The sequence below is a fragment of the Larus michahellis genome, chromosome 3 (assembly GCF_964199755.1).
Source record: "Larus michahellis chromosome 3, bLarMic1.1, whole genome shotgun sequence".
Lineage (NCBI taxonomy): Eukaryota > Metazoa > Chordata > Aves > Charadriiformes > Laridae > Larus > Larus michahellis.
In genome coordinates, this window is record NC_133898.1 from 92,505,522 (window position 1) to 92,649,700 (window position 144,179).

General features: G+C 41.2%; 2 protein-coding genes across 4 annotated transcripts; one reads left to right on the forward strand and one right to left on the reverse strand.

Annotated features, from left to right (window-relative positions):
- The first annotated feature begins 1,908 nt into the window (after positions 1 to 1,908).
- Positions 1,909 to 58,658, forward strand: SNX14 (sorting nexin 14). 2 transcript variants are annotated; one of them, XM_074581213.1, is made up of 29 exons: positions 1,909 to 2,140; positions 2,237 to 2,357; positions 3,300 to 3,376; positions 3,489 to 3,567; positions 11,674 to 11,717; positions 17,009 to 17,096; positions 21,680 to 21,764; positions 23,983 to 24,139; positions 24,431 to 24,506; positions 25,342 to 25,386; positions 25,478 to 25,558; positions 25,703 to 25,817; positions 27,743 to 27,898; positions 28,166 to 28,290; positions 29,387 to 29,445; positions 33,047 to 33,073; positions 36,819 to 36,951; positions 40,397 to 40,598; positions 41,592 to 41,675; positions 41,810 to 41,910; positions 42,208 to 42,319; positions 44,131 to 44,171; positions 44,324 to 44,443; positions 53,045 to 53,168; positions 53,683 to 53,847; positions 54,927 to 55,022; positions 55,721 to 55,812; positions 55,982 to 56,038; positions 57,802 to 58,658. In XM_074581213.1, the coding sequence occupies exons 1-29, from the start codon at positions 1,995 to 1,997 to the stop codon at positions 57,838 to 57,840; spliced, it is 2,847 nt and encodes a 948-aa protein (XP_074437314.1). In that variant the 5' UTR covers positions 1,909 to 1,994; the 3' UTR covers positions 57,841 to 58,658. The 2 variants fall into 2 exon arrangements, with proteins under 2 accessions (XP_074437314.1, XP_074437315.1); XM_074581214.1 differs by lacking the exon at positions 33,047 to 33,073.
- Positions 58,659 to 58,662: 4 nt separating this feature from the next.
- Positions 58,663 to 86,372, reverse strand: NT5E (5'-nucleotidase ecto). 2 transcript variants are annotated; one of them, XM_074581240.1, is made up of 9 exons: positions 85,911 to 86,372; positions 81,141 to 81,363; positions 75,777 to 75,965; positions 70,719 to 70,916; positions 69,052 to 69,203; positions 65,491 to 65,599; positions 64,548 to 64,697; positions 62,793 to 62,993; positions 58,663 to 60,660 (listed from the first exon to the last, which is right to left on the reverse strand). In XM_074581240.1, the coding sequence occupies exons 1-9, from the start codon at positions 86,250 to 86,252 to the stop codon at positions 60,503 to 60,505; spliced, it is 1,722 nt and encodes a 573-aa protein (XP_074437341.1). In that variant the 5' UTR covers positions 86,253 to 86,372; the 3' UTR covers positions 58,663 to 60,502. The 2 variants fall into 2 exon arrangements, with proteins under 2 accessions (XP_074437341.1, XP_074437342.1); XM_074581241.1 differs by lacking the exon at positions 85,911 to 86,372 and adding an exon at positions 84,910 to 84,999.
- Positions 86,373 to 144,179: the final 57,807 nt, after the last annotated feature.

The window sequence follows — 144,179 nt, forward strand, 5'->3', positions numbered from 1 at the left end:
GTCTGTAAATTGAAGGAAATATCACAGCTTCTCAGATGATAAATTAGTGCCAAACGTGAATGCAGAATTTTACACATATATTTACATATAAATAAATATAACCCTAAACAGTGAAGCTAGGTATTAAACTTACCCAGAGTAGAGAACACAAATGGAAGCAGAAGTTTGACTTTTGTTCCTGGTGGTTTGCTGTGCAAGTCACTTCTTATGTTACAGATATGTGATGCTGTGACACCTTTATAAAATACTATTTTTTAAAAAGTTATTCCTTATTAAAAACATTGCAAAATAAATGACTAAAAGTCACAAGCAGTAAAGCTGAGGATAAAGTGAGCAGGTAGCAAAAAAAAACCCAAAAATGTATCTTCTAAGTAAAATTCATTTCCTCTGAACAGAGTGTATGGAGATTTGCTGTGTGTATGCACCTTATTTGTTCATGTTTTTTCCTAATAGAAAACACATGGACTGACATGAAATAATACTGTGCAGACGCTCTTAAAGAAATTCGAGCTGACCCTGGGCTTTTGCCAAGTTGTCTGAGAAAGGTCAACATACTGAAATCAAACTGCAGTGTTACACCTGCTCTGGAAGTCAAGGGAAGTGTTGCATAAAATGACGAAACATTTGAGCAGATTCTGAAAGCTATTTTCAGCTTTTGATTTCTAGATATTGACTCGCCTTCCAAATACTGACTTCTCCTTAACAGTGTTGCTGCTGGGTTTTCACTGAGGATTTGTAAACACAACTCTTCTGAAGTATTTCATATGCACTCACATACCCTTTGACCAAATATGCCTGCGTGGGGCTAGTGCAAATGAATATAAAAGGCAAGAGCAACATATCAAAATAATTGAAAAGTAAAAGCAGGCACTTCTTGAGCAGGTCCCTCTCATATTGGCAACTCAGAAGGCCCTCTATCAGTGAGATTTCCCAGAAGTTGTTTAAGCACTTTTATTTTATCCATTGGTCTAATCTTCCCATAACAAGTAGTGTCACTTTAATGTAACTCTGAGCTTCCTAAGAATAACTACAGAGTTGCTGAAAGCATTCAAGCAGACTGAAAGCTGGCGACTTATGCTGTTCCTGAGGGCAGTTATTCATGTGAAGCTGACTTTAAATTGTTCTCACTAGCAATAAACTACATTCCAGAATTAGTATCTTTTCAATGTCTCAGCCTTGTATACTTACTGATGTTAAGGAGGGGTCCATTACATTTCCTACCCTGTTCCTTTTCTTTACAAGCAATTACGCACTTTTGAGAGGTGTTTAGACGGTTTTAGTGTCCCAGTCACTAAATGATTTAGTTCAGTCATCATCTAATTATAGAGCATTTAATCAGATGAAGTGGTTTCTGGCCGCTTGGCGCTGGGAGCCCCTGTTGCCCAGAACCTAAGTATTTATAACTAGGTAAGCTTTCTGTCATCAGAGATCTTCTATTTACAGGGCCCGGCACAGCATGTTACACAGCAGAGGCTCCAAATGCCACCCCGACCGCCTCACCGCAAGGCTGCCGGCGGCATCTCTCCGGGAGCCGGCCGCTCCCCCGGATCCGTCCGAGCTCGGCCCGCCTTGGCAGCTCCTCCTCAGCTCCCCCTCTCCCCTCGCAGAAGGCCTTGCCGCCGCTTCTCCCCGACAGCGACCGCCACGTCCCGGATCCCCCCCCGCGGCCTCCCGCCTCACAGGCCTCAGGGGCGCCCGCCCTGCTCCGGCCCGGCCGCTCTCCTCCGAGCTGCGGCGCCGCGGCGGTGGTGGTGTGGAGTAGGGAGGGGCGGGAGCGCCGGGCCCGGCAACCGCACCGCGCTGGGGGCCGGCGACTCCTCACCCGCCGCCGCCACGTCGGGCTGCCCGCCTCTGGCAACATGGCCGCCGCCCGGCGCCGTCGTCACGTGTCCCCTACTTCCCCCGTCACGTGACGCAGGGACCGGAAGCGGCGCGGCCCGGCCTCCCCCCTGCCCCGGTGCCGTGGCCGGGCCGCCGCGGGGGCAGTGGCTGCCATGAGGTGGCTGCGGGAGGTCGGGCTGCGGCTGCGGCTGCGGCAGCGGGCGCGGGGTGCCGAGGTGCTGCGGGAGACCTGCCGGCAGTACCCGCTCTTCTGCTGCCTCCTCCTGGGGCTGGGCGCCGCCACCCTCCTCCTCAACCGGTAACCGGGAGGGCTGAGGCAGAGCGGGGGAGCCGGGCCCGGTGTAGCACTGGTACCTTGTCAGGCGGTAATATTTCCTTCCTGTTTGTTTATAAGGTATCTTCACGTTTTAATGATCTTCTGGTCGTTTGTGGCTGGTGTCGTCACCTTCTACTGCTCGTTGGGGCCGGATTCCCTCTTGCCCAATATTCTTTTTACAATAAAATATAAACCCAAGGTAAATATGTCTGTTAACGTTCTGGTGCTTTCTTTAAATTAGGAAGAATTTATATTGGGTAGCAATTTTTGTGTAATTGTAGGTGCTTTCAGAAATACTGCACATCAGTACAGCTCATCCACCAACTAATAGATGTTGGACTCGATGATCCCAAGGGTCTTTTCTAACCTAAATGATTCTATGTTTTGTAGCAAATATAAATGATTAAGACTTTGGATTCTTCGTACTGTGACTCTATAGTATGAGTCTGTACATTTCTACACAGTTCTATCAAATCTACATATGTATGTAAAGCCAGTTGTTGGGACTGATCGTGGATGTTAATTTCTGCTTCGCTCATTTTTCACTTTGGGTATTTGAGTAGCAAGTGGTTGAGAAATTACGTAGTTGTGCTCTCTTTTATTGAGGCTTTTTCTTTTCTAAAGATGCTCGCTCTTTGGCGAGCCGGTGCTGAGTCGTCTTTGCTGATTGTAGTCGAACTTCTTTAAGTGGTACTGCATTGCAAAGAAAAAAAGCATTCCCAAGGGAAATTGCTGTTTTCTAACTTAAAGTGGTTTAATGTAGAATTTCATATGACTAAAAATGTTATAGTTGCAGTAGTTCAAGGCTATAAGTAAGGCAAGTTCTGTAGAGAAACCAGCTGTTTTCTGTTACTGGACCAACTGATGTACGGGGAGATGACTGGAGATGTGAAAGGATATTTATCCCCTTGAACTTTGTTTTAGTGGAAGCAATTTTTCTGTTTGGTTCAGTTGTTTCTCATACCATGCTTTGTTTTCTTGGTTTTCCTGATTCTCCCTGTTCCTGGGAGAACAACTTTTGTCTTAATGCTGTTCAGTTCTCTGTAATTGTATACTCGAAAAGAAAATTCACGAATGTGTCATTATATTAAGAGAGTCGTCATTTTGAAGAATGTAAACTTGTCCAAATATCTTCTCTTAGCAATTAGAGTTGCCGGAGCTATTTCCCCACGGTCACAGTTGTGCTGTATGTGGCAAGGTCAAATGCAAGAGACACAGGTAAATTAAATACATGTCACCGGTAAGCTTAGTATTTCTCACATTTTGCACATATCATTAGGAAACTTTCGGTTAAATATTGTTACGTCAACTTTTCCATGCTCTCCTACAGACCTACTTTGCTTCTGGAAAACTATCAGCCATGGCTGGATCTGAAAGTGCCTTCCAAGGTTGATGCATCACTGTCAGAGGTAATTGCTGCTTCATTTCTTTAGTACCCTGAAATTCAGCGAGTTTTTGTTACATATCTCTTAGACTTATTACTTCTGGTTCAGTAGATAGTTAAGATGTGCTTCACATGTATGTTAACTTGTTCCTGTAAAACTCAAATCAAAAGAAATATATGCCTGCCGGGAGCAGAGAGGTGAGATGGCCTACGTGTTAACACAGATGTGACTGTTCCTGTAGTATCGTGCCTAGAACATAGAAGAAACATGTATGTAAATTGGGTAGCATATAGGTAAGAACAGTTATAATTTAACATGTCCGATTCTTGAAAAGTTAAGGATTTCGGCCTGCTTAGTTTGTTGAAGTGATGGTTAAGAGATGGTTTGCTCCAGCTGCGAGATTTCTGTAATGGAGATGATAATGTGATGGTAGCTATTTAAAATCATCAGACAAAGCGCTAAGGTTTGAAGAAGCCAAAACAATTTATTGTCATTTAGACAATTATTCTATCACCCGATGACCCCTCCGCACCCAGGAAGGGGAATCGGGTTAAAAAAACAAGGAAACCCGGGGGCTGAGATTTAAACAGATTTAATCGAATAATACCACGTGATTAACGTTAATAATACTAAAGAACCAAAACTGATCCTGATACCAATATAAAATATACGAGGATTATACTTAGCCAGTGCTATCAGCAGGAAGCTGTGCACTCCCAGCAGTGGACAGCAAATGTGGGACACTGGGAGTGCTACGGCTCCGGGAGGAAGGGAAGGGCTCAGGGGTCCGGCACCGGGGCAAGAAGTTCTCAGGTTCGCAGCCGTAAAGGAAGAGGGAGAACTCCTCAACAAACTTTCTAATTTATATTGAATGTGACGTTCATAGTATGAAATAATCCTGTTGGCCAGCCCGGGTCGCACTCCTTCTCATCCCTGCACCTGACAAGGCTCAAAAGCACTGAGACCTTGAAAGCCATAGCTGGCTATAAAGTAAATATTTTCACAAATTCAGACACTAGAGCCTTCTAAAAGTGCGGTTTTCCCAAGCATTAGAAGAGACCTTAACTGAAAAGTAAAATTACTGAAAGAGAAACTGTGTCGCTCAAACCAAGACACAAAGCCGTAATAAAATCTATATAAAAAAATAAATTAGTGGATTACTCAAAGAAGAATAGCATAAATACCTGGTTTTTTTGATGAGACTGTAAATCAGGAATTTTGCTTTGTTTTTTTCCTCTTTAAAAAGAGCTATCCAAAGAGCAATTTTTCTTTGGGTTTGTGGTTTTTTTCCTTGATTGGTAATTGATGAAATATATTTGCAGCTAAATAGATAATATTTTGTCCTTTTTTAAAGCTAGGAAAATATGCAAGCACATAGGCAGCTTAATCTCCATTTATTTAGAATTCCAGCTTTGGAGTTCTATGGTAGGAGGATGAACAACTGGCGTATCAGAAATGAGAATATTCTTGTATGTCAGCTCTTGCAATTAACAATATGGTGTATGAAGACAAAACTGTGTGCATTTGTGTTATAAGCTTAACACTTTAATTCAGCTGTGCGTTATGGTGTTCTGGGCATGGCCCACAGCAACAGTAGAAAAAGAATGAAAACTTTAAGGGAAGGGAGGGATGGACAGTTGAGAAATGCTTTTAAAAAAAATACAGATAACAACCTGTTGACTTCCTTTGGTTTAATGGAGTGACTTCCTGTGCAATTTCAGAAGCAAACATTTATTGTTTTAAAATTACTTAATTAATTTTTTTTAAAGAAGTTTGGGCTCAAGTGTATTAAAATAACTATATTGCTGAGTATCATTTCAATAGGCTTATTTTTTTAAACCTCTCGTTTTCATAATAGTGTGTAAAATACATGTTTCTATGCATGTAATATTTTTAGAATTTTGGATAGTAAATAGCTGTGACGGTTTACCAAAGGATGTGGCAAATGCTGAAGAACTAGAAGTTTTCCTGTTTAGCTTATATGGGAATTTAATGATAAAATAATTCTTAGTGGCATGTTATTCATAAGAGATACGAGTAGACACCATAGTTATCTTCTAAGACTGACCTTTAAAATGTGTTGCTACACATCAGCATTTTGTATTTGCTTGCTGTTGCTGTAGTTCTGCTCTTACCAAAGTGGTGTGGGCTTTTCTTTGCTGTTTCTTTTTACTTCGGTGGCATGTCCCTGGCCCTGCTTTATTTAGCTTTTGTATATCTACGCCGTGTTTCTCATTTCTTTCTTTTCTTTGGGTGCTTAACAAGAGGGAAGTGCCAGACCTGAGCTGTGTGCCTTCCTGGGGCAGTGAGCCAGGGTAATCATCTTTGATGGACCCAAACAAGCAGTCTGTTTCAGCCACCATTTTCACCTGTGTAGGATACTACTTGAAATGAGAAATCTCATTGCATTGTTCCCCACTGCAACTCTTCTGTACAGGTTAAAAGGGTAGCAGGGGCTCTGCCCACACCGTATTCCTCTTCATCATCCGCTCTGGGGATGCGGCATGTAATGCGTGCCTGGAACTGGATTGCCTGCTTAGGGTTGGAAGGAGACACTGCTCTTATTTTCTTCTGTGGGTTAGTCATACATTAGAGGGAAGCTGATACGATGAAAACTGAATTAAGATTAATGAGATTCTAAAGGAGTGCTGCCTGCTTCTAAAAAGCAGATTCTTCAAATACTTGAAATAATCCTAGGATTTTTTAATTCTGGATTAGTTTTTCTAGTCCTTCTTTTGCGGGTTGAAGAATTCTGTCAGTGTTCTCATTTCCAAATGTTTCTAATTTGAATCAGTTGTATAGTCTTTAAGCTTGTGTTTTCAAGTGCTTACAGAATAATTTAATACACGCTCAAATGAGAAGAAATCCAAGTTTTTCTCACAAGTATGAATTTTTCTCTCTTGGATTCTGATCATGGTTTGTCTCGCTTTGCAAATTCTTAATCTTTTGCAGCCTTGTTTTGGTTATCTAGCTGCTGTACATGGTTTAGAATAATAAGAGAAACCTGTGCGTTGACTTTCCTCCTCCCTTCTTTTATGTTTATTATTATAGTTGAATTCTAAACTGCCTCAACCATGCATCTGTCAATACTTGATAGTTTAGACAGTATCCTGCGCAAAAATAACGTAGTGACCTACGTATAATTTTGTTTCCAGTTCCTAATCCATTGTGCTTTATGTTAGTTTCCCCATTATTTTCTTTCTTTTTGAGTTAGGATGTGATATTTGTTGGTCAGTTTTATGTTGTATATAATTTCAGGTGTTACAGATTGTATAATGGAGAATTTAATTCTATTATTCAGTTAATGAAAACTCAGCTCTTCCCCTACAGTCTCATTTTTGCTGTGTGAGGGATGATTGCAAGTCAGATCTGTGGGAAACTGCTCAGCTACTCTTGATCAGCGTCATGAAAGAAATGCCATAGTGGATCAAGGTGCTGTCTGTTGATCTCACAAATTTTTCTTTATTTCTTAAATTCTCAGGTTCTTGACTTGATTATGGGACCAGATTTTTTATTTTCCAAAAATAAGAAATGGACAAACGCACGACGAGAAATCAGTTACTGTCTGAATGTGCTCCTTGCCAGTCCCGAACTCCTGTAGAAGCACAGTGCCCTGCATCCTTTCTTATGGGGAATCCCTTGTTCTGCCCTCAGGAAGTGGTCTCGGCTATCTAGTTATACCATCTTTTAAGGCTTTTAAAATTGTCTTTGCGGTTTACTTATCAAATCTTTGCTCACTTCCAATCTAATTGGGCCTGGTAATTACGATCTGCTACTGAATCATTCATCACTTGGCTCTACAGTTCCTCCTCCTGACAACTAGTTCTGTTCTATGGCAGTCCACAGAGAGCTTCTCACAGCAGCACTAAACTGACTGGCTGGCAGCGTTGCAGTGCATGCTAGAAAAGAAATTCTCTTTGTTTTTTCTTCAGCTGCTGCTTATATTGCTACCTGCTGCATTTGGTTTTACACTTACAATCTCTTTCCAATTCAAATCTGCTTGCAAGTAGTAGAACCAGTCATTTTGCAAAATGCTTGAAAAATAGGTAGGCTTTAAGTGAAATGACTCATCATTTGTATTCAAAACTGGAGAATAATACTTTACAGAAAAGGAAACTTCTTATCATTAGCTGTCATTCTTTGAGATGTCCTATCTACTTTTGGCATGTGTGTGTAGTGGGAGCAATTGAGCTTGAATAATATTATTGGTCTTGCTAGAATGGAAGTGGGTACACATGTCTTGCTTTCTCAGTGCTTTACGAAAGTGCAGTGGATGATGTGACAGGTGTTTTTTTTTTTCTGACTTGCGGAATCACATCGATACAGTCTCAGGACTCATAGCGTTCATAGGAAGACTGCATGGACTGTATGCCTTGAATTCCAGTTACTGGCAGTCAGTTGCCTATTCCTTGAGTGCTTCTATTTTCCATTATGGATGATTTCACACTGTAGTGCTCTCTTAGCTTCGGTACAGCACCTTGGTGCAATGGAGCATCATCCATAATTGCCTCTGCCATGCCATGTGTTTAGTGAATGCGCAAATGGGGACTGCCTTCTGTGTGTCCAGGATCAAGGCATATTTTATTAAGGCCTTATAGAGAACTTGAGTTCTAGTAGGACATGTCTTGACCTCCAATATTGGGACCAGCAATAGGGACTTCAAGTGTATTTTGAGTGAGTTGTCTGTGTCTGTGCATACTGCCTCTGTGTCTTTGGCTAGTGGGATTATCTGCACGGCATTGTCCTGTGGAATCATTACCGTAAAGCGTCCCCTTATAGTGTGGCTGTGGAAGCAGGAGATAACAAGGGAAATGCTAGCAAGTCTGTGAAATAGTTCGGGTGGAAGTCAGTTACTAGAAACATGGGTTGAATATCAAGCCTTATCCAGTGTGGGATGGGTCATCATGTCTTGCGTCTTTCCTTCTTTCCTTGCTGATTTAATAACCGCAGGAAGGAAGATGATTCTCAGAACCACATGTGTTTGGCTTAGCTGGCAGTAGGAATGAGATCTCTCACTGTTGGAAACAATTCTTCTATTGGCTTTAGAAGCCTCTGGACTGTAGATGAAGGCTGCTACCAGGTTATGTTAGCAGCTGATGAACTGAAATTGCGATGCCATGTGCCTGACGGACCGGCTGTCAGTTCTAAAGTAGTAGTCATAGATAAAGAAAGCTCTTTCAAGAGGAGTGCATTGTACTCTCTCTGAGTATGCTGTCTTGTGCGTGAAGGCTGTCCAAATGCATTTTCCTCTCCAAGAGGACGATGGTCTGCTGTCCTTGTTCTTGATGTGGAGGTGCATAGCAAAAGTGGAGGGAGACAGAAAAGGGATCCTTTAACAGGTAGACGCAGAGATGGATTTTTCTGCATGGCTTTGCTTCTGAAAGGCAGTTTTTTGACAGATTCTGCAGTTTGAGCCCCGAAAGAGGTTTATTTTGTTAGAAACTCTGCATGAACAAAAATAATGTTGCAATACCTGTGAGACTGAGATTTCTGTGGAGTAAATTGGTGGTTTATATACTGGCAGTGCTATGGAAGGCATGAGGGAAATTGTGTTCAGTAGTCTGATCTGTCGCTGTGTTTGCTGACTGGAGCTGGATATGATCTTCCTGTTGTCTGAAGATTAACTTCCAAAGAAGATTCTCTGGGATTTCTTGATCTCTTCTGGCTTGGGAAGTAAAGCATCTGTTGTCACCTCCCCCCACCCTTCCACCCTACTTTTAATGGAAATATGATTGGGGAAGGAGGAGGCGCCACTTATCTTACCTATCTGTCATCAACACATGATCATATTACAGTTTCAAGGTCTGTTACTGCTATAGCACATATGGGTAGGAGAAAAGACATTGATAGCTTTGTGTGGTCCACAACACTCATCTAAAGTTATCTCAAACTGGAAAACATCCCTTCAGAGAGAGGGTGAAGGAAAAAAATTAATCCTTCATGCTTAAAAACAAAGGGAGGAAAATCACTGAAATGGAACAGCTGCAAAAGCGAGAATATCTTATAAAATTCGAGTAGGTGATATTTTTAGTAGTGAAGACAAAAAAAAGAGTATTCATCAACTGCTCAAGTCTGAAGAATTGAGAGGAATTAAAAAGGCTGTGGTGTGCATTTTACTGAGGGTGCTTTTATAATAATGAGTGGAGCAGAGGCATGTAGCGCCCTAAAGATAGTATAAATTTAGCAAGTCTTGAATTCTTGTAGTGCACACAGTGTGAATGAGTGCAGCAGCAAATCTTGTAAGAAGAGTAATACTTATTTTCATAAATGACACTTGCATATCAGCTGTTACGTTCAGCTTTCCTTTCAAACAGATTTTACATTTTTCTTTGAGCACAGTGACTTCTTTTGTAAAACCTTTCCTTCTGTAGAATATGGCACAGCAGCCTCACGTAGCAGCACACGTATTCGCTCTTATTACCCTGATGGTTACTGATGCTGCCAAGCACAAACTGATCTCTAAAGCAGTGATTCCAACTGAGGTATCGGCTGCAACAGGAGAAGGTAGTGTGGAGTATATCTTGGGGTTATAGTGAAGGAGGAGAAATCTCAAGAAAATGTCATCCTTCATAGAATCACAGAATGGTTAGAGTTGGAAGGGAACTTAAAGATCATGTAGTTCCAACCCCCTGCCATGGGCAGGGACACCTCCCACTAGACCAGGCTGCTCAAAGCCCCATCCAGCCTGGCCTTGAACACCTAGAGGAATGGGCAAAGGTGGCCTCTCTGGGCAGCCTGTTCAGTGTCTCACCACCCTCAGAGTAAAGAATTTCTTCCTCATATGTAATAGAAATCTACCCTCTTTCAGTTGAAAACCTATTGCTCCACTCCCTGATGGAGAGTCCCTCCCCATCTCTCCTGCCCCCTTCAGGTACTGGAAGGCTGCTGTAAGATCTCTCAGAGCCTTCTCTTCTCCAGGCTGAACAACCCCAACTCTCTCAGCCTGTCCTCACAGGAGAGGCGCTCCAGCCCTCTGATCATCTTTGTGGCCTTCCTCTGGACCTGCTCCAACAGGTCCATGTCCTTCTTATATTGTTCTTCCTTCTTGGCATTGTCTGGTGTTTTCCTTTCCCTTCAGAAGTTTTCTTTTTGCTAATCATGGTGCAAAGACTGTTAACAGTTATTTGAGACTTTTGTGTAGGTGTAAGGAGAGGTGCCAAAGCTGCAGTCTGGCTAGCAGTACACCTTGTGTGTATGGTGGTGGCAGCCCCTTGATTGAACAGGGACTGTCACCTTCCCTGCTGTGACGTTGAAAGCCAAGCTGAACTAGGGCGTGCCTGTGACATGCCAGCAACAGCACTGGTTCTTCCTGATTAACCCAGGTTTCCTGGCATGGCAAAGGCAACCATGGGCTTGGCCTGTGAGGAACAGGTTTGATGGAAAGGGTGGAGGAGATTCTCCTACAGAGATCCATGTAGGTGGGATATACAGGGGGTAGGAACAGGAGAGAGAAGGCCATGAGGATACATGTAGGACAAGGACTTTGAGAAGCACTCTGGTTTGGGCTTCAGGAGATGGCTGGACCATAAGGCAGGATTTGTTGAAAGCTGTAGTTCAGGATGTGGAGGAGGAGAGTGGCTTTCCTAGGAATTGCTTTTTAGGATTCTTCTTTTGCTGTCTTTGTGAGCGGTGAGCATACAGGATCAGCTGTCCCACTTGAAGGGTGGGGGAGAGTTGGAAAAGGTGGAGGTTTGGGTGAAAGGGGGTGGAGGTGTGTCGAAGTATGGGGTGGGTAGCTGTGCCTGTGGGAGACTCCATCAGGAAAGAACAAGGACTCATCTGAAAAATAGCGGAGGGCTGTTTGAGGTAAGATTACATTTTTCATAGCATTTGCCTACCAGAGTGGCCATGGCACTGTCCTTCATGTTGTCGATTGTACTAGTGGCAGCTGTTTCGCCTTGATATCTGATGAAATCATCACTTTGTTGCTGTTTGCCCAAAGTACTAGTTATTATGCAAAATGATTGATCTTACAGTAGGATCGCAACTTACACATTTGTACGTTAAAGTTTTATGATGTATGAATTATGTTCTATGAGTTTTGGAAGGTGCTTGTGTTTTTAACTCATCTAACAAGGATTTATAGTAAACTGTTTTATTGTGTAACATGGTTGTCTTTGTTCTGCACAGGTGCTTGAATTGGTGCTGGAAAACTTTATTTATCCATGGTACAGGTATGAGCTTTATCTAAAAGTTACTACTTAAGTGTTCATCAAACTGTTCAAGAAATAGTCACCTGAAAACAAACATTTCTGTTTCTTTAGTAAAAGTTAAAGCATACTTTTAACTGCTATATTTTCATCATTTTATTGCCTCTTGCTGGAGTAGAGTAGATCTTTTAATAATTTAGGCACAATAGAGGTGGTTCTGAAATTTGTGTTTCATCCTAAAACCCCTTTCAGATTATTCACTTTTATATGTTAACTTTCTAATAACTCTTACTTGGAAGTACATATGGCTTGATTAAAACCTGCGTAAAAACTCAAAGACCTCCGGAAATGTATTTCCAAATTAGAAGCATACTGATCTTTCATATTGCTTTAAAAAAAAAAATAATGACTTTAAATTTTTTTAAAACAAAAATTCCACTTTTAATTAATATAGAAAAAGTGTTTTGAATACATTTTGTGGCCACCTTCTTCCAGAGCATCTGGTGATTTGTTGAGTTTTAAGGTTGTGAGTGGTTATGCTGAGCTGAATAGAGTAGTACTGTGTAAATAACTTTAAAATACTGTACAAACAAAAGACTTAATTCTTTTTTTTCTTGTACCTTTATATATTAATTAGTGCTTCAGAGTAATTTTTAAGAAGATATTAAAAATATTTTTAATTGATCATGCTGGCATTAATGTGTTAAAACAACATTTTGCCTTAATTCTGAATTTGACTTCTTCGTTGGATGGAAAGGTTTGGTTTTGTGCTATAAGAAACTTACACCTTTTTTTCTCTTACGCTGTGCTGGGTTTTTTCTGTCTCTCTGGGATCTAAAACTTTCTGGTCATACTTCTCTGCCTGATTGGTTTTTAGTTGTGGCTGATACCCGCATGTATCCCACCTATCTTTGTGTGATGAAGACACTGAAGTATAAAACTTAACTGCTTATGCTGACAGCAGAGGGAGCTTTAGCACCATGCATTGTGAATGACCAAGTTGGAAAGCTCAAGGTTTTTAACTTTCAAATATGGAAAACTACAGCATGCTCCGTTGAGCTGTTTGATAAAGTAGCAAATGCTGGGGAACTGTCTTCTGTATTTCTTAATTTGAAATTAGGTAGGTTTTTTTGGCTGGTGGAAGGTGTCTTCAGTGTCTGTGTTTTGGACTAGCAAGGAAACTTGGATTCCACATATTACTTACATCTCTGACACCCAAGACAGTGGAAGTCTGGAATGCATTGTATGGCAGGCGTAGTAATATGCATAGTTAGAACTATAGTGTGAAATATACTTGGTGTGGAGCCAGCCAGGCTATGTTCTGCTACATCGTGCCCTCTGGTGAGCTGTTCCGGCACAGTTTTTAGTTTTACATGGCTGCACCTCTAAATTTTGAACCAGCTCCATAAATTCACACCATGCTGAGCAGACCTAATAAGCTTTCCATGAACCTGAAGTACAGGGAGTTCAGTGAGCTGTGATGTAGTGGTATCTAAGTAATTCTGCAGGAAACAGCTTGGTCCTGTAAGGCTTACTGGCTTCAGCTTTAACAGTAGTAATGTCAGATTTAGTCTCATTCCCTCTAGACGTTCAGGTGTTTATGTGCTTTCTTGTATTTCCAGCAACAGTGATGGAGGAAGGCCTGAGCTGGGTGTCTGTGTGCAGCTGTCTGAGGTGTCTCTCGTAGAGCGTGTTAATTCTGACTTTTCCTACTTAGATGTACATACACTGTTTGTATAGCTCAACTCACCTGGGAGAAAGTACTCTTGCATTCGTGAAATGTTTTTTTCCTGAGCTAAAAAACCTCACTGACTCTGGATAATTCTTTGCAGAGCCAAATCGTAAGCCTTTGCATCCAGACTGTCCTTTTTTAGCAGTGTGGGTAATCACCAGCAGGCAATTCAGACTTGCCAGACTCTGTTGGTAAAACACTTCGCTGCTTTCCATTGCAGAAAAGTCTGGGCATGATTTCTTATGCTAGCTGCCCTTTTCCCCCACTCTCCCAAGTGAATGGAAGTTGTGCAGAAGCTATCTATCTTTTTTTTTCTTTTCTTTTTTTCTTCTTTTTTTTTTATTATTTTATTTTATTTTTTGTGCCCTGCCAGCTGATGCTGGCTTGCAGCACCTTGCATACTCTGGGCATTAGAGAAGTAACATGACGTGTCTCACTCATAAGCCTGAAGTAACACTTGCCAGAAGTGTATGTTGCAAAATAAAATCATAGATTCATTAGTCAGGAAATAAAGTGCTATGGGCAGGGAAAAGCTGTGTTTAATGTTTGTTTCATTAAAAAACTGCATAAGAATTTGTAATATTTTATTAGCAGGTTTAAAATTTAGAGGCAAAAATCCCTAAAACTGAATCAGTTTAAGGGAATGAAGACTAGAACTTAGAATCCAGTGAACTCTACTGAAATTGGTAGTTATAGCTATGTTAAATTTTTGTTAGATATCTTTCAAAGTATTTATACTGGTTGTATTTAAATATTTGCGTGCTAAGAATTTTTTCATCTATATGAGAAGAATGGTGCATAGTTGCAAGTAATCCAAGTTCGCAGAGCTACAAACACCGGTCTGAGTCTATTGCTTATACTGTATGCTGTATAATAAAACTATATAATATCTTGCTTGTACCAACCTAATTTTAAATAGGAGAGTTTAAAGTTTGAATGAGTCACTCTATGCTTACTGAATTTTTTTGGTCATTAATGCTACTGTAACTCTAGTTCTCTCAGGTTAGATTAGAATCCAGTAATTACCACGTTTTTGTAATACATTATGATGAAAACATTTTTCTTTGATAGTGACTAAAACCAGTTGTTTTCACATATGGAGCTGCTTGTATTTTAAATGTAAGTAACGCAAGAAAAAATCAGGATTTTTATTGAGTTACAAACCATAGCTTTACAGATTTATCAGCTTGCGACTTATTTTCTTCATCTTTTTGATAGAGTTGGCCAAATTTCGTAAGAATAATTGACACACAGGGGAAAAAAAAAATCAGTATTTGTATATGGTTTTCATTTATCAGTAGATCCCATCAGACTTTGCATGCAATAGCACTTGGGTGTATCTCTCTTTGAGACATTGGACTCAGTAACTGTTTACAATTAACAAAATGAGCCTTTTTCTTTTAGCAGATCTCTCTGTTACACTGACAGTTGTGTTTTTAAGTTTTTCCTCAAATTCTGGGAAAATGCAGCCAACTTGTAAAATGTTTCCAAGCGAGTCATTTGGACCTTCCCCTGTGTCACTAGAGATTTGAGATTTTACAGGTTCTTGATGTTTGTTTGTTTGGTTTTTCTTTTTTGGTGTCAGTCTTCAGTCTGCTGGTGATTAAAAGAATGTCTCTGCAAACCTGTGGCGCGTTGTGAAAGTACGTGGCATAAAGTCATGTCCAAGTAGAATTAGCCAAGATACTGGTTATCCAAGTGTCAATAGAATAACAACTTCTTGGTCCAAATTACTTCATGTATCTTGTTGTCTGTCAAATACTAGTAATACAGTCATACAATTTATTTGCTAATCCCTTGGCTTCCTTGGACAGTGTGGGTATTTGCTAACCGTGTTGCTTCCAAAATGTCAGCTGCTGATCTTAAAACAAACCAAACCTTCCCCTACAGTATCCTTATCTGCGTATGATTAGCTGTTGGAGGATGGTTGTATTCCTTATGCCAGGCTGCTTTCTTTGAGGTGCTTTTTCATGCAATTCGTTGCATACTTTGACCATCAGGTCACCAGTATCTGTACCTACCAGTTCATCTTCAATGTGCGTTTGAATGCTGTATAACCCAGGCTTAACATGGCTCTAAAAAATCAGACACTGAATAATGTAAAATGATGGTATAGGATACAATTTTATTTTTCAAATGTACCGTTGTTGCTTGTACTGATTTTTTTTTTTAAATGCAAATAATGATTGCATTTACTATATACGCAAAGTCATTTATTACCCAAAACTGTGATAGCTTTTACATATGGTCATTGGCTAAAGCAGGATGTAACTTTCTTTGCTGTGTCATTACTCAGCTATTATAATGCAGTTTTACTAATACCTTTAGTCATACTGTAATGTCCACATATATTTAAATGCTGGTAGATTTTTATTTTTTCTGTTGCATTTTGTGAAATGCTTTTATCGTGGTCTCCTTTTATACTCAGTTTAGTTGAAGTTTCTGTGTTGAAGACTTGGTGTATTTCCCATTTTCATTCAGTTTCCCAAAAAAGACATGGAGTTAGGTATTTTTCTTCATGAATTAACTTCAAGTATTTTTATCATGATTTTTCACCGAACATGCTTTATTGCAGCAGATGGATACTGGCAAGCCAGATAAAAAGTTTAGATGATATTTTGACGTAGTGATTTGGGAATCTGTTTAAATTCTTTCTTTCTTTCCAAGCAGAAACCACGTTAAATAATTTCAGTTCTGTTCCATGTGGCTATAGGTTGAGGTTCTTGTTTTGTTTTCTTTGTAATTGATGGTTTCACCTTTCGTGTTACTTCAAAAGTAGATCAACTTTTCAAAAAATAAGTTCTGTCATTTGTCAGTTTCCTGTGCTACACTTACCTTCTAGGAAATGTCAATCTCTGTTTAGACCTGGAATAGGCCCAATTTTATATTTAAAGAGAATATTATTGTATTAAATGGCATCGAAGTATTAGAAGTTGTTGAAAAAATACCAATGGAAGTTTTCTGTTGGAAGAAGCTGAGCTGAAGTACAAGGGATGTACCTATTTCATTAAAAGCTACATGAGAAACTACAGGTTTTGTAATAAAATCTAAACAAAAGAGGTTAACAAAGCCAGATTTGTACTAAAACAGAAGAAAATGATTTGAAATCTTGGAGTCTAGAAGGTCTTGCAGTATGCAATACGAACATCCAATTTTGATGAGTTCAACTGGGCTATGCCCTTGCTCTTATTTCAAAGGCTTTGCTGATATTAATTCAGTTTCACTTCATCATGCTGAACTAGGAAACATTCACATATGGGGAAACTAAGTTAGACTTTACTCAATCAAAATCACGCAGACAGTATATTAGAGCAGGACTTGGAATATAATTCCAATTTACTGACATATTTCTTAAGCCATTGTTGTGTACAAACATAGTGGGAATGCTGTGCATTTTACTCAAATAGAAGACTGCTTACTCTCTGCTCACGCTTGGTAGCTTTCATTTCAATTAATACCAGTTGCAGTGTCGCTGTTGAATGTTCTTATGCCAGCTTTTAGTAGTGCCAAATGTAATATGGTTGGATTAATATAAATGTACTTTATTCTTTTTTCTTACATGACATGCTTTACAACACTGCAGAAACATTACTGATGATGAATCCTCAGTGGATGAACTGAGAGGCACGCTGCGGTTTTTTGCATCTGTGTTAGTTCGGAGAATTCACAAGGTAATGTGACTTAAAGGTGTTAACGTTGCTTTTTCATCAGAAATAACTGATATCCATCTGTAGCGAGTTCTTTTTAAAAAGGCACTTCCAAAGTCAGTCTTAAAGAGAGTGTAGGCAGTTTCCATCTAAGTTTCTTGTCTGCACTATCTGTTCCCTCCTTAATGGAGATTATCTCATTCCTGGTTATAAACCTTTTTTGCAGATTGATCATTGGAACAGTTCAGCGTCAGGTTGGACATGGCTTTGAGCAACTTGATCTAGTGAAAGATGTCCCTGCCCATGGCAGGTGGTTGGACTAGATAGATGGTCTTTGAAGGTCCCTTGCAACCCAAACTGTTCTATGATTCTTGCAAATGGATATATTTTTTTACACCAGTGCAAGTCATTATTAAAACGTTGGGATGATCTTTTATCTGTTTTTTAGTGACTTAATCCAAGCGGAAGCAATTTTGAGAAATATTGAAAAAGAACTATTAGAAAATAGCTGGAGTCTTCAGAACAGCAACTGGAGTGCTGAGGCAGGAAAGACATGGACCTGTTGGAGGAGGCCCAGAGGAGGGCCACAAAAATGATCAGAGAGCTGGAGATCCTCTGCTATGAGGACAGGCTGAGAGAGTTGGGGTTGTTCAGCTTGGAGAAGAGAGGGCTTCAGGGAGACCTTATTGCAGCCTTTTGGTATTTAAAGAGGGCCTACAGGAAAGATGTGGACAAACAGTTCAGTAGGGCCTGTTGCGACGGGACAAGGGGTAATGATTTTACACTAAAAGAGGGAAGATTTAGGCTTGATAGAAGGAAGAAATTTTTTACAATGAGGGTGGTGAAACACTGGAACAGGTTGCCCAGAGATGTGGTAGATGCCCCATCCCTGGAAATGTTCAAAGTCTGGTTGGATGAGGCTCTGAGCAATCTGATCTAGTTCAAGATGTCCCTACTCATTGCAGGGGGTTTGGACTAGATGATCTTTAAAGGTCCCTTCCAACCCAAAATATTCTATGATTTTATAAAATGGTTAGCAGTGTACTTGTCTCATAGCTTCTGCTTGCTTGACTTCTTTAAATGTAGACAAGGTCCTTACGTTGTCTAGAAAGAATAGACTGTCATTAAGTTAGTATCTTACTATAAGAATTAAACCGGGTATCGTTCTTATATTAAAGTAGTTCTTAAGAAACATTCTGAAGACTAAATATTCAAATTTTTTATTCTCTGTGTTTAATATATTAGCACATATACTCTGTTTTCTGGTAAAGTGCTTCAAGCCTGTTTTACAGGAGCTGCTTCTAAGTTTCTGGCTGTTTTAAGCAGGAAGAGTTGCTAACTCAGCTTCCAGATTTATTCAGTGCTGGCCCCTCTGTTGGAGCGACTACCATAAATGCGTGTCTTTTTCCCCCCTCCTTAGTAACAGCAACGTTTCCCGAGCTACAAGTTGTACATGTACTCTGTCACAACTGATTAACAGCCTGATTCTGTCCTTGTTATATATCAAATCCAGATGACTTTCTTGCTTACTCTAACTCAAGCATGCTGCTTTTTAAAGTGGACACGGGGGAAGATTGAGAAATGTCTGTGTAGCGCAGACATTACCTGGAGGTGTGAAAGGGGAGTAAATATTTTAAAGTAAAAATCTAGAGCAAGGTCTTAAAACTTCATTGGGCGTTGTAATGCATGCAGGTCTTAATTGCGTAAATCCATTGTTGATTCCAAAAAGGATGATGTCTCCTCTGTTGATTGTGTAATAAGGTACTAATTGTGTTATCTCAGGCTAGCTATAGCATCCTTAAATAGAATATTAATTTACCATATCTGCCTTTGACAGTAATGAGGTAAATGTAATATGTTTAGTTCTGTGTATCTGGTAGACAACATCTGCAACAAAAACTCAAGGCATATAGAAGTATTAAGCACTGTCAGGGGAACTACAAAATAAAAGCCATCACAGAAATGCATTTCTCTTTACAAATGTTTAGAGTTATTTGTATCCGTCCTACAGAACACTATCTGTGCGTGAAGTGGTACAGGTATCTCACACCGAAAAGATACTCAAAGTAACTTTACGTTTTGGAACAAAACTGAAACTTGGCATGCTCAGTCATGCATGCAAGCACGGTGTCTCATGCCATGCCACATTTTTCAGCTCATACTTTTTTTTTTTTTTTTGCCGAACAAGTGTTTCTGTGTGTGCACGTGCCCATGTACAGATTCAGACAGCCTGAACTAATAGCTGTGATGCATATACTACTAAAAATTTTATGCGTAGAAATCGGTTGATAGCCAAGTTGTAAACAAAATACCAACTTTTTGTCATTTTAGGAATCCTGGTTTAAAGCTGCAGTAGTTAGCTGAAAAGGGTTATGACAGTATGTTTTGTAGCCTTTCAGCTCTGGTACAGTGTCCTTTATAACCTCATTTAAGGAGAAATTCATCACTGATTGCAAAATAAAATAGTCGTATCTTTGCCAAACAGCTGTACTTTGATTTGAATTTATTATTAAATGCTTAAAAGCAGTAGTTCTAGCTAATAGAGATAAATTTGTTAAATTCAGGAACTACTATGTGTAAGAAAAAACAGACTGCTTTTTTCCTTTTTTTTTTAAGTTACATCTTTATACTTATTTGCCAAAGAATCTTTTACTTTTGAATTAACACTTAAAATTATGAATTGCTTCAGTGAAAATAATAGTTTTGTTATCTGCTTAAGGCTGTCTAGGTGGATTTTTTGAGGCGTAGGTGTCGAACAAAGTAACAAAGAAACATGAAACCCCTTTGTATGGTGTGGTGTAGATGGTCCTACATCTGGTTAAAATTTTTGTCAACAGTTGGTAGCATCTACTACGGTGTCGATAACAATTCGCTTGCTGTGCTCTTCGGCTTACCTCTGCAGGAATAAACACTGCCCCATCCTTATGGTCCACAGGAAACTCTGGATTTATTGAAATAACTGTTGAAATGCGAGTCCCAGGGTTTTTGAGGATGAGCAGAAGCTCCTACTTTCTTGCTTGTAAATAGGAGTTGGCCTTAATATATTTAGTTACCTTTAGGCAGTTCTAGTCAAGTACACCAGCTCGTCTAGGCTGGCCAGGCTGGGTCGTAGCTGTGCACCTCAAATATTACAGGGTAGTGTGCGGGAATGCATGCTGTTCTCCTTTTGCAAATGAATAAACCCCCAGCTTTTCTCTCAGCTCTGGTGGCCTTTGCAATTACACTGTGTCTTTTCCTGATTGGCAAGAAGCACTTTTCTGCTTCCGTTTCATTACTTAAGAAGGTCTTTATTTGACTTAGCGTTGAGGAGGGACAAACTCCGTTAGGAAAGAAACTTTTTCCGAAGTCTTAAATGTTGAACGTTTGCAACTATGTTTCTGCTTATTTAAGACGTCTTATGCTCTTGGTTAAGATAAAGGGCATGCAGAGCATAAATCAATTTCTAGATAAGTTTCTGCGGAAGCTACTGCAGCTGATAAAGAAGAATCCCGTGAAACTGTACAGGCTGGGGACTGACTGGCTGTGGAGAGAAGCTCTGCTGCAAAGGACCTGGCCCCGTAGTGGACAGTAAGCTGAATATGAGCCCGTGGTGTTTACTGTCAGCAAAGAAGGCCAGCAGCATCCTGGGCTGTATTAACAGGAGCAGAGCCAATCGATCAAAGAAAGTAATTATCTGCCTTTACTTGGTGCTCTTTAGATGGCATCTAGGGTACGGCATCCTATTTGGGGCTCTCCATTACAAAAGAGACAGCGATAGAGTAGAGCAAGTTCAACCACGGGGCCGCCCAGGTGGTTGGGACTGGAGCATGTGACCTGTGAGGCTGTGACTGCCTTCGTCTCAGGAAATGTTCAACGCTGGGGTGGATACAGCCCTGGGCACCCTAATCTGAGCCTGCTTTGAGCAGGAGGTTGGGGTAAGACATCCTGAGGTCCATTTGTGCCTGAATTGTTCTATAATTCTCCTTTCATTTTCGTAGCCATCAAGGAAAGTGTAAATGCAGGACTCCAATACAGTCTTCGATTAAATCATACGTGCTTTTTGTTCGGCTTATGCGCAGCATCATGCGATATCGTTGTTGTCACTAACAGTTGTCTTGACTCAGTAACTCAGATTCTCTTTTGGTTCTGCCACCACCTGAGCTGTGACATTTTTTCTGCATATACGTAGAGTCTTTTAGGTGCTTTTAGTCCTTGTGGACATGACTGATGAGGGTTAAGGTACTAGAAGCAGAGCACAATCAACTGGCTTTTGGTGGTGGTCAAATCTTCATGTAGAGCTGGGCTTCATATACTGTGACTTGGAAATCAAACTGTGTTACTATAATTACTGTAATGGAAGAATCATAATGGGAGCGAGTTGACAATAAATGTGTTAACAGTATTGTTTATGGCATTTAGTTCTACATGATATGTGCTTTGCCCAGAAGAGTGAGCATACTGTCAGTCCATCTAGAGAATTCATGGGGTTTTTCTTAAGAGTTCAATTTATGGTTAGAATGGGGACATACAAGCAAATGAATATGTTTGATAGTTATCGTCTGTAATGAATGTTGGGAAAAAAAAAACCACTGTAATGATTCTCTTGTTATTTTAAACCTGTTGCTTAGGTGGATATTCCAACCGTTGTAACAAAGAAAATGCTCAAGGCAGCAATGAAACACATCGAAGTGATAGCCAAGGCCAGGCAGAAAGGTAATGTAAAGACTTAATATATTGTCAGTTTCAAAGAGCAAGTGTAAATATTTCTCTTTGCGTGTTTGTTGTTATATTTGCTAGATATTTCCATCTTCACTGCCTTGTCTTAAAAAAAAAAAAGTGATCCTTTTGCGTTTTTCTTCTGGAAGTTGCAAAGACAAATAGGGACAGTACAAATAATCTCTCGGACTTCATGATTTTCATTTCCCCGCATTGAAAATACTAAATTTCCTTCTCTGTATGGTAAACAAGAACGTGGGGTTTTTGTCTATTCAGAGCAATCAAGATCATTTAGCAATGCTTCTTGAAGTTTTTCCTCTGTATTCCAGATGAGCAATTATAAATGAAAGGATTTGCATGTCTGTGCACTGTACTGTAACTGTAACTCCTACAGCTAGAACGATTACACATCTGCACACTAACATGAGCAATTAGTGGAGTTGTTCAATCTGTAAAAGTTAGGTTTATCTTTATTAAGCCATGGAGAGACTTTGAGCAGTAGCATATTTAATTATTATACAAAGAAAAATATCTTCACAATCCTAAGGTAAAAATTATATTAAAACTGCACATTGAAGGAGTATTTGGAAAATAGAATACTTGCTGTTGGAAAACAGTTATCTTTATTTTTTTCACTGGCTGCGTTCCATGATCCTGTATCTACTAAATGTGGTTTCATTCAACTTTTAAGCATAGATGTTTACTTTCACTGGAGTCATGAACTTTCCTCCCTTCCCTCAAAACGTCTGCTTGATATCCATAAATACGTTCCATTGGTCCTGCGAGTAGCGGGTATGAATAACATGGATAATGAGACCTAGTGTGATCACGTTAGCTGGTTTAATGGCACAACAGTAATTTCAAGATACTAGATGATCTTGCAGTGCTGTTTATGCCAAATCTCATATTTCCTTTGATTTCTACTAAGGAGCTGGAAACACTTCTCTTTAGCAGCAAAGAACTTGATTTTAAATGTACGACATTGAAAATATACCTATTTTCTTCAGTGTTTTAAAGGAAAAGACTTGTTCCCTGAGGGCAGATATGTGAAGTAGCAGCTGAAAATGACTTTTAGCAGCACTTTCTAGTAAATGTTGCTAAACCAGCCACCTGTAATATGTGGTTCAGAGGCAACTTTCAGGCCTTGCTTTGGCTACTAGTTGAGACTAGCCCTTTCTGTTGGTTTATTTCCTTTTTTCTTACTCTTCCTACCCTTATGGCTCTTAGTAATTCCTCACAATTTGCACAGACCATGATTCATTACCTGTCCTTGCCAGAGAGCGCATTCCTCCTCTCTGCTTTTAGTGGCGCCAACCGGGCAGATTTCTTAGGCAGAATACATTCCTGCATCCCCCGTATCAGCTGATACCGTTCATGGTTCTTGCTTGTGAAGGACAAGCTAGCAGCCTTCTGTACTAAATTCAACGTGCTGAAAACAAGCTTTAACCTTCTCGATAGCAGGTATGTATTAGGTACCTGACCTGTGTGTGCCTGGTGTGGTTCTTGGCATGAGGCTGTGCCAGGTTGCTAATGCAGCGAGGTGTGATTTATTATGGCTCAGTTCTTGCCTTTGAAGTGATTTGAAGGGATATAAGCCTTGCTTCTAATTAACATGTATAGTTTTTATTCTGATAAAGCAGGTATTCTTTCCAGTCCGTACAGCTGCTTGTAAGAGGCAGCGCTCTTGCAGATCCCCATGATGGTTTTGGTTTGATTTACTCTGTGTTCGAAATGTGTGTTCCTTCACATTTGTTTCTAAATGTTCTAAGCAGGAAACAGATATAATAGGGCTGAATAATAGTTTTTAACTTTACATTGCTTTCAAATTGTGCTGTAAGCAACTCGATAGGTAGAAGTCCAGTAAATGGGAGTCCATGAAGGAGGTCAGGAAAAAAGCAAGTAGAGGCAGACATTAAGCAATGCAGTTTTTTAGAAGAATCAAGATGTTAAGTTCCTCAATAATTATAAATGAGAAAACATTCTGGAAACCATGCAAACTGCAGTTGTTTGGTGAAGGAATTCTTATTTCAAGGCGAGCTTTTATTTTTACATAGCCAGGCTTCAAAGTCTAAACCAAGGTTCTTTTGTAAAGTTTTGACATTGTATCCCTTTGGCAGTGGTATATTAACTTTTTAGCTCAAATGAAAAGCAATCACCTCTTATTTCACAATAAGAAAAAGCTGAAACAACTCGTAATACTGTTTTTTACTTGCAGTAAAAAATGCAGAATTTTTACAGCAAGCTGCTTTAGAAGAGTATGGGCCAGAACTCCATGTTGCTTTGAGAAGCCGAAGAGATGAACTTCACTACTTAAGAAAACTTACTGAACTTCTTTTTCCTTATATTTTGCCCCCTAAGTCAACAGAGTGCAGGTATAAAAAATATTTACAATTGTATTCTTTAATGTATCTGCATACTACGTAGTACAATAATTTTGGGGAATGAAAGAATGAACTCCCCAAGAAGTCATTCTCCTCATCCCTCCTTCCTGTCCCTTTGCTTATCATTTTTTTTTGATTGGTCATTAAAATATTCTAGCATGCTTAAGGTATTACTAAATACTGAAATACTTCCTAGTAAAATATAATGGCATTCACTTCACTTACAAAATTATGTAATCTATTACTAGTTCTGATTTTTGTCTGTCTTTTGTTTCTTTTCAGATCCCTGGCTCTTCTGATAAGAGAGATTCTGCCTGGTTCTGTTTTCCTTCCCTCAATGGATTTCTTAGCTGATCCTGTAAGACTTGGGGCGCAGGAATAATCTTAATTTATTCACTGTTTCCTACTAAGTATGTTGTGGTAAAGCAAATGATGGAGAATGACTTACTTGCTGTGCATTTTGACTGGGTAAAAGAAAAAGAAATCTTGTGGCCAGTGTTTTTGTTTGTTCATTAGAACTGGTTTCAGTGCTTAACTGACTGAAATACAGTATTGGCATGGTCTCTTAAGAATGTGTTTTAATGAAGGACTACAATTCCTGTCAAATGGGAGAATGCTGTGCTAGTGTAAGCACCTTCAAATTGCTAGAACTACATTTAAATAAGGGCTCAATTACTTGAACTCTGGCTGTATGTGTCTTTATAGCAGTGTAAGTAAACCAGCCTTTTTTCCAGCTGTATTGAAATCCATGATTTTGTCCTTAATTCTGCAAATAAGCGGGCATTTATTTCTAAAGATGGAACGCTGCCATCTTTGATTTTATTCATGCATGTATTTTAATAGGCAAAATTACAATACTTATGAAGTATTGAAAGTAGCTGCAAGCAGAAAATACTGTAGCTGTGGAAGTACAAGTAGTTCATTAGATCTGCACTAACAGTAAAAATACTTTGTAGGGCTTTCCTCCACTGGCTAAAGAATGTTTCTGTGCAGGTCTCTTGAGAAATTCCCTGATAGTAAATACTTTTAGACCACTGAAGGTTAATCCTCAAACATGTGCTGCCAGGCTTTGTTGTTTTTAAAAGTATTAATGTAGTCACAGGTTTAAACTTGAGCATAACATAGTAGTGAAATGATTTTAATTAATTTGCTGAGTTACCTTAATGGTAATTTTGTATTGTGTTTTCCTGCAGGACACTGTCAACCATTTGCTACTGATCTTTATTGATGATAGTCCAGTGAGTACTGACAAAATTAAAACAGTAGTAATTTGTTCACCCATTAAGGAAGCTTTTTTACCCAATTGTCTCTTACCATTTTTTTCTACAGCCTGAGAAAGCAACTGAACCTACTTCTTCACTGGTTCCATTCCTTCAGAAATTTGCAGAGCCAAGAAATAAAAAACCATCTGTAAGCAAAGGCAACACGTAATTCCTTTCCTGTTTTGAATAAGTGTTTTACTTCACCTGCTGGTTTTGTTCTACAACTCCTCGCATTATTTACGTACTCACTGAAAGTTTGAAAATTGTCTGATTGCATTTTTAACCTTCTCAGGTCCTGAAACTGGAGCTAAAGGAGATCAGAGATCAGCAAGACCTTTTATTTCGGTTTATGAACTTCCTGAAACAGGAAGGGGCAGTCCACGTGCTGCAGTTCTGCTTGACTGTAGGTAAGATTGCATATGTCTGCTGAGGTATATTTGATGATCTTTAAAAGATCTTCTAAGCTTTTGCTTAAAGACCTTTTAAGCATTTGCACGTTGAAGTGAATATTTGGTCTCAGAACCTAGGCGGCATTGTTAAGCAAGAGATTACCTTTCAGGATCTGTGTTTGCTTCCTTTAATTAATGTCCTGATTCTTGAATGCTAATCTTGGCAACATTAACGTGAGTGTGGACTGTAGGTCTTAATTGTATTTCTGTTTATTGATAAAGATTGGACGTTTTAAAATAGAATATTCTTGTAAGAAAAAAGTTCTGGTCGCTGATAGAAAGTACAGCTGCCTTTTTTAATATGTGGTTACTAAAGTATTAGTAAAATGAGCTGTTCATCATGAAAAGCTTCTTCTGTTCTTTTAGCTTTAAAATTCTGATTTCTGTAAACAACAGAAACATAACAGGAACATTAAAGGTGTTGAAACGTTCTATTCAGTAACCTGGTTATGAAGCATGCGTTCGGTTTTACCATTACACAAGTGTTGTTTGAAAAGTCTTCTGTGTTCTAATGGTAAGGTTTTCTGTGAAGTTTCTGTAAGCTAGAGTGGTTTATTTCATGTTTTTTGATCAACTAGTAGTTAATCACTGACTAAAATAATGATTTTTTGTTGTTGTTTTTGGTAAACAAGTACTTCCATGTATTTTCAGGGAAATAATAGTTATGTCTTCATATCCCAAGTATACATCAGGAAGATGTGAAATTAAATTAGACAGACTTTATCTTATAAAATAACTGCAGAAATCATTAATCATTAAATAAGAGAAATATAAATAATTTCTGTGCATGCAGCTTCTTATGTGCTCATAATGCTTCCAAACATACTGGCTTTCTGTCAGAAAAACTCCTCACCAAAAAGAACCCAACAAAGCGATTACTTTTTCAGTGCTGGTGGTACCTGCAGGGCGTTCTAAGCTGATCCTTCTAGAGCTCTCTCGACCTGCTTCCGTTAGCAGGAAGGTTACTTAAACTGTAGCTATTGCCCATGATCGAGATTTTTTTCTGCGTAAACCTCAGGACTTTCTCCTTCTAAAATTCTCTTGCATTCTCATAGGTGGCAAGTCTGTATATTAGCTTATAAAACAAAGAATGAGATTTAGGCCTCTCACGTTATGCTGTCCCAAACTATCTCCTGTAGGTGGTCCTTCACTTGATAGAAATATTTTGGATAAGAAGCACTTACTGAGGAAAATAAACCCCAAAAAATCCCAGAAGGGTTTCTGTCTGTTAATTGAAAAATCAATCAAATGCTGCTACTTTATTTCCCCTTCTTTCTGGCCAGTAGTCGTGGCATTAAGAGGATGGGCCAATAAATCAAGTAGGATTGCACAATAATTGCGCTGAATAGAATTTTTATTTTGCCAGGAAAAGTTCATTCTCAAGTTAGTCTGATAATATAGATAATATTGAAAACATTTTGATGGTTTGGGTTTTAGGAGTGAAATAGCTGCAGAATAGGCAGATGGCTGGTATAATGGGCTGTTGGGGCTCTGTGTGTGTCTAGCATGAACTGTAAATCGTGCTAAAAGAAAACTATAATTTACAGTTTGGTAATTTAGGAAGAAAAAGTTCATTCTTTCTTCTGATTTGTTCTGCTGCCAGGAACAATTTCGTGGATTTATCCTTACTGTGATAAGTAATAATTAGGCTTAATTGCAATATATTTTTATTAATAATTTTATGAAAAAATCTGAATTATAGTCAATAAGAAGGCAGCTACCTTATTACTTGAGATTTTGAGATGTTTTCTGTTTCCGTTCATTTTGAAGTTTTACAAATTACTGTATCTGCTGGAAAACGAGCTGATGCTGTAGGTTGCTTCAAGAGACTATTTGTTCGCCAAGTTGATCAACAAATGCGTTTTCTTTTCTTTACTTCTCAGAGGAATTCAATGACCGAATTTTGCGACCGGAGCTATCAGATACTGAAAAGATGTCACTTCATGAGGAAGTACAGAAAATTTACAAAACTTACTGTTTGGATGAAAGCATTGACAAAATTAGATTTGACCCTTTTATTGTGGAAGAGATTCAAAGAAGTAAGTTTGAATTTGAAAGGAATAATTTACACTGGAGTTTAAACAGCATTCTGTAATAAGGTGGAGACTAACCTTTACTTTTGTCATAGTCTTAAAAATTATTACCCTTTTGCTATATTGTGCTTAAGCTTTGTTTTGTCAGTTTTTCCTTTCTTTGTGTCAGACTTATAGTAGCTTGCAAAGCAATCACAAACTCAGACCAGAAAAAAACCCAAACTTTATATGCCCATGTATATATCTCTATTTATATTTGCAATTTTTTTCTAGTTGCTGAAGGTCCATATCTGGATGTTGTGAAACTTCAAACTATGAGGTGTCTTTTTGAAGCTTATGAGCATGTACTTTCTCTACTTGAGAATGTTTTTACTCCTATGTTCTGTCACAGTGATGAGGTAAGTGTGGAAGATTTGAAAAGTAGTCTTTGCAAGATTGTATTTTTTTTAGGATAGCCTATTTACAACAAGTATATACATGCAGAACTGAAAAACATGTCTTCATTTTCCACTTTAGTTAGCATGCCAGAGCTGGGACCAATCTCTGTAAGAAAATTGAATTTATTCTAGTTCAACACAACAACAACAGAATAAATAAAAAACTCTTCATTTTTGGGTGTAACAATTTGTGTATATCACTGTTATTAGAAAATCCTCTCCACCCCTTCTTTTAGGATTGCAAATTAGATGTAGAACACTTTTAAGAATCTTTTTATTTACTTTTAAAAATATAATGGTACTTAAAGAAAGATACAAAGGTTGTATTTAAGTACCTTCAGCATTATGCATTCCGGCAGCTAAAAGTCAGGTGTCTGTTTTCAGGAAGGTCATTCAAAGCAATTTACTAGGCATTTGAGATTATTCTATGATGGGGTTCTGAATGCAAGTTTAAAAAAAAAAAAAAAAAAAAAAAAAAAAAAAAAACCACGTACTGGGCTGACAGCTACCTAAATAACTTCTAATAGGAAACACTTTAAACACAGGGTTGAGTCTGAATTCTTGTCCCTTTTAGAGTTTGTGCATGCAAATTAGGTTGCATGTTAAGCTTCTTGCATTTATTGGAGGTAGAATATATTGATTTGTCCTGGGGATGGGTATGTAACCTTACTTGGCATTATTCTTAATAAAGTGTGTTTCTCAAAAATGGTATTGGTGGTCACCTTTCCCATAATAGCTATAATGCTTCAGATGCTTGATGTTGATTTTATTTTTATTTTTAATGAGGAGGAGACATGGATTTTGGTGCTTAATTTAGTTTTATTTCTGGTTTGGTTTTTTAATCCTGACACTATGTAAAGTAAAATAAGTAGTCCTGGGACCATGTATTGCAAATCTGTCCTGTCCTTTTCCAGATGAGTATTCTAACTGATAGATTATGGTCGGCTTGTTTTTTTTACTTCTCTTCTTGTTTCCTGAATTCTGCAATGTCATTGTATAGTAGCCCTTACCTCAGTTCGTCCAGTGCTTTCTTTGATACTTTATTTGTCTGTTGTAGTACTTCAGACACCTTTTAAGAGGAGCAGAGTCACCAACACGCAATTCAAAGTTTAACAGGTAGGTATGGTAGACTCTTTAAGTGTTTGTCTTTGGTTTTTAGTTAAAAAGGTCAAAATATTAAACCATAGGAATTTTGCTACTGCCTGATGCTAATTTGACTGAATTTTTAGCTCTTGTTTTTTTTTTTTCAAATGGACAAATTACATACTGAAGGAGCAAGCAATATTATGCAAGCTGTATCTTTGCTTTGAAGTGTTTTATGTTGAATTTAAAATGTGATTTAGACCTCAACATTTGAGAAGGTGAAATGGAAAAATAAATGTCCAGTGAGAATAAGCTAACATGGAAATAAAGTGGTGATTTAATTCACTGTATATACGAATACCATTTTGTTGGTTGGCAGCTGTGTCTCCTTGGATTTCAGGTCTTGCAGTGATAGGTACCATGCACCTTGCGTCTAACCAACCTGGTCATGCAGTGGGAATCTCCTCTTGTTGTGACAAGGATTTGCCATTTCTCCTAGGTAGAATATGTTTTCTGTCCCCCAACTTTCTCCATTCATTGCAGATATGTATCATCAGAAGCATTGTTTCTGGGTTTGGGCTATATACTTAAAGACCACCTTCAGGCTCCTTAGGGCCTGTCGAGAAGAGCAGCTCCTGTGGTATGGATGGGTGATCTTCCACTGTGGCGTTGGGTTGAGTAAGCTTGAGATCTCATCGCTTCTTGTCTTTTTCTTTTCTTTCATCCATGCTGGATGGCGCAGTCATAGACTAGCCCAACTGAATGGCTCTTGTGGTTTAGCCAAAAGAAGGAAAAGTTCAGTAAGACAGCCTTTAATTTGCATAGGCTTGCTTTCTTGGTATGAATTAAGATCCACGGTATTATGGAAAATGCTAGTGTCTATCATCTTAGATTACAGCAATTTATTTAACTTTTTCTGCTTTCATTAGATACACACCTAGCAGCGGCCCTCTTGACTTGCAGCCTGCTGTGAGGTGTATTATTGCAAGATCACTTTCTCCCCTGCTAATGTCTTAAAAAAACTACAAGGTGGTTCTCTTCAATGTATCTGCATCTGTGACATCTATTATGTACTCCTTACAGTTCTTGTAGATCCGGGACTCAGGCTTTGGTGTAGCGCTTTCTCGGACTGGTGCTGACAAGCTTCCGTTTCTTAGCAAAGAGGCATGAAAGGCAGCTAGACCAAACTGCATTTCTTCCCCCATGTGATACTCCACTAGGAATGGTGACCTTAAAACACATTCCAGTTTCTGTTGAAGATGGCTACAGGGTTTCATCCAGACATTTCAATCTGCCTTCTGGTATCTTTCCCAAAATTATTCATGTCAAGGGTTGAAAGTATCCTCTCGTACACTTCTTAAATCTAGTTAAAATATGAAAACATTTAGGTCGCCACCTTGGTGCTTTGCTTTCCAGAACAGAAAGGGTGAAATTAAAGGTAGTCTCTTCCTGGACTTCTTGAAATAAATCTCTGGCTACAAAATAAGCAAATTTTGTTTGGGGATTGTTACAACATATTCCCTTGGAGTTCAAACAGCATCCATAACATTGCTGAAAATGTATCTGGTTTATATTTTAGAACAACTTGAATGCCCTGAGTATATATGATGGTTTATGATATAAGATACTGTATGTTCCTGGAGTGGTGCCTCTGTGATTGTTTCTGTGAAACAGAGGTCCTATCTGAAATTAGTTTGCCTGTTGCTTTGGAGTTTCCCTCTGCAGAATCTGGTACAGACAGTCACTGCCAAGGAAAAAAGAAAATTTAAAAAAAAAAAAGGTTATGGAATTATTCCAGATGTTATCCATATGCACATACCTCGTCCTGCCTTTTCTTCTCTTTTCTAGCATTAGTTCCAGTTGAGAGGAATGATATGCAAAGAGATAAGTTTTGTTTTCCGAATCTTTGATGCTTTGCTAGGGGTACTGTGTGTATATTGCATAGATACTGCTGGTTAAGAAGTCAGATCAAGTAGTAGATGTGAAATCCCAGTGGAATACACACGTGGGTAATGTGTTGAAAGATTTCACTTACTCTAAGACAAGAAAATTATAGAGCAGTTTCTAGAAAATACTGGTGGGAAAGTAGGAAGAACTGACTATCAATGTGTAATTTGTGGTTTGCATCACTTCTTTGAACTATACAAAATAATCATGGCTTTTGGCGTACAGATACGTGCACACAAATAATGTGCTTTGTAAACTGCTAAGATGATAGATGAGATGTCCCAAGTATTTCTGGAAAGTAAAGAAGTCACACTGAGGATATCCTGATAACTAGCAGTGGTTGTCAACAGTTTAACTCTGTAACTGGTATTTTCCACCTAATGTTTAATGTATGTGGCCAATGAAAACTGATGTATTAAGTTCCAATTCTGATGACTTAATTTCGGGTGTGCGGAAGAGAGGACAAGAATTCCTTCTCCCTCTCTCATATTTATATATTTGTAATACATTGTTACTACATTACTTAATGGTATTCAGTGTTGGAAGTCTAACAAAAAAAGAAAAGCCATTATGTGATATAAACTCCTTGACTGCTGGATAGCTGTTAATATCTGTCTTGATTTTCTACACACCATGGCCACGTATAGAAATAGACACATCCTGATTTTTTCATCATTGAGATAGCAATAAAATTAAAGCATTTTTCAAGTAAAGGACCAAGCAGAAAAGATACTTAAAATTATGGGGAGTGGTTAGGAGTAAACCCCACAGAATTAAGTCTGTAAACAGTTGTGTGCAATGTAATTGTTTGTCACCATCAGTTCCAACTTGGTAGGTTATGCTTCCAGTTTCACAATTAACACGACTAAAGACGGTGTAAGATCCCTTAGAATCAGTTCCTCTTGTAAAACAAAATCTAAAATGTGAATCTTTTAATCCCATATCAGTTTGCCCAGAATTCAGTAGCAGCAGTGAATTAAAATTGTGTGTGCGGTGACTGTCTTTGTGGTTAATCCATTTAAACGTTTTGGTTGGAATTACTGAGTTGATGGCTGAGGCACTGGTTCCATGTACCAGGTTATGTAGAATGTCAAAAATACATGATAGTTCTTAAAATCTGTGAAATAAACAATAAAAAACCACACCCCAAACCCCAACTATTTTAACAGTGTTTTTTACTATATCTAATATGAGGGGTGGGGTGGTGTTTTTACGTAAAGTAAGTCCACAGCCTTTTCTTTGCGTTGGCCAAATGAACTAGATTCCTACATGACTTGTGAACGTTGGCTGTAGAAAAAGTTAGCTGCTTGTTTGGCACCACAGGTAACTATAAGAAAATGAGTCGTTCTCTATAAACTGGTAGCTGCTCATCTTGAATGTCAGTGAAGACCTGAAAGTTTCAATAACTTAGGTTTTAAATTTAAATGCCATGATTGTGGTGATGAAATGTGCAGGTACCGTTTGCATTTCACTTCCGTATTTTTTTTTTACATATTTTACATCAGGGACTCCTAATGGTACCATGTTTTTGATATAATCTGTAGTGTTGGTCAAAGCCTTTTCAGTTTTGTTGGGATAGGTCTGTCAAATTTGGTTGGGTTTTGGTTCGTTTTTTGGTTCCTTTTTTTTTTTTTTAAACATTATTTTTTCATGGGCTCTGAGGTAATTTATGTGCCTGTTGTTGCAGAAGTAGCCTGAGTTTGGATGACTTCCGGTAAGTCTAACACTTGATAATTGTTGTGTGTTAGCTACACCACATCTATCATGACTGCATCACACAGCCTTTGTAACAGCAATTAACTGTCCGTTTTATTTTTAAAAAAACCAACATGTGAATGCCTTCTCTGGACTAAACTGCATTTCTCCCCACAACAAGCTTTACTCCTCATGTCCTCTTCGCAAATGTTTATAAATTTCTTAAGTACTAATTTCATGAGTTTGCAATATATTAATATTGTTTGCTGTTAATTATTTATTTGTTCTTATTAGTTTTGAAATCTATTTGCATAACTTGACGCTTTTTTTTTTTGCCTGTGACTGCTAGCTGCTCCAAAGTTTCCTTTATTCCGTGTCATGTTTCCAGGTCCTGTTTGAGGTTTTATCCATTTAACTGCTTGTTCTGTCTTGCACAGCTGTGTCCAGGATGATCGTTGCCTAATGTTGCATGCAAACATAACCATTTTATAGATATTATCAAGCACTCAAACCCAGCAGTTCCCCAAATCAGTTCTTTCTGCAGCTTTTCTTGTGTCTGTTATAGGTTTGATTACAACATATGCTATTTTTATAATTTGCTCTAGGTAGTCTGTGATCACACATTAATGCCTTAATAGCTGTTCAATGGTTTGTTTTCTCATTACTTGTGCCTCTTTAAATACGTGCTATCCAAACTCAGAAAACAATTTTTTCATTATGGACTTTTCCTTAGAATTTATCAGAGCATCAGTATTACACATATTACTCATACCATTCTGGAGTCTTGAGGGAAGTTTATCAACTTAATTTTGCAGGTTAGGAATTAAGGTATATAGACACTTTTTATCTTATGTGTGCCAGTTCAGTGCAGAGTTCTAGCTTGCTAGATTGTTGAGGAATAAGGAATACTTGAGATATAAGTGCAGTTCATTGATTTTTTTTTTTTTTTTTTTTTTTAAGTGCAGCTCTATGCACTCAGCATTTCTCCTAATTGGGGGGTAGGGCTTTTAAGCCAAATAAAATGGTACTCTGACTTCACATGCATGTAAATATCTAGCTTTTCTGATACATACAACTTGTCTCATACTTCTTGACCCGTAGAGGTTTACAACAGCATTCTTCAGCTGCACAGCCCTGGCAGATCACTTGCAAAGATCTGTTTAATGCACTGAATGAGGCAGGGATCCTGTGGGAAAATTATTTTGCAACCATCCACAATTAAAGAATGCCACAGCGCACAGTGGCACTAATGCAATCTTTGGTTGCAATTTCCAGCTATAGAGTGAACAGCAATTGTAATTTTAAGAAATGTATTCCAGCCTCTTGTCATCACATCATTCATCGGCAATGTCAGAACCTGTAGACTCTCCACTCGGGGCCCTGCCAAGAAAGCAACTACAGAACGACGGTGTAATAATGCTTTTGCATGGTTCAGCGCTAGAGGGGGTGGGATACTTTTCCCAACGAGTTTTGTATATATATTTATTGACAGGTTTTGAAAGACTTGGTCTCTATGCTACACTGGCCACCTCCTCTCCTCTTTCTTCTCCCATGCCTTGAACCTGACCATATCCTAATCCCATCTATTCCCTTCCACCTAGCTTGAAGTTCTTTCTCCTGTTTCTACTTAGCCAGTGAATCTAGTAGATTTTCATACCGGTACCTGGGGTTTTTTTTGTATATGTACTTTTTTTCTTGCTTACCTTCTTCAAAATTTTGATCACCCTGTTGTCTGTCCGTCTCTGCTAACATCCCCATATTTTTTCCATGCTCATCTAATCTGGTTTGCGCTCTGCGTGCTTGCGCGAGTATTTTTTCTAAACCAGATGTATGTTCTTTCCATACGTTGTCCAGAGGTGTCTGTGTTACCTCTTGTTCACCAGTTTGTGTTCCAGATTTGTGTGTCTCCCTGTGGAGAGAATCCCATCCTAGTTTGTTACTTTATACCTGTTCCAGTTTAGTGATTGCTTCGTACTCATTAGGCATCATCTTCGGGCTCAGCATTAGGGCAGGAAGGGGTGGTTCCTAGCTATTGGGTTGAGTCCTGGCCCCATACAGCTCAGTACTGCAGTTACAGGCAAAACTGTATTCTGCCTTCAGCTGGAGCACGATCAGTGCAGGAAAGAACTAATCTGAGCCCGGATTACTCTTATCAAATCTTGAAGCTTGTGCAAATTAATGATTTTGCTCAAAATCTTGAGAACTGCACAAGCTTTCACAGGAATGATGAAAACTTCTTGAAGAGTCGAGCCAGAGGTATTACCCGTCTAGAAAAGCTGCCTATTTTTTTTCTGAATAAGGTTTGTATTTTGCTAGCCCACTGTTTAAGCTCTTGAACAAGATTCAAGTAGGTCCCCAAAGTGAAAAAGTTCAGTTCGGCACAATAACATATAGAAGAAGTTGTTTAAAAATCGAGTAAAATTGTTCAGACATGGATTTAGACTAACCGCAGTCAACCAACCTTATCTCTGGTTAGCAGAGATAAATAAGATAGATGGTGCCTGTCTGCTTTGGAGCTGATAATAATATGAGATAGAAAAAGCAAAAGATTTGGAAAAACAGTGGATTATTTATGCACTTTTAGTCATGTACACAGTCTGGATAAAATTATAAACAGGAAGATTGTTAGTAACACAGACATGCACATTTTGAGTCAGCAGCTGATGTTGTCAACATGGTTTTATGGGTGATGAAGACGCTTTAGCTGCTGGTCTCTCCTCTTCTGTTTGGTACTACTGTTCAGTAGTTCATAATTTTTTGTTTTAAAGGAAAAAACCACTCGGGATATTTTTTTGATCCTCTAAAGTACTTTTAATCTCAATTATCTATAAAGTTCTTTTGAATCTTTGATTCTGCAGTTCACTCTATTGATTTTTAATTCGCCCATCAACTATATTTATTGAATCAGCATAAGTAACCTCAGGCTAATTCCATATTCAACAGAAACATTTTTCTTTCCAGAATTGTTAGTGTTTCTACGTAAGAAGTAATCTTCGGTGTCAGGTCTTGTGTAAGGGCATAAGAATGCTATAAAATCTGTTCTCTCAGTAAGGAGTGTGCTTCCTGCCCAGTCATTTTTCTTTTTCCATACCTTGTTGCTTTTTGGATGCTTTGTCATAAGTGGCAAGACTTTAAAAAGTCTTCATCTTTCAGTCAGGCTAGCTCTTCAAGCCAAGATTCTTCAGTTGCATCTGTTTTCTCTCATGCTCAGTCTTGCTCCTTGCACATTCCTTTTGTCTGTCCCTAATGCTTAAAAGTCGTGATCTATCTTGAATCTACATACTTGTAAAATTCTGGGATGTTTATGCAAAAAAATGCATCCAACTACACCATTTACAGTACTTGGCATGAGTAGATAAATATTTAAATATGAGTACATGGAAAACAACAGAGTTTAATGACCTTCTTGGTGTGCGTGCCTGTACCAATACCACGATTTCTATGTCAAAACAAAACTGTGCTGCATAGTTAATTGTTTATTCTGTGTCCTGCATTACTGGGTACTATTATAAAAGTGTTGACGTTTGCTCATGGTTAAGTATATGGGAATCCCATCTCTCTTAAAAGTGTAATCAAGAAATTTTGCTGATCGATCGGAGAACAAATTTGCCGTAAATGAATTTCAATTTAAGTGGAATTCTTAAATATATTGTCTACTTGTTTATAGGGTTGTTTCTTTTATCTGCAAATGATGTGCAATGGCCTGCTGAGCTGCTGTGTAGTACTATGCCTTGTGTTGTGAACTCTGGCTTCTGTACCCCTAGGACCACACAGAAGAGAGGGGAATCATTTGGAATAAGCAGAATAGGTAACAAAATAAAAGGTGTATTCAAGAGTTCTGCAATGGAAGGAGCGATGTTGCCTAACTATAACTTAAATGAAGGGGAAGATGACTTTGTGAGTAAAAACTTTAGATTTGTCTTTTAAGTAGTTGTTGTTGTTGGGTTTTTTTCCTTCTTTACTTGAAAATGTTAAGTTTCTGCCTTTTCTGCTGTTTTACTTCACTGCAGAGTTTCCATGTGCTGGCTTCTGATTGAGTTGCCTTGTTTTTCCCTGTATCCAATCACAAGCCAAGGCCACATCCCCAGATAGCGTGCCTCTGAGCTTATTGCTTTAGTAGAGAGAAGTACTGAAAGTAGCAGTATCAGACGTTTTTGTAAACAATGAATTTTTCTCTAAAAACTTACCATGCCATTTTATAATTCTGGATAAAGATCATGAAGATGCTCAGAGGGCTGGAGCACCTCTCCTATGAAGTCAGGCTGAGAGAGTTGGGGTTGTTCAGCCTGGAGAAGAGAAGGCTCCGGGAGACCTTATAGCAGCCTTCCAGTACCTGAAGGGGGCCTACAGGAGAGATGGGGAGGGATTTGTTATCAGGGAGTGTAATGACAGGACAAGGGGTAACGGTTTTAAACTGAAAGAGGGGAGATTTAGATTAGATATTAGGAAGAAATTCTTTACTGTGAGGGTGGTGAGACACTGGAACAGGTTGCCCAGAGAAGCTGTGGATGCCCCATCCCTGGAGGTGTTCAAGGCCAGGCTGGATGGGGCTTTGAGCAGCCTGGTCGAGTGGGAGGTGTCCCTGCCCATGGCAGTGGCGTTGGAACTAGATCATCTTTGAGGTCGCTTCCAATTCTAACCATTCTATGATAGGACTGCATGCGTGGCTTTTCATCTGGTCATCATTTTTTTTATTGGGACCAGTACTGTTTAATATCTTCATCAATGACAGACAGTGGTATCAAGTTTGCAGAGGACACCAAGCTATGTGGTGTGGTTGACACGCCTGAGGGATGGGATGCCATCAGAGGGACCCAGACAAGCTCAAGAAGTGCGTCCGTGTGAACCTCATGAGGTTCAACAAGGCCAAGTGCAAGGTCCTGCACCTGGGTTGTGGTATCCCCCATTATCAGTACAGGCTGGGGAAGAGGGGATTGAGAGCAGCCCTGCCAAGAAGGACTTGGGGGTGTATGTTGATGAGAAGCTCAATATGAGCCAGCAATGTGTGGTCACAGCCCAGAAGGCCAACCATATCGTGGGTCGCATTAAAAGGACCGTGGCCAGCAGGTCAAGGGTGGTGTTTCTCAGCTTCTACTCCTCTCTGGTGAGACTGCACATGGAGTTCTACCTCCAGCTCTGGACCCCTCAGCACAGGAAAGACATGGACCCTTTTTTCTTTAAGAGGAGGGGGAAAAAAAGGCAATTTTCTGTACAGGCTAAATCTTCATAGAAGTCATGCCTTTAAGGGGGCAGAACTGTTTCCATTAATTTCTTGGACAGTTAAGTTTTTGTTGTTGTAACTTCTCTTCTTGAGGTGAGATTCTGATGAAAATGGGTTAATTTTGCAGTATCGCTGTTGTAGATTCTGCTAGCCAAAGGGTGTGGAAGTATAATTCCCCTGTAGGAGAGGAATTAGTGGAAGTATAATTGAAGCAGTGGAGCTCAGAGAAGGAATATGTTTTTATGCCAGACCACAAGTTACTTGTGAGAAGTTGCTGAATTCAGTGAGAGACAGTCAAGATAGAGTCTAATCCTTACTAAGGAAGGTTTGCAAATGGACAGAATGGTTTTAGCTTAGGCAAGAATGAAAAGTTTTACATGCAGCATTGTCTCAAATAACTTAATTAAATAAAAGGAGGATACTACATTTTTACTAAAAGCACCTGAGACAAAGTTTGGGAAATACCTCAGTCCCTTCACTTGGTACGTGTGGGTGGGAAGAAGAAACGGGGAGAGAAAACACTGAAGTGTTGTAAGGTTACTGTGCATCTGAAGAGCTGGACAGAGCCGTGACCACATTTAATGAATGAACATTGAATATACAGAATTCAACACCAGTAACGTCACAGTAAGTGCCGAGGTGTAGTTTCCTAGAAGGCATCACAGGGTCAGAGGAAGAGCTCTCTGGGACAAGAAAAACATGATCTGGGAAATGACGGTACAATTGTGAGACGGTGGCAGTGCAGTATGCTACAGACATCGGTGTTAATGTAAGCTTGGTGGATTCAAGTTAAATAGAAAGAATGGCAGTGAAATGGAGTTCTGTGCATTGTGACAGAAACGGAACAATGTCTTTTTTTTTTTTTTTTTTGACAAAGTTATGTTGGTTGCAGTTAAAGCCTAAAGGAAACATCCATTTAGTCTAAGGAAATCATGTAGGTATAGAAATATGTGCTATCAGCTTTCTGTGGCTCTTGGCAGCAGCTTTGTATGCTGCTACCGTGATAACGCCAATTCCATTAAACCATGCTCAAGCTTTATCAGCTAAAGGACTTGAAAGTGGGATTCATGCTTTCCAGTTTGCTGTAGTTCCAGGTGTTGTAAATTCATATGTTAAAATCTCCTATTTTAACTTTAACAAGTGGCAGTACTCCCAAGTCTGTATGTGAGACTTACTAAATTAGTGTACTTTTGAACTGTACCTTAACTCCAGCCTGTCTCAGCGTAGTTAACAGCGCTGTAAGTTGTGGTGGGCAGAGCGAGGTGCTCACTGCCGCTGCGGCGGGCGCAGGCTGGAGGCAGGACGATGGGCTTGGGTGTTGCTCCTCATCAGGCAGCGCTTGCCTCCTCGCAGGTTTGCGATGTTCTAGAAGCCCTTGCAGCAGGCTACATCAGATTCAAACAATTTTTATAAGGAAACAGGACTACTGTTTTTTCAACTGCTTGCTTACACTTGTAAAAATAAAAAGAGCTCTGGGCTGCAGGAATAATTCAATCCCAGTTGTGGGATTCAATCCCAATGGTTGTGTTTCACCTTGCAGAGCAAGTCAGATTCATGTGTCCACAACACACTCCATCACACTTGGCTGTGGGGTGGGAGACCTTCTAGCTTGGTGCACTGTTGGCTTCTGTCTTTTGTTGTGTTTAGATAGCTTCTTGGCCTGGCCTAGCGTAAAGGTCAAGTCTTCAATTTGGGTCCTAGTATGCTGAAAAATGCAGTGCAGCTACATCTGCTGGACCCAACATCTGCTGGACCCAAGTTGGTTTCTGTAGCATTCAGTCTGTGTCTAAGGCATTCTTCCAGCTGTCTCCTCTGGTACTTCTGGTTCTCTCTCTCCCTCCTCCCCTTCCCTGAAATGTCAGATATGGAACTTGATAGTTCTGTGAAAACTTCCAGTTCTCACTAAAAGTTGCTAACTTCAAATTAATTTGCAGTGGATCTAAAAATAGAAATTCATCTACATGAAGACTCCATTAATGAAATGGAGGTTTTGTTCTTTTATTATTTAGTGATGCATACTCAAAGACTCAATTTATGTTTTGTTATTGTATATAAGTTTTGCAAAGGTACACTGTACCAATTAAAATAGAACTGTAGATCTTGATGTTTGAATCTTTACAGATTGAAGAAGGCGTTATGGTGATGGAAGATGATTCTCCTGAGGAGGCTGTTAGTACGCCGAATACACCCCGCAACCTTGCTGCATGGAAAATTAGCATCCCGTATGTAGATTTTTTTGAGGATCCCTCTTCGGAAAGAAAAGACAGAAAGGAGAGAATTCCTGTGTTCTGCATTGATGTAGAGAGAAATGACAGAAGGGCAGGTATGCAATGTTGTAGATAAATAAAATGTCATTTAAATGCTATTTAAAAGTGAACTCAAAATATTCTAGTGTGCTGTATTCTGGTGGCTGTTGCAGTGTATTTTGCATACGTGTTCTTCTGATTTTGAAATAATGACTTGAACATTCTGAGGAAATCTTTTTGAGAGCAAAATGATCACATTTAGTATTTGCAAGTTGAGAACTGACTCCTCAGCATGAATCAGTTCCATTTACCCAAAGTTTGAGGCTTTCTCTTTCCAAAAATATTCATCCTATGATGCATGTCAGTAAACACCCGGCATGCTTTTCTTTCACCCACTCTGAACTTGGGGATAACCAACAATAAACAACTTCTTCTCTAACCTTAAAATATAATTGTTAAGAAATGAAAGTGTTTTGCTTACTAGGAACCATCCTGGCTTGCAGATAGTTTATCAGTATCCAGATAGTAATGCATCCATATCGAGTGGGGAAAACAGCATCATCCTGGGGCTGCATAGATTTCTCTTAGTGAAACTAATACTTCCACAATAAGCAGGAAATGTTATTTAGTGATAATTTAGTTAGTTAGTGATATCTTCCAGCAGGAAAAAGAATCAGGATTCAAGCTGACGGTGCAGAGGACTGTATTCAACAAATAGTATTTCTGTTAATCATTTGGTTAAAAGTTTGAAAATAGATATAACATAGTCAGCCCTGATAAATTTTGCAATTATGCAGTGCTCCATTGTTTAGATTTTAGGGATCCCCTAAATGAGATGATAATTTTTGTGCTAGTACCATGTTTGTCTACCAGGTATGCATTTTAATTTAACACTTAAATTACCTGGCTGGGATTTTTTCTTTGTGTTACGACAATATGGAGGATATTAATATCATTGAGGTTTTTCCAGTAATAATCCAACATATCTTTGCTGTTGTTTAGTTCATTTGTCAAGTGGCATAAAACCTGGTTTATTTTTAATGTTGGTTTGGCTTTTTTTTCCCCCTTAGTTGGGCATGAACCTGAACACTGGTCTGTCTACAGGAAGTATCTTGAATTTTATGTGCTTGAGTCAAAGCTAACGGAATTTCACGGTATGTTCTCCATCATCTGGAAAGCCACTTTCCCTCTGCTGTGATTATAATTCAGTACTGAGCTGAAATTTAAAATGATGAAACCAATGTTTGCTGCGTTACAAGAATAATTTAGTCTCCTTGATATCTTTTAGGTACATTTCCTGATGCTCAGCTTCCCTCAAAGAGAATCATTGGCCCCAAGAACTATGAGTTCTTAAAATCCAAGAGAGAGGAGTTTCAGGAATATCTGCAGGTATCAAACGAACTTTTGGAGTAAAGAATATTCTAAAACTAATAATATAAATTTAATAAAAGAATATCTGCTATTTTTTTTTGCTTGTTTCCAAGTAACTTGGGTGGTAGAAAAGATCGAAGTGGGCAAACAAAACTTGTTAAAAGTTTCATGTGACCAAAACCAGAAATCTTTTTCAAATTACAGTATCTATGCTACTATAATACTCTTTGAATATCTCTTTTTGCTATAGAGAAATTGAATTTTAAAGATTAGTTTTAAAGTACTTACACTTCTTTCTTTCCTTCTGTCTCAAAGAAACTTCTGCAACATCCAGAACTAAGTAACAGCCAGCTTTTAGCTGACTTCCTGTCCCCTAATGGAGGAGAGACTCAGTTTCTTGATAAAATGTTGCCTGATGTGAATCTCGGTATGTAATATGCTAGTTATTTATGCTGACTAATACTAATACTGTAGATACTGTGATTGAATGATAGTAGTAATGAACAGATAACTCTTGTGTGAGGATGTGGATGTAGGAAATAAGAATTCTGCTCCTTCACAGCCCTTAAAATTATAGCTCAGCAAGCAAGATATGCTGATACTTTTTCCTTGAACAAAAAAAGACATTTTGAGATTATGGGGGAAAAAAAAAAGTGTTAATGTGGTTGCTTTCGAATTTTTGTGTCAGCAAGGAAAGTGATAAGATTTCTCTAACAAATTTCATAGTTCAAGAAGAGTTACAGTATTGTCACAAGTCAAATCTGTACAATAAGTCATTGTTTACAGTTGCGATGGTATAAATGATTTCTTAATATAAATTACCTTGGTGTGTTAGTTGATTAAAATCTGTTTATTTTAATCTGAAAACAGCAATATTTAATATTTCTAGTATTAGTGTTAAGATCTCTTTTAACATGAGCTACTCTATAGAATTTGAGGCAGTGATGTGTGATACAGGCAGGCCAAATGGAAACTGGGAAGTTGAGGAGTTCTCGATGTCTAACGTAACAGTCGTTAATAAATCCAAAAAACAGGCTGCAGTGTGCCTTTACAGCTTGGCTGCAATGTAGCTGTCTCAGGACAGTGGGACTGAGCTGGTAAAGTCAACCTCATGGCCATGGCATGTCTTTGTGTATTGTAGCACTTGTGGTTCTGGTACCAGCGTGGTCCAGGAAAGCCGTGTCTGAACTGTGCCACTACATTTCTGCTTCTCCCGCTCACGGTGTGAACCTGTTGGGGTTGGCCGTTCCCTTAGTGTGCTTACTAAGTTGTCGAATGATATTTCAGTGGTCGTCCTCCAGTTAAAGGGTTTTGTTTTGTTTCAGACTTACCCTCTCGTTCCAACTGTGCATTGTTTAAAAAAAAAAAAAGCCTATACTTGTGGTGTTTACTGTAATGCGTCTCGTATCTGAGACTATGCTTCACTTCCCTAAACATCATTTTAACATTTAATTTGGCATTTCAGTAGGGCTTTTTGTGAGAACGAGCAATTCTGTCATTATCATTTGATCATTGTATATACTTTCCAATGTAAGTTCCAAATTTAATGACCTAGATAAGAAAAATAATACTGTAAATGTAGTGTTTAAAATAAAACTCATCCTAGCCACTTTCATTTTTCAGCATTCAAAGTTACTATGCTGTATCCTGATAACCTTAACAGGATGGAAGAGCTGATTTTTAAGACCACAGCTGTAGTCTGTCCAATTTGTAAAACTTAACTCACCAGTATTTTCAAGACTGGATCCTCCCAGAATCTCTACAGATTCACTGATCTTTTCAGGCAAAGAGAAGAGGCTCAGTTTTTGTGATTTCTTTTGTGACGAGTGTTTATGAATGTTGAAGAACTTAGATACAGAAAATTGTGCCTATGCTGGTGTCATATAGTACTGCTGTTACGGTGCTAAAGCTATTTGTTTGAGCTTCTGGAAAAATTGCAAAGGCAGATCTAGAGTACTTTGCCCCCCCCCCCCCCCCCCAAAGTGTTCAGATAATCATCTGTATATTTTTCATATTATAAGTATCTCATCTTGAAAACTACTAAACATTAAGTTATAAGCTAGATACATGGAAGACTACTTGTGCCAAATTGGAAAAAAAAATAATACAGATTTTAAAAACTATGCTATTTTTAAATTAAGTGTTAGACAATGAATACCTAAAATGTAGCAGAGCAAAATGTCTTTAAGATCAGGCAGTCATAACAGAAAGCTTTTGTTTGTTTGTTTCTAATTATAGGTAAAATTATAAAATCTGTTCCAGGAAAGCTGATGAAAGAGGTGAGTAAGTCTTCCAGGTTGCCAACATTTTAACTTCAAGGACTAATTTTATGTGCTACTAACTTACAGGCTAGTCAAAAATTTGTTTAGTTTTTGTTTGGTTTTTTTTCCTACAATTATGCAAGTGACAGGTCACTCATATCTTATTTCAGAAAGGTCAGCATTTGGAGCCATTCATCATGAATTTTATCAACTCCTGTGAATCTCCCAAGCCTAAACCAAGTAGGCCTGAACTTACCATTTTGAGTCCCACTTCTGAAAACAACAAGAAGGTACAGTAAGTCATCTTCCTTCCCCACTTTACAGGCATGGGGAAAACGTATTATACTCTGAAAATGCAAAGAATAAACAGAAAAAACAATAAATATAACAGCTTAGCGATTTTGAGTTGTCTTTTCACACAAGAAAGAAAATAGTACTGCAGAGAGATCTGTCTTGAAAATATCAGTCTGAATGACTTTTGAGGGTTGGTTGTTGGTGGTTTTGGTTTTGTGGGGGTTTTGTGGCAGTGTTTTTGTGGGGGTGTTTTTGGTTTTTTTGGGGTTTTTTTGTTTTTTTTTTTTTTTAATTCTTACTGGATTTGGAGGTGAGAATACAGAGTAGAGAGCCTGGGAAGTACAGAGAGAAGAAGAGGGAAAGCAAAGGTATAAAATGGGGAATGTTTTCATGCCATACAGGAGTTTCCTTTTCAAAGCGAAGAGCTTGAGTGTTTGAAAGTGTGACTTGTCAAAGTGTTACAAGCCAAAATTGTCAAGGTGCAGATACCTGTTTTTCTACTTTTAAAACATTAGTATACAGTTCATTGATGTCTGATGGGTTAACCCATGTACATAATGGGTTAACTATATAACTTACATATAATCTTTCTCTCTCACATTGCCACAGTTTAAGCCCAACACTTTCAATTTTAACCTTTTACTTCACTATAGGAAAATACAGTTCTTTTCTTAATCTTCCTATATTTGTGGCTAGAGCCTGGTATAACTTACGTGAGACTTCCGTTAGCTTCAGGGGCTTTAAAAAGACACTGGTCTCTTTATTTCTGCGTTAGACTGCTTTAGAGTGTTAATGCATTTGTGGAATTTACAGAGGACTGTTGTTTCTGGACTAGGATTTCAGAGACCAAAGCTCAGTGTTAAGGAATTGGTGTGATTTGGAACAAAACATTTAATGTGCATACGCTTGGCCATGTGAGCGGTTCTAAAAGAAAACTCAGTACTATATGCCTATCTGTTATCTTGTTTGCTTTGGGAAGAGGAGTTGAAACTGGCCTATGTGGGTGTTGGTCTTTTTTTCCCAAGTAGCATGTGATAGGACAAGAAGAAATGGCCTCAAGTTGCACCAGGGGAGATTTAGATTGGATATTAGGAAAAATTTCTTCACTGAAAAGGTTGTCAAGCACTGGAACAGGCTGCCCAGGGAAGTGGTTAAGTCACCATCCCTAGAGGTATTTAAAAGATGTGTAGATTTGGTGCTGAGAGTGCTTTCAGTCCATTCTCTGCCAGCCTGTATTTGTGCTTGGGATTGCCATGACCCAGGTGCAGGACCTTGCACTTGGCCTGGTTGAACTTCATGAGGTTCACACAGGCCCACCTCTCAAACCTGTCAAGGTCCCTCTGGATGGCATCCTTTCCCTCCAGGGTGTTGACCGCACCACACAGCTTGGTGTCATCGGCTTGCAGGAGCTAGAAGCTTGTCTTCTTGCAAGATGTAGAATCCCAGGACCCATTTATGGTTCTTCATGGTGATGGGCTGTTGAAAAAATGGACCTTTTGATTTCCTTCACTATGGATATTTTTATAGTGTTATGACACTTACAGAATTTGCAGCTACAAAACTTTTATACCGATTAAGTACAACGGCAGTTAAATCTATTCATTTTTTTAGATTTCATCTTCTACACCTGAAGTCTGAATTACTACAGCCAATATTGTAGTGTTAGCTTATATGTGCACACAAAATTGGCACAAAATCAGTAGCCTTCATTTCAAGTTGGATGCTATTTCCAAGATTAAGATATTTTGCTATTTCTGTCTATACAGAGTGGTGTAAATGTATCAGCAGTTTTAAAAACCAGATGCAGAGTTTTTGACTTTGCTACAAATGGTATATCCATAAATACTTCAAATATAAATATCAAACAGCTGACAGCACGCTGCAGCATAGTATGAACAATCAATTAATTTTTTACTGTGATCTGTCAAGAACTACTGAAGTTAGTAGTTTTAATACATTTAACATAGTTAAATATTTGAGCAGCAAGCTTTGCACTCTGAAGTGTTCCTATGAAGACAAGGTTCTTTCTGTAGTTTGCTTGAAAAACTTTATTAAAAGGATCAAAATTAATTATTTAAAGTGGCATTCAAAACCATTTCGGATTGTAAAAGGTTAAAAAATACGTATATAGCATTGCTCAGTTAAAATGCAAACTCGTTCTCTGAAGTGACAGTATGTTATTCTTATAAAGGAACATGTGTACAGAAATTCAGGCTCTGAAAGAAGGTTTTCCTAACTCTTTTCAACCATGGTGATCCCAGGAAAGTAAAGAGCTGGCTGCACTTCGGCTTTCATTTTGGAATACTGAAGTTTCCTTAAAATGTAGATCTTTACTGCCTTCTATTTTCTAATGTCATTTTCAGAAATAGTGTTGTGGGGGGAAATCACCTTATCACCACTGACTAACCGTCCCTGTGTGCACTCCACTGGAGACACAAGTTTGCAGAGTCCAAGTCAAAGTTCTTGCTAGTACCCCTGATGACCCTGTAGGAGGTGGTTTTGTCATGAGATGCGAGTTTCTTTGCAGAGCACAAAAAAGACGAGGCTAGCCTCAGGTCTCCATTCCTTCTCACTACCTGTTCTGAGAGTGAGTTCACTGTTTTTCTAAGCAACTTTAATTCTAGTTAGTTATTTCATGAATTAATTGGTTCTACCTGTTAGTTTTTCTTTTTTCTTTCCCCAAAGAAACCTGTTTTGTTTTGGAGACCCATTTGCTGTGAATGGACGGAAAGTTTCAGACTTCAGTATATCTCCTGCAGAGCTCTGGTTATTATTTCATAGAATGGTTAGACTTGGAAGGGACCTTAAAGATCATCTAGTTCCAACCCCCCTGTCATGGGCAGGGACAACCTGGTTGCTCACAGCCCCATCCAGCCTGGCCTTGAACACCTCCAGGGATGGGGCATCCATAACTTCTTTGGGCAACCTGTTGCAGTGTTTCACCACCCTCACAGGAAAGAATTTCTTCCTACTATCCAATCTAAATCTCCCCTTTTTCAGTTTAAAACCGTTGCCCTTTGTCCTGTTGCTACCCTCCCTGATAAAGAGTCCCTCCCCATCTTTCCTGTAGGCCCCCTTTAGGTACTGGAAGGCTGCTATAAAGTCTTGTTCACCCTCCAGGCTGCACAACCCCAATTCTCTCAGCCTGTCCTCATAGGAGAGGTGCTCCAGCCCTCTGAGCATCTTCGTGGCCCTCCTCTGGACTCTCTCCAACAGGTCCATGCCCTTCTTATGTTGGGGGCCCCAGAGCTGGACGCAGTACTCCAGGTGGGGTCTCACCAGAGCAGAGTAGAGGGACAGAATCACCTCCCTCGACTTGCTGGCCACACTTCTTTTACATTTGGCCTTCTGGGCTGTGAGCGCACATTGCCGGCTTATGTTGAGCTTCTCATCAGCCAACACCCCCAAGTCCGTCTCCTCAGGGCTGCTCTCAATCCATTCTCCGCCCAGACTGTATTTGTGCTTGGGATTGCCCCAGCCCACCCACGGGATCTTGCACTTGGCCTGGTTGAAATTCATGAGGTTCGCCCATGCCCAGCCTGCGGGTTGGTGCACTCAAGACACTTTGCCTTGGGGGATAATGCAAGACAGTGCTATGATCAGATACTCAGTATCTGTTTGTGCTCAAATTATACTACCCGTTTTGACCAGCAGAGGCATGTACGCATAAGGAATTCATGTGCTGGCTGATTTCTTACTAATTTCCCTACATCAGTTTAGCTTACTCACATGACAACTGTAATTAACAGAGATCTGATGTCCCAGGTTGCGCTGTGTTACGGTCTCTGCGGAGTCTTCCCGTGCACATTGTGAGATTCATCCCTCTTGCTGATTTGTTGGGGTGCTTGTGCCTTCTTTGGAAGACGGTTATCTTTCTCAAATCAGCCCACGCTTGGGAAAAGCGTTCTGCCAGGTGCCAGCACAGTGTGCCATTTACATCTCGTCACTAGTTGGATTTCGTTTGTAAGCCACGCTGGCTTCATCTGCTGCACCATTTTAGTGTATGATCAGTGATGCTTTTTAGAAGCAGATCTCCTGATCATCTCTGCTTATCGCATTTTCTCTGGTACTAGGGAGCTAGCTGTTTTAGAACTCATTAACTGAATTTATTTCACATGAAATTAAGCTGGAAAATGCTGTCTAGGAATGCAGGCACCGAGGGGTGCGCAGTCCAAAGGTAGACTGAGGTAATGTCCCTCACTGCCCCCCCCCCCCCCCCCCCCAATACACCTGGCGTAGACTTCAGTTGTTCACTCCTGCAGTTTCACTTCTGTTGTGCCACGTGACGTGTTCGTGAAGATATAAGCACTGGGCAGTCGCCTGGTACCCTTACCCGGCAGAAGCTGGTGATGGAGGTGAATGCTAAACGTCTGTACCAGCATGGTGTGAGCCACCTGTATGGAGTCCATGAGGTGATCTGGCAGGCAGCGGGGAAGATGGAAGGCTGGCGCTTTCTGAGTGCCCATCTGTGAGAAGAGCACGCTATCATAGAGCAAAAAAGTTCTTCAACACAGATTTTTTTTTTGTTTTGTTTTGTTTTTTTTGGTAAGTGCTAGAGTCAATTTACAGCTGATGCTTGTATTGCCACAGTGTTCCTGTATTTCTTGTCTGACACAGATCTGTTTCTTCTAGTATCAACATGTTGGAATCTGCTAGGAGTATAATACACATTCCCTGGTGCTTGTGCTGCCAACTCTGTTGCCAAGAATAGGGTACACGCAGGCTGCCTCTTCATCAACGGGCTGAATAAGGAATGCCTGGAAATCTGTCAGGGCAGGTGAAAGCTTGAGTTCAATCAGAAACGTGCCCACTTCTCTCAGAGATTTTCTGTGTGCTCCTTCCTTCTCAATATTCCTGGTGCCTGTGCCTGTTTGTATGTTTTTTTAACTAGAATTCTTAATGAACGTGGGTAGTCAGCCTTAGTACAGCCGGTAGCAATTGGATGTTATGCTGTATTGGATCCACTAGATTGAAAGAGTTACCAGCCACCCTGGTTAAAACAAACAAGTGAACAAATCCCCCCCCCCCATAAAGACACCAACAGGATTCCTGTCTTTCCCAGCTGTGTTTCTGTTCTGAAGGTCTGTGAGCAGCTCAGTCATCTTCCAAACGTACTTTTGTCAGGCTTGCAAGAATAGGTGAGGACTTCTCTTCTCAGCTGATGCACTTTGCAAAATATGCCTACAAAAGCCTTGTTCTGCTGGCTTGTGATGACCTGCCAACAGCAATAAAAACTGCTTTTGGAACATCAACAGTGTATTGCATGTTTATGCATAGTTACTTGGAGGAAGACAACGGTTGTTTTTCAATAGACTAACAGATGTGGTTCAGACGCTACATGCGTTCTTTCTGCTTACCGTTTTGGTATAGTCATCTGTACTTTCCAAATGAGCAGGAAAAAGCAGTGGAGAGGTTCATGCCTCTGGCTGTGGATATTGTTCATAATCGTGGTATTGCTTTGATAGACTTCGCACCTGTGCTGGAATGTATGGGCGTATATAGGCACTCACTAACTGTGTTTTCTCTATTAGGCGTTTTGTGTAAACATTCATACTTATTTCGTTAGCTTTTCCCATCAAGGTACAATAGATAGCCTGTTGTACAAAGGATTACTTTGGTCTTTTTCTTAACGCAGACCTTTTATCTTTCACTCGCTTCAAGAGCTTGGCTTCTATTATTAATTAACCACTTACCAATCCATGGAATTTCCTCATTAAAAGCCTTCCAAGAATATTTCATGTTTATAATAACAGTTGCTGTTTAATCTTAAAGATATGAATAACGATAACATTGGAGTTAGACTAAAAAAAGACAAGCAAGACAAAGTACAACAGTAAGCATTATGTCACATCTCAAATATTAAATTTTTCAGCGCATGTTAATAGCAAAATCCCATGCTTATTGGAATTGTGACTATAATCTCAATTTTTTGTATTAGATATCCAACTGTATGTTTTTCGCTTGGCTTTCCTCTGAGCCAAATTCTCATAAAGTGCAAAACACCTAAGCAGAGCTGTAATGCCACTTTGTGTTATGGCTGCTGCATCCTTCAGACGTGCATTGCTAACAACTGTAGAATACACACTTGTAGTGGAATAGTGCACAGTATATACTTTATAAAACCTGCTCATTGGCTCAGTAACTTTGGCATGCATTGATCTGCTGTTGCGTTCTGAAATGCCATGTGCAAGGGTCTAAGCTTTCAAAGCTTGACAGTAATCAAGGAACCATTATATTTAAGGTGCAAGACAGATTATCCATGTGCAGAGGTATCATAGAGTGGTTAGAGTTGGAAGGGACCTTAAAGATCACCTAGTTCCAACCCCCCTGCCATGGGCAGGGACACCTCCCACTAGACCAGGCTGCTCAAAGCCCCATCCAGCCTGGCCTTGAACACTTGCAAGGATGGGACATCCACGGCTTCTCTGGGCAACCTGTGCCAGTGTCTCACCACCCTCACAGTAAACAATTTCTTCCTAACATCTAATCTAAATCTCCCGTCCCTTCGTCCTGTTGCTACCCTCCCTGATAGAGAGTCCCTCCTCGTCTTTCCTGTACGTCCCCTTTAGGTACTGCTATAAGGTGTCCCCGAAGCCTTGTTCACTCTCCAGGCTGAACAACCCCAGCTCTCTCGGCCTGTCTTCATAGGAGAGGTGCTCCATTCCTCTGATCATCTTCACGGCCCTCTTCTGGACTCGTTCCAACAGGTCTGTGTCCTTCCTGTGCTGAGGACTCCGAAGCTGGACACAGCACTCCACACATACAGCATTCAAAAGATACTGCTTCTGGTTTGGGGTGGAAGTTGAAATAATTTTTGGAAGTCAAAAAGCTTTGCCCTAAGATGGCCTTCACATGATTTTTTTTTTTTTTTTTTTTAAAATAGATCACCTATGGGACTGCTGTTAATGATTTAGTTAGGCCTGAAACTTTATCTACATTGCACAATGGGCTGCTTTGAGTTGGCTGGGTTTGTATCGCCTCTTGTCAGGTCGTGGGGTGTATCTGAAAAATAAATGAGGCTCTTGTTTAAGTTAAAATAATTCAACTAAGACTTTCCCAGTATCCTGGTTTCAGTATTGAGGAGGATATAGACTTCAGTTTATACGGGGTTTTTTAAATAACATACCAGGGACGCTTTCATACAGCAGGCGTGAATAATTATGTGTTCCTTTTAGGTTCATTACTTTCCTGGATACCAGTCATCCACCAGTGCATTAACCATATTTTCTCTTTCATGTCCTTTATGTAATCGCTTGGTGTTGTTTAGTTTGAGTGAACTTTGTGAAGATAATGCCAGCAGTTCAGCACTTAACAAAAGAGAGGGCATAAAGAAGTACAAGTCAAAACCTGAGTCTTGCCAGATTGCCTGATGTTATTCTTCCGAAGAGTGCAGAGCATTCTGTTTAGAGACTGGCATGATTCAGAGCCTCTACAAAAAATGAATCACATTTAAGCAAATTATTTCCTGCTCCTTGGAACTATTTTTAATTTGGGAGTGATACGGAAAAATCTGTGTCAGTAGCAATAATCTCAACCTAGGAAACACTGTAATTACGTTGCATTTGCTTCTAGTTCTGGCATATTTTTTTTTTTTTTTTAGAAGCTTGGCATAAACTTTTGAACTTTCTTTTCATAATACAGAGTATTTTGTATAAGTTCTCTTTTATCTTTAGATCAACAGTTTTGGGGATAAGATAATTTAAAATAAACTGTTAATGGTGATTGCTGCTTAGTGTCAAATGTGGAGAGCCTCAAGACTTGGAGAACTTCTCCTTTCCAGCTGCTGGAGACCACAGACTTGGGGTGCTTGGGGAGAGACAGAAGGAGGTGTGCTTAGGTGGTGCAGGACACCTAATGGGATGCAGAGAAGACCACCTTGGGATTTAAAAAATATTATATATTTTGGAGAAGAATCGAAGGCAAAAAAAGGGGTGAGGGGTGGAACATAAGAAAATAGGAATAAAATGAAAATAATTGGGATAAATGGAAAAAACCCAAATGTCGGTGACTTACAAAGATTCATGAAGTTCTTGCTATAAATAATCAAGCTGGCACGGAAGAAGTTGTTGTCCCCTCCCCCGTAAAAAAATTGGGTGTTTTGTCTATAACCTGTTGTATTTATTTCACATTGGAAGCCAACAGGATATTTTAGGAACACTTGGATGCTGTAGGTTCCCTTGTGATTTAAGGCTGACAAACTCCATATCCTTTACGCCTCTCGTTGACGGAATGAGGTGCATCGAAGGAGTCAAAGCCTGGGATAAAAGTCCAGATGTGTGAAGGTATCAGGAGAAAAAGAGCTCATGAATTACTGCCTTGGTCGCCCAGCTGCTGTGTTCTAAATCCAGCTATTTTGGTTGTTGGGTGTCTTGGAGAGTGAACATTTATTTATTTTATTTTTTTAATAAACAATATAATAGAAAGATGATTAGTTCTTCAAAAGCTCTCAAAGCTACTTTTGATGGAAAAAAAAAACCAAACACCAAACCCCAGGACCCCCACCCACCGCCCCCCAAAACTGCCACCAAAGCACAGATCTAAAGGCTATCCTTTTACCTTTGAATGCAATGTTTTCAGTATTACCTTTTTGTTTTTAGCTTTTTAATGATTTATTCAAGAATAATGCAAACCGGTCTGAGAATACAGAAAGACGACAAAATCAGAACTACTTCATGGAAATGATGACTGTAGAAGGAGTCTATGACTACTTAATGTATGTTGGTAAGAAATGATTTCTCTTAATTCTTCTTGCACTCCATGCCAAAGAGGAAGCTCAAGTTCTTTGGTAAGAAATAAAGTTCTATTGTAGTACTCGTCTATAATTCAGCACTTGCAAGCTTAACAGTATGCAGCTTAGGAACGCAGTCATTCTTTAGAAGACCTTATTGCTGCACTAAAACAGCATAATTTATCTTTCGTTATCGCTCAGTTGTTTTGTTATATCTCTTTCTTTCTGCATCTCAGAGTATGAGCTCACGGGAGGTAGGTCCCCTCCTTTTTCTCCAATGTGCCTAGGTTGCTTGTACATTCTGAGAACTAATTAATAAACATCATTAAAGGAAGTATTTGATAAGCAATCTGGAGAATAGCGGAGAATATATTCCCAGTGTTGCACTAACTGCAACATTGTTTGCTTGTTTGCAATCTTTTCTGTCTTTTTTTCTTTTGAACAAGTGACTCCTTTATCATCATGATCAGAAGAACCTTATAAACGCGTTTTACTGTAACTTTGCAGGTAGGGTAGTCTTCCGCATTCCTGACTGGCTGCATCACCTCCTGATGGGAGGAAGAATTCTCCTCAAAAATACCTTGGAATTGTACACAGACTATTACTTGCATTATAAGTTAGAACAGCTATTTCAGGAGCATCGTTTGGTTTCTCTCATCACGCTGCTGCGAGGTTAGTAAAAGTTACACCTTCGATGTGAAAATGCTGCTTTAGTTTGATATTTGAAATCCCTTCTTGTTAAGTTTCCAAGTACCAAACTTTGCAATGCTTGACGAAAGCTAACGGAGGTTTAAAAATCAAGTTGGGCCTATAAAAAGATTCTCAAAGCCTGTCGCGGGAAGATGCTGAGTCGGCCATGTCTGTCAGTGGTGATTACAGGGAAAAGTATTATAAACAGTAATTTGCTAAGGTGTGCAAAGAACGTCAAAAACAGAATAAAGGTGGTTTAGTGTATCAGGGCGTGAATGTTTCATGCTATCTTTTTCACTTGCGTGCTGCACCATGGTCCTTCAATGTTAATTTTTTCTTTCCCTTTGTTGTGGGGGGGCTTTTGAGAGGGCTTGAGTGTTCTTGACCTTCAAATAAGGGAAGGGGAGGGAGGCTAAACAAAATAATTTAGAAATGACCTCACAACTATAGAGAAGTATTATCTGACTACAGTCTGATCTAAACAACGCATCTGGCCCAAGCTCGGGTATCAAGACAGCTCGGTCTGTAGCAAGCCAAAAAGAAATCTTGTGAAAGACAAAAAAGGGAAAGGAGTAAATCTTTCGGAGCCTAAAACCAAAACTGAGTGCCTAATATTTCCGATAAACAAAAATTCTTAATTTTTTTTATTCATAGATAAATCTGAAATTTTTAACAGTTCCAGACAGTGCTTTAGCACAAGGTATAAATACTGCTTATAGTTTTGAAAGTATAAGGGAAGTTCTAAGGCGATCATAACTAACCTAAAGTAGAATTGATCCAAACCTAGAAGATAATGCTTTAAAAACTTGAAAAGAATGGAAAAAAATTGGCAAAAGATTATTGTCCTTCACACAGGTGGAGTATAATGGGTTCAATCAGGCTAACGTAATCAAAAAACTATTATCTGGCAAGGCTAGAATTCCCTTCCAGTCGGGATCATACAGAAAAGAAGCTCAACTTCAAAGCCATAATCCAAACCACTTTTTATATGTTTTTTTATATGCCGGTGATGCGTTGTTGACTAAAAGGGTTTGGTTTTTTTCAACGTGTGTTTGCTGCAGATGCCGTGTTCTGTGAGAACACCGAACCCCGCTCCGTCCAGGATAAACAGAAGCGAGCAAAGCAGACTTTTGAAGAAATGATGAGATACATTCCAGGTTCTGTATTTCATGACTCTCTCTCTCTGAGTATGGTTAATTGTTCAAGCAGATATATAACCCAAATACACTCGCGTTAGTTTTCCAAATGAAATAATGCTTACGCTGCTAAGGTCTGAGTTGACCAGAATACTGCTATTAGGTGTAAAAACCCTGGAGCTCAGCTTCATCACTTAAGTGTTGCTGACTAAGGTTGTAGCAAAGTGATTAATAAAGACACGAGGGAAACAGAGCGCTTTACAAGTGTACGTAATACCATAATTTCTTCATCTTTAGAATGCTCCTGTGGTTTGTATCTTATCCCGATGAAAACTGGGTTAAAAAAGGCACACCATGAAGCTAGAAGATAAATCTGAGCTCTCCTTAGACTATAAGCTAGGGAAGAGGGGCCCATTTGCTAGGTTATTCAGAAAGTAATGAAAAAATTTCACCTTGTTGTTTATTAAACAATGTACTAGGACAATACCTTGATATTATAAAAAGTGTAATAATTAGTTAGGTGTGCAGCCCTGAAGGAAAGGGAGGAAAAAAGACAGAACCAAAGGCAGTGTTTATTTTTCTATTTACCCTTTTAGACGGATAAAATTTGAACTCTATTTTAAACTTTTTTAATTACTGGAGTTCTAGAAATGCATCGTGTAACTGTTTTGCAGTGCTTCCCTAACGACTTGTATATTTGTTGTTGGTACCTGCTCTAGATTTAATAGGCAAGTGCATCGGGGAAGAGGCTAAATACGAAGGCATCCGGCTTCTGTTTGACGGAATGCAGCAGCCGGTGCTCAACAAACAGGTAACTTGCAGCGTGTGAGAAACTCGCCTTTGGGCACGGAACGTCCCAAAGTGAACGTGTGGCAATAGCAGAGGAGTGAGCTCTAATTCAGAGCTAAAAATAAAAAGTAGTAGCGTTGCCTTGGAACTTTCTTGATTTTTATTTTTTTTATTTTTTTTTTTTATTTTAGTTAACTTATGTTCTGCTGGACATTGGGATCCAAGAACTCTTTCCAGAGCTCAGTAAGGTACGTGCTAACTCCATTCAGGAGCTGCAGAATTCTTCAAGCTGCTGGTGGGTCTGGTCGTTGCAGCATTGCTGCTGTTGTTCCTTTCTAATACTAATTTTAAATTTTGGGGGAAAATCCTGTATTTTACTAACGTGTTGAAATCATCAAAATCTGGATTATTTAAATTTTTGTTAATAAGCTCTTTCTAAATCCCTTTGAACCCATTTGTCTAGCATCCACCAAGTCTGAGCTGCCTTTCAGCAGAACTGGACAGAGCAGTCAGTGGTCAGGATCTCTGTGCCTGCCTTTTTCATTGATGGTCACCGCTCTGTCTTATGTATTTCCTGCTTTAGGAAGTGAATTCAGCACACAGAGCTCAGGCTGAGCTTTCAGCATTTTTCTTGAGAATGTTTGGCAGGAGGGTTTCTTACCTCTGGTATGGTCACTGCAATGTTAACTCCCGCTATCCAGATAAAGGACAGAGAATTCGCACGACACAAAATACTGTATAAATGCGTATCGTTAGGTTTGGGATCCACCTGATGTTTGTACTTACGTATATAAAACCTTCACAAAGCTTTACGTAGTAAGTTTACAGCTTGGTCTTCGTGGGAAGCAGGAGGTGTTAGGTAGCGAACTAGATACAATCAAACAAAACACCCCCTCACTTACAATTCAGGTGTCTGTTGCACGAGCCCTGTTCCCAAGAACTGTGGAGTGCCAGCAGTGATTTCTTTTGCGTGATAAACAGAAACAAACGATAGATATCAGAACAAGCGAGGGCACCTTCCATTTGTTTTCACTGAAATAAGGCCAGCTTAGCAAGTCCGACCTACTTTGCATCAGCTCTGTAGCATCTCCTCACATCAGTGTCCAAAACAGTTAAAAACACACAAAAGACCACCCAACCAACCAACCGAAGGAATAAAGTAGTGGCCTGGTGACTTGTGTGCTGCAAAAAAGACCTGACTTAGCCCTGCTGTTTTACTCCGCTGAACTGTTTGCCTGTCTCCACAGCTAATAATATATATATAGGAACAGCAAAGGGCTACGAAGATGATTAAGGGACTAGAACATCTTTCTTACGAGGAAGGGCTGAGGGACTTCACAGAATGGTAGGGGTTGAAAGGGACCTCTGGAGATCATCTAGTCCAACCCCCCTGCCAGAGCAGCATCACCTAGAGCAGGTTGCACAGGAACACGTCCAGGTGGGTTTTGAATGTCTCCAGAGACGGAGACTCCACCACCTCTCTGGGCAGCCTCAGAGTAAAGAAGTTCCTTCTCATGTTGAGATGGAACTTCCTGTGTTCAAGTTTGTCTGGAGAAGAGAAGACTGAGGGGGGATCTCATCAAAGCTTATAAATACTGAAAGGGTGGGCGTCAGGAGGATGGGGCCAGACTCTTCTCAGTGGTGCCCAGTGACAGGACGAGGGGCAACGGGCACAAACTTGAATCATTCCTAGCAGAAGAAGGAAAGAAATCCAGTTGAAAAAATATCATGCCAGTGCCATTTCCAGAGCAGAAAGTTGCTGTGTTAATAAAGTTGTAGTTAGTAGTTAGGAATGGGGGAGGTGAGAACTTCCAGAGATAGAAAATACCTATTTCAAGAAATAGCATTTAAAAACCTGAAAGGAGCAGCCTTCCTTTCTCTTAACTCTGGTTTCGAGTGGATGTTTTCAAACACCGTTAGATCATTGCAGCTCAGTTTGGTTATTTATATGTAAATATGCGTTTTCGTACTTAATAAAATGTCAATTTTTCTCTCCATTACTGTTTGGCAGGGGCCGAAGGAAGCCAGCTCTGTGTCATCTTGGATGTGAACGCAAGGACCTTGCTGGACAGGAACAGACAGTAGAAACATCTGCTGTGCACGGTTGTAACGGACATGTGACGTTTTCACCTTGCATTGTATATTTTCTTGTAAATAACATGAAATTTAAGTTCTAAAAAATCTCTTTATGCAATAAAGACATTAAAATTTAATACCAATTACAAGTAAATAAAATATCTGTACTTTTTATTTAAAGATTGTTTTAGCTGTTATCAGTAACAGTCAAATTAATTTTCCCATAATCTCTGGGCGTGAATTTACAGGATGACATAAAATAAGGGAAGCCGGCCAATGTGTGCTTTGCTAAAAGAGCAATTACTGTTGTCTCCCTTAAAGGATACGCAGAAAAATTGTTTGGAAGAAGTTGTAGAAAGCTCCCATGAAGTTATTTTTAACTGCCTTAACAAATCTTACTGATTTTTTTAAAACAAAATTACACGATTGAATCTATTGCATATAAATATCATCTCAGAACTATTTTTGGCCTTCGTGCTTTCCGTGACCATGGAAAATCATGTGTGTAATTTAGCTTCTTTAATGTCTGACCTTCAACTCTAAAACACTCTTTAAAATAATAATGGGTGTGAAAAGCGGTTTTGACTTTTACCGTAGCCTTTATTTTTCTGTAATTTCTTATCTGGGTTTGTCGGGTTTTTTTCTGCCACCCTTTCTACAGGCTAGAGAAGAGGATGTGAGTCTGCTCATAGCATTTTCTAAAAAATTATTAGTACAAAAATGCATGGGGAGGTTTTCCCTGTAAATCTTAATTTGTTGGCCCAGCGTTTATAAAAGAGTCTTTGAAAACGACTTTCATGCGTGGATTTTTAACAAGCTTTACTCGCAGAACAATACAGACATATTTTAATAGGAATTCCTCATTTTTTCTTTTCAGACAACACCCATTTTCTCTTCTTTTACAAACAAACCGACCTAATGCAGTATTAGCGCTCTTCATCAGTACAATTTGTGTTATCCATCTGTGTTACTTTTGTGTACCTTTTCCTTCTGTTTGTCAAAAGAAGGTAGAAGTTTTATTTCTCTCTGGATGCGCCAAAGGAGTTGTTACAACTCTCTAAAAATTGGCGTGCGGGTACAGCTTGGTTCGTAAGTGCCCTGTCTGCTGCTGCTTTTATGTTGGTTTGGGGAAGACCATTCTGTAAATTAGTAACTTTAGGGACTGGTATTGACAAATCATCAATGCCATGTTATAACTAGTAGTGTGTCAGCATCAGGTTTTTTGTCTCCCTGTTCTAACACGACTTACCTAGTGCAGCCCTGTCGACCGGATCTTTTCACGCGCAACCCTTGAATTTACGTGGAAACTGATGAGGTCTTGAAATTTTAAGCGTACTGAATGTTTATCTTAATGCACCTTCTCCTTGAAATCTGCAGGTGCAGTGAATTTAAGAGGCGAGTAGCTTGGGCCTGAAAAAGAGCGTAGCGCGCTTTCCAGAAAAACAAAGCAGGTTTAGTCAAAACACTGAGAATCTGTTTAATACAGCAATAAACGACGTGTCAAAATTCCAAATGCGAATAGTCTTAGAAAAATAATCATCGCTTGCGCTCATTTGTAAAGCAGTCACTTCTTGATAAAGTGTCAGAAAGGTACACTTAGCATTTAATATGATTTCTGATTTTATACTCATTAGCCTGTCTCTTACAACCATGTATTTTTTAAACACAGCCTTCCTATAGAAGGGACGGGCTTTTGAGCTGTGATCACGATTATCATAAAGCCAGGTTATGCTGTAAAAAGCTCTATGACTGCACAACTTCCAAAGGTTGCCACAGTGCTGCAGGAGCCGGCGCGTATATCCAGCCTTCCCTCTGAACGTTGCTGATACAGAACAATGGTCGGGAGTCCTGTGCTTTGGTCTTTGGAAAAAAGCATAAAATTGAGCGTATTTATATGAAACGTAATCATAAGATTGTGTTCTCACCCTAGATACAATCCTCAAACTGGTCATGTTAAATAGTGACGTGTATATATTCAATTTGTTAAAACTGATCAAAATCAAATCAAGCTTTCATCACGTCCTTTATTAATGGAAAACTTAAGTGAGAAGCTGCGTCTTTAAAAGTAAAACGGAAAACCTTTTTTTAACTGCGTGTAAACGGGCCTCATGCTTTCAATGGCACTGAGTTAAATCCAGTTCTTCAGGCATCGGGGTCAGTATGATAAATATGACTGCAAGCAAAGCTTTAACCCTGAGTGGAGATCAAAGAAAGGTATATACACCTACAATAAATCCATTCTAAAGCTTGATTATATTATTGGAATCAGATTCTTAACGCAATTCGCTATCTAAAGCGGCTAAAAGAATTTGACAAGTTAAAAATATGCCATTTCGGTCAGTGGTTGTTTTCTGGTGAAGCATCAGCATCCACTGGAACTTTGCTTCTCGGACCCTCAGACTGAAGTGGGGGTACCCGCTGATTCAAACGAAGAGAACCCACTCGTTCTGCGCAGTGAGTTTCAATGGCTCCACCAGATTAAAGACAATTTGCTCGTGCCGTTTACTGACGACATGCGGAGAAACCTAAACGCTCATTCATTTTAAGGTGTAAGAAAGGAGAAGAGTTGTCTCTTCCCTTTGTCAGCGCCACCTCTCCTCTTGCCTTCCTCCAACCGAAAACACCGTGAGCAGAAATCAAGTATGCAAGCACGTTAAAGTGAGCAGTACAGAAACCAGGGTAAGACTTGCTTCAATCAGACTGCCGCAAGAAAACTTTATTCGACCTTCAACTGCTGGGTAAACTCTCTTCATTCTCTGGAGGTAACGGGAAACAACGTCAATATCAGGTTCGCCTAAACAAACAAACAAACAAACAAACAAAAGGTGCAGTGTTCTCTGTAACAGCCAAGCTCTGAACCAAGGTTTAAGAACCTGTCTAAAATTGCGGTTTTAGTTCAAGTCTTAAACCATTTTCTGCGGTTTGCCATTCTGAATCGGCGCGTATCAAGACAGCGTAGAGACGTGGAGAGTTGTTTCTTGTGCACAGATAAAACATCTGTGTTGGTTTCTAGCCAGAATTTTTTGTAGCAACTCATATTTTACCAAAAAAAAAAAGAATTCTTTTTGTATTGTCTGGCTTTTTCTAAATTTAATTTTGCATCTGTTCAGATGGTAAATGCCAGTCAGATTTAGGTAGACTGAGATAGTCTCCCACCCGTTTGGGGTAGAACGCACAAAGCTATCGCTTACACCTTTTCAAATTTAACTTTACTTTTTTTTTTTTCTTTGGAAGAATTTCTAGTCTGTGTGCTGCTGTGTGCACACAAAGTACGACGTGGATTTTCTATAGTCACTGCTGACAACCACGTCACGCACCCCTTCTGATCCATGCTCTTGTAATCCTGAAGTGCAAAACCTCCGTCTTAAAAATAATTAGAGTTTGCTATATGGGAAGACTTTACCAGAATCTTTCAAGTTGTTCCCTTTCATTATTCCTAATGATTTCTCTCTATGTGAACTTACCTCTGTATGAACAGATATTTACTGAGAACTGCAGCCCCCCCCCCCCAATTTACAAGCTCTAGGTTGAATTTGATTTTGAACACCAATCCCACTTGTGAGAATCGATTTGAAATTGAAACACCCTGTAGAACCAAAAAAACAGTCTGTAACAAAGGTCCAAAAGGGAAGATTTTGGGGCAAAAGCATGCTTTTACCATCCAGAAGCAGAACGTAGGAAATGAAAGTTCTGCAAGACGTAGATGTGCTCCTAGAAGATTTTTTTTTTTTAAGTACAGCGCTACATCCTTTCTGTGTTTTCAGAAAGAACTAATTTTAATCTCAAAATATTTTTCAAGTTTCCCTTTGTCCTAAAAGTTGTGCGTGTCGATTGTATAAAAGCTGAATTTCTAACAGTTTGCACTGTTACTTTAGAAGATCTTAAGACAGCATCGTGAAACGCCTCCTTTCTTTCTACCTCTCCCGCGTGGGGTCCGTGGGACCCCTGCGTGCTGCTCCCCACACAACTCGTGAGAGTCCCGCTGCTGTCGGAGGGGCAGGCTCATTCCCGCAGAGCAAGTCGGCATCTTGCCCCTCGCCTCCTGTGGTCCTCGCCTGAGCTGCATGATCTTGAAGTAGTAGAGGTGACGATCCTGTGTTTGCAATACTTCTATACAGTGGAAGTTTGAGGTCTAAAGAAAACAGCACCTTTCTTTTTGAGGCACTGCTTAGTAATGAGTACAAACGCAAGGTAGCACAGATAATACGTGCTCTCCATCATAGAACCATGGGATGTGTTGGGTTGGAAGGGACCTTAAAGGTCATGTAGTTCCAACCTCCCTGCAGTAAGCAGGGACATCTTCAACTAGATCAGGTTGCTCAGATTCAAGCCTGGCCTTGAATGTCCCCAGGGTTGGGACCTCCACCACCTCTCTGGGCAACCTGTGACAGTGTCTCACCACCCTCATTGTAAAGAACTTCTTCCTAATGGCTAATCTAAACCTGCCCTGCTCTAGTTTAAAACCATTGCCCCTCGTCCTGTCGCTACATGCCCTTGCAAACAGCCCCTCCTCATCTCTCCTGCAGACCCCCTTCCAGTACTGGAAGGCTGCTATAAGGTGTCCTTGGAGCCTTCTCTTCTCCAGGCTGAACAACCCCAACTCTCTCAGCCTGTCCTCATACGAGAGGTGCTCCAGCCCTTGGATTATCTTCGTGGCCCTCCTCTGTGGTGTGCTTCTTGCTTTTTTACTGGTTTACCATGATCTCAGAACTGCTCTCTCAGCAACACGGAATTGATGAGGCTTAGTTTCTCTTTGAAAATTTTGTGATTTAACTGAAAAAGAATATAGTTGCAGGCTACAACCAAAACTAGCAATCCAGCACAGTCAGATTAGAAGCAAATTTAATCTATCCAATAAAAGCAGAAAATCTGAGACTTCTACTATAAAAAGATCTTGTCTGCTACCCTGTTGGAGCCCGTCCTTACCTTTACTGTATCCCAGATTTTTGTCTTTCAGCATATGATAGCCATCTCCTCCAAATAACATATAGGACGGAAGAGTGACGTTATATATTTCATCCATCTGGAGCGGGACGTAGGCTGGGACTCGGCAGGCTGTGCAAAGCACTTCTAAGCTAACAACTCTGCTGCCCGAGGCTCTGGAGAGATCGTAGACCACGTGGATGCCTGCAAAAATACACGTTTGAATGTCACTTTACGCAGCACCGCTTGAACATAAGAGGGTTAGAAGCAGCATCCTCCACCAAACTTTCAACAGATTCTTTACGTTAGCTTATGTGACTGAGAGGTTATATTGTTTTGAGTGATAGCAGTTAATGCCCTTTGCACAATAATTAACCTTTATCCAAGCAAATTTATGAGATTCGAGAATTGCTGAAGTACTGTCCCGCCTCAGGTGTTTATCTGATCGTCCGTTCTCATCGCTATTCCACAGAAGGAAATTACTGGTCATGGGATTAGGATACTGCAAGATAAAAATACCTTCCCTCATTCCTGCAGACACAGGCTTTCCCATTACACTCTATTTGGCTGAAATGACTTCTTTTAATACCAGCCGGCCACCCTAACTGAGCAGCTATTATGGATAATAAGTACTGTCCTGAAAAAAGCAAGCCAGGCCAGGGCTGAACGTTGCGGTTTCTCCTCAGTGTAGAAGTACCGTTTCTCGTTGTGAGCCTTCTTCAGTCAAAGCCTGGGGAGAGTCAGGCCCCCAGGACAGCACTGCCAAGAACTTGCTGATCAGGAAGCCACTAAAGCTCGTCCAAAGCACAGAGGCTCTTCCAGCCCTGGCCCTCTTCCTGCCCTGGATCTTCTGTCCTGAACCCTTTCCAGAGCTACCACTTATCTTTTTTTTTTTTTTTTTTTTCCTGTGAAAAGGCAGCAAGCAGAAGGGCTGCTGCTGCTTTACCTTAGTGGTACCCAACAACCTGGTAACTCACTGGTGAATCGTGTGCAGGACAGGGGTTGTGTCCTTGGCACGTGGAGGTTCTACATCACACGGAGGGGGTAGTGCCCCCATCACCAGGCCGCGTGGCAGGGGAAAAATCCCTCAGCCCCTGCCCTTCAAGCTTAACTTTTCTGCTAAATAAACAATAAAAGCCTCACTGCATCGCAGAGAGACCAGGAATAAACATGACTGTAGCCTAGTACACATCTGGGTAAATACACGGGGAGGGGGGCGCGATTCAAGAAATGCGCATGCTTTTAATATTAACTCTCCATCCCTAAAATATTTAGAAATTCACCGGAGCAATTTCATAGCTCATTTGGACTAACTTTAAAACTGTCAGCAATCATAAGACGACGGCGCAAAATGATTTTGACAAAGTGAAATTTGGCAATAATTTGCAGAGACGTCCAGTGCGGGGTTTCAGGTAGGCTGCCAGTGAAGAACGGAAAATGGGAGTTTGTTGTAGCTGTTACTGGGTTACAGCTACCCTCAATTATATCTTCCTGTAGCTAACTGAAGTGTTAAACGGCTGCCATTACGGGTCACCGAGCCAACGGGGAATCCCGCCTCTGCTGAGGGGAGCAGCGGTGGCCTGGGTGTTGCAGCGGCTCAATTAAACACACGCAGGATTAATGGTGTTAGTTGGCTGAGGCACAGGGCTAGCATGGACGGCCAACTAGATTTCCATTCTTAAAAGAGGCTTCCAGGTGTAATACGAACAAGGACAACGGAAGGGATGGCCGGCTTGGAAAACTGAGAAGAAAACGTACCTCCAACCTGCAGCAGCTCTCCGCTTCCTCTTCCGTATCTGCGCACGCTGTGCTCAAAAGCTTCCTTCAGAGTGGAGCCTTTTAACCTTACCAAATCAAAACGACCTCCAAATGGCAAAACAGACAGCAGATCTTCCACAGTAATGCTACCTGGGGGAATGAGACTTTACTTACGTTATTTTTTTTTTTTAAATTTACACTATTATTAACAGCACAACATTGACAAGGAACATGGCAAACACAATTTGAGAAAACGAGGGCCAACAGAGGTGAGGGTCACATCTACCGCCTCAGCCAAAGAACCTGCATCTTTATCAATCAGCAAGTATCACGACTCATAAATCTGATGGAACTGTATGTATTGCTATTTAAATAACTCTATTAAAAGAGATTACAGACCACCGACCTAAGCTGAAGGAAAACAGATATTCTTACTAAGGCAAATTTTCCAATTGTTTAAGACTTATTGATGTAGACCTACAGAAAAATTTAGCTAAAATGAAAAAAACTGGTTTATGTGATACCAGGAAAATAAGAGCTGTAAAATTTTAGCGTTCAGAAAACCCAGAATTCACTTATTCTACACTTATTCTGCTGGGACCCTTCTTATGAGGGTCCCAGCAAACCAGACCGCATGACCCTCTACAGTAGGGTGGTTAGCGGAAGAAACATCCTCTATCTTTCTTTGTTCCAAGGCAGCAAGGAGAGAGGGAAATGATAAAAAGCGCTGTGTACAAACAACGCTAGTAAATTCTATTAATGTCAGCCTGAGTGCAGTTGGGCTCTAATGATGTATAACCATTTGAGAAAGTTTGAAACCGCTTCCAAACACTGTGCAAATCCCATCAAAACAAGCCCATACCTAACATTGGGTTTGGGCTCGCATCAGAACTCGATTCTTCCTTCTTGATAAAGCTGTCATTCAGCTTGTAATTTTACATACCATTAGTGCTCTGTTCATCAATGGGTGACCGTATCCCACCTCCATTCAGGATGCACATTGATACGTGGTTCCACGACTTTTTATCCGGACGTACGACATTCTCATAAAGCTATAAAAGGAAAACGTTTAAACTGATTTTTAATCTTCACTTAGTCCAGGCTCTGGAAATTTACAGCCAATACGATCTGAGACTGAAAAGAGACAGAAATGTTTTCTATCTTCTTTCACATTACCTTCAGCCCCACTGTAAAATACTGCATTATTAAAAAAACAAAAAGGCAAACACAGTAAAATAAGTATTTTGCTTTGTTAAAATATTTGCCTTTTTCTGTAATGAACTCTTGAACTCTGCCATAGTCTGTGTGTGTATGACATGGCCAGGGCAGGCCAGCTGAACAAAGGAAGGATGATTCTTTGATTCCAGCAACTGTAATAAAGACAAATGATTTGGGCACATTTGGAGAACTGGGAAGTGAAGAAGAAAGACAGCTGTACCTTAAAAACATGTAGGGGAATATATAAATTAATCTCTTGTTGTATGTTGCAGGGAATTAAGATTTTTCAGCTTCTCTGAGATTGGTTTTTAATATTTGGAATGGTCTTGGCAAAGTAGAACGATGTAGAAGAGTGGAGGCACAGGAAACAGGCATACTAGGTCAGACCCAAAAGTCTACTCTGCACAGCATCATGCCTCCAACAGTGGCAAAACGCTCACAAAATGAACGGACAAGACAACATTTGCTTGCGGCATCTTAAAGAAAAGAAAATGGAGACCAGGGATTTACTCAGTTGCATAAGGACGATGAACCTACAGTGTTAATCCTCAGAAATAAATGAGTAGAACGGGAAAAGGCTGAGAAAAAAAACAAGGGTAATGGAAAGGATGGACTGGTTTCTGTGCAGAAATGACTATGGTTGTGACTCCTCATTCTCACAAGGAGAGAAATACAGAAAGGACATGACAGAAGTCTATAAAATCAAGACGGGCTTGTGGAGGCTGGGTAGTGATCGGTGTGTTTTCTCATTTCAAGAATGATTCAGAGAGGGGTGACACGGACAGCCACAGACACAGAAAAGTTTCTGAACGTAGAACGATGACGCAGGCTAGGACTGCCTGACCTGGTAAAGAGACAACGTAACAAAAATATTTGAGAAGCCTATGAAATCGTGAGCGGCGTGAAGAGGGTGGATAGGGACCAAGTGTTCCAGTGCAAGGACTACTCCTCGGCCTCCAGCAGGCACCCAGCCAGTGGGCAGCCGGCTGCACACAGACGAAAGAGCAAGGTCTCTGCAGGATGCGCAGGTCAGTGGCGCAACACCCTGCCACCGGCTGTTGTGAAGGCTGCCGGCAGTCAAAGGCAGATGGGGCAAGTTCAGGGAAGAGAAGTTCCAGTGGGAGCTAGTAAATACCAAGACACTACTTGTGGTCTAGGAAGTCCCTGAGCTGCAAGTTGCTGGAAGATGGAGGAAGATTTGAGTACAGCGTCTCCACAGCCTTGTCCGCTCTTCCCTCACCATCCTGCCTCAGTCACTCTTGGAGACAAGACATTGGGATGGGGAAGGGATGGTCCTGTCATCTGTTCCAGTTTGGCCACTTCTCAGCTGCATCCCTGTGCCAAGTGTTTGAGGCCTCTGACTTGTAGGTAGATGTGTAAACGCTTTGTGGCTCTAGTTTAGCGATCAAAGTTATTCCCTATGGCCAGATCCATGGGATATTCTTCAGTTCATAACTCATACTTAATGAATGAACGGATTTTTTTTTTTCTGATTGCTGATTTCAGTCAGAACTATACCCCCTGATTTACTAATTTGCCTGGAACAGATATCAGGATTAGAAGTCTGTAATTCCTCAGTTCCCCACAGAAGCATTTTTAAATTACACAGAATCACAGAATGGTCGGGGTTGGAAGGGACCTCTGGAGATCATCTGTCCAACCCCCCTGCCAGAGCAGGGTCACCTAGAGCAGGTTGCACAGGTGCAATCGTGGTGCTACACTTGCTGCTCTCCAGTCCTGAGCACAGAGGCAGTTTAAAACAAAAGCTCACACGCTGATGTTAGCCATTTCACAGCCATTTCACATTTGAGTTCCTTTAAGGTTCTTTGTAGAACGCCATCTGGGTCTGTCAACCTTTTTTTCTGAGATTTTGGGCTACTCTTGAGAGAAGCAGCACTGAACTAAATGGACATCTGTTTTGACCCAGTACAACCGTTCAATCAATCTTTCACGCTTTTCAATCTCCGGATTTCCCAGGACAGCTCTAAATATTCAAGCCCATGGCACAGACAGGTCTGTTTTTACCTTCATACCCCTGTATGCCTGGCACCAGACGGAAAGCAAGTGTAGAACGGGTAATGCAAAGGCCATGAAGGACAATCCATGTATCTCCTCATGGCTGCAGATAGTTGTCTAGAGACACCAATTTAACTAAAGTACATTTTGATCTCCCCAGACAAAATGTATAGGAAGAGAATCCACAGACTTCTGAAAGATTAAAGTTACTTTCTTGCATCTTAAAAAATGCCAAAGCATTTGATCACATTTTTCAAATAAAAATATAAAAACGCCTAGCAGGAAGAAAAAAGCAAGGTGGAACTGTTTTGGTGGAACTGTATGTGGAATTCCCAAATCTTAATCTAATTTGGAAATTAGCCCATGTACTAAGAATTATTTTAAGGATTACAATAAAAGCAATCAAATGGCCTGGATGACCAGCTTTGGGGAAATATCTAAATGAAAACTCATGGCTCCTAATTGGCTCCTGACTTTACGGCAGTGCTCATTTTCTGCAGTCATGTTAGTGAACGTTTTCCCCTGGAGCACCCAAAGGAAATGGTGCTGCTGTGGGAGAGCGAAACAATCAAAACCAGCTAGTTTAAAAACTGGAAGTGACTTCTCATAAAAAGACCTTCTGGTGTTATGGGACTGTTAAAGCTCAGGGATATCCATCAGGATGCAGCAGGGGCCAGTGACTCCCTCTGGGCTGGGATGCTGTGGACTTTTCTCTCTTCTGGGCCCGGCTGTGAGTGTGGCCTTTCCCCCTCCTTTGCTTCAGCTGGCACCTTTTGGTCTCTTTGGGGGGACAATTCATAGCAGTAACTCGTCAGAAAACTAGACAGAATTTTTTTTTCTGGGCTAGTGCATTAAAAAAGGACGAGCAGAGCCCAGTGGGTAAAAACGGGGCAGAAGGTAAGTGCTGTGAGCAGGAGATGGGTAGCAGGATGGGAGAGGCGCAGGGGAGACGAGCTCTCCTCCTTGCTTGAGGAATGGGCTCCTAGATCAGACCGCCGTGTCTCTTCAAACCACAGCCTCAGAGCCAGCTGCGAACAAGCTGGTCTCTGTATGAGGATGTACACATAGAAGAAACCGCTCCTTACTCTATACAGTAAGATTAATTATAGCCTTTCTTCTGCCATATCTTTCTAGGGACGCTCTAGATGTTATGGTGTTGGAAAGCAGAACACAGCCCGTGCGCTGATAGTTCAGAGCCTGGGAGCGTTTCACCTGATAGCTCTAAAGTAACACTTAGATGGGATTGCCACCTGCTGTGGCAACGTCTTACCGCGGCATCACAAAGCAAATTTCCCATGTTACATTCTTGGAAACGGCACGCTTGGTTTGTACCGTTCAGGTAAACACTAGTTTTTCCAATCTCTTCCGAATAATTCCCCAGGTCTTTCCTCCATTTTTCCACTTCTTCTTTAATGTGCTCATCTATAAAGCAGTATGAAAAGTGTAAAATAAGCATCACACGTATCTCGTATTAGTGACGCTTCAGTGAATACAAAGCTTAGGAAAAAAACCTGCTCTTCATGATTCTAAAGCATTACGCTTTCCCTAAGGGCTCTTCAAGCAACATGACATCTACACTCAATTCAAACAAAGCCTGTAAGGGGAGCAGGCAGGACAGGACAATCAAATGAACAAGCTATTCCTGTGCCACAGCAAGCTCATCTCCTCTATAAGACTTAAAAATATATTCGCCCAGTCCTGTTCCAACCTCTGACCGAAGGGGTTTCTAGCACTTACCTCTACAGGTGAGAAAATTTTTAATATACAAGTGAGCTTGGTCTTTATTTGACATCGTACCTTTTTTTTTTTTTTCCTCCCCAATTATAACTTCCTCCCCTTGAACATAGTGCTAAAAGGAATACTAGCTCAAATACTAATGTCAAGGAATAAACCCTTTATAGAAATTAATTCTCTATGCACATCTGTCTGCCAGGTGCAAATCGTATTCTGTCAGAAAAAAAAAAAAACAGATACAAAGATACTTATATATGCAGACTGGTAATGTCACAACTGTTTTATATTAGCTATTAGTTTTAAGCAGTTTGCCACGTAACTGTCAGCAACAGCGACATTTATAAAATACAAGCGCCTATGTATCTGAATTTTTACTTTTACTGACATCAGATAGAGAATGTAAAGTCTCTTTACATCATCTCATTACATTAATAGATCACTGAGCATAACACAGTAAATAATATCTATGAACATAACATTTTTAAAGGATTTATTTTACAAATACTCTGCTAGAACCTAGAAAGTCTGGTAAAAGCTCAGAGCTTCATACAGCAAAACACTGGATAAGAAACAAAGACCAGAGAAACAGCCCCGGGTAATTACAAAGCTGACAAAAAGCAGGTAAGAGAGCTCAGAGTTATGAACAGAGAGCAACAGAGAGACTCTCCTCCCATTCTTTAAATGTTTCAGAACTGAAACACTGAACACGCTCAGCACTGAAAACAAGAAGCCATGGGGTTTGTCTACTATATTTGCACATTGCCAGAGTATTCCATTTTTTTTCTGGAATATTTCCACTTTCCTATATTGCTCTAAACTCTGTTCTGAAGAACCCAGCCCCTGGCAAAACAGTGTAAATTAGTCCTCATAATCTTTTCAATGATAATTACAGGGCTAGCTAAAACGGGCTCTGCTAAATGGTAAGGTAGTGTATCACCTCAGCTCCTACAAAAGGACGTCCAGTGATTTTAAACAGACAAAAAACATACACTGAATTTGTGCATATTCAAAGGCCACTGTTCAGAAAGAGAAACAGAGGCAAATGAGTACGCCTATAACACAGCCTGAATCCTACGCAGAGGAGAACTGCAAGCCCAGGAAGAAAGCTGAATTCTTCTGCGCCGTTGTACCGCGTCTTTAACGTAATGACACTCGAATGGTAGCGGCGTGCTGCAGGCACGTTCAACGGTCTGGTCCACGTACCTTCAGGAACACTGCTGTCCAGCAGAATGGGGTTTCCGACTGCTTCCACCACATTTCCGTTCTTGTCAAACGTAACGTTTAAGTAACCGAGATATTTTCCATAAGCATAAGCCTGTACAACTGGCACCTTCCTCCCATCATCAGAGTCAACCATGTGTGGATAGGAGCCACTTGGCTTTTCAGTAGAGGGTGGGGTGCCTGGACGAAACAAGCGTGTAAAGTGGGTCTTCAGCTCACGTGGCCTTCAAGGAATTATTAGAATGACACTTAAATGTTTCTCAGCCTTATAAAAAAACCAAATAGGATACTAAGCAGAAACAACGATGAATGCATTGGATGACAAGCACGCATTTGACTGACCAGTTATGTTATTTCATAAAAGACGATGTTGTTTTCAGGACATGAGCTCTAATAACTGCCACAGTGTTTTTTAAGTTGTGACAGCACACTCCTCCATGACATCATGTCACAGTAACAACAAAGGAACTTTTCATTCCGATTATTTCAACCTAAACCTCTCAGTAATAATGCACACATACCAGCCTCTGACTGAAAAGTTTATTGTTAAGCCTTCACGCAACATTATTCTGCATCAGCTAGAAAATGAGTATGTTAGTAAAACATACATAGGACTTCTTGATATGAGAGAGTCTAAACTATTTTTATTGATAATATGCAGTCAGAATACCTACAGAATACAAGCAGTTCCATCAATTTGTGCATACACCCAACTGATTTTTTTTAACTATAGCAAACTTAGCCTCCAAAATTTCAGACAGGCTGCAAACCCTCTGCAACAGCAAACTTCATCAGCATTTTTGTTATGTGGCCACGGATTTAAAACTCTTACCAACCTGCAAAGTTTGAAGGCTGATTAGACGTAGGACTTGGAAACAGACAGATTAAAGCACCGCAGTTACAGAGAAAAGAGATCTCAGCTCAAACGGCTCAGGCTGCCACAGGATGTAGAAACCATGCAAGGGAGGAAAGCGGCCAAGAAAACTACGCAGCACAGCTCTTGTCTCAAGGGTACCAGCCTTCTCCCTGTCTCCTTGACAATCTTATCTGAGTCGTATCACTCCCCCGTTATTCCCGTCAGTATTCCTGCCCCACCGTCAGCAAAGACCAAGGTCGGGCAGCTCTGAGAGGCATCACGTGCTGCCTCCCACTGCAGAGACACCTCTAAGCCTACTGCTCACTCCTGTCCCAAAGCCGGCGGCATTTCCCATCTCCATGTGGGCGAGAGCCGGGGTGCCGGCAGGGCAGGGGCATGGGGGAGCAGGCACAGAAGACATGGATCCAGAGGAAAGCAGACTCTTCACATCCCCTGCTCACAGAACAACTGGTTTCCTTCCATTTATAGTTGTTTCCATAATATGAAATCCTGGGATAAGCAACATGACAAATGTTCCTCCTAGAACTCCCAACATGATTCATATTTATCTCTGATCCCTTCTCTTCTCCAAGGAGAACGGCTGTAACAAACTACAAGATGAGCTAAATTTACCAGAGAACTAGTGTTTCTACTTTCAGCCTGGCCGACAGAGTTAGTTTCTTGGTGGTGCCTCTTCACTATTTGATTTATTTTGGGAAGAATTTAGGAAACCCTGTAGCTAATGAGAACCCTGCAGGATTTGTGCATGTAAGAGTGGCTTTGAGTTTTTTTGGAACTGAAAAAGGAATCAGTTTTGATCCCTTGCCCTTGTGCAGTCCTCAAATGAACAGGGCATTAGCAAGAGTAAGTCATGATTTCTGGTCATCGTTTTAGTATACATCAGCTGTGTGAGATTAAGTGGTTTTCCAGAGCCTTGCTCATTTCTTGCTTTTTGAAGAGATACTTTCTGATACTAATACTTTCTTGCAGCATTAATTACCACTACAACATTGTTCTGTTGTAAGACAGATGTGAAATGAAATGAAATGAAATGAAATGAAATGAAATGAAATGAAATGAAATGAAATGAAAAGACTTTTCAGTGCATCTTATCCTCAAAGAAAACAGCACTAAGAATTCATGCACACATCTCAGTCCCAGTGTGAGATGCAATGCTGTTTCATTACAAATGCACAAATTCATACGGGGTAACTGAAGAATCTGCAACACCTCCCTATTTTCTTACCTTGTTGTAGCCAACACACTATGTTCTCAGAACGTCCTTTCTGAAGAAAACCAGAAATTAAAATGCTCTAGCCTAAAATTACCATTACTGTTTGAAGCAGTTCTACAAACCCAAAGCATGCCTGCCTGAATAAGTCAAGACAGCGTTTGCCACATAATCTGTGGATAAACCAGAGATCTGCAAATGTCTTAGATGAAAGGTTGGACTAGTCCAAGATTAGGCCCTTATATTAAGATATCTCTATGGAGGTGTCTGCATGGGCAATATGTCTCTCAGCTCCCGCGACAGCCAGAGATTCAGCTGGTACGTCTCCACTTGGACTGAGCTGAAATATTCTCCCAACTTCTGCTGACAGTTATTGATTACATCTCTTGACTTAAATGAGAGCTTATAGGCTTAATGTATAGGCATCGACACACAGACAGAGACATTTAAAATCAGATGTTCCACTCTGCAGTCAAATCACCTCTACAGAGGTGGCTATTGCATTGTGTTGGCTAATGGCTTTGACTCAGAGGGGAATGGTTGACAAATGCACTGATGGTGCTCCTCGACAGATTAGCTAGTGCTTCTCAGCACTTGGAATAAAAACTACAGACTCAGACCACATTCTGTCAAAAACCATATTTTGACTAAATAAGTGGATACATATTTCTTGGTGTATCTCCCCCAGATACTTCTTATTTTTCTCACTTCTCTCCACTGTTAATAAAAAAGACAGACTTGTTTTATTAAAACAGTAAAGCCCTTGGAAAAGGGACCAGAACCCACTCCCAGCGGAGGTCTTTAACCTGAAGGCTGCAGAGTCCCATCCTATGTGGTTTCTCTGGCCTTGTGAATCTTGAACAGCTTCAAATGGGGAGAGACGGAACAGCTTGGCCCAGTCTAGTCTTGTCTCTGGGATGACAAGAGATGTGCACATGAACTCTTACAGCTCTAGATAGGATATGAAGTCAGATATCTCAACTCCTGGAGCACTTCAGATCATGATTCCAAATTGCAAACAGTGGCACCTCTTTGGACCGCACCCAATGGCTACCACTTCGAGGCACAAACTCTCTACAGGCATTGGCCAACAAGGCTGTGCAAAAGAATCTGCATTCCACTGTGTAAACCCACGATGAGTGCACACTTTGAATACTGCGTGCAGCCTTGGTTTTCCCATCACAAAAAATAATACAATAAAACTGCTGAAAAATGCCACCAGTGGGCAGCAGGCTGCACACAGACGAAAGAGCAAGGTCTCTGCAGGATGCGCAGGTCAGTGGTGCAACACCCTGCCACCGGCTGTTGTGAAGGCTGACGGCAGTCAAAGGGAGATGGGGCAAGTTCAGGGAAGAGAAGTTCCAGCGGGAGCTAGTAAATACCAAGACACAGTTTGTGGCTTGGGGAGTCCCTGAGCTAGAAGCTGCTGGGAGATGGGGGAAGATGTGTGTACAGCGTCTCCACAGCCTTGTCCACTCTTCCCTCACCATTCCGTCTTGGTCACTCTTGGAGACAAGACGTTGGGATGGATGGTCCTGTCATCTGTTCCAGTTTGGCCACTTCTCTGCTGCATCCCTGTGCTAAGTGTTTGAGGCCTCTGTCTTGTAGGTAGATGTGTAAAATGCTGTGTGGCTCCAGCTTGGTGATCAAAGCTATTCCCTGAGGCTAAATTCAAGAGATTCTCCAAATTGTTTAATGTATGACTGTAGCATGCAATTGTTTCTCTTTAACAAGCGGGATAGTAAAAGGTGAGAGCTTGGATGAGACATAAAAGGCATGAGAAAGTGACAGGAGATGAGTAGGGAGAGGAGAGGATGAAACAGACAGTGCAAAACATTTAAGTGGTAAAGTTCCTTGGGTACATGGTGCTATCTCTATGACTCGGGCACAAGGGAAATTTTGCTGAAAATTACAGAAAGTTCCTGTTATATTCTCAACGAGTTAATTAAGTTTCTGCTAAATATAATGAGCTATCTTTGATGGTTTAAAAAAAACCAGCCTTTCTTTTACTTGTGTCCCTACTCACTGGCACAGGGAAGGCAGCAGCACTGGAGAAGCTGCTGATGGCAGGTTTTGCTTAAAGTAACATTGCTGCGGAAGGAATCAAATCAACAGTGTTTATCTCTGGAATTATGTCTACCTCTAGGGAAAAGAAGACTAAAGTCAGAGATTCAGAGAGGGACTGAAAAAGACATAGGAAACGTGGGAGAAGTTTTTTAATGGCAGGGCTAATGGAGAGCTATGAATACAGAATCAGATTCTATAGAAAATCAATATGTGATCACTTTTGAAACACTGTATGATTGATTTTTTTGGTTAAGTCACACACAAGTTTAAATGTAAACATCTTTTTTCATAGAATCAAAGAATCATAGAATGGTTAGAGTTGGAAGGGACCTTCAAGATCACCTAGTTCCAACCCCCCTGCCATGGGCAGGGACACCTCCCACTAGACCAGGGTGCCCAAAGCCCCATCCAGCCTGGCCTTGAACACCTCCAGGGATGGGGCATCCACGGCTTCTCTGGGCAACCTGTTCCAGTGCCTCACCACCCTCACAGTAAAGAATTTCTTCCTAATGTCTAATCTAAATCTCCCCTCTTTCAGTTTAAAACCGTTGCCCTTTGTCCTGTTGCTACCCATGTGTGAGCTCGAAACAGGTACAATATATTTGGCAGTAATTGACCGATATGACTACCTTTGTTCCTCTGTCCCACTTTGTATAGGTCATCTTGAACATCCACAGCATCAAGGAACCTTTCAGTGACTTAGGGCACTTCTTGCTCACAGACTGTTTTAAATTAGTTTCTTCCACGGAAGTTATGGATAGGTACCAGCTATGAATCTGGCCCAGTACAGCCAGCAGTAAACTATATTTGTGAAAGTTCTCCAAGTTTAAAGAAAAACAGTTCCAGCTTTGCTCTAGAAGCAACATGGTAGTAAGAAGTAAAATACCTGTATAGAGAAATGTGTTTGTATGTCCTCCAATTACAACATCTACTCCTTTGACTTTTTGGGCAATATTTTTGTCCACAGTGAAACCAGAATGTCCTAGTGCAATTATTTTGTTCACTCCCATAGCTGTAAGTTTATTCACTTGTAGTTGCAATGCTTCAATTTCATCTTCAAAGATTACATCATCCCCTTAAAAAAAAACAAACAAACAAAAAAAAGGAACAAATGTGAATGTATTTACAAAGTACCTTAATTACTAGTTTAAAAAAAAAAAAGTAGTTGATATCGGATACTGTTTTGTATAATTAATGGAACTTTGAATGTCAGTGGCTTTCAAATGCCCCCAGTTGGTTAAAGCTCCTGATCCGACGTGATGTTTTCCAGTCTCTCAGGAGCACCCGAGTGCTTAGAGTAATACGTCAGTAAGAGTTTCAGTATAAACACTTGTATTGTACCACTAAGCTTTTTTCTTCCCAAATTATATTTCTTTGAGACCTTCTATCTTCTCCAGAGTGAAGTTAATCTCTCTCTTTTTACTCCACACTCATCTTGTTCTCCACCCCCCTCAGAAGGCTTTAAACAGTCGCTACTTCGAAGTCCTGCACTAAACTCTGAATTGCCTTTTTACACAAGTTATCTCACCTAATGTAAACCACTCTTACTAATACCAATACAGCACAGCACACAATTGAGCTACCACCCTGAAACGAGAACATAAAGAACGGAAAGTCTGGAAAGGAGAAACCTTTTCCGGACCACAATGTTGGGAAACTCGCAATCTTTCTGCAAGGTTTCTGTGCCCGCTGAAATTATTCTAACATGACAAACAGTTACAAGAGCGCTAGACAAACATGCACTTTTATCCTGGGCACAGTGTCCCGGGTTGCGCAAAAAGACTTCCTATGTAAGAAGATAATTTCTTTGACAAAGTTTTAAGAACAGAGTCAGCAAACTGTTATCCTAAACTTTCCGGTGAAGACAACCGAGCAACATTTCTACCAATTTCCCCTCTACCTAATGCCTCTCCTTCCTGCAGAGTTTTTTGATAAAACCATTTTGAAATATGCCTTTAATGTCAGAAGATTTACATTATTTCATAACAAAGGGAGGAGTGAAACGAATTCACAATCCACTGCAAAATGTCTCAGGAAATGAAGAGGAAGCTGCTACAATGGAAGATATAAAAGAGGGTTACACAAATTGGTTCACCACCACACCCATTGAATAGTTCTGTTACTGCCAGAGGGAATCTCTGCACTGCACATTGCAGAGCGAATTGTGCAGCGCATCCCCCACGTTTTCTTCCTGTGGACCTCTTCTTGGAATCAAAGAGTCATAAGTTAATTGAGGTTGGAAAGGACCTCCGGGGGCCACCTAGTCCAAAACCCACTCAAAGCAGGAACTCAAAGCCAGATGAGGCTGCTCAGGGTCTTGTCTGAGCAAGCTGAAATTCCACAACCTCGCTGGGCAACCTGTTTCGTGACTTAACCGCTCTTACCATGACAAATTTTTTCCTTACGTCCCACCATAATTTCCTGTGGTACTACTTGAGTCCATTGTTTCTTGTCTTTTCTCGGTGCCCCTCTGGGAAGAGTCTGTCCCTGTCTTCTCTATAAACCCCCTTAGGACAGTGGAAGACTGCACTTAGTTCCCCCTTAGCCTCCCTTCTCCAGGCTGAACCGGCTTCAGCACCTCTTTGTACATCCTTGTCTTGACAGAAGCTGGGCCTCATGCAGAGCTACTGGCAAAAGGGGAAGTCTGAGAAATGCTCCTTGAGTGTAGGCCCTTCACGTGCTCATTTCACCATCCATGGACCACCTAAAACAGCCATGCACACCACGGTGTGGGGACCAGTTCTGTAAAGAGAGCTGAGGTCTCTAAACAAAGAGCAAGCGTGAACTGCTGACTATCTGTGCTAGCACGCAGTTGCCTGCAGGCTGACTTCTCCCATGGCATGCAGCCAGGTGGCCCAAGCTCTCCCCATCAGCACCAGCTCTGTTACCCCTCTACGCCACTGCAGCCTACAACGCACCATGCACCAAAGACATACTATTATTAATCTTCAAACCATACTAAAACAAACAAACCTACTTTCAGAATGAGGGGAAAAATGAGGCCTGTCCCATGCCAGTAAGTCCACCTTTCTCCCAGGACTGTTATGGCGGCAGGGCACTGGCAGCCACCAGCGCTGGGACAAGCAGTGTCAATGTCAACCCACCCACCCATCCACTGCCTGCTGTAGAAAGGGATTCCTGCTTGGGGGCTGCAGGGGCTCCTTGTGTCCCCCCTCTCCGTGACCCTGCCATGGCATCTCACACAGCTTCGTACCCTAGTCAACTCAGCACTTCGACTAACTGAGCTGAAATGGGCCAGCAGGTTCAGAAGTTACACAGCAGGGCACTGTAAGAGGAATTACACAGCGTTCATTTCTCTAAGAAACCAGGCAAAAAGCAATAAACCGCTTAGCATTCAACTGTATGTTTTTCAAAACAACATGAATTAAAATCAAGTGCTTATTTAAGAGTTAGTTATTGCCCATGTCAGTATTTCACTTCTCTTTCAAGGCACTAAACTCATGTGACATCCTCTTCTCTTTTCAGATGGGGTAGGGTTTCAGATAAAACATCCAATCTGTGCTATAAACGAACAAGCAAAAAGAACTGGCTGCATGTGAAAAATATTACGCAAGACAGCCAAAATAAAGTGGAATAAATGGAATTTAAAATTCCATTTTAGAAAACTCTGCCAAGCTGATAGTTTTGTAAATATTTTGCTGCCTGTGGGGTTACAGAGTAAGGAGCTTTGGGTTTCCACCTTATACAAAAAGACAGTGGGCAAAATGAGATACATTATTTCACAGCACCGAATGTGTATGTAGTACCTCTCAGGACAGATAAAGACATCAACTATTTTGTGGGGTTTACAACATCGCTGCAGAAGCAAGTGAGCTGGTACCATCCAATACTAGAAAGATGATCTTGGGGTTACCAGTGCGAAGCAAATACATAGACAACCCTGTCTGTGTGCCAAGTTATGAACAACTCTTGTACAATGTGGAAAAACTGGCTGGGCATTCAGCTGAGATAGCTGTATACAGCAAAACGGAGGAGAATTTTCAAAGAACTGCCAGTTGGCTGTAATCTATAAATTGTGCTAAGAGTTCCCCATCCCTATGGTTTCCAAACAGTAACATTAACAGTACCTTCAGCAGAGATTAATTGTTCCTTCACAATGGAAACACTGAGATTTAAAGACTCTGTTCAAGTATGTTGATAGCTGTTTTAAGCAGATTATGAAAAGTACAAGTTGTAATTTCATAATTCTGTGCAAGTTATTGAGGTTTAACAACAGAAGAAATCACACTCACAAAATATTTCCACGGAAAGCAGTCATGTAGGAATTCACATGTTTCAGCATTTTCAAGCTTCCTATTTGCCCTGAGAATGCCCTAAGAGTGTACAGCATGCCAAAGCAATTGCTGCACACTCTGAGAACACCGAATCATCTGGAAGAAGTGTGTAGAGATAAGCAAAGTGCTGAATTCACAACGTATCTTATTAATTGAATTAAGGAATTAGGCTGATAATTATTTTGCCACCAACCCACTTCTGCCATGATTTTATCAGTCTGAAGGATTGCATAGTCACTGAGTCATATTAACATATCCTGAATTCACATTTTCAAAGCTTCCAAATGTTCCTCCACAGACTGAGAAGGCAAAGGGGAAAATTATAAAAATTCTGAACACTATAAATGTTACTGTTAGAATTTGCCCTGCTTGTTACTCAATTACACTGTGGGATATACTTAGCTTAGGGCTGCTTCAGCTCCATCTATGGAGCTAACAAGCCTTCCCTTTTAACGCTGTTTTTTTCTAGTTGTGACCTCTGTTATAATGTCTCAGCATACCGAGGCATTCAATATGATGTCTAGACGTTACTGGAACTGTATTTAAATGCTTCAGAGAATCACTAAAACACCATCTGGATTTTCCTCCAGTATATTTATTTGCAAGAAAATTAATTTGATGACTTCACTGCACCAACACAGTTGTTTGGAAGAAGAGCCGAGATCTATTTCATTAATCCTTAATGAAGCACACTATTGGCTGTCTGTCCATTTTTCAGATTTAGCGTGATGTCAGATGGTATCTACCCTCATGCCCTCAAGCACAGGTGAAATTCTATTGCCTACACAAAATACAGATCAATTTTCATTTTTGTTGGGGGGGGAAAAAAAAGGACACCAAAAACACATCACTGTAAACTAGAAGTGAGATACAGAAGTCTGTTCTGACCTCAGATGTCCACTTCCTGATAGTTTAAACATACAGCATAGGAATTAAAGAGCACAGAAGGAACAGGTTTATATTCTAATACTTCCCCAAAGTATTGAATATTGCTTTTCTCCAGAAAGCTATGCGTTACTTCTATATTAATAAGCCATGGAAAAAGAAGTAATAATATGAAGTCCTTTTTCATTGTAGAAAATGTTTTAAACCGGTGCTTAGGGCATCCCTACTGCACAAACCAGGGAAGAAAGTCTGATTTTGCCAGAGGGGGGCTGAGCTTTGTGCAGGCAGTGACTCAGATCTCCTGCCGCTGATTCGAATGTGTTTCTCATTCCAGTAGACCATTTTATTTTACTAAAAAAAATATCCTCAACAAACCAAAACCCCTTAAATGTTGGAAAAAATAGAAATTGAGAAGTCTTTTTCCTCATCAATTCTAATTTTACTCATGAATGAAGCAATTGTGGTAAAAGCTGAATGGGTGTTCCTTCTGTAGTCCGATCTCTGGAAATATTTGAGAGGCTAAAAACATCTTGGGCAACTTCTGCTTCAAAAACACACATCAAGCTCTCTTTGCTTTTACTAGGGCTTGAGCATGGAGGCATCCAAGTGCAAAATTTCAACACCCAGAAAAATGTCTTGGTTTGAACACGTTTCACTCTCGAGACAAGCTGTATTCATGTTTTAACATTTGTTTAAATAGATAAATAACAATAAAATATAAAAGAATACAAATTTTAAAACCCAAACAACAATAAAACCACCAAACGTTCCCCCCAGCTCTCCTGCAATCTCACTGACCTTCTTATATTCTTAGATAGATAATATCTTACACTTAGATACTTCAGTGATGCTAAGTAATTCAGGTCTGTATGAAAATGGCTTTTCATGTTAAGAAGCCTTCTCCAGTTTAAAAACCAGTCAGTTACAAAGTTGAATAACACAAGTTAATACTGATAAAGCAACAAACTTCTCACTTTTCAGCTGAAAACATTCATCTTTGGACTCAAACAAGCGGGCAAGTAACAAAATAGTAACAAAGGTTATAAACTTATATACTAAAGAAAACATACCTGGCTGTGAAAGAAAAGAAGTTTCCTTTGTAGTGTAGCCAACAATTCCTACTGATTCTGAGTCAAAATGTACTATTTTAAAAGGATTAACGTATTTCATCATTTTGTTCCCTAGTGGGGTTTTCCCCTTAATGTTTGCACTCAGGATTGTAAAATTAGCATTTTCAAGAAGAGGATCCAACAATCCGCTCACACCTTCATCAAACTCATGGTTCCCCAAAGCCTGTGAAAAGCAAGAAGAAAATATAAGACCCTACCTCCAATATTCAGTCTAAATACTCGCATAAATTATATACAAGGTATGTTTGGGAAAACAAAATCTATCTTGTAGGGAAGAAAACCTTATCCTGTCTAAAACAGCACATTCCTGTTTCTCACAAACACAAAAATTGAGGGTTTTTTTTAGGTTTAGGTTTTTGCTTTTCAGACACTTCTAATCATATACGAGATTAAAATCCACTGTTTTTTCATGCTGTAACTGCAAGAGGACTAAAAATAACCACAAAGGAAAAGATGTATTTTGTGTACGGAAAACACATAGTTTAAAAAAAATACTGAAGAAAATGTTAAATGCCAATGCCAATAATTGTTATCTTTAAATAAAACATGCATTTTAAGGGCCTGTGCTTGGACTACAGATTTTTTTAAAACATATTTAATTCACATTTACTAAGAGTTCTTGCGTGCTTTAACATGTAACAAGAAAATATCATTTTCTAGCCATCGTCAATACCATTACCTAGCAGAAGCTCTAACGTTTATCAGCTAGGGAGAACCTCCACAGACAATCCACAGTAGGTGTGCGCGCACACAGGCAGGTGTGTGCGTAGCACTGCGAAGCGCTAAGGCTATCAGGAGCAGTCCAGTTTATTTATTCGCGAGGTCATACCAACAAGATGAGAATGCTTAGTTGTTCTAGGTGGGTTAAGCAGAGAAAAATAGACTTAACCTTAAAGGACCACGGAACTCTCTCCTACCCGCCCCTTTTTCGTGATCAGCCTCAGCTGCCACATGCCTGTGCCTGCAAGTTTGGCAATAGCAGCAAAACCTCTGTAGACGGCAACTTTGCAGAAGCACAATATACGCAAGAACCTCACGGCATATTTAGGTGTTAGGGGCGGAAATGATATAGCTGTAGACACGTGGTAATAGTGTAACTTGGTACAAGTTTTTGGGTGGCAAGTGGAGCAGAGTATGAAAGGAGCGCTAAAGCCAACGGACCAACTCTTCCAGCCAAAACTGTGCTCATAAATTCATTCTGAAGATTAAGTGGGGAAAGGCACATTCATCATCTAAAAAGACTTATATATGTCTCTGCTTCACTTAGATAAACAACCCCTATGTGTTTGTTCCAACTTTTATTCCCCAAACAGATTATGTTAACCCTGATCATGTTCCAACCCAAGCAGGACCCTGAAGCCACTATGGACATGGAAGCTCAGTATTTCAGTCAACTGACTGGCAGTGTCTTTCTTTTGGCGGAGACAAAGATTCCTGACTCCTCAGAAATCCACAGGCAGGTAGTCAATGGCCCTGTGGAAAAATCAAGATATCAGCAGTAACTTGCATTGGCAACTGACTGCTCCTGCTGACGCTAGTGAGAACACCACTCACACCCCAGGGAAGGAGCCAAATTGTTGGCATGCTGCTGCAGCACTTTTCCAAAAGAACTGAGGATTATCTTTAAGAAAATCCTGACTTGGGAAGACACAATGCACTCCAACCATATCCCATTTCTAACTGTATTCTAACTGCAATCTAATTTGCTGTAAGAAAAAATAAAAATAATAATTTATTATTATTATTATTAATAATAATAATAAAGAATAACACTCTAAGGAAACTCCCGACTGATGTTCTGAAAAGACATCCATGGACTGGTAGAGCATCTCAGAATGGTAACAAGCTATTTCCTTTTTGGCTCATGCATATGCCTTCTGCTCCTCCTAACTATGCAATTAAAACTACCCCCAAAAAAGGTTGCAAATGAAATAAGAATTTGAATTGGATGTAACTGCCATTAGCTTGTTGTGAAAAAAAACAACAACCAACTAACCAACCACCTATGAAACCTTGTTTCTCTTGGCTTTGTATCTTGTATTTGGATTATTTCATGTCCATTAGGACACAAGCTTTGATCAAAATTTTTCCCATGGTGCGGGTGGTTATAAAGTCTCTTGGTCATGAGAAATCACTGGTGGCTAATAATAGTTTTATTTTTGATGCAGCTCCTCCTCTGGGGAGGAGGATGTGGATCATTTTGGGTTCCTGTACTTTCCCTAACTACCCTTACACCCAGAGCTTCTAGGACTCTGTACCTATGCAATATCCCTTCACCAAATCTGAATCCACTGGCCAACATAAGTGTAAGTCACAAGGGGGAATAAACAGAAATGTTCAGGCACGCAGCACGTGATCATATAATCCTCCTTTTCACAAGAAACCAGGCTAAAAATATTTCAAAATCAGGATACAAATTAACAGAAGGATGCAACTTAGAAGTAAAGCTAGAAGACTTCTATCACCCCTCTAATTACTGCCTTTGCGATACTTAATTTGGATTCTGGTGTTAATTACACCAAAAAGAAAGGCTAGTGTCAAGAAAATTTGGAAGGCAATACCTAGCTAAACAGGAGAAAAAAGGCCTGAGGTGATAACAGGCATAAATGAGAAAAGGGCAAACTTAAGAAAGGAAATTTGTCCCATTTGTGAAACAAACCTCTAATGCTGACAGCTAAATCCTCCTGTGGCTCCTGCCCCCATCCTGTAAAAACTTCTATGACTCATGTTCCCTCCTTCATCCTGTTTGTAATCCTACTCCTGTATCTCACTTCTAACCATTTTGGTAATACCCACCCCTTCTGTTAGGGATGTGACTTCCCAAATTTTGCTTAAAGAAACACTAGCTCACCCTTCTGCAGCGTGGCTCTTACCCTGTGCCCCCCCAGCCACCATCCCCACCAGATGGTCCCCGTGGTCCATGGACAGAAGAATCGAAAAGGATGCTGCAGTGCTGCCCAACACTCGCCATCTGTCCTCAGGCTCTTCGGTAGCAGAGAAAGGTGCTGAAGCCTCTGTAGTTTCTCAATCTATTCTGTCCCCTTCTATCCACTGACAATATTTAAATTATAAGATGCAGCACCTCCACAGAGAGCACGTGGTTGACTACTTCACCTAATGCATTACCATGAAGTACAAGCCTCTGGCTGTCCAGTAGGGTGCGGAATTACTTTTTAATCTTATTCTGATGAAAAAGCTCATGGGATCTCCTAACCAGTCTGCAGACGCTTCCTACATAACACATTTCCAAAACTGAGCTCTAGTTCAACACTGCTGATTTTGCCCGAAAGAATTTCCTCTTGTGATATCATTGGGAACTGTACAAACTCCCAGCCTGCGCATGAACCAGTCAAACCAGCAAATGCAAGAGAAATGACAGCCAGCAGCAAGCGTTGGGAAGAAAGGTAGGAAAAACCACCCTGAGCTATTTCTGCACTGCAGAACCCCAAAGTGCTCCCCAGCTCTCAGTGAGGATGAGTCCTGAATGCACACGCTCTTCCCGCCCACCACCAAGAAACAAAACTCTGTTAATGTTAGTTTTGTGATTAGAAAACCGTTCATTAGACTATGTGAACAGGCAGCAGCATCCTTCACAGACCTGTTTGTCTGGTATGAAGTGTGCTTAACCTAGGAGAGTGCACTGGGGCACCCCTTTCCCTTACATAGCTGTTCTGAGGCACAGGGAAGAAACAGGTGAAGCCATTTTTACCTGGGACATTGCAATCCTTTCCAGAGAAAGCAAAAAAGATGAAGACAGAGGATGTGATATGCGCAGAAAATTTTCCCCTCAAGCTGACAACTGGGATGAAATAAATAAACAGTCACTCCTGAACAGCAGTCACCCACAAACATAACTTTAATCCCTCTCCTCCTTTCTGGGGTTGTACGCAAGCAAAATAAGCCACGATAATTCCTTATATATTAACAGGCTCTTGCCCTGAGACAAAAGATTTAAGGACATGGAGTGACATGCCCCAGTCTCAACCTCAAATTCTTCTACCTTCCTCTCAGCACTTGGACAACCAAAAGAGCCAGAGTAAAGGTGGGAGACTGGCACCATCTCAGAGAGCTCCCTCACAGATGTGCTGTTATCGTCCCTGGGCCACCCGCACACAGCCCCTTACACCCCATCATGAGCACAGATCTGGTGGGACTGGACATAACCAGGGTGGGACTGATGAAAACTAAAAATCCTCACCCTCTGAAACAGCACTTCCCGCACCACCGAAGCCGGCAAGGGCAGGCCACGACCCTCGGCCAGGGTTAACCCCTCTGTCGCAGGCCAGGGTCCTTGCCTGACTTTTTCTGGGCTTGCTTCCATGACTCTGCCAACCCCTCTTCCAACAGAGCCTGTCCATCCTGCCGCCTGCCCCAAGCCCCTGCCTCTCCCAAGGGGGGGTTATTCCACTGCATCGCTGTCTTTTCCTCTGTGTAGCCCTGGCATCAGCTCCCGGTTTTTGGCTGCCCATGGGGCTGCCAGCTCATGACTTCACCCAGCATCACCATCGCTTCTCTTCTCCTTGCTTACATCCCACTATTTTAGTGTGACCCACAGCCTTCTCCGACGCAAGGCTACCCACTCAAGGAGGCAGCGACGCAAACAACGGCAGCAGTGGAGGAAAGGGAGGAAAAGACCCAGCACCCAAGGAGGGAGGGAAGCCCCCCACCGCACCGCTCACCGCCCCCCACCCCCGCCCCGTCCCGCTTTACCATGGCATCGTAGCGCAGGAGGTTCATGAAGTGGACTGCCTCCCGGCCCTTGAAGCGGGAGAACCACACCGTGCCCTGGTACTGGTCCCCGGCGTCCAGCAGCAGCACGTTGCGGTGCGCGGCCCGCGCCGCCGCCACCAGCGCCGCCCGCCGCGCCACGCCGCCGAAGCAGCCCGCCGCCCGCTCCGCGCCCGCGCAGCTCCGCGTCCCCTCGCCCTGCGCTTCCACCCGCCCGTGCACGTCGTTGGTGTGCAGCAGGGCCAGCCGCAGCTCCGCCGCCCCCGCCGCCGCGCACAGCACCGCCGCCGCGCACAGCCACAGCGCGCCCGCACGACGCGCCATGCCGGGGGGGGGGTTCCGCGCCGCTCCGCGGCACCGCTCGGGAGCGGCGGCCGGGAAAGTGGGTGGCCGCGGGCGGGGAGGAGGGACGGGGAGCGCCGCGGCGGGGCGGGGAGCGGGCGAGCCTCCGGGGAACCCGCGCAGGCTGCGCGCCGCTCGGCGGAGCCTCGGGGCTGGGCTGCGCGCCCGCGCTGCCGCTCCGCGGGGCGAGCGGCCGGCGCCCGCCCGTCGCAAAGGGCGCGCCCTGCCTCCTGCCCGTCGGGCGCGGAAGCCGCAGGTGCTCCGCGGCTGCCGGGCGTCTGCAAGGGCTCGGGGCGGTCGCCCAGGGCTGCCGGGCACCTTCCCGGTGCGAGGGCTGCCCGCCGGTCCTCGGGGACCTCTAAGCCCCGGGCGCCGTCCTGAGCCCGCGTACTCGCCAGCCCCCGCTGCCCCGTCCGCCCCACCGGTGTGTCCTTCGCCACCGGGTTGGAGACGGGCTTTCGGCCGGCTGCTGGAGGTCAAACGAGATGGAAATTCAGCCAGCAGGGAAAGGACAAACTCCAGTGCTTACAGGAAGCCTTGGTGAATGTTTAGTACGCTGAAAGGGGTTTCTGAACCCTCACATGAAAATGTTTGTTTTAAGGGTTCCACTCAACCTCTTCTCCTCCGCTTTCTCCAACGATTCTTAAAATAAGAGAGTGCTATTTCAGCCCTGAAAAGAGTTACACTACTTTAAGAGTTGATTTAATTATAGCTCTAGTGTTTTTAGTATAGACTCATGAATTGCTTTCAAGATTTTCCTTCTGTGGTTAAATGCTAAGCTTTTAGTTGCGGTTTGGCATATGCACACTGAGGGGAAAATCTGCCAATGCCTTAAATAAACAACTCGTTTGGGGTACGGCGTGGGGTGATCGCCGCTTCGGTAAATCAAACTGGTGGGACCACCCGCTCCTTTAAGTTGTGCATCCACCGTGTGGGCCAACACCTTCTACCGCTATTAAATGATGAAATTATTTGGAGAAAGAAATTTTTGAAAGTTCGCTTCCGAAGTGCTGTAACTTCCGTATACTTTCTTGCAACTTTTGGACAATTGCACATTGTAAGCAGTGACTGACTGGTCCATTTTTTTCTTAAAACCAGAAGCTTCCCCACTGTGTAGAGAAGCGAGGGTTTCTTAGAGCACTACGGAGGCTGTACAAGTTGCTGTCTCCTTTCCGCTAGATGATGTCATGCCCCGGTTTCCTGGGTACCCAAAGTCCACTGGATGGAATCTGAACTCGCTTGGTCTGTTTGTTTCCTCAGATGGCTGGAAAGTGAATGAACCTGTATTTTCTTCCGTGATGGCTATGTGGCTGTGCTCCCACTGTCCCCATGTTCCCGTACGTGATTGAATTAAAAGCTGTGTGGTATCTTCTCATTCCCTTGGATGACTGCGCTGTGCACTACCTACCCCATCCCTACCTATGTCATCCCTACCTACCTCATCTCTTCCTACCCCATCCCTACCTACCCCATCCCTAATGGCATGACCTGCTCTAGCAGAAACTGGAGTTGTGCTTCCTCTCCTCCTTTTCACATCCCCTTTGTCTGCGTTTCCCCCCACCTCTGCTGGCCCGTGCTGACAGCCTGGCTGGGATTCAGTTCAAAGCCAAGACACAATTAGGTGTCCACAAGTAGGTGCCCACATGTGCTCTAGTTTGTGTAAGTTTTTGTTGTGGGCAATGGAAATCTTGTCAGGACAGTCACTGGCACTTCAGAGAGTGATCCTATCACTCTAAAGTAGACACACTGGCTGCGATTCATCACTTAAACAAAGGTGCTGGTGCTGTTTGGTGGTCTCCAGGTCTGCCTCCAGAAAGGAGGATCTTGTGTAGGTCTTGTGTCACACCTGCCAGCCTCATGTGAATGTCTGGATGTCTCTTTTTGGGCAGCTGAGTGTCTCGTGCCATGGCTGGTCTGCTGGATTGCTCTTTGGGGGACATTCCCTGTACTGACTAGATCTCCACTGACTTTATGAGTTTAAACAGCTCGTGACGTGTAGAAAGTAAGCACCAGTCCTGAGTTCAGTCACACCCGCTTCATCCTGATCCAGAGGCCCGCTCCAAACCTGCTAGACAAATTGCAACACCAGCACTACCAAGTGGGCCAAATCTGTTAGGAAGTCAGCTGCGTCAGAAACAAAGACAACTGTGGCCAGTTGCTCTACTTCTCGATGACCATGTGTGTGTGCATGTGTGCACCAAACATTTATCTTGTTGCCATCTGTCTGGCCTTGTCTTCTTTCCTCATCAGTCACTGTCCCCAGCCACATAATTTATAAACAGATGCTGGTTCTGCTCACTGCAAGCTCTGTGCAAACACAGACAGAGCAAAAAACCCAAGGAAGCAGAAGGTATTTGCCTCCACAATATTGTCTTTGGCTTGTACAGCACAGCTCTACCCCAAGCTCCACAGAGCTCTTCGTGCCTGGAACAGGCACACTTTAGTCTGGTTTGGGAGAGCGTATCAGAAATGGCCTGGGCTGTCCTGGAAAAGCACTGCATCTCGTGTATCAGGGATTGACAACGGAGTACTTGTGGGGGGGCCTGCTGGCCTTGGCCATTCATGATGTCTCCCTTATCAAGCTTCTCATTCTGATTCTGAGAAGATCTCATCTCATGCAACATTCCTTTGCAAGGGGATCAGCCACATAAATAGGCACCCTCTTGCTGTGGGAGGGCTCTGTGGTGACTGTGCCTTTATCCTAGGAAGCAGCTTCCTGGATATTAATTAAGGCAAGAAGAAGGAGAATATGCAGGACCAACCTTGTGCTAAAAAGGGCCTACTCAAGAACCATGCCAGGATGCCCAGAGCAGGGATATCTGAGCCAAGGCATCTGCTCCTAAAACAGGATGTCCACTAGATATCCACCTGCTCCTATCGCAGCCTTTCCTGCCTACCACTGATGTTTTAAGGAAAAGCATGATATTGTGAAAATGCACAGAAATACACCTGAGGCTGCTGGAACTGAAGCTAGAGAAGACAACAGAGCACCAGAAAATGTGTGTCTAACAAGTCTATGAGAAAGAGAGAGGGCTAAAGAGAGGAATAAAGTAACTGTAAGTTGACTCCTTCCTTTATCCCCTTTTCCTCCTCTGAAAGAAGCGATTAAGCCATGCTTCAGAGTGTCAGTGGCACATCCCGTGACAGTGGAAATTGGTCTTTATATTCAGCACAGTGTATGTCTCAGGAAAGCTATTCCAGAGATTCTTTAATAATTTCCAAAGCTCTCACACAGGATTGGTTCTGACATGGGCTGAAGTGTTGCAAACCTTGGTTGGGCAAGGGTGAATGCCACAGCCAGCCAGCAGTCTCTTGGGAGAACGTGGGTATTACCTCTCCTTCGTTGTGGTTTCCTTCTAGGAAGTGGGTTGCTCTGTATCGTTCCTCTAGGTCACTCAGCAGAGCTGTATGGGCAACAAGCTCTCATCCTGTAAGCCACCATGGACAAAGGATAATGAATATGTCTTGACTTTTGGGGTTAAATGTTACTAGAAGTAATTTCTGGTGCTTCTGTATAGAGCTTCCAGTAAAAGCCTTCTTTTGTCACTGTATTTCTTCATGGCATCTCTGTGGCAGGGCCCAGCAGCTCACATCAGGCATTGCAACATGTTTGGTTTCAAAATATTCAGCAATGGGCCAAGAATGGGCCACTCAGCTGCACTGGATGGCTTCTAGAGGAACTCGGGGCATTAAGGCCAAGGCAGCCCTCTCTTCACAGGGTCTGTCTCTAACATGACTAAGAGCTGTCACAGCCTGTGGCAGCCACCTGGGTAAACGTCCCATGTGGGTAGAATTTCTGATGCTCTACCACAAGCATTCCAGGGTGGTCTGGCTCAGCATCAACTGAGCTGCTAGGAATGGTGGTTCCCGGCATTTCTCTGCTTGGAGGTGTTACCGGAATAACCAGACTTCCCTCTTCGGCCTTTACATAGAAAGGGTCTTTCTCTGCTGCCCTTCTAGCTGTATGATTGAGAGAGTCTAAACTGAGGTCAGCCACTTCTTACCCAAGAGTGAGAACCCAAAAACAATGACCTGCCTCAGCAGACTTCAGAAGACTGTCAGTGTCATGAACAACATCTTTGGCTTCTCATACAGCTCGTCACCTCCATGCATGACTTCATTTGGCCCCAGCTCACGTAATCTCTGAGACATGCTGTCATTGCTTTTCCAGGGCTGAACAAGACACACTTCCTCCTTGGGTAAGCTCCCACCATTGCGGCAGGGGGGTCCAAGGTATGCCTTAGAACGATCTCCCCCACTGTTCCTTCCCTCAGTAAATCCTTTGGACATCATTCCCATTTCCATCCTGGCGGAGTGGGGATCCTCATCCCTTCTCTCTCCCTCCTGTGTCTTACAAGTATGAATTTTCATTGTAATGCTTCATCCAAACAGACTCGATCCCTTTTGATGCAACTGTATTTCTTTCTTTTCTTGATATCACTAATTGTTGTTGGACTTGTGGCATTAACTGAAGTAATAGCTACTGCTTTATCTCTGGTATAATGATTTTGCTTTAATAACATCAAAAGGTGAAGTACTTTGCTTTTATTAAGAATAATTTGCTACCTTCTCTGTGCATGTGATTGAGGGGGTAGGGGAAAGGAGAGTGGCTATCTAACACCCATACATTTTTTGGGTTCTCTATACACAGGTTTCTCAAGCGGCATGGCTAATCAGAAATGTGCAAAAACCCTCTCTAGAAAAAAAGCTTGCTCTTTCCCACAGTAGAGTGGGAAGGGGCCAGTGACTAATACCATCCCTTCTAGCTGGTAAGGAACAGTCATTACTTCTTCCCTTAGAATGGAACAGCAACCGCGTGTGGTTGTTTGAGCCCTGCGCTGATGCTGAAAGGACATTTAACTTCTTCAGTCTCTGTTCCCTTTCCCATGGCACCTGCACACCATGCTTCACGGCAGACGAAGTGCGTTTCACCAGTACTGCCTGGACCTCCTGGATGCAGTGCCTAGATTCAGCCATGTATCTTTGGCATATAGTGCTTCGTTTCTACTTGCCTGGAAACCATTATGATACTGGTATTATGAGTATTTATTGCCTGTTCTACAGAAGTGCTTAGATTCCAACCCAAGAAGTGTCTCAGATGTTAGGTGTCACTGAGACAGGACATAAAAAAGAGCCCTTAGGCCAGAGTTTACAGTCCAGATTAAGAGTACATGGAGCAGGCTGTTAAACAAATAATTGCATAGGGAAAAGTATCAGATGGAAAAAAGGGTCTTGGAAAGATAATGTAGAAATCTAAAATAAAACGAGTTTTGAGATCAAAGCTGGATTTTACTTACGTATTTATTGTTTGGTCAGAAAATACTCTTTGGAAAATAAATCCACACACTAGCTGTCTCTTCTTGCCTGACCTGTTAAATTGGGTAGTTGTATATTTTGCACCTGCCAACAATAAAGTAAGTTGGTTGTCACTAACAATGTGAAATATCATAGCATTTTTTAAGCCATGATACAAAATATCTAACTCAAATACACTTCCCATGAGGAAACAGCTAACAAGTAGTCAACGTGGAGAGACAGCCATCCTACCTGTCATGGGCACCTACTTTAGAATAAAACCTCTATTGACTAGAGCAAGTCTAGATGACTGAAGTTAGGTCAGACAAATCCCATGTGCATACAGGATGTAAGCATACCTTTCAATATACATATGCAATCTTATACACACATAACATGCATCGTAGTGGTATATAAAATTAACATGAAGATGTAAGATATTCTTAAAAGACAGGAAAGGGTGGGTGTCAGGAGGGTGGGGCCAGGCTCTTTTCAGTGGAGCCCAGCAACAGGACAAGAGGTAATGGGCACAAACTTGAGCATAGGAAGTTCCACCTAAACATGAGGAGGAACTTCTTTACTTTGAGGGTGGCAGAGCACTGGCACAGGCTGCCCAGAGAGGTGGTGGAGTCTCCATCTCTGGAGACATTCAAAACCTGCCTGGACGTGTTCCTGTGCAACCTGCTCTGGGTGACCCTGCTCTGGCAGGGGGGTTGGACTAGATGATCTCCAGAGGTCCCTTCCAACCCTACCATTCTGTGATGCTGTGAAATCTCACAACGTTGGCCATACAGTCTGAATTTGACGTCACTGTGCATATGTATTACGATCGGGTTTTAATTATAAGATCATAAAATATGATCTTTTCAATTGGACTTCTGATTGATGTACCGTGCAGGACAGACTATGGAACTCCTCACTGCTGTACCTCAGTGTTACCAGAATGTTACTTAATTTCTAGACCACCCCTCTGAGGTAACATAGTGATCTCATCACCCTTTTACCAATCAGGGATTTATGATGCACAGAAATTACAATAAGAAGTGTCACCTTCCCCAGCTTTTGTCTCCTAAGACATGGCTTTTCAGAGTACTCAGGTGGGTGTAGTCCTTTTCTCAAGCACAACTTCAGCTGTAGCCTTTGGTAGCCCTACACACTGCGGAACCACTGATCCCCAAGTCAAGCACCAGATGACATGATCACTACTTAGAAAACAAAAGTGAGCAGTGACTAGCAAAAGTTTTACTAAGTGAATTCCTAAATATCATGGTGAGCCTATGAAGATGAAAAGGTGCTGAAGTAAAGTGCCGTTCTTCAGGGAATGAAGCAGGTAGCCGTGTACTTCAAGACACCATCATAGTGCCTTTTCACAGGGGACTGGGTAAAAACAACTTTAATGCTGGCGTTGCCTGATTTTTCTAGATTTGACTCTGCAACCTCAACAAAACCTCAATCATTTTGTCTGCAATGTCCTTGAGTCTTTAAAAAAACAAATGAGAACAAAAACAAAACCAGAAGTTCTATCATGTGGCAGCATGTTATTATCTCCATGGTACCACAGTTGGTATGGAACTTCTAAATCCACAGTATAGACCTCTTCCTGCTGACTCCTGCCAAAATGACAGACAGTGATAGCATGTTTTCATCCTTCATGTTGCAATATTATACCAGGTTAGACATGGGGTTTCACAGAGACTCGCAGGAAGCAGAATAGTGTCACATACGCACCCCAAGGCCTCTGGTTAACAGAACATCCTTTCTGCTTCTTCCTTCCCTCTTTGATCCCTCCTGACTCATCTCTTCCAGCATGCTTTTTTTTTTTTCTTGTCTCTGGCTCCAGGTACTAATCCCATTCTCATTTCATTCTCTGCTCTGTCAGTCCTGTGAGTTCATTTAATTTCAATGTCCTGCCCTACTACCAGGCTACCGGTCAACTCATTATTTCTTTGGGTAACCATCCGCTCCTCCTCACATGGCCAGCCTGGATATTCCTGGCTCCCACTTCCAATTCCAGTCCCAGATTCTTTCTCCCACTTTCCATTCCCAAAACATTTATGATGAAAAATAAAATCACTTAAAAGCATATAAGTATTATTCAAAATCCATAAATGGAAAATTATCTTTCTTTTTCTGGGAGATTTGCTTATTTGCAACTGACACCTATTATTTAATCAGAAGGCAAATGGTTCACAGCCGTCGAGCTCATGCACTGTTCGTCTAGGGTGATGCTGCACTCTGCTGGATGTGGCTAGTTCTGTCACTTGCGTTTTTTAGTCTCCCCCTCCCCTATTTTCCTGCAATTAGTTTGCATCCAGCACTTTTCAGACAAGTACAGTTTTAGCACAAATCATTTCTACTTTGCAGGATTGTTTTTTTGATTGATTTCCCTCTTTCTGATTTGGCTTCCATTATACCAAAATCTGAAGATACAAGAAAATTAGAGGAAGAAAAAAAGATGAAGGAGTGGAAATACATCCGACCATCCAGGTGTTTCCTTTGTGTTTGCCAGACGTCAGTTCTGCAAGTGCCATCTCTTGTGAGAGAGGTCTCCGTAGTCCATGCCCCTTTGTCCAAACATCCCAACTATGATAGGCTCCAGGCATCTTTCCGTAGCTCCTCTTCCTTAGAAGAACCGCTAAAGAAAAGTCTGCATGAAATTTGCAAACAATCAAGGACTCAACTGGTCTAATTAAAACAGAATGTACTAAGAATGTATAGGAAAACTGGAGTGGACCGAAAGGACTTGTCTGAGTAACTAACTCAGTTTACTCAGCAAATGTCAGGCTAGGAAGGTACATCTTGGATTCATTACAAAGGAAGCAATATCTTACTTGTCCTCCGCTCCTATCCTCAGGCAGCTGTCAGCAAGACAATCTCTTCCTTCCTCTCCTTTCTGATCCTCTTGACTACAGCGTCTCAGAGACACAGCTTCTAGTGTCCGATGTTTCTTGTCCCTACTGCTCCCACAAACACCGTTCCTTTATAGCCTGTGACCGCTTTTGATGTTCAAGTTGTGACAGATTTCATTACCTTATAACATGGGCTGGCCGCAGTTATATTTCAACAATGAAACGTCTGCACCATCTGGGATAAGAGTCTCTCTTCTCTCTACAGTGGTTAACACCTTCTAACATGACCCTCATCCCTGCCCCCTCCAGCTAACTCTGGAGTTATATTTCCCAATTTCCTTTCTCAGAACTTGGCATTTCAAAAGCCTCTTTGATCTTGCCATCACCTCGGCATGCCTGAAGGGTAAAGATGTGTAGACCGTGGTTTGCATGTCAGTCTCCCCTCATTCAAGGTGTTGGACTGGCTAGGTCGATTTGTTCATAAAGCAACAAGACTGGTATTTTCATACCCTTTTATTATTGATACTTCTCCTCCATAACACTGATGAATTATCGACAAATTAAAATCCATCCATCCCAGTGGCTAGGGACTTTACTACTTTTTGGTCCATGGAGTTCTGTTTCTGGACTGTGTTTAATTCTGTATTTCTCATAACTAATGCATTTGATTCCTGTTTGACCTGAATTGTCAGGAAACCAAAAGAAGATTCCATCAGTGGAATGACAAGCAAAACAAAAGTACAATACTGCACTTCTGACTACTTATTTATAGCAAAGACGCGGATGCAGGATCTGAAAGGTCTCACCTATAAAGAGCAAGTCCAGCCAAACTTTGGATTAAAAAATTAAACCATGTTTTCACACAGGAATGGTGTCACACTACTTAGCTGATAATACCCTGATCCCGGTGTAAAACCCTGATCCCAAAGTGTAAATGGCATTACTTTTGCTCCTCCGGTGCTAGGCAGCAACAAAAGGCAGTACTTTATTCTACGGAAGCCCAGGAAAATTTCAAGCAATAAAGATTTCACTATAGGACAACCTCAAAAACCTGTTACTCTATTTCCCTGGCTCTAGCTCTAGTACATTCCTTCTGATGCTGTCCATAACATAAGCACTTCCCAACCCCTGCAGGCCATAAACATTGGACGGACCCAGCAGACCTCTTCTTTTGCCATATTATTTTGCACGCTCATAAACCAGCTGCTGTTTCTGAGCTATTCCCATACAGCTTAGCATAACTGCCAGGAGGCTGCTCTTAGAAAATTACAAGTATTTCCCCTTAGCTCATCCCTTTCACCATCCATCTCACATTTTGGAAACAGTTTTTATTAAGCAGCTATGTGCTTATTCTGCCTGTTCAGATGCTACTGCGATAGCTAAAAAGTAATAGTAGGTATTGCGCACTGATAAGTGTAGATACCAGAGAGACTGGGATTTCTAAAGAGATCTGGGATCTCTTGGTATTTGTGATGACAAATAGTGTTGGCGACCTTTTGTTATTATTATTATTATTATTATTATTACACTAAACAATGCTTACTTTTGGAACAAAACGTCATGCTATAAGGATCAGTTCCCATTAATCTCGACTGGAAAGTGTGTTGAAATGATGCTGAGAGTTACCAGCATAACCAGTTTCACTTTTTAAACTGAAACTTTTTTTTTTTTTTTAAATTTGGAAGTGCAGATTCATTTGGAATTTTAGCTAATTTATGCTGAAATGGGTGGAAAAGTGTTCAGGTCGAAATAAACCATTTTTCAGGGGACTTGTTTTTTTTCTTTTCAGATTATTGGTTCAGGAAAACATTTCAAGCGTTGCCTTTTTGACTGGTTTTAGAGCAGGACTTAAGAGTTTTGTGCTATAAACCTTTCCTGCACAGCTACAATGGCACTCGTCAGGGTTGGGTACGTGCAAATTACTGACTAGGCCCACCGACAACAGCACGCCAGCGGGTGACAACAACCTCACTTGGGACAAATGCAAGAGAGTACAAAACAAACATGGAGAAGCATTTAGGCCACAAGGCAGCACCTGGACTAAGACAGACTTGGATCAAATCCCGGGAGGTGCCAAGGACACAGAAAAGCCCTGAGGCTTGGCACAGCACCTCAGCTTCTTTAAAATGGCACCGCTGGTGGCGGTTCCCTCCCAGGCCATTTGTCCACCTTCTCTAAAGATTAGAGTCACAGAATCATAGATCGTCTAGGTTGGAAAGGACCTTTAAGATCATCGAGTCCAACCATCAACGCAACACTGACAAAACCACCACTAAACCATGTCCCTCAGCACCACGTCTACTCATCTTTTAAATACCTCCAGGGATGGTGACTCCACCGCTTCCCTGGGCAGCCTGTTCCAATGCTTCACAACACTTTTGGTGTAGAAATTTTTCCTAATACCCATCCTAAACCTCCCCTGGCATAGCTTAAGGCCGTTTCCTCTTGTCCTATTGCCTGTTACTTGGGAGAAGAGACCGACCCCCACCTCGCTACAACCTCCTTTCAGGCAGTTGTAGAGAGCAATAAGGTCTCCCCTCAGCCTCCTTTTCTCCAGGCTAAACAACCCCAGCTCCCTCAGCTGCTCCTCATAAGGCTTGTTCTCCAGACCCCCCACCAGCTTTGTTGCCCTTCTCTGGATCCGCTCCAGCACCTCAGTGTCTTTCCTGTAGTGAGGGGCCCAAAACTGGACACAGCACTCGAGGTGGGGCCTCACCAGTGCCGAGTACAGGGGGACAATCACTTCCCTGGTCCTGATGACCACACTATTCCTGACACAGGCCAGGATGCTGTTGGCCTTCTTGGCCACCTGGGCACACTGCTGGCTCATATTCAGCAGCTGTCGACCAACACCCCCAGATCCTTTTCCACCAGACAGCTCTCCAGATGCTCTTCCCCAGGCCTGTAGCGCTGCATGGGGTTGTTGTGACCCAAGTGCAGGACCCGGCACTTGGCCTTGTTGACCCTCATACCATTGGCCTTGGCCCATCGATCCAGCCTGTCCAGGTCCCTCTGCAGAGCCTTCCTACCCTCCAGCACGTCGACACTCCCACCCAACTTGGTGCCATCTGCAAACTTACTGAGGGTTCACTCAGTTCTGAGGGTGCAGAGCACTCCAGGCAACGCCGGGCGCCCCCGCTCCACCTCCCATTGCCCCGCGCACTGCCGAGGCACACTCGGTGCTTGTAAGGCACCGCTTGGGCTCACTGCAAGGGCCGACCCTGCCTCCGCCGCCCCCCGCACACCTGCGTCCCGCCCGCTGCCTCCCCGGGTGTGGGGGACCCCGCGGGGCAGATCGCTGCGGGCAGCCGCCGACTCACCCTCCCCGTCGCGGAGCCCCCGAGCCCCGGCTGGCAACGGCGAGGCGGAGCGCCGTGGGGCTGGGAATGGCGGTCATCGCTCTGCAGGGACGCGGCGCAGCGCGGGCGGGAGGGAGAGGCTGCCCCTCGGGGCGCCTTTCCTCCGATCTCCATGAGAGGGGGCTCCGGCTCTTCTCGTGGCTCCGTCTCCTCACCCGCTGCCTCCTTCTTTGCAGCCCGGCGTGACCGGGCGCCCGCGGCGGAGGCTGAAGCCTTGGGGACGGGATGACGGGCGGGAGGGTTAGCGTGAAACTTCATTAGGCGGCATTTGGCTAATTGGGGGCGCGGGCAGCGGAGGAGAAACAGCAGTAGGTTACCCCTTTCCCGTCGCTAGCAGGGGAATTGCTGCTCCTTCCTTGCGGGGCTGGTTCCGGGGCAGAGCCGGAGCTGGGGCGGGCAGTGGCGGGAGCCCCTCGCCCGCCTCGGCTCCCGCACGGCCCCAGCAGGGCGCCTGCCTCTTCCCGCCCTCGCCCCGGAGCGCCCTCACCGGGATGGAGAAACCCCTCAGGGACAAAGGGTTGAGCAGTTTTTCCTTCAGAAGGAGGCAAATAGGATTTTTTTTTTTCCCTTCAGAAGGAAGCAGGTAGGAAGCTCCGTCTGCAAGGGAGCCGCTGTGAGGAACGAGGGCCGCGGCTGGGCCGGCCTCGGGCCGGGGCTGAGGAGGGAGATCCCTGAGGGGTCCAGGGGAGCTCCCGGCGTCGTGCCCTCTCATGTCGGGGCTCGCCAGGCGGCTGGGCTCCGCACGGCAGGGCCAGAGATCGCCCAAAATGGCTGTCGCCGAGGAGAGTCTGTGTCAGTGTTGGGATAATCCTGGTCTGAGTCCCAGCCGGCTTAATCCCAGGTGGAAAAGGGACACTCCACTCATAATTCCCAAGTATTGCCGCATTTCAAAATATTTTGGGTTCTGTAGTAGGTCTAAAACCGGAGTAAAAGCTGGCATGGGAAAGGCTTGCTGCTGGTCTCTTTCCTCCGAAGCTGTTATCTTCTCTCCAGCTTTCATCATCAGAGGGGAAAAAAAATCTAAAAATGACATTGGGTTTAGATTACAAAAATAACAACAAGATAAAGTAGCCGTGAGAGAGCAGAGCTTGTGGGTCTCTCCCTGCTCACAGAGTGCAACAGACCAAGGAACAACATGGCTGCTGCCTTGGCACCTCCGCAGCGGCCATGGGGATGCAGGGAAAATGCAGGCAGCGCTCTGCTCCCCAGCTGCGTATCCATCCTCCTTTGCAAACCAGAGGAACTGGTTTTGCACTGAAACTGGTGGGTGTTTGCACTTTTCACTTATTAAACAGTGTTCAGTTCTTAGTATTTTGCTTGACTATTTTTAAGGGTCTTCAGGAGGTCAGACTAGTATTAACCCTAAGGTGCAGTTTATGACTATTATAAGGGTTTGGAGCAAATTTGCCTGGATTTTTTCAGTGTGTAATAGGGAAAGTGGGCGGTTGATACCAGTTTGGGGGGAATTTTGTCTTATCAAAGGTGTTCGCTGCAGTCCTGCTACTCCATGGTGGTTATCTTCACAGAAAGCTCCAAGTCTGTGGCTCTCTTCCAGCTACCAACTGTTTTATAAGGACAGATGATATTATAGGCGATAAAATTTAAAATTATAAGTAGCCCTCAGATGCTGAATACCTGAAGGACAGGTAAAATCATGGGTGAGGGGGGAAAAAAATGGATTTCCCGTTTTCTCACAGTATCTAGATGTGATGTTCAAAGGATGTAAGTGAGGCAGGGTTTGTAGAGAGAGTTAACACGTTTTATTAGGTTAGCTTACATAGTTGGAAAAATACATACAAGCTCGTGGGCACATAAGCACTTCTTAAAGAGCTTGCCTTTTTTTTCCAGTTATGTCCTGTTTTCTGATATTCAGCTGAATATCTGAATTTCCAGGTGTCTGAATTTGTCAGAGCCTTTCAAGGCCTTTCTCGGAAATTTCTTTCAACTTATTTCTTTTAAAACTAGATGTATGCATAAGCAGTGCTGTGATTGTATCCCTAATGTGTGCGTGTGCAATCTTAAATATCAATATAACTGAAATGGAAAGAGAAATATGCAAATAATTATTTCCAACAAAACAAGGTTGGTTATCGAAATATTTATGTCGAATACAGAAGACTGTAAACCTATAGTGCAGGAAGTGAGAACATTTTGTACTGCATAGACAATTTAGGATGTGCCACTTTCCAGACAACTCTTACTTCCCAGTAATAGATACTAACTAACCATCAGAGGGCACTCCTGATCCTACAAAGAAATAATGTGGTTTGCTAGAACAATGGCGAACAGTCAAACTTTCCTAATCTGGAAACATGCTTTACATGATTTATATCCCATTGGCATCTGGATTATGAGTCAACAGATGATAAAGTCAGATATTTATGACACCTCCATTTACCACCCTTTACAGCACAGTGCTAAATACCGTATAACTGATGCACTTGATTTAAAAGTCACTTGCAGCATAGTAGTTCTAGTGATTTCTTCACAATTTAATATAGTGCTTAGCTCAGACTGTGAAGGAAGTTTGCTAAAAGAAATGATTAACAATAGGGTCTGTGTTTCTTTAGCAATGTCCTTAGCGTCCATATAAGAGTGTTAGTCCGGGTCAAGATGCTGTGTCTGGTGTACTATAGTGTGTTCTTACTAACATAAGAGCAGCTTATTTGGCTGTATGTGAGAGGAGAGGCAGTCAGATAGGTTAGGTGTGTGCTTAGCAGAGAAGTGTGGTAAGCTTTAATATTTCCTTTCATATGGTCTTACACCCATGCAAATTTTGCCTTATATGTCCTTTTGTAGGAGTGTCTTCTTTTTTTTTCCTGTGAGAAACATACCTAGAGTATGCATTTCTTTTTTTTTTGAATGTACTTCTATCCTCTATTTGAAAGGGAGCACTTTTTTCTCCTTGAAAAAGAAAAAACCTGAAAACAGTGCAATTTCTGAGTTTAGAACAGAATGCTCGCAAAACAGCAAATCAACTAACACTAACAAAACGTTTTACTTTTTTTTTCTTCCCCTTGAGAAGCTTTGTATGTTGTTTGCTAATGTTTTACAAGCCCTGATGGCCACCCCTGCCTCCAAGACAGGCATGGAAAGTGGGGGGAACCTGTCATGCCTTCCCCCCCTACCCCCCCAGCACATTAGCATGCTTATTCCTTGAGAATAGACAACTCCATGCAATTGGTTATATACACTCTCCTTGTGACAGTGTTAATCCCGCATAGAGGGATATGCAAGAAATAGGAACGTATCCAAGTCGGGGGAACAGCAGGCGCTGCTTCCATATATGATCCAAGACCTCAGGGGTAGGGTTCTCATTTGGTTTCTGGGCTGGGCTCTGTATTCGTCCCAGGGTTCCCATCTGTGCTTTACCTGACACTAGTGCTGGTGCTTGAACCCAGCAAAAGATTTCCATTTTAATGGGTAGATCCTGTTGCATCTGTTTTTTGGGAGACAGGTTTGGACTGTTTGTTCAGAGGTTTGTTGTGCCATTCAGTCTATTTCCAGTATTCTGCTGTTTGATCTTCAACGTCAATGTGGTTTCAACCATGCTGAAATTGCTCCATGCTGCTGTAATGGTACGAACTGGGTTGACATCTAGCTTGACCCAAAATCCTAAATCCCAGCCCAAATCAATGGGTCTCCAGAAGAATTCTGGAGAGAATTTGCTGGCTTTTGTCACTGCCATCCTGTGTCGGCTGATGGCTGGAAAGCTAACATAGGTAGGCAGTTTCGGAGATATTTTTTAAGTTACTTGGAGTGCAAGAGGGTAAGTTGTCTTCTTCATATTGTCATAATAGGCTTATTAAATCATATTTCACTTTTCTAGAGTTTGTCTGCATGCTAAGGTAATGGGCAAATAACACAAAGAGGTCTGATTACTTATTACTGTGTCTCATATAGATGACAGAAATACCCAATATGCAAGCAGAGTTGTTTTTTGGGGTTTTTTTATGACTAAAACCGTATTGTTTCCTGGATGTAACTTACTGTTGAGCACTTGGGGTTTTAGGACGTACTGCTGTTGAGTCAGCTCTCTGTTTACAGTGTAGATTCAGAAATGCTTTTAACTAAGCAAATTCGTCCAGAACTTTTCTGTGGCTTGTTAAAATGTCTTCACTGATAGCAAAGAATATGAAAACAAAGTGTGGGTTCGGAGGACATGCCAAGGGTTGATTTCTCTCAGCAGGTCAAATGTTTCCAAGCTGGGAACAAGAAACATTTTTAATGCCTGGCACACTCCTGGGGAGCTGCCTGAGGAGTATGTGTATAGACTGCGCTCCCAAAGGTTCACTGGAAGCTCATAGGCACAGATAGACCCTGGACTGGGTGAGTTTTTAGCTGGATCAAGGGTGCATGATGGCTAAGGTGAGCAGAGACGAGCAATTGCCACCTGTTGGCAGGATACTTGGACTCTCCTCTTCAGGCCACGGTCAGGTACCTAAATCCCATCTCAGCCCCTCTGCCCAGCCTCTGGGAAGCTGGGCAGCTCTGACGGCAGGGAGATACCTAAAAGAATAGGGAAGAGGAGTTGGTTTTGGTCAATAGGAAACACGGACTGAATGTCCCTACATACGGAGAACTGAGATTTGAGTGGAATCAAGGCTATTCATCATTGGCATCTTCTGTTCATTAGTTGTCTCTCCCATCTTAAGGAGGGAAATACACAGCTGAACTGTTGAAGAGGCCAAAACCAGTCATGCTACTTATGAGAGGGTTAATACCCAACATGTCTCAAGATCCATGTGGTCAGGGGCCAAGAACTGATGTGGACCATTAAGCTCTGTGTGATGAGAAAAGCACAGCCCTCCTGTTTTGACATCACTTCTAACCTTCCCTTAGAAGGAGAGCACAACAGGTTTTCTGTGGTTCAGACTTGCAGATTACTATGTATTTGTTTTTGACTTTTTTTTTTTCACCCAGGGGAAATTATGACAGAAAGCAATTGTAATTACTTGGCTAGAAAATGACTTTAAACTGTCTGGTGTTGACTGTCCATTTTGAAAGTATTTCTCTTATCAGTGTCTCCTGTTTTTTTCATATTTTCCTCACACTTTCACAAGATTTATTAAATGCCCGCCTGCTGGAAAGAGTTCTGCAGGGATTTCTGCTCCTCTTAAATCAAGGGCAGCAGTCATAAGACTTACACTGCATCTGATCATAGGACTGTTTTTTATATTTCCTTGAAATGATCCATTCATGGGGGAAAAAATGATCCAGGAATAATGAGATTCTTTGAAATTCAGAGATCAAGTCCATCTGAAAATGGACTTCAAGGGATTTAGGTGTGGTGATGGCAGTCATTATAGCCCCTGTGGTCTGCTACCCTCTGCTGCCCCTAGAGCAAACTGAAGAGAGGTGTTGGGGCACACCAGTTTCTGCCATCTCAGTGCGAGGGTTGGCCACCCTGGGGTTGGCTGAAACCCTGGAGGGGGTCTAGTCGAGGGCTGCCAAGGTGGTCAGAGGCTTGGAGGACATACTTTTTAGGGAAGGGTGAAGGGAGCTGTGCTTGGAGAGCCCAGTGAGGAGGCAGCTATGGGGCAGTCCAATAGCCATATGACTGCTTGAAGACAAGCTATGGGGATGAAGAAGTTTCTTCTTGATAGTTTCAAGTGGCAAAAAAGGGGCCACAGCATCAAGTGGTGGCTTTGGAGGTTAGAATGGAAGTTAGGAATAATCTTTTCTCTTTGGAGGGTGGTGCAGGATTGGAGCAGGGTACCCAGAGAGGAACTGAAGTACCTATCCCTGAAAGTTTGACTAAACAAAACCAGGGCTGACTTGGTCTGGTGCTGGTGGTAGTCCTGCAGGCAGGCAGTTGGACTAGATGACCTCCAGAACACCCCCGCAATGTCAACGTTTTGGTGATTTTGTGAAGAGTGTAAAGATTTTGCTCAAGTTTGACTTTAAAATAACATATTGTTTGCAAGCAACTTAGAAGAGGTGATTTCTTTATTAAAAATGATAGGCAAAAGTGCTCACGGAAGACTTAAGACACTGCTTCTCAGTGTTTTAAACAACACTAGTGCAGCTGTAGGCTTTGATTAAAAATTATTTTCATTTCAAATAATCTTTAAAAAAATTTTGTCACTTGATTCGCACAAAATAAAGAACTTTTCTTTTCATGCCACTGAATGAGCACTGTAGTTGATTAGGTAATTCTCCTTATCCAGTATGAATAGCTGCTGCACATGTATGTGTGTATATATATAGGATATCTCTTAAAAAGGATAAATGCAAACATTTTTTCACTCAGCAGACTGCTAGCTCTCAGTTGTCACCTCATAACTATAAATAATAGCTTTGGAGCCAGGTATATTTCAGACAGAGGCACAGAAAGAGCGAGCAAATAGAGTTATTTTTTTTCCGTATCATTGGCACACCATTGTTCCGCTGTGGTCAGTGGTAGGATGTACAAACAGTATTTCAGATTCCATAGGAACCTGTTTTGTATTTATGCTAGGCCAGCGTCATGTGTTACTCGACCGACCGGAGGGATGGGAATGATAACCAGCAGCTTGCTTGGGCAAGGAAGAGGTGTGCTTCCATAGTTAATAAAAAGGCAGAAACTTGAAACAAAATGAATTTGCCTACGTCAGCTAAGTTTTGTCATGGCAAAAGTGCAAAGAGGAATGTGGGAACGCTTTCACCAGGTTGTCTTCATCTGAAAAAACAAAGTAAGAAAGTGAGCAAATTTTAACCAGAAATTGAACGCTAGCCACTTCTGTGAGTCTTTAAATGTTAACATCTATGGAAGAAATACTATATTGCTGTGGCTTTTCCTCAGTGCATTTGCAGGAAATGCCAAACAGTAACGCTCTCCAGTTTAAAGCATGAGAGTCATGTGACAAAAGGAAAATGCACGTGTAAAACTGATTATTGGGCTTTTACAATCTATCTTCTGCCTGCTTTAATAAATTTTAATGAAGAGTTAGGCTTTTTTTTGTTTGTTGAAGTCAGCTTTTTGCTATAATTTGTGTGGGGTGGTAACTGCTGCTGTGGCATCATTGGAGAAGAGCAACGCAGTGGTTCCACGTGGCTGTACTCTGGCACTGTCCTGCTGCTCAGATGCACCCCAGTTTACCCCTGTCACATTAAGGGTGTTTTAAAATGAGCCATCATTTATGGATTCCACCTAAAGGAGTTTTCAGCTGGCCCTGCAGCGCATCTTTATGACCATTTCCTCTGCCACATATTTATCCTCGGAGAATTACGAAATGCAGAGACCAAGTGGTTGTTCAGGTTCACTGAAATGCACAGGAAGGATTTTTGCTGATAATTCCAAATCCTGTATTAACTGCATGGAAAAAATGTTTAATACCATTAGTAATCTGACCATGTAATTCCCCTTGCCACTTTGTGGTATATTTTCATGCAGTTTTAAAGAAGGAGAAGCCATATTTGAATCTGACATAACTTATCTAAAAATTCTGAAGATTTTTTCGTGATGCCATCTCAGATTCAGAGAATAATTGTTGGTGGATTTCTAAATTTATATCAGTGCAGATTAATGCTTTGCAGTTTGCCTACATGAAGTTGGATTGGTAAAGAAGGTGCCTTTTTTGTTGTTACAGCGATGCCCAGTCAGCCATGCAGTTGATAAGTGGACTACAGGGGTACAGAAGGTCACAAAGAAGTACAGATCCATTGGTTGCACAGAAATTAAGAGCACTGTGCACTCTTTCAAAGTAAGTTACTTTGGGTTAGGTTCCAGTTAAGAGTCGGTTTTATCTTTAAATTCATTCTTGTGGAAGTTTTCTTACATCGGTAATGGAAATGCTAAATGACATGCGCAAAAGTTGCATTTCTGCTTATTTTATGCTTTCATTGTTATCATTAAGAGAATTCTTCAGGCAAATTACAGTAGAAGTTATTAGTGTTTTATAAATGTATCTGTACTTAACCTATTTAATTCAGTACCGAAGGGCCAATGGCAGTTATGTAGAGTAATGCAAGTTCTTACACGCTTAAGTCTGGTCCTGTGTGTACAATAAATGAGATCTACTCCGAAGAATTTGGAAAGCCAGGAGGTTGCAGGGTTAGCCTGCTATGAAATACCAGGGGACTGAGGCCCTGATCCCCAGTCCATTCTTATTTGTAAAAGCACTTCAGCACATATGTATCTCTAGGCATGTGTTTAAGACCCATTGACATCAATGAGACTTTAGCTGATGCTTAACCTCTGAGCATATGCTTAAGTTTCCTGCCGAATAAGGAGGGCCTTGAGCATATACTTAAAAATACCCTGCTGAATTGCTGATCCCTTTCAGGCCTCTAGCCTGCCCCAAATGCAAACCTTTACTTGCTTCTCTAGGTCACTTGTTTTGGCTTGGACTTCAGATTTTTTCTACTTTAGCATTTCCTTTTCACTCAGCTGGCCAGATCTATTTTCTACAACCCCCATTATCACACACACATGGTGTTCATTATCACTCCACATTGCTCCACATTACAAAGTCGAGTACCCAGTTGGCTAATTCAATGCTTTCAGTGAAAGTGCTATCTATTTATAGTTTTCTGCAAATTTAAAATCATGTGTGGAAGAAGCTGTTGTCAGTTAAACAAACATTGTTTATATTCAGGTGCTGTTGGGATACAAACCATTCACTATAATCCTTTCACTCTCTTCCACTGTGTGACATTATTGCTGTATGAGGTGGGATATTTAAAAGGTTCCAAAAATCCATTGTAGCTTTCCCAGACTTTTGGACAAGTTGTAATTACTGTTGGCCACAGTATTTACTGCAGAAAATTTTCTTACCAAAAATATTATTTTGTTTAAGCTGAATTTTTATAGTGTTACTTTATTTCCACTGGAAATTTTCAATTTCCCTGCAGCAAATACATCCAAAAGTGTTTTTCATATTGAATTGACATTTCAGAATGAAATATTTTTTAATTATTTTAATTTAGCATGTTGGGTTTTTTGGTGAAAAAGTAATGATATTTTATGTCAAAGTGAAACTAAAACACTCCTTTAAAATTGTCAAGAATTTTCCATGATGAAAACCCACAATTTCAAAGGAAGAAGTTCAAATAAAGATTTTTTTCCATAAAACATTCCCACATGAAAAAGAGGTTTTCCATTTACTCCTAGTTAACAATGTTGAATTTACCTGGTGTTTTCTCTTACTACCAAGAGAAGCCTGTGAAAGAATGCCCTCAATATGGGCTCACTATTTTGAATTTTTATGCAGTAGTTATTGTGTTAGAAGACCGACAGTGCCGATCCAAGTCGTGGATGTGAAACCCCACCAAAATTCTTGGTCTCAAGGTGAGTGTTTCTTAGGTTTAGTAAAAGCAAATGAGAGCTCCTGAATGTGCCTGCGCGTTGTGGATTTCTGTTAGAACGTATGATAATCTTAGCAGATATCTGGACACAAGTAAAAGGATAAACGTCTCCCAGTTCCAACAGTTGTCTTTGGAAATTATAAAGAATCATTTAACTGTTGTTTTTATTATCTGATGTCCACTTTCAGATGTTTACCATTGAACATTCATGACTAAAAATGGTTTCCGCTGCACATACTGTTTAAATACATTTCTTGGATGAATCCAGAAAACCACCAATCAGTGAACCGAAACTCAAGCTCATACTCTACTTGTCAAGAGATTCTAGATCCTCATGTTACACCAAAACATAACAAACTGTTAAGACCATTTCAGGGTTCGTTGGCTTCAAATAAACCAGAAGTACCCAGAAAAAGGTTTCCTCCCACTTTCATTTGTCCACATCTGAATTTGCCAAAATTCAGATGTTCTGCACACTTTCCTCTTGGCCTCAGTCACTGCATCTTACTAGTAAGGCAGTGGATTATGTTTTCTTTGCAGGTAAAGTACAGAAGAAACATTTTTTCACAGAAGCATTGTGGTTCAGGCATAAGGGGACGTTTGTTTTTTACTGCCCCCCCAGGCCCACGTCGTTGGCTTCCAAGACTTCGCCCCTGGTCGATGGAGCCCAAAGCCTGCTCGTGGTGGGGCAGTTTGGAGTATCACCACGGGCACACGGGTCCCATGCGAGTGCCAGTAGCTGGCACGATCAGAGTGGGGATCCTCCAGGACAGATGGAATCCAACACATATTTTATAAGATTTGAGGACAGATCGGATTCTTAATTCAATGAAAAATTCCCTTTGCCTCTTTTTTGCTGACTCAGCATGTTGTTTGCAGCTGGACCAGAGTGGGAATGCCTGTGTAGAAGAGTTATATGACTTTCTGGCAAAACTAACTAGTATGGAACTAATTGCAGCCCACCCAAACCTAGCAGGAGGCAGGGTTTTCCTTTCAATTAAAAGCATTCTGCTAGAAGGCAGCACACAAGATCTAATGTGTGTGTTCAGATGAATGCTTAATAGTAGCTTTCGTGGGCTTTTAAAAAAGAAGAGTCTTCAGGAATGAAAGCAAACAGGCCATGGAATTTAAAGAAAAATATTAACTAAAGGGTCCCACTCCAAACCAGAAGCTGGGAATATCTTTCCTGAAAAGAATTTTTCAGCTACTAAAGGGATAGATTGACAGAAAAATGACAAAGGCCATTATTAACTGGACTGATCTCATTTATTAAAATTCCTATAGCAGGTTGGCACTGCTCATCTTCGCAATCCATCTTGTTAGCAAATTTTGAACCCTGTGGTTCTTGCAATCACTTGTCTATTTGGCAAGTGTAACATGCTGACTCCATCTTGGTTGTAAGGTGGGGGGAATTGGGAGGGCAATTACCTCCTTAAAAAACAGGGAGCTGTGATTTAGGACAGGAATTTTACTGAGGAAAGTTCAGGAACAGCTTGGGTCAGCTGACAATTATGTTTGTGCTCTTATTACTCAAATTATTCACAAAACCAACTCATCCCCAGAAGGCTAAAGGATTTGGATTAAATATGGTGGAGGGAAACTCTTCAAAGCATGCCATCTTGTCTGCCAGGGGGTAAAAATGAGGTTTCAGGCTGCCTGCTGTAAAAAAGAAATTGTGAGCAGGGAAGACAGGAATGGAAATGAAGCTGTGGAAGAGCAGGGGGGGTGTGATCTGATCTCTGCTGAGGGAGGGGCTAAGAATGGTGATGACTAAATGGTTTACTCTCATCAAGTGGGACGGGCATCTTTCACTAAGGGCCAGAAGACAGAGAAGGGCAAGAAAAGCCTTTCTTCCTCAGCCAAGGAAGTCTGTGTAGAGCTGGTCTCCGGTGGGAAAGGGGCTAAGGAATGCCCATGATGGTGTGTGGTGCTACCAGGGAAGAGATGGGGGGGCGTGTGAAGGGTGCTGGCCAGACTGAAAACTAATGTACGAGAAGTGCCTGTGCCAGGGGGCTGAGAGAGGGAGGCAGGAGCCTGTATTCAGGGAAAGGAGAGCAAGGATCTGTTGATGGGTTAAAGGTGAGGACCACAGCACTATTGCTGGTCAGGCACGGCCGTGGGGAGGGGGAATCAGAAGACTTTGGATTTACTGGAATTTTTGTAGTCCCACTGGAAGGAGCTGGGCTATTCTGCCATTGTAGACAGCCATTCTCCCCCTCCTACGTTGCTCATTATTTGAGGTATTGCATGTAGAACCTCTCTTCCTCCTCTTTTAGAAATGTACGTGGTATTTTATAATTTATTTTTTTATGTTCTCAGATGCTAAGTGAAAAGGCCCTGCTATCTGCTGTGGACCTCTGGCTGCCTGTCTTTGAAGATCAGTATTTGAATAAGGATTATTTTCCATCCAGTAATAATGGAGAAAGATGTGATCTTCATATTGTGGTGCAAGTTGCAAAAATAATTTCTGCTTGCTTGGTAACTCCATCCTTTGAAGTATCCAGATTCTCTCAGGAGTGTATGTGACCTCACCTTCTCGTTACCAAACTTTTCCAAATGTCGGATTACACTCAACACCAGATTAGGAATGTGCTTGACATTTCTTTATAAGGTGCAGGAAAATATCTGGGTAGAGATGAAAGCAGATACAAGTGTAACTGGGATATTGGAATAAATTATATATTGCTACTATTACACTTCTCTTCCTGTGCTTTAGCCTACCTTTGTGCTGGAGCTTTGGCTAACATTCAGTTGTCTGCGTACTTTCTGAGAACTCATGAGAAATTTGTTCATTTCAAGTCCAGATCACCTCAGAAAAGGGACTGCGATGGTTTTCTTTGTAGCATTCACATTCAGAAACAAACGGACAGACTACTTTTACACCCTTGGTTATTTACGTCTGCATCTTAAATTACAGGTGGCATTGCTGGTGCAGTAGAGTTGGCAATGGGATGACTATGGACTACTGGAAACACCAGTACAGTGTTTGATCCTACTGCTATTTGTATCCAAAATTTATATGTGGAAAACCGTAGACCAGCACCTGAAAATGCTCCAAAACAATTTTGTTATAAAAACATAAAATGATGAATATTTTACAGTAGAGTGAATGACAGATCATAAACCTCAGCAAGACGCATCATCTGTCCTTCACGGATAAACATTTTTAAAACGCTGAGACAAAACTTCACACTTTGAAATAGGAAAGAAACAGAAGTTTGCTGGGAGGTATGCAGGGCTGCTCTATAGGAATGTTCAGCTCCAGTCATGACATGAATAATAGAGGCATCATCTAGATAATAATCTCTGAGCATTCAATATTTCTTATTCATTCTTATTCAATAGCATTCCTATGGAGCATTCAGTATTCTTTTGGCCTGGCTTATGTTAATAATTGTTGGTTTTCTTAGGCAGAATGGGTCTTAGTATTTATCATAATTTTAACTTGTTTAAATGAGTTCAATTCAATGAGCAGAAAAATAAACTAGGTGTGTCTGTTGAACGGCATATGCTGGTCTGTTTACTTTTCTTAGTATGTTTTGTACCTCTTCGCTGCTCTTACTTTTTTTCTGAACAGTGTCCCATTGCCAGCTGTGGGCTTAAAATGACTGTGTCATTAATCTCTTGCATCTTGACCTCTCTTCCTTATTTGACCCTTAGTTTTGGCATTCATAAAAATGGGCATTGCCTGTACATTCTCCTCACCAAGTGCTGCTCCACTTTTGTCTCTTAGCAAGTTCCTTCACCGTGGCCATTGTCTCATTACTTTCAGCAAACCATCATTCCTGTCTTTCATTCTGCTCTTTACACAGAGCAATGCATGTGTTCTCTCTGCCATTTTCAGGCTCTTTTTTTCCTCTCCTTGTGGTGTAGTAGGTTTGTCTGATTATGAGCAGGTATGCTGTTTTAACTTTCTTTGCATGGTATCTTGCTCAGAATTAATGTTCTTACATGGGTGAGTTTGTAGCTGCTCATTCACTCTGCTGCCTTCACAGTTCTTGAATAGCTGAGTCCCTCTGCCAAGCCTCAAGTGTCTCCTGCCAACATTGCTTCAGTCCAGTGGTCTGCCTTGGCTTGATACTGCGTAGCATCTCCCAAGGAAGAACTGACCTGTCGACCTCTTCGATCATTCACACATCTTTTTTGCTTCCTTACAAAGCATTACAGCCTCACTAGTATATTCAGAACCCTTCTTATCCTCCAGCAGACTAGTGGGAATGTAATGGCAAATTAATTGGATTCAGTACTGCGGCTATTCTGTCTGTGTTGATACGAGTCTGTGTCCTTGTCTTACCAGTTCATCTGCAGGCACTCACCAAGGGACTCCCACCATGGCAGTTTATAAGACAGAAGCAAATGACAGAGAGGACCTTAAGCTGAATAACATCGGAATTAGCAGACTCTGATATTAAAGGCTGAGCAGTACTTTTTATTTAAATGTTAACTCTTACAATAATTTTGAAACGTGCATGTTTCTTTGGATCACCTTGTACTATGCTTTATCTCATGAGGCTTTAGATACAATCTTGATTTCTGAATTGAGAGTTGTTTGAGCAAGGGGGTCCCAAGAGCTTATTAACAAGTAAAAGCAATTTATGAAATGACCAGGTGGCCACAATGAGTTTTTCCCTTGTTTCTAGGAAAACGTGGGAAACGTGATGGGGGTTGCACGCATACATCTGAGATTCATACAGTGCCCATGATTCCTGACACTTGTCAGTTAGTCCTGCACAGGCAATAAAGACTGAACCATTTGCACATGATGGGACCAGGCAAAATGCTTTGCAGCCATCCTACTCTTAGGAAAGTGGGTGGCTCAAGGGCATGTTCTGTGGTCACTGAACCTGCAAGAAACCCGTACAGGGAAAGCTGAACCCTATCACTGGCAGAAACCTGAGAGTGGCTGTGGGCCTGTTGTTATTGTTGACCTCTGTCTGTTAGGGATTATGTTTTTGTTTTGTTTTTACTATTGGGCAATGTGCCCTCCTAATCTACAGTCAATTTAGAAAAGGCTCTGAGGTTTTTTTGGAAGGTAAAGAGACCACATGTTTTCTTGTGCAAGTATTTAAGAATGACTGCTGACTTGTGGCTACTTTTCAAACCTGAGGGAACATTACGGAGAGCACCAGTATCTGCCAATCAGTTAGTGTTGATTAAAGAGACTGGAGATTAAGGACACTTGTGATACTGTAATTGCACTTCCTGAATAAGGGACCTGGCTGCAATTATGACCATGGCATTCCTCATACATTCCTCTGGCAGTCTGAGAGGTTTTGTAAAAATCCTTGATAAGTTGTGCTGGTTCAAAAGTAGGAAATAAGGGGCAGGGCTAACAGTGAGAAGGAATGTGAATCTGAATGGGATTCACAGGCTGAGATCTGGCATTTGAAGAGATCAGGAAAGGGAGATCATAAGTGGATTGGAAGGAGCACAAAGCTATTTGTGGCAGTAGTGGAGGGAGTGGACCAGGATGGGTGTACTCAGCTTTGGGGAACTATTGGGGCTATTCATGTTGGTTTGGCCAGTCCTGTTCTGAATCTGATCTAAAGAAGCTCTTCTCTACCGACTATGGAGAGAACCAAGAGGAATTAGCGTCTCTAGGCTAAAATTAGCCTTCCTGAGTCCTGAAGTAATAGTCTGCTATAGGAAATGACTGTGAGAGCTCATCTACTCCACCACTTACTCCAAGGCAATTATCTACATTTATTGCAGGCATTGAAGAAAGCTATTCTTAAAACTTTTTGTTAATAGATTGTGATTGTTGAATTTCCACTGCACCACTTCAGTAGTCCTGCCAGAGAAAGAGGTCTCTAATAAACTTATTTTGCTCTAAGTTCAGAGCATTCTTGGCCAATTCAAAATGAGCCATGTTCATGATAACTGGTTAATCCTGTTCACTTTGCACTACCTTATCTTTAAAGTACTATCATCATTTTGCAAATCAGTCTGGTTTTTTTTTTTTCTATACTTAAACAGCTTGAGGTCCTTCAGGAATTCCTAGTTTTCCTCATATTTCTAGACTTCTCCAGACTCCACACAGGAGGCTCACATCTTGTCGTAAAGTGTTGTGCCACCATCTGACAATGAGACATGGACTGGAAAAATTACTGCTTTCCGACAGTGCCCTTATTATTGCTTCTTTAAAGAACTGCCAGGTTTCCTGGACTGGTTTTTTCCTTCTAACCGATAAAATGGCATTTCTTGACGGCTTATTTCCTGAAGTCTGTTGCCCTTTTTGCTCTTTTGTTGTCCTTTTTCCTCTTTCTCTTCTAAAGGTTCCACACTCACAATTACACTCCTGCCTTCCTTACCCTGTCCCTCCCTACTCCTTGGATGGACAAATTCCAAGAACTTGCTGGGGAGGAGTCAGCTCACATATCGTAGATATCTAGACATTAAGTACCCAGGCCAGATGTCCAGGCTGTCTCTCCAGTCAGTGGATACACAGAGGCACATCCAGGAGTGACTGACTGCATTCTACAGTACCAGCGTAGGATTAATAACTCTTGTTAAGTATTTATCTCTTCATTGTCTGTAAGAGTATTTGAGTGTTTGTCCAACTTGGAGGAGACAGGACTTGCAATATTCCTTTTAAACTAGAAGTTGGGAAATTAAAATATTAGCAGATTTTACCAAACACCAAATTACACAGTTGAGGTCATTTTGATTACGATCATCACAGTCTTTGCCATGTGGATTTCCCAATGTGATATTATGCTGTACTGTAATCCCAGACAGCCCCAATAGTCCTGTACCCCTTTTAACATTGTCCAAAGACCTTAAAGCAGCAGTTCTCTCTCTTTTTGGACCTTGGAGAAAGTGTATATGGGCTTAATATGTAACACTTTTCCTGTCCTTCCTGCTTGAACGAACTGTAACCTTCTATAAACATGCCAATTCTATATATTGTCCAGTGAATTCGGCCGTGCCAATGAAGTCATAATCTTGGTTTTAGGATAAGGCTTCTAGCTTAATGCTCCTTTTCCCCCCACTTTGTTCATGGAAAAGTTATGGTTCATTGACCACCATCTTCCTTTAGCCTTCTGTAACCTTAGTGTAACTTTATCTTTTATGATTTTAATCCCCTCCTGCAAGCTGCCCTCGTTTAACCCTTCCTCGAGAATTTCAAATTCTAGTCTCCGCCAGTTCTGGTTTGAAATGCTGCTCATTATGTTAGCAGGCCAGTTACTAGGAAGAAGAAGAAGAAACTTTGTTACTAGGAAGCTTAGGATGCAAGGGAGGATATTGGTATGGTGGGCCACTGGGGAGAAAGCATGTAGAAAAGATCGGAACACAAGCCTAAACCTGTTTGTCTTTGAAGGTATTTCTCACCAGAAATTTGAAGGAAAAAATTAAAAATAGAGTTTCGGTCCAAAATTTTGCAGTTCTGGAAAACCTCTTCACTGAAGTAAAACAAAATGGTAGTTTTAAAAAATGTTAGTCACCTCACAGGAAAAAAAAAAAGCTTTATTTTAGGAAAAATGTTTTGGGTTTTGGTTTGGTTTTTTTTTTTTTTTTGGTGTGGTTTGTTCCCAGTCTCTTTCACAGTGTGCTGATCCTTAGAGAATTTGACAGTGTAGTAGTGAGGCACTTGAAAGTGTACATGAAATATAAAAGGAAAGAGTAGAAGTTTCTCACTGGATATTTTGTACTTCAGAGTAGTTTGAAGCATGGTTTTTCTTCATTCTAAAATTAGTTTGAGTCTGAGAGATCTTATAAGAACAAACCCGCATGCTTGGCAGTGATCTACATGATTTCCATCCTGCTCTAGTGTGAAATGTCGTGTTCTAGGCAGGCAACAAAATTCCCTAACACTCTCATTTTTTCCACTGGCCTCAGAAAAATGGCAAACCTGGTTGTGATTGTACTTCATTAAATAAAATAGCTGTTAAATAGTGTTTCAATGTATTTCAGTTAATATCCAGTTACTAGAGAACTGGCCCCACCTAATGCATCCCATCAGACTTAAACAGCTTAACAGGTTTAATGTTCTGCATCAATTTCAGAATTTCGGGCGATTGTTCAAATACTGGATTTGCAAGTAAGATATGGGACTATACTGGCCCCTTCTTGCAAAGAGGCAAAGCTGTTTGCAATCTCAGCCTACATGTCACATCAAACTCTTTGTAACTTTTTCTGTTGCTTTCTGAGTGCTTTTAGAGGTGATCCATCATACCACCCAAATCAGATCTAAACTCAGCTGAGTGTTTCTGCTCAAAATTCCTGGTAAATTCACTGCCAGTCTCATTTGACAGTGGAGGAGTCCACTATATACTCTCTTCACCTGTACCAGTGGCGACTGTGGGGATCTAGACCCTCTCTGTGCTTGAAAAATTGCTGGACTTGCTGAGAAGTGCTGCCAGTGATTTAGTGGACAGCCAAGAATGAGGTGTGTTTATATGTGGCAATGAAGGAGAGGTTACTGATGGCAGTTATGCAAGTGATGGAGCTCTTTGTTTAACAAATGAACTCATAAGAACTTGAATTCATGTGTGCAAAGTCATAGCACTTCAGAAGTTATGTAAAAGTTCATATATTGATTTCCTTGCTTTAGCTGTTAATGTTGCTTCCCTGTAATTTCTGGGTATCAGATTTGTAGGTATTTAAGCCTGAAGCCTAGACACAGATCTGGGAAAGAATACTTTTACAGGGTGTCTCCTACAGAACTTGGTGCCTAATTTTGAGAAACAAGAAAGTTCAGATGCTTAAATATTTATAAATACAGATATTCAGTAGGTCTATTCTTGAATCGCGGAATAGAAAAGAGCAGTCATTTTTGTGACTTGAGGAAGGTTGAACTTCTGAAGAACAGGCTTTTATTTATAAATAGGACTCAGAATAAAGCTCTTTAAGCTAGTTTACAGTAAGAGCAGGAAGATAGGATCCTCACCAAATTTGAAAGGTAAATAAACATGGCTTTACTGAAGTCCGAGAAGCTGCATCCATTTATACGAGTTGAGGATGACATATTTCCAGGGTCTGTACTAATGAGAGGCCTGGAAGTGGGTGGAGGCATGAAATTACTTCAGTATTATTACTTTAGCAAGGCCTTCTGCACATGTTCCTACCATCAGACCACCACAGAGCATTTGTCCGAGGAACAGTTTTGTCACATCAAACTAAATGAGTTTCTGTTGCTGCTCTCAGCACTTGGTCCCATCAAGGGCCCTCACATGGCTGCTCCAGCCCACAAGAATGCGTTCAGGCAGGAGCTGCGATCAAAGCTGCCTGGCTCTACTGAAAATTGGAGACTGGACAGAGGACCGTGCCCGTCTGCGGAGCAGCACACCCGGGGTGTGTGCTTGTGGGAGAAGGCGGAGGTGAGCTGAGTACAGCCGGCGGGCGTGGATTTCAGTTCTGCTCCAAGTTACATGTCTTCGCTTATGTTTCCTTCAATGTGAAATTATGTTTACGTGTATTTAATTTACTTTAGTTATTTACTCTAATTTGTCTTTCTTTATTAGACTTCATAGAAAAAAATCTAACCCATATATCAAAGAAAAAGCCAAGCCAACTAAACTAAATTGCCTGATGCAGGTTTTCCAAGAGTCAGTGACTGACATTAGCTGTAGCCTTGGCCTTATTTAGTTTTTCAGATTTTGCTGGGGCTAGAGGTGGATCCTGGGTAGTTTCCTGCTTATAGGTTCTAGCAAATGTCTCAGCTGGAGTGAGGTCCTCTCTCCCCAGAAATGGAGCTTCTGAACAGCGACTGTCAATTGAGCACCCAGTTCCATGAGACCAAAGCACTACCAGAAAAGTGGTCCCACTCCCACTCCTGCCTGCTCCAACCACTTACCTTGGGCTTGCTGTGGGACTGAGACCATGCTGGGAGCTGATTCAACTCACTGAAGTGGCAGAAAACAAGCCCAGCAAAGATGCGGATGATTTTCTGCTGTGTAGCGAGTTAAATTGGCACAGCAAGGGTCCCGTGAGCATCACAGCTAGCACAAGAGAAAGGGTGGCATTGTGTGGCTGGGAGTAAGAGAGGAGGGAAGGGGAGTGAGACAGTCTCTCTAACTCCTTTTGGGAGTGCGCTCAGTTGGCTCTGCTCAACATGTAACTGTAAATTAGTTGCCTGGGGAGTTTTCAGGCAGGGGAGGGAAGTGCCTGACAAATTCAGGCGCCTAAAAGGTTAGGCAGTTCTGGAAAGCAGGCAGAGTGGATCACTGTTGGTGTACGTGGGTTTTAGAGGCTGAAGTTCCATCTTCGGCGGGATTTGAGCAAGCCGGATCCCACCCTGAAAGATCTGCTTATAAAACAAACAAACAAAAGAGTTGTTCTGTGTTTTTCACTGGAATGCCACTAACTGTGTTAATGACAATGGGGACCACCAATAGTGTGAACTCCCCGTTCTAATGCAATACTTCCAGGCTTCTTTAAACTGCATTTTAAAAGAAGCATCAAAGGCGAAAAAATTCTGCATTAGCTCTATGGGAGCTGCGTGCATACATCAGAGGGCAAATTTGGCCCCCAGTGTTCTCCCTGCAGTGAATTTGAGTCTCTGATAGCATCAGTGCAAGAAGAATAGAGCAGTAGCTTAGGAGGCATGTGGCATTTCCTGGCTGGGTGCAATGGATTCTCCAGCTGAAACCAATAAAAATCAGTTCAGGAAGAATTTTTCAGAAAATCAGTGGTGAAATTGACAGTCTTGAAATGCTCACACAATTCTTGCAGCTGTGGAGTCCTTAAAGTCAATGAGTTCCAGGAAAAATGACAATAGTTCTGGAAACTTTCCCATGACTGCCTCTGGGCAAGCATTCAGAATAGCTCGTTTACTCAACGATGCTAATTCATTAATCATTAGAGATACTTTTGTTCAGTTTCCTTTGAAGTTGGCCACAACTTTTCTTTTCTCCTAAGATGAAATGTGGTCAATTATATCCATACATAGATTTAACACGGGGCAGGTTCTTCTCTTTGACAAATTATTTACTAGCTTTGTCAACCCAGACTTCTCACTCTCTGATGTTTCTCAATTGTATATACTGACCAGAAAATGTTGCAAGTCGTCCAGTTTTACTGTATTAGATTGGCTTTCCTTTCGGCTCAGTCCTTAATGTCCTCAGTTGCTGTGGTAAACTTTGATGTGATTGGTCTTTAATTTTCTTCTTATAGGACACATCATTTTTTGTGCTCACAGCCAGCCGTAGCATTATCCTTTCAAAGGCATGACTCGTCCAGCAGCACCCCTTCTCCAGAAACTGATAGGTTTTGACAACCTCCCTTGCCTTTCCTGCCTTTCCTTCCCATTTCTGAGCTGATGGGTGACCAAACTTGAAGCCAAATGGTGTCACAGCACTCCTCTGAGAAGACTTAGCCTTACCTATCCCTGCCTTTCTAACAGCTCAGGCCCTCCAGCACTGCGGCTGGACTGGAAAGAGCTCACTCTGTCTCTCCTAGTCCTCTTTGCTGTATCTGGCCTCTCCAATAGGCTTTCTCCTCTCCTGCGGGTGAGGTTTCACGAGGCAGCTGAGTCAGCCCACGAACTTGCTGCTGGTGAAAGGGGCAGGCGCGTTCCTGGGCACATGCTCCATTTGTCTCCCTTCTGTCATCTCTGGGATGTGTCTGATCCATTAGCTCACTAAAGTGGTGAAAACTATTCACTTTTTCTTGATTTGTTTTGTTTTGTTGGGTTAGATTTCTGCCAGTTTAGTGAGCTAAATTCACTTTCTAAGGGGTCAAATGAATGCCAGAGCTGGTGAAAGGAAAGGGTAGGTCTCCATAGCTGGCAGCAAGAGAGGGAGCAGAAACGATGTTGGTTAAACCAAGCTGTTTTGAAAGAGGATGGCAGCTGCTGCTGCATTTTGAGTGTTTCTGAGAGCACTTGCTGCATTCAGTGTCTCAGGCGAGATTGACAGAGTGCTTGGTTTGTGGATCTCAACAGGGTTCCGGCCAAAGGTAAGTGTTGAGCTGCTCAGGCAGTTCATCCTGGGGTGTTTCTCAGTGGTTTTCTAGAAATGGAGTTTGAAGGGCACAAGGAAGTGGGGATTTTAGGCTTCAGGGGAGGAGTAAGTGTATTTGGGGTCGGCAAGAGGCACTGCATGCTGCAATTTTGGATATTAGTGTCTAAATTCTATCTAAGGTCGATTTTGGCTGTGGACATTTCTTCCTTCTGTCTAGCCAAGAAAGTTGTGGTGGTGAGGATGGCTGTTACAGTAGGATACCACACTGGTCCTCTGAGGCTGTGTTTGGGCTTGCAGTTTCAGCACGCAGTCCTGAAAATTTGCAACAAGACATTCTTAACAAATTCTGCAGTAGGCAAGATGCTCTGAGATATGTCAGAGCAGAGGAGCAAGCTTCCACTTCACTGTGATGTTAGAGACCTCAGTGCACGTCCTGCTACCCACTATTTTGGGCAGGGCAGCATTGCCGCTGAAAAATAACAGTGTGAGCTCCAAGGAAATCTGCCACTGGCTAGATCCCAAGCCCTGAAGATGTTTACATCTTATTTTTAGGTTGTTCTAAATCTCTGCATCTCAACTAGTCACTCAAGGTTGAGAGAAGTAGACGTCTAAGGTAACATGAATCATTTTCTATTTTAGATGCTTATCCTACAAGACAGATTTTACCCAAGAAATACTCATTTTTCTCCATAGTCTAGCAAACCTACCTTGGACAAGTTTCCATATAGATGTTTTCATCTGATCAGCTGAATCAGGGTTGGGTAACACTGCTGCCCATCATCATCGGGCAGTATTGTCATCAGTTTCTGTGTGATTAATTCTGGAGCAGAAGGAAAAGCGAATTCACCAACACTGTTTTCTTATGTCTGCTGTATGTGTTCCCAGCGACCGTGTTCAGCTGATTTCTGGGTAACTCTGTAGCTGTAGGAAGGCAGTATCAGCCCTCACTTGACAGCTACAGTCAACTGAAGCCATGCCAGAATTCCAGGTTTGAATGGGACTCTTTCCTTGGGAGGAAACAGGGAGGTCTGAAATTCCCATAGTAGATTAAAAAAAAAGGTAGCAACTGGTCCTATTTTCAGTAATCATCTGCTCTAGAAGTCGTCAGACAAATTAATTTAACTGCTTTACCTGAGCAGTTGAAATGCTGAAGCTTAGTATCCTGAAACGACATCTTCAGGACAGAAGGCCTACTTAATTCTGATTGATTTGTACATGTCACGTTTTGAGGCCAGATAGTTTTTGCAAGGTGTTTATAGACACAGGAATTAGCTATACAAATAGAGAAGTCCAGTAAGTCTTTAAATCTGTTTTCTTTCTTAGTTGTGATTTGCCAGTTAAATTGAGCTTCTGACTTGTACCTGTACCTTGATAGGTTCATCAGTTATACTTTTCTGTTTGCATCCTTTTTACTTTATGGGAAGAAGTGAGATTAATTCCTGTACAGACACAGGTGAATTGCTTATACATTAACTGAATCTGAATTCCTCTGTCTTTCTGGAGTCCTAGGCTGTTTTTTTCCAGCATGTGGAATTTTTTTTTCACTTCTCTTTTTTTTTTCTTAATGTTTTAACACAACAAGAACTGCTGAACAAACTGAATTGGTAGCCACTTTGTCTTCTGGACACACGGCTGTTAATTATCATAATACACAGATTTGTTATAATGACATATGTATAAAAATAATAGGGCCAAATATGTTTCCCCTCCTTCATATACTACAGACACCTAAGAATGTCTCACTTGTCCCGGTGTTAAATGGACCCTGTGAAGATGTTGGCCAAATACAGTGTTGGCAAGCGCAGATCTGCTAAATATCTTTCATGTTATTTAAGATGGCATGTCAGATGGCATGAGCTTGTCTTGGAAGGACAAGCATCCCCGTTGGACATTTTGACATGAAAAATAAGTGACTTACACGTTTGGTGGAGGGTAGAAAGAGAGAGGAAGTAAGCAAGAAGTACCAGGCAGAGAGTGAAAGAGAAAGCCAGCCTCCCGCTTATTTAATTTGATGTCATGGGATACTTGGGCCTCTCGGGGACCATATTCATGCACCTGATGCAATCAGCCACACCAATGACTTCAAGTCTGAGAGTTACACCCATCTACATCAGGGGATGGAAATGTTCCTCAAAGAATACTTAGCTCTTTGGGGCTTTGACCTTTAAGCTACTCTACTTCATCATTTGTTTTCTGACCAATACCATTTCTGTGATTTAATTCTAACTGCTGCAAAACTTGGCTTATAGTCTACAGAACCACGCAGATGAAGCAGAGGTAACTTTGTGAAACTAATTATTTAAGGAAGCAACTATTTTAGTTACAAAATAGAGCTGGTTTTGCTCCAAATCTTAATTCCGAGCCTTCTCTGTTATTTTTTTTTATTAGACTAACTGATAAAACAACACAGACAAGCTTTCAGGCATGCAAACCCTTTTACAGATATGAAGCAGAAACAGCAAACATCAAGTTAAGGGCATAATTCATTGCATGTGTCCATGCCCTGTTCCATGAATGCTCATTCTTTGTGCCAGTCTCTGTCTGCTGACTCCTGTGTTATGCTGACAGAACCATTTGCAATAGCTCCTACTGAATTATATCAGGAAACCGATGCAGGAGGAATGGCTGTGTTTTCCTTCCTACTTTCCAGCCAGGTGAACTCTTTGGTGCATTGCTGCCTGAATGCTTATGTTGGCACAAGGGAGAAAAGAACTAAGCGTGGAGCAAAATAGATTGACACTGAGCAAAGGCAGGTCTCGGAGGCCATCTCTGGCAGTAGGCTGTGCTCAAGACAAAGTTAGAATTTATCAATATGATGTAGAGCTTGCACTTAGGAGTAATCTCAGCTTGTATAGCAAAGTAACATATCCTTTGAATCTGTTATCTGGCTCCCCTCCCTCTTTTCAGCTCGACCTACTTATCTGGCAATTTCAGATATCTGCGTTAGGACCTGTCCCATGTATCCCCGCTGTTGTTTCCCCTGCCTTTCCAGTCTATTGTCCATGTTTTTATGCAATACCACCACACTGAGAACTGGCAAATGTAGGTATCTCACCATTCTTTCCTTTCTCTTGCTGAAGGACAGTTCGTGTTGCCTTTGCACATTATCCTTTTTTCCACCTGTACCTCTTAAAACTCTTTTCCATGCCCTGCACAAATCTCTTTTTGAGTTATTCTTTTGCAGATTCCTTTTGTGATATCTGCCTCTGTCTCCCATTGATTCCAGGAGGATCTGAGGTTATTCAGAACCTCTGAAAACTACAGGGCATTTTTAATTTGATATATGAAAATGGATTTTGTGAAGTGAAGGTGAGAAAACCTACTGAAACTCAATTTATTGCTAACTCATCACAACTGGTCCAAGGGGGCACGGTGGTCACCATGTCCACTTTGGTGTCTTGTCACAAACTCAAAGGGCTATCACATAAAGGATGAGAGTTGTGCTGCAATGGCTTTTATCTGTTTGAAGTGATTCTCAGTTTAATTGTGTCCCTACTTCTGAAACTAGGAACAGTACGTTCCCGGGAATTATGTTTCTGAGAAACAACGGCAGCACAAAATGGCATGCTGCACTGCTGGGAGTGACCCTTTGAAATAAAATGAATGTTCTCCGACATTCTTTCTCTCTTCATTGTAGCTTAACTGGCATCAATACAAAGGTTTACATCTGTATTAAAGATGTTGGTGATTGCTGAATGCATGATACATGGATGGCCATTATCATCTGCAGAGAGTTAGCGTACTATGCATATAATCAATCAGATTCTGTTCATGTCAGAAGCTGGCCAGCTCATTACAGCCCGTATCACATTAACCCTTGCGGTGGAGTGATAAAAGGCAGAAATATTTTGGAACTGGCCAAGTAGTGATCCAGCCTACCTACTTTTTGCCTGCCAGCCCCATAGGCACGTAGATTTGTTAGACACCAACCCAGGCAGCCTGAACGCTTACATTTAGCCACTCATGTCTAGACCTGAGTCTATTTCTCACTCACCTGCTTAGCACTATCCTGATATTCAGACTGTAGGAGATCTCTTACTGGATCTGGTCAGGAAAGCAACTGTCATCATCTGCCATGCTGTCATCTGCCTTTTGCACATGAACGGCTGATGGTAAGAACACTCACCTGGGAAGCGGGAGGTGGAGAGCAGGAGGGAGCCTGACTCTAGTTCTGCACTGTGGGCTGTGCCCGGACCAAGGGCAGAACTGGGATTCCAGACCATGTCCCAGGGCTCTGTTGCTTTATCCAATGGCAAATCATTGAATTAAAGTAAAAACAGAATTGAGAGCACAGCTAGGAAGGACAGCTATGTAATGTGCACACACTCCAGCGATCAGCAAAGTAAGCCAGTAAAATAATAGAGGAAATAATGCATTTTCTGGAAGAGTTAAATAACACTTATAAAGCTACTTCAGCTGTGAGATATATAGATTTAAGGACTTTTATTGACTCTGTTGTAAAGGAAACCAGATAATCTAGCTGGCCTCATAATCTATGAAAGGCCTTGATTGCTGGCTTTGCTGCTTTACTGATGCTTCACAGCCATGATGCTGGCTTAACTAGCCATATCAAGTATAGGATGAGACAGGGCTTCAGCAACAGCTGGAGAAAGATTATCTGTCTGTAAATCAGTCATTTTGCCATGACCTTTTCAAAGAATAGACAAAAACAAAGAACCTCATGTTTCAACTATCGTGGCAGAGTTAGGTTAGCGTGACTGTGGCTTTCTATGCTCAAGTCATTGCTAATTTCCATGATAACTCTCAGGCTTTATAGGATGCTGAACTTGCACGGAGGCATAGTCCAGCCCATGTCTGAGGAGCCCAAAGATGTCCTCAGACATGTGCTCCCACCTCTTGGATTGACTGTGCTGAGATCTGAATCCCTATAAAGAGCCGGAGAACCTCTTAAAATAGCCTTAATTTTTGCAGTGAGATGATGACATCTTTGAAACTGTAGTCAGGCTTTGAAGCTGACAGTAGCAAAGCTGAAGCTTCTGGAACTGCGGCCCCAGACCCTGGCACAGATGCCTGCTTTTCACCCCGCATTTGGTTTATAATTGTTGGCATAATTTTTGAGTTATTGGAATTTCAAGAATAAGAAATTCTTGTAATCTAAACAAGTAAAATAGCACTATAAATAACATTTAATCTTCATTGTGACTAAATTAAGTGAAACAAGAAGTTATTAAACACATTTCAATTCATTGCCATAGCTTCTCTTAAATTTTATGTGAAGCAGGAAGCTGCAGTTGAAAGCAGGGAAAGACAAAGGTTTTTGACTGAGCCAAGGATGTGGCACAGCTGGGAAAAAAGTAAATATAAATCTCAGGCGAAGTATTGCTAGCAGAGGCATTAAATAAAAGAGGAATTTTTCTGTGTGGTACCAGTATGACGCTAGCTGAATTCTTACAAAATTTTATCTGCCCGTGTTAAAAAACAAACAAGCAAAAAGATTCAAACTGGAACAGGTGCAGAGAACGGTGGAAGAGGAAGCCTGCTCTGGAGGGCAGACCCAAAAAATTTGATATTTAGCCTGACTGTGATGAAGGCTGAGAAAGGACATGAATAGTTTATAAATAATTTTTTTGAGTTAGGAGAATAAGGGAATAAACTCTATTGGGAACCACTCAGTCTTATCTAACTCTGGAATGAAGACATTCATCTGCAAAATGATACAGATACATTTAGGCTGAAAGTTAGAAGAGCATCTGTGAGAAGGGCATCCTGTTGGAGCAACAAGATCATGGTTATTTTGTCCTTTTTCTTTTAGGAGTAATGTCTAGCCCTAGCCAGTATTCACCAACTGGGAAGGGGCCAAAGAAACAGGAAACACAAGGAGAAGAATTAACTCAGGAGGAGAACTGATGAAAAATGAAAGGATGTGGTGTGAGGGCTGAGACAGAGATTGATAAGGGTTGGGGTGGGGGACACTGAGTGCCTAGGGAACTGGTGGAAGCTGCCTGGTTTGCTGGGCTCTATTCAGAAATAGGGGTGGAGGAGGGAACGCAAGTCACCCTGTCCAAGTTGCTGAGGCCCTTGCTGTCACTTATCTTCCTCCTGCAGACCTGGGGGGCCAATTTGGACAGGGCCAGGAGGACATAGTTGAGGAGAGGTCCTACGACTTGGTGGAAGCTGCCTTCTAATAGGGCTCTTAGAGGATAAAAAGTTACTTTTAAGTTGGTACTTCTCTGTACAGGAAACAATTCTATGTTGTAGTTCCATGTACAGCAAGGTGACAGCACTCCATAGGAACGGTCCCTAGTGTTTTCTACTCCTAGTCTCTCAAGAAAAACCCCAAGAAAAACAGCTCTTCCTCCAGTCAGCAATATTACTGCTACAATCTGAAATCTTGTTTTGCCTCCGAGAGGACTGATTAATGACACATAAGGTTCATTAGAAATCTCCTGACTAGCGTTACTCTGCAATTTTGTCTTTTTTAGGCTGTCCTATTTTTCTTTTCTTTTCTTGAGAGGTATGGCCTCAGGTTTCATATCAAGCTCTGATCGCGGTAATAAACCTGGACAAGGCTGGTTGTAATGACAGTTGCCTGTGTGATATTGACATACAGCAGAGTTTTATTCTAAGGTTCTTTTAACCTAAAAGTGAAAAAATGCTTCTCAGATTAATATCTTTACATGTCAGTATTTTCTTCACTGCATAGAAATGGGTGAGAGACCAGACAGCCTTGACAACGTTATGCGCCAAAATCTGTCTTGTGAAGACATCTTTCAAGCACTTGGCATTGTTAGGTTTTTAATGTCTCTAAGAATCAGATAAAAATAGAGAGAAACTCAGGACATTGCAGCAAGAGCCAAGTGCAAAATTGCTGAAGCTGTTTCAGTAGGAGTGGAAAAGAAATGATTTCCCACTTTCTTTGGGAAACCTCATTAGGGTTCACAACAGATTCAGACTGGAAACATAATTCCAACAATGTTGCTCAAAGATATTTTATAATGACCCTTTTATCTTGCCTTCCTAGCTCTGCAGCTAGTTCCACTCCCCATTAACTGATTGGAAGAATGGATGCCACCAGAGCCACACCAGCTTACGTGTCCTGAGGATCTCTTGTTATTTCCTTGCCAAAATCTCTTCAGATTCCATTTGATATGAAATAGGTTATTGCTGTGATATGACAAGATGCCATATATTTAACAAATAAATAACAACATCATTGCTGTTGTTGAATGACCTTCTGGAATCAGTCTGAGACACCAGAGAGACTCTGGTTTATCCCTATTTTACCTGGACTCATTTTTCAAACCCTAATTGTTAAACAACCTATAATATATCCTTAAGAAGACACAGCTTCACATATAATAGCCCTAAGTGAAAGTGACAATTTTTATTGAACATTTTGCTATTAACCATTTGATAAGGAAAGCCAAAAAATGTGCTCAAAACTCTCCAAACCCAAGCCCTCTTTAAACATTTGTATTTTAACTGCCCTAGGAAAATAATCCTATCAAGGCTATGAAAATAAAGTAATGCCCGGAATCTATAATGATATCTGCTGGGAGAGCAAGTTTCATGGGGCTGTTTTAAGTCTGCAACCTCTAATGAATGTTTCTTTGACATAAACCTAGATAGTAATAATTTGCATCTACCAGAGGTCACACTAATTATGGAATAGTGCTTCTCCTCAGTTTTCTCTACCCTGTTTTGCCCGCTGTCTCTTTCAACACTGTCCTTTTTACAATAGAACTGTTGGACACATGTTGAAGCATTTTCTTTCTCCATATTCTTTTATGATATCACAATTATATAAAGCATATTCATTTTAATATAAATTTAAAACAAAACATATAGCTTTAAATGCTGTAAAGCCCTTTCTTCCAAGCAAGGGTGACCAAGCAATGCAGCTAAAAGTAGAGACCTAAAAGTATTTTGCTATCAGATAGATTTTTGGCTTCAGTTCATTTTCACGTTCTTTGCCTGGTACCATTAAAAAGACTGCCCTACTTTTGACTAGGATTTATCTCACCTGAATTTAGGTGTTCAACCTGGAAACTCAACCAGGAGTTGAGTCTAGAGTGCCTTTATCACCGAGACAGACACTCCCATGTTTCATCTTGTTAATTTTAAACAGCTGGTGTAGGGTGGGATGTCTTACCTGTGGAGACACTTCCCTCCCTCCTAGCCCTACAACTAGAATTTAAGATGAGCTTTAAATAATCATTTAACCTTTGAATAATCACCTTGAGATGGCATTTAATGAACCTACACTGTTTAGGTAAATGTGATTTTAAGTCCAAGGTATTCAAACCTATTACCATGGTGTATTTAGTCTTAATTAAGGCTAGGCCTATTTTAAGTAATAAGCTTTAATAATGATAATCTCTATAATTAGTATTTTACTTAGTGATGCCACAGGTTTCATAACCTGCTAATGAGAAGTTAGTGTTTTTTGCTCTTGCTCAGCAGTCTGTATCAATTGGCCATTTAAAAGTATTTACTTAACTTGTATTAGTTACGGTATCTCTTGGACAGCATATGCTTGAGATAAATAAAAATTGGGCAGTTTACACAGATTAAAAACATGTGATTTGAAACAAACATGCATTTAAGAGAAGGAAACATTTGGAACTTGTTAGCTTTTTGAGCACTTCTTGCAAATAGATGTAATTCTAATGGTCTTAAGGATCTATGCAAGGAAGAGGACTTTATCTTCTTTGACCTCTGAAGCAGAATGATTGGCAAGTATTGGGACTTAATTTGTTGGAAAACAAGTGATCTCATGGTTTAAATGGCTTTGTCAGTGAGTGCAGTAAGAATTATGAAGACGCAAATCACAGGGAATGAAAGAAATTTGGTTCCACATCATTGTATTATGAGTGTTTTCAGTAATGCATTTACTCTAGTATTCTCTATGCTGATGTACAGTAACATCTGTTAGTCAGAGAAGTTCAATTTTTAATAATTGTCTTGACAAGGCACAAAAAGATCAAGTAGCTTGCTCAGGGTCACACAGAGAGTGAGATTTAGTTTGTGTTTGCAAAGAAGTATTGCCTGGATCCCAGCCTTTTATTTAGCCGGTAGAGCTCATATTCTCCATAATATTTAGAACTTGTTCCATATAGCACATGATTAAAGTGCTTATGGCTACAACTTTAAGATCTACTGTTATTTGAGTTGGAACCTAAAGCACTTCTACTCAGAGTGCCAATTAAAGATATTAGATAGAAAAGTAAACAAAGCATGATTTTGTAATATATAGTCTAATCATTTGGAAAAGCCAAGCTTGCAGAGGATAGTGCAACTGCTAACAGCATAATAACTAATGTGCAGTATTTTAATCCAGCTGTTTAAAAACATTTTTTACATTACTTTCAGAGAACTGGGAACAGAAAAAGATCTATTCTTGTATTATGTATTTGTTATTTAACACACCATGCTGGTAACTTTTAAAACATGATACTACTCATCTATTTAAAATTTGTTATTTACTTAAAGAAGGACCTTCACTTTGAGGTCTTTTTTTTTTAATTCTAAAAGGAATATTTGGGGAATAAAAAAATATTTCTTTTTAAAGATTGAATCTATGACTATTGGAATAATAATAATTTATTTTAATAAAAATTTATGTATGTGATGCTGCAGAATCTGAAGTTTGTTGGATAGTCATTCCAATTAAAAGTCATTTGGCAAAATCACTGCAGTAGATTGCTCAGGGGTCCGGCAGGTTAATACAAAAGCCTAAGACCTGTGTTCAAGTCATAAAACCATTAGACTGGCCTTAGCAGTTCAGAGCAAGGGCCCCTTTTACCACTGTCCTGGCTCCAACAGTGTCTGTAAGCAGATGTTAGGAGTGAGCAGGAACAGGACAAGCATGTGTTGGTACTGTCCCGACACCCTCTGTTCTCTCCCAGTTCCAACTACCCTGTCAGCTCAGGAGATTTCCTGGATCTCTTGTATTTTGTCTATTTTGTAATCCTCAGTGGATCTGTCCAGTAAGGATGTGTCATACCTTCCCTTCTGATGATGTACTCGCACCTTATCTGCAACACCCCTTTTCACGGAGCTGCACAAGCTCAGAGGCTGCTGCCACCTCCTTCTGTTTGTTTTGAATGTGGCTCTTGCTCCATTTGATGGCTCCTAACTGTTTGTAACGGAAGAGGCCATGCATAGTAAACCTTTCTCCTTGGTACCCAGAATCATAGACTTGCTTACGTTTTCCAGGATAAATGAGCCTAGCCTACCTTGAAAATTTCTGCAATGATTCCCAGTTTTCCTGAGGATGTATTTCACAATATTATTTACAGACTTATCCAAGTGACCTTTTCATTCTTTCTGTTTTGCACTGTTTTGAATGTTTAACAACGCAACTTTCTACCCTTCAGGTCTGTATAGAGTAATTTTTATTTGGAAACCCTATAATGTGCTTGAGTTTGCTGCCTATGCAGTAATCTTTAGGCCACGATAGAAAGAAGATTCGCTTTGAATTATGTTTTATTAACTGTTTTCCACTGTTCTTGTTTCCTTGTTTTTAATGTCCATAATTTAATCTTATTTTTAATCTCCTTCATTAAAAACTAGTATGCTACAGCTATGAAATCTCAGGTTTTCAAATATTACAGTGACAGGACTGAAAAAAGTGTAGATATTTTTAGTGCGCTAATATTACAAATGAAAACAACCCTGGTACCTTGCTGGAGTTCTGTGCACTGTTATCAATTCCTGTTCCCTACAATGTGGCAGATAGGTCAGAAAAAATAAAGTATGGTGAAAAGGCCAATTAAAAAAAATAATCTATTACAGTCGTAAAACTTATCCTGTGTAAATGACTTACTTTTCTCAGAATCAGAAAATTAAAAATAATATTTAATGTCCCATTTTAATTTTAAGGGTAATGTTGGCAGCCTTCGTCAATGTTCTCCAAAACATTCAGCTTCATCATGTCTTAGGCTGTGGTGAGGTATTTGGCACAAGTGCCAAATAGGTTGGCAGAAACAAACCCTACTCTTCTTCAGCATTCATTGCTGCATTTGTGTCTCATCACCCAGTTTTCTGATGCATTTCTCTGTAAGTACATGCAGAGGGTAGTGTCTTTACAGGATGGCGTATGTGAGGAAGTATGAGTGATAGGGGCAGCTTAATCCAGCACTGATGCTAAAGAGATGCATGAGTAAATGTGACTGTGGTATTGCAGAATATGTTTTTAAAATAAAGGTAGCCTGCCTCACTTTATCCACTTTGACACTTAGATGCTGGAAAAAGAGACGTGAAAGAACTGGGGAAACTGTGTAAGAGTCTCTTACGTCAGAAAGGAAGAGGAAAGAAAGTACGGTATTAAGTAAGCACTGCTGGGGAAAGTGACCGGCTCAAGCAGTGAGATGCAGGATGACTCTTGTCCAGAAGTCTCCCAAGGTGCTCAGCTGGCCAAAAAGAAGATTTGTTGTACTTTTGGTAACAAATAGTACTGCCAGTCTCAGGCATTCCAAAATCATGAATCAGGCCCTAGAAATCACAAGATTAAGAAGAAAAGGAGAATTTTTTAGAAACAGTACGCATTTGGAGATATTTGTATCCTGTTTTTTCAGTCTTTACTATACATTATGACATATTTTCAAAGTTTTCTTCCACATGCTTGAGGAATAACAGGTACTCTTAAAAACTGAGAATTTCACCAAATAACATGACTTGAAGAGCTTGGGCTTTGTGGAAACCACTGGCTATCAGAAACTTTGATAATACTTTCAAAAGGGTTACCAACAAAGAGTAAAAGAATGGGGAAATGAAGTCGAAAGGCTTCAGAAAGATTAAACTGAGTGAGTTGACTAGCATTGTTACTGAAATTTAAGGGAGGCTGGCCAGATGAGAAGAAATTGCAAAGATTTTATCGATTAACCTTTTGCAGGGAACACACATCTCATTTTTCCTGGTAAAACAGAACAGGCTCGAAAGAGCAAAATGTGGTGATTTAGAAAATGCTCAAAGGAGAAGCAATGACAGGTTTTATGGCATTCTTAAAAATGCAGAAGATAACAAAAATGTGGGAATGTTGCCTCTGTCACTTACACAATCCTTGCATTTTGATAGCATTATATAAAGACCTTACAGGGGAGAAGCACAAAAGATCCAGCTAAGATATGTAGTTTTCTGTTTCCAGAATTATCAAACTCAGCAATAATTTTTTGCAGGCAGCCAGGAAGAACAATGAAGAGCTGTATAAGAACAAAATTATCTATTCTGATGACAAATACTACCCTGAAGTTCAGAAAATTTGGAGGCACGTCGGAGCTAAGCAAAACCAGCTTAGGAAAAGGGATAAGGTCCTTCATTTCATAATCATCACAACTAAGATGAGTATTATTATATAAGAACAAAAGGTCCCAGAGAAGCATTGCCAATGCTTGACAGTTTGGGCATTGTGATCCTTCAAAGAGAAGCAGCAGAAGGATTAAACATCCAGTCTGCATTAATTAGACCAACATCCAATTTTATAGCAAATTCACCTGGATTTTGCAAAGAGGCAGGAGGCCTGACATGCATCAGGACTGCAGAAAGGGAAGCAGAGAGAAAGAAATGAAATATGAAGTCCGGATGCTCTATTATGTCCAAGGAGCAAAAAGGACACCCAGGGGAGGAAGTGTAAAACTGCCTTTTTCTGGGATGCAGTGTTCCTGCATCCAGACCCTTGGAGGAACTTCCAGCAAACTTAAGGCTGTTTGGGGTTATGTATTATCTGGCAATGGACTCAAGGGGCCAATAAAGCAGCTGGGGATCAGCTTAGAGAAATACTATCTCCTGTGGAAGCAGTAAGAAGAAGAAGAAGAGGAGATTCTGAACATAAATTCTTTTTCTAGTGAGCATAAGAGCACTCCTCTATGCCATACAATTCAGTTGCAGGTTGGCGTAAGAGCTTAAGAGCAAAATCTTTGGTCTGTGGAGCCATACCATCAAAATAGGCAAAAAGCAAAACAGGCAGTAGGCAACAAACACCATGCTCTACATTATGCTACCACGGCATGTTTAATAGGCAGATGTCAGGGAGGGATGCTATGGATGCTAGGAAGGGAAGTAAGTGGCAGGATGAAGGTATTAAAAAGACAAGGCCGTACACTGGGTGAAGTGTGCAAGGAACTACTTGTAGAAGAAGGGGCAAGTTGATGGAGGAAAATACAGGCTGCATAAGCCAACCCCGGCAATTTCAAACTCGTCTTCTTCACCCTCTAGTTCTTATTCTGAAAAGTAAAAGAGCAAATATTAGCAAAAATGTAAAAAATATTGCAACATTCTGAGCTGTTTCTTTTTCCTTCATGCTCTTTTAATACAAAGCAAAAGTTGGTTGGGGAATTTTCTGGGAAGGCCATTCGTTGTCTACTGAAGCTGTTAAAAATAGTATTTGTAGCCTTCAACCTACTGATCTCGGAAGCCTTTTGGGCTATTTGGGCTTTTTCACACAAATAAATTTGAGTTCATGGCCAACTGGCTTAAGTTATTTGTTGATCCTAGATGAGAGATTTCACCAGGTCAGGATGGCTCTATACCCAGAAAAAATGTTAACGATAGCTGTGTTCTTTATTGCACCGTGCTGGATACATTTGTATTGCTGTGTCCGGAAGCTAAACCTGGAACTAAGGAGTTCCCCCTTCTTTTACTCCAGTCTCCTCTTTCTCAATGCCTTTGCCTCCAGAGGTAGGTCTGTACCTGCACCTTAATGAACGCCACAGCCTCTATGTCTGTCTTGTGAGACAACAGTTATGGTGTTTTATCTTCTTTACGTTACTTTCTTTTTAGGAATGTTAATAAAAATATATAGATTTGTATAAGACTTTGTGACTTGATAATGAAGCACAAATATTGAGCATTAAAAAGTGACCTTTAATGTTTGTAGGGTTATGGTGAAAGAAGCTTTCAACACTATTCATATAGAAACAATTTAAAGGGCTGAACATCACAGAGCAGCTACAGTATGTAGTTGCTGATTAACCTCTCTGAAGGTAGGCTCCTAAAACTCTGAGGCTGGGAGTGGGAGAAACGCGTGAAATTTAGATAGCAGGTTGTGGGCTAAAACTTCTGACTCCTCAGCCGTGCTGTAATTAGTTACAGGGTATGAACACCAAATTAGCTATGCACTAAGCTCAAGACACAGCCAAGCAGCCATAGGGATTTTAGAGCTGAATAGATTCTGCTTTGTTCAAATATAGCTAATACAAGCAACACATCTGCTGATGGTTAAAGAGCCCTCAGTGTGGCTGGGAGACAATGTATTGTAAATTGTATGAGCAAATTATTGTTGGCTCTGTCTGTTACTATGACAGTAATGGTGTGTAAAATATGAAGTTTTAGCCAAGGTCAGGATGGACAGTATCTCAATGAGTAAGATAGTAAGGTATAACTTTCAGTGTCATTCTGGCCAAATATAAATTTATGCTTACTATGTTGTTTAATGTGGCACAGCTTAGGTCTCTGAAGACAGAATAGAAAACCATGCCGGCTTTAATTCTCAGTTGATTTATTTAAAGATAAGAATAGACACAAGTAACCCTGTAGAGATAGCTATTTCATATGGAGTATTTACCCCTGTTCTGTACAGCCTTGTCATAACAGTGCAAAATGTACAGAGGCATTCTGCTTATGTGAATTTAACAGATGACATAACTTACTGGTGCTAAGATTTGCTTGTATCTGAACTGTCAGAAATATGAGATCATCCTTCTTTCTTGCTTAAGCTGACCTTTTCCTCTAGAAAATATTTTAACCAGAATTTCCATTACAGTCCTGCTTTAGGCATTACGTACATGCACAAAAAAAGAACATTTTAAGAGAAGAACACTTTCATCCCCCTCTCCAAATTCAAAAACAGTACACGTCCTGATATTCCACAATGGGTGGAAAAGTAAATAAAGAAGAGAGAACGAGGTTGTTGTTCGAACTAGTGGCAAACAGGGTAATAAGTAACGGTTTTAGCACCCCAACTGAGAATCATCAAGCATAATTGACCTAACTTGCTCCATCTATTATTTACCTTACTTTGGAAGGCATGTTCAGTTGCTTTTAATTTCACTACCACAGCTTAACAGTTGTTTTGGTTTATTTTCAGCTGCAACATGTTTAGTAACACATCCATGGAAAGCAGAGCAGAAGGGTGAAAGCTCAAACAACTTGATCACAAATTGATGCATCTTGTATTTGAATTCTGGAATGAGGATTTAAAACAATCTAGAGCTAACCTGTTCCTGGGCTAACCTGAATAACTTTGCAGCAACTTTGTCAGCACTGAGCACGCAAACACTAAATCCCTGAAAACCGCAGGCTTTGCGGTGTGGTGGTGGGGATCACTACCTGGTTCTTGCAGGTAGTTTTACAGTAATTCATTTTCCAGGTTGAGTAGCATAGCAACTTTGTTAAAAAGCTGCACTCTTGGTTTAGCAATGCATATTTTTTTAGAAACACAGCAGTGAATGCCAACTGAGATTATTCTCCGCCTTAATTTCTTGAATTAGACATATTATCTGACGCCAGATACCAGAGGACAAGGAGCTTTGCAATGCTGGAGAGCTGACTGGCCTAACAAAATGTCATGTTACTGTTTTCTTTACACGTGGGCGAGGCAGAGCTCTTTCCTCACATCATCGTCTGGCTCACTGACTTTTCTCGGTCTGGAGTTCTCCTTAGTTACTGGCCTTCCAGCGGTCTTGCTCTCTTGTGCATGTTCTTGAAGCATTTGAGTCCCTAGGTGTCTGCTGCCAGGCTCAAACCTCTTAAAGGAGGGCTAGTAATCCTACAGGACTCCATGGTATATGTTGTCTCCCATCTTCTTTTTTTAGCCTCAGAGCTCCTTCTTGGATAAAGTCAAGCTGTTCCATTCCCAATGAAATGCCAACTGCCTGCACAAGTCCAGCCCTGCCTCTTATACATTACATTGCTTGTCCAGGCTCCCCCTTCCTTAATGGTGTCAAAGGAAACTTTTAATTTCTTCTTTTCTCATTTGTGGCTTCAAGCTTTTGTGGAAACTTGTTACTAACCATCTATCATTTATGTTGATTTTTCCCGTCTTCCTCCTTTCTGCTGTCTCCCTCTGCTTCACTCCTTCTCTTTTGTCCCTTGCCCCCATACTTCTATTGATCTCCTCCTGTATATGAATGCCTTTATTCTGGGGTGCCAAGTCAGGATATTGTCGAAGTCTTTTAGTTCCTTCCTATTCCTCTGATGAGTTGGCATCTGTAGTCCCTCTGGGATAAAGTGGTAAGCAGCAGGCAATGCTCAGACAACACACGCTGGCGAGCAACTACAATATATCTAAAAGCAGACAATAAGACCAGCACACCATCATCACATTTCTTACAGTGCAGTGGTCAAAATTCACAAGTGAAACCCTTAGATTCTCCACCCTTCCTACTTTTTTTGTCAGGATACATCACCTCCATCACTTGGGGATCCTCATGTTGGTGGTGCTCCTCTGATAAACACTTTGGAGTCAGCCAACCCAAGAAGTGTGTCCAGCCACACCCAGCACAAAACAATATTAATAAGGGCAGGACAAAAAAAAGCAGCAGTCAGCCCCAATTTTCAAATATGCTGTTATTCACTGCTAAGGAATGGGAAATCTAGGATGGTTCTTCCCTCGGAAGACTACTGAAGGAGAAGAGCGTTAACCAGCTTATGGTGGTAAGGGACAGTTTCCAATCTACTTTTTGAAGCTGAGCTTCTGTGTAGAACTGAATGCAATTTTCATGGACCTTGACAGATGAATTTATATCCAAGTAAGTGTAACTTGGGGAAGACCAGAGCTGGCCTCTAATCCATTCTTTTAGGGCTGTTTACACTATTTAACCCAAAATTAAATTTCCAAATGGTATAAGACACTTCTCCATAGCATTTTCTGTTGGCTTCTCAGTATGGTCCCTCTTACCAATCTAATCTTTACCTGCCTGACAGTCCTGTGCACAGTGTAGAGAGCAGCAGTGACTGTTCAGTGGTGTGGGTTTGAGACTAGTGGCCATGCAGTGTATAAGATAGCCATTGCGATGCTTGTTATCACTTGCACGACTCCCTTTGTGTGTCGAGCCCTGGGTGTCTTATTAAAATCCTGAGAGAGGCATCAGGAAGAAGTGCGTTCCCAACAGTGGTCCCAGCTTCTCTCCCAAAATGGAAGATGCCCTTCTCTTCACCTTCATAGCTCTGCCCGGTCAGCAGCTTCTGCGCTTTTCTTTTAGTTGACTCAAATGTTCTCGGTTGCCAGTCGGTTCTTCCATCCCAGTGACTGAATTGCAAGGCAAACTAGGGCTGTGTGTGACATACTGAACAGTATATTAAGAGGTAGTAAATAAAGGCTTGTTTATTCAAAGGAAATGAAATACAAGATAATGAATAAAATACATTGATTTTTGCTTAAGAAAATAAGTCTAGTGAGATTTATTTGAAAAGTAGTTTTTTTTCCCTCTGTGTTTATTATTTAAAAAAGTGCATGGACGCCAGAGTTCCAGGTATTTTTTTAGGATAAGTTCATGAATTCTTCAGATGCGACTTTGAAGCTTTTCCCAACCTTTTGAAAGTATAAGTAATAAAATTGGGTGGGTTCAGTGCCTCAGATGGAATCTCCTAGACGTAAAATCCATCTACTAAGGTGTTTCATATTTTCTAAAAGCCAAAATCGTGCAAACTGCAGCCCGAACTACGAGGTGCTTGTTAAGCGTAGGCAGAAAACAGTGTCAAATGTTCTTTAGGCTGCCTTTCATAATCACTTATTGGCTCCACTCCTGCAGGACCTCCTACAAGGAGGTCTTGGCCATGTTCTAAAATAATACGTTTATCCATAGGCAGCAAAGGCTACAGCTGCAGCCTGCTGTTTGTGTGAGATTTAAACACCAATGGAAAGGTCTTTTAACTTCTCTGAATTCCTCATTAAAACACTGGTGTGATTTTCTGCAGCCGCCTCAGCTGAGAGTAGCAGTCCAACAAAGCAGCACTGGAAGAGATTGGCATTGTATGTTTCTCTTTGAAATGTGGCAAACCGAAGAATAAACTTGGATCCCCCATCAAGAAAAATTGGAGAAGGAAAAGTATTTTCACCACTAGCCGCTGTGGATAGGGATTCTGTGGAGGCAGCTCTCCTGCAAGGAGCTGGTGGTGAGAAGTTCAAGGAAAGACTGCAATCTTGAAATGCTGCATGTCTTTGTGGATGCTCTTGTCTTAAAAAAAAAATGGGTTTTTGTGTTGCAATATCTTCTCTCTACCTGGTCATTCACCGTTTTAACACATGAGCTAGTTTTCCTTTGCCATCTATTCAGATCTCTGGAAGCACAGAGAAGACAGGATAGGAATGTCAGGGCTGGATATCTATGTGTATGATTATAAACAGGTTTATTTGTCCAAGGAATAATGAAAACCAATGGCCTGAAACTGAAGCCAGACCAAGTCATATTGGAAATAAGACACGAGTTTTTAACAGGGAAAATATTAGCCTTTGGAAAATACCACCGTAGGGAATGTTAGTGTCTCCATCTCTGGACATCTTCAAATCAGACCAGACCCCGGCGCTAGATCTGTGTGCTGGACTCACCAAAGCTGGGCGCAGATGCCTTAGCCAAGCACAACCTGCTGGGCCCAGCATGGGAGTAACTGGGTGTGATTTAAAGACCCAGGAAGTCAGGCTATGTGATCCAGTTCTAGCACATCCTCCTCACTTTTAGCATATGAGAAGCTTTGTAAAGAAAATAAGAGCACTGAAATTCAGCCCAGCTTGAGATTGACAGGCTCAACTCTATTACATCTGTTTGCTTTTACTAGATGTGTAATGATGTAGTTAAAAGGTATAGTAAGTAGTTTTATTTCAAGTCTTCTAAAGTGTGTGAGCTTTTGGAAGCAGTTTCTCAAGGCTAGCATGTGCCTGATTTATAGACATTTCCTAAAGCAAGTATAGTGAGTTTTGTCATATTTTTATCACTTGTGCTAGAGTGTAACAGATTTGCTGCCTGTTTGTTGTGAAGTGATAGTTCATCAACTAAACGAGGAAGGCCTGGATTTGTTCTTGGATGCACAATGTAGTGCTGCATGACACATTCAGGTGTACTAAAATGATGGGAATGAGTGCTAAGTATTAGTTAGGACGCAAGTTTCAGAGTCAGATGGGCAGTTAATATTTGTCACTCACACATGACCAGAAACATTTTGTATTTAGAAGACACTGTCTGTTTTCATAAGCTTAAAATAAAAAAAAATATGAGTTTGACATTCTTATTATGATTATTCTGAGACGAGTCCATGGTGGCCCTGGAGGGGCCAGAATTGTGTGCAGCATGAGTGACAGCTGTAAAAATCAGGCTCGTTACCAGAGAAAATAATTAGGGAAATAGGAAAAACAGAAAGTTGACAGCAACTGGAATTAGAGAGCATTTTTTTTCCCTAACATCCCTTGAAGAGAAATATGTGCCTGTATCTATCTGTCCTGTAGGTGAAGTTTAAAAGTATGCTTGGTTTTATTTATTGTTCAGAATATCTGTGTTTCTGTTGATGTTTTAAAATGTCAGCCACAGTCAGTATTGTATGAATTTGGGATGGCTTTGTGTCTGAAAACCTTTATTAGGTGGTTTGTTGCAGTTCAAAACCCCTCAATCACGTTAGGCACTTGCACAAATTTGCTTAGCTATATAAAGCTTTTTTTTAAAGGATTAAGTCATTTAGTGGTCTCCTGACTTTGGAATGGCCATGAGAATTAAGTGGCTTAATAAAGATTGTGGAATCAAAAAGATAATTTTATTGTAGAATTCGGAATAGGAAGCAAATTGTGGCTAAGAGTAATTCTTCTACTGTGGACAGGTAGCTACTGGGACTGAAAACTTTGTACTGATTGTGAAATCCTTTTATCTTTTTTTTTTTTTTTAGGGGAGGAGAGAGTTAAAACCCAGCAGTGCTTATGAAAGAGAGCATCATATGTGGCAAATTATCACTGTGCAGTAAATAACTGAAAGGTAAGAAAGATCTGCAAAACTTCATCCAGAATTTTATTGGCCTTGATATAGTGCTGTCCCATAGGAAGCTGAGTCTGGTTGGGAAGCTGTGGTGGGACACCTATGTGTGGATATGGTAGACGCACCAGTCAGAAGGGAAGGAGAATCCAACCATGTAGCTGAGGACATTACCGAAGAAGGCTTTGGAAAACAAAGGTTCTCATCAAACTGTAACACTAAAAGGAACTGCAGTAGGAGTTTAAGTGTACGTGTAGAGCTGAAGGAGTAGGAGTTAAAGTGTTGTGTGCAACTGAATTTCTGTTCACATAATTATGTTCCACCTTCTCATTCAGATTCAGTAGCGTGAAGCATTCATCACATCCCAGCCGAAAATACTGCAGAGAGCTTCTGTGCTTTGCTAAGCATTTATGACAGGTTGTCCTGGAGGCTGAGCCCATTTCAGTGGTGGATGAAGGGGTCCCTGTGTACATTGGCCATGTATCAGCTTAAGTTTGTAAAACACTTTGGAATCCTTTGGGGCACAAGGCCATGTAATGTAAGGCCATTATCATGTTTGTTAAGAAAGCTGAGTTTGCTGCCAAAAATGACAAAATCTCCTTTAAACTTTGAAAGACTATAGCTAGAATCTGCATTAAAATAGTGCAAGAACAAAGTAAAGTGGGACTTACCGGTAATTTCAGTGTTGCCTTGGCTCTGCCTCTTCCTGATGTAGGCAATGTTGATCCTATTCCTTTTCACCTTCTTCCTCTGGGTTCTCTAAAGTCCATGGCTATTATCCTGGGGTGGACTTGGCAGCGGTGTGTAGGACCTGGAATGTGTTTTTCCAGCAGCCATGTCTGGATTTGTGGCTGAATTCTTTGGCTGACGCCACAGCTGGCTCTGCTGGCAGACAAATCTTCTTGGGGGCTGTTTTGGGTTCACAGGGCTGTCAGCTCGCTTTCTGTTCTGCCCTGGATGCCGTTTTCCTTGAGTCACTTTTTTTTTTTTTTTGGAAGACCGTGTTTGTGGACAAACTTCTTATTATGAAAACATATGATACGGCAAAAATCTTTCCATATTTCAGGATTCTTGCAAATGTTTCCCTGCGAACCAAGAGTAAATATGTCCATTCGCTCAGAAAAGTAGCTGCTGCTGTAGATGTGATCATTTCCAAATAAAGCTGCTTGGCTGGAGACCTGTGGCAATTTCTGTCGCTGGTATTGTGGCAAATCCCGATTCCCAGGACAAAAAAATGCCCTGTAGCGCCCTTTGCTGAAATAAGACCTCAATCTGCAAAGGTATTTAGATGACTAACCGTTACGTAGGTGCCTCATTTCCACTGACTCATATTAGGCGCACTAACTGCTTTTAAGGATGTGGGCTTAAACCTCCCAGGCGGCCAGAGCCAGCAGGTCATGTGGGTGATGCCAGCTCGGCAGGACAGATTCTTGCTCACAGTCCTGGATTTCCACCTGATCTGACTAATGATTCTGCTGGAGCTTTCGTAGATGGCCGTGAGAAGCTTCACCGGGGATGGGATATGTCCATTCATAGTAAACTGAAAGACCCACACTGGATCCCAGTGAGAGCTCTCAGAATTTATTTGCTTTTTCTGAGATTTTAAAACATATTTTCAGTGAACAATTTTTTTTGTTTGTTTCTCGTGGATTTTTTTCTCTCTTAGATCTTTCTTTCTCCTTCCTTCCTTCCTTCCTTCCTTCCTTCCTTCCTCCCTCCCTCCCTCCCTTCCTCCCTTCCTCCCTTCCTCCCTTCCTTCCTTCCTTCCTTCCTTTCTTTCCTTTCTCTCCTTCTCTCCTTCTCTCTTTCTCTCTCTCTTTCTCTCTTTCTCTCTCTCTTTCTCTCTTTCTTCTTTTCTTCCTTCCCATTTTTCCTTCTTTCATGTTTTAGATTCCTTCCTTCAAGGATGGCATGGAAAAGAAAGAAAACAGGCCAGTAATGAAAAAAAAGTTAAAAACCAGGAAAAATATAAAAAGATGAAATCTTTCAATTTGGAAAAAAGCAACCTCTACTTTTTAGAAATGCTTTGAATGGAGAATATTGGGAGCTGTAATCTTGATTACTGGATTGAGGCAATATGTTTAACTTGTGTTAAAACTTTTTTTTAGGAAAAAAAGGGTTTCCTTTTCTATGTTAGGTACTCTTATAAGCATTTTGCATTTTGTTGTCTGTACTCCTTAGATGAAGCTGTGAACATCTACTCTAGGCCATACTGGCGTGTCAGCAAAGTTCATTTGGCTTGTACCCTCTTTTGACTGTGGACCTTGGCTTCCAGCAGCAGAGGCACTGCTTTACTCCTGGGCTTTTGTCTCAATGAGCCAACTCTTGATATAAGCTCCTTTCCTACATTGTTGAGTAGCTAATTGAGTAGCATTAAAGTCAACACCCATATGTCCTTTATATGGCTCAGCTTAAGCCTAATTATTTCCAAAACAGATATATGCATGGAATATGGTTTTTGAGGGAAACTTTCCCTGGAGTCCACCTTGAGTCATTTTTATCTTTTGCACCTTCTAATCCATCTCTAAAACACAAAAGCAAGACTAAGAAGGAATTAGTAAATAACAATATAGCTTTGTGCAAGAGTAGTGGGAATATCAGGTTCCTCTTTTGCAAATAAATGGTAATTCCAGCTTTTTGACAAGGAACAAACTTTTCTTGTTATAACTTTGCTGCTGAGCAGCAAAGGAGAAGTGCAAAATAACATTTTCTGAAGCTGCAGAGGAAAATGGGAATCCCTGAATTCTGGATTACAACCACAGTGACTTATACTTTCATTAGGGAGAGACATGAGAATGACACAGCAGAAGACGGTGATTTTCTGTTAGCAATTCCAACTTTGCTTATTGATTAGGAACATCTTTTTGTGTGTTTTTTTTTTTTTTTTTTTTGTTTTGTTCTTTAAATGTGCAGTGTTGTGGAGGTTTATTTATTTTAAAAAGTCTGTCAGAAAATACCTTCAGGAAGTGTTCATGAGGGTTGCATAAGGGTGGTATATTCTTTGTTGTAACATTTTAGACAAGTCAGGTTAAGTGATGTAAATGGCTAATTCAGTTGAATGAGTCATAACTTGTCTTTTGTGTTTTGATTTATAAATATTATAAAGGAAGGAATTATCAAAGAGTAATAGCTGGCAAGCTGTCTTGCCAGCCATCCCCAGACAAATACCTAATGGTTTTTTTCAATTATTTGTCCAGTTTGCTCTCTAAGTTACTAGGAACAATAAGACTCCTGCTGCTTTTCTTCAATTACTTATCTCTAGTTAACAAAGCTCATTGTTAAAAATTTCCCATAGAATATTCATTTTCTGTATTTTTAGTTACACCTTCTTGTTCCAGCCTGTTTATTCACTCCCTTCCTTGGTGTTTACACTCTTCGGGTACTTGAAGTGGTTCCCATATGGCTGTTGGACATTGTGCAGACAATCAAACATCATTCCTTTAATCTCTTCTCATAAATCAGCTCTTCCAGCTGTTCAGTCATTTTTATGGCTTTTTTTCACATACCCATCATTCTGTTGCTCTCTTTCTGGTATTGAAGTACCCAGAATTGTGCAGAGTCCTACATATAATCCCCCCAGAGGGAGGCTGAGTCATTCACTCTCTGGTACAGTATTTGTGACCACATATACAGCTAGCTATGAATTCCGATTTGGGTTGCTGTCTCGCATCTGATAATTTGGTGCTTTCTTTCTGGTTAAACCAGAACAACATTTTGGACTGTTTGAAAGCTTGAATTAATAAATTTATGGTACTTAGAAATTTTAGGAGAGATGCTGTAAATTAGTGATCACAGATTTGCTTAACAACCAGCGGCAAATAAGGACTAAATGTGATATTGCAATGTCAGAAGGAGGTGTAAAAGGAACAAATGTTTTGACATGGCAGGTAGGAAGGAGATGTAGTATTTGCATGCACTGAAGGATAATTGGTTTTATCAGTGAGTGAGAAAAATAATCCAGGAAGGATCTAAGACATCACCTAGTCCATTATCCTGCCCAGAGGTAGGATGCAGTACAGCTCTGTTGGTCCCGATGAGTTTATCGTTCCTGTTATTAAAGACATCCACCAAAGAAGCGGTAATTTCTAAAGGAAGTCTATTCCAGTATTTACAAAGCAAACTTGCTAGAAGGTTTTTCCTATTTTCCAACCTGCATAACAGGCTTCCCAGTTGCCTTTTTTGCTACTTTAAATGACAACATTGATGAAATACGGGACTGGGACCTGGGTGCACCTGTTCCTTGTGATGAAAAGAAGACGTAAATGATTAAAGAAATATGGTTATTGTGTGCCCTGTCATTATTAATCTAGTCCTCTAGTCACAAAATGTTTGAGCAGCCATAATCAGTGCTCTTGAGAACGACTGCCTGGGAGGGAGATGCTGACAAGAAGAAGTACTATTAATTCAACAAGAAAGGCTTTATCCATGCCAGAGTCCCAACTGCTGGTAAAGATGATTGCCGTAGTGCTGTGCTGATGTGCACCAGCTGAAGGTCTGTGACCTATATAGACTCAGTTTGTTTGACAGATATTGAACTGTGGTACAAATTTAGCCCCGGCTCCTTGCCTGTGTACCCAAAGTTTCCTCTGAGCTAACTACACTTCACTTGGAAAATACTATCAATTCAAAACTGTCCTAGCAGGTAAAAACAGCAGGTCAAGATGCAAAGCCCGCAAAACTGCCCTGGAAATACTGTAAGAAGTTATTACTTTTTAACTTGTGTTTAGAATCCTTATTTTTTGGGGTGTGTGTGTCTGTAAGTATGTTGCAAATGATTTGTGGTTTTATTGATACTTCAATCCCGTATTCTATCTAGTGTCAGGAAATACAGGGAGAGATCATGCAGAAAACGCTACCCAAGTCTAGAAAGTGTTTAGTGGTCTGGGAAATGGTCCAGGTTGGATTTTCAAAGCAAAATATAGCACATCTTTTGAAAGTTTCAGAAGTATTCCAGTTCCCATGTAAGTATTAGCATTTACTGAAAATGTAGTAGAGACATGCACATGGGTCATTCTTATCCCAAACCAGACTCATTTGATGAATAAGTAAACACACTTTTAAAAGTAAGTACTCAATTTCTCACTTTTGAGGTGTGGTTATTGTAGAAATCAGGTGTTCAGATAAGTACACGCCATACTTTCTGCCATTAGCTGCTCATAAATGAGCTAATTGCAATATCCTCTGTGTGGAAGAGCCTGGAAAATTTCCCCCCAGATTACATACCCAGAAAACATATAAGAAAGGCTTCATACCTCAGACAAGGGTGCCACGGGTAAGAGAAGTTCTTTGGAATATGCACCTA

Coding starts and splice junctions, on each gene's coding strand:
- NT5E (XM_074581240.1), bottom strand. CDS start 86,252: ATGGCGCGTCGTGCGGGCGCGCTGTGGCTGTGCGCGGCGGCGGTGCTG. Junction 81,364..85,910: donor TCCTGCGCTACGATGCCATG/GTAAAGCGGGAC, acceptor TGCTTTTCACAG/GCTTTGGGGAACCATGAGTT. Junction 70,917..75,776: donor AAACACATTTCTCTATACAG/GTATTTTACTTC, acceptor TGTTTCGTCCAG/GCACCCCACCCTCTACTGAA.
- SNX14 (XM_074581213.1), top strand. CDS start 1,995: ATGAGGTGGCTGCGGGAGGTCGGGCTGCGGCTGCGGCTGCGGCAGCGG. Junction 25,559..25,702: donor CAAGAAATAAAAAACCATCT/GTAAGCAAAGGC, acceptor TAACCTTCTCAG/GTCCTGAAACTGGAGCTAAA. Junction 40,599..41,591: donor GAGAAATGACAGAAGGGCAG/GTATGCAATGTT, acceptor TTTCCCCCTTAG/TTGGGCATGAACCTGAACAC.